Source organism: Chionomys nivalis, chromosome 24, assembly GCF_950005125.1.
Source record: "Chionomys nivalis chromosome 24, mChiNiv1.1, whole genome shotgun sequence".
NCBI lineage: Eukaryota > Metazoa > Chordata > Mammalia > Rodentia > Cricetidae > Chionomys > Chionomys nivalis.
This window is the reverse complement of record NC_080109.1, coordinates 8,353,968-8,489,810: the sequence shown is the minus strand read 5'-3', so window position 1 is coordinate 8,489,810 and position 135,843 is coordinate 8,353,968. Positions and strand designations below refer to the sequence as shown.

General features: G+C 38.5%; 2 protein-coding genes across 3 annotated transcripts; one reads left to right on the top strand and one right to left on the bottom strand.

The window, feature by feature from the left end:
- Positions 1-14,631: 14,631 nt before the first annotated feature.
- On the bottom strand, positions 14,632-50,838 carry Pdcd10 (programmed cell death 10). The gene is made up of 8 exons (XM_057757063.1): positions 50,709-50,838; positions 33,728-33,946; positions 31,305-31,358; positions 26,591-26,708; positions 25,131-25,257; positions 18,193-18,271; positions 17,854-17,936; positions 14,632-15,256 (listed from the first exon to the last, which is right to left on the bottom strand). Exons 2-8 carry the CDS (start codon positions 33,821-33,823, stop codon positions 15,175-15,177), a joined length of 639 nt encoding a protein of 212 aa, XP_057613046.1. The 5' UTR covers positions 33,824-33,946; positions 50,709-50,838; the 3' UTR covers positions 14,632-15,174.
- A 384-nt stretch (positions 50,839-51,222) lies between these two features.
- On the top strand, positions 51,223-131,620 carry Serpini1 (serpin family I member 1). Of its 2 annotated transcripts, none has more exons than XM_057757348.1 (9): positions 51,223-51,367; positions 105,706-105,973; positions 106,971-107,201; positions 108,793-108,987; positions 111,714-111,918; positions 117,185-117,282; positions 127,445-127,531; positions 129,285-129,374; positions 129,607-131,620. In XM_057757348.1, the coding sequence occupies exons 2-9, from the start codon at positions 105,724-105,726 to the stop codon at positions 129,681-129,683; spliced, it is 1,233 nt and encodes a 410-aa protein (XP_057613331.1). In that variant the 5' UTR covers positions 51,223-51,367; positions 105,706-105,723; the 3' UTR covers positions 129,684-131,620. The 2 variants fall into 2 exon arrangements, with proteins under 2 accessions (XP_057613331.1, XP_057613330.1); XM_057757347.1 differs by lacking the exon at positions 51,223-51,367 and adding an exon at positions 51,394-51,659.
- The last annotated feature ends 4,223 nt before the right edge of the window (positions 131,621-135,843 follow it).

The window sequence follows — 135,843 nt, the reverse complement described above, 5'->3', positions numbered from 1 at the left end:
GGTGCTTTTGTGTGTTTCCTGGCAACCAATATCAAGCCAACTGACTTTCCCTCCCTGTGCCTGACCAATGACTGACTTGAAGGTTTTAATGTTTAAAGTCGTCTTTAAGTTACGTTTTAGAAGAATAACTCACGTTACTCTTTTTAAGTTAAGGTACACCCTATAATATTTAAAGACAACTTTGAAAAATATATTTTCTGTGAAGCCTGTCTATACAGTTAGCCAAAAAAGAAAGCCTGACATTAAAGAACTTTATAGTTTCCGCTCACAAAATGTCTTATTTTTATTTAATAAAGGTCTGCCCCTTATAGTCACTATGTCAAAATCTTTATGTACACATTGTAAGGATAACTCAGAAAAGGTTTCAACCCATTAAAACTGTAAAAGGAAGGGAAACAAATATCATCACTTAAAATACAGTGGTAGTTTTACAGCATCGCTGTATCTATCTGTACCACCCCCAGTTCAGCTAATAAACATGGAAAGGAGAAAAGGGGAGAGGAGGAAGTAACTGGTGCTTGTTTGATGATGTTCTGTTTTTGGTGTTGTTTGTAACTTTGTTTGTAGGGGAGTAGTTGTCATGTTCCATTTTCCAGGAAGTACACTTGGAAATTTCCATTCCTTCCTTTACTTGGACTCCAAACAACTTTATGAAGTATGTACTATCATTATTCCCGTCTCGTGAGCGATGCGACAACATGGAGAAGTAAGATGTGGACCACAGCAGAGGGGCTCTCACGCATCAATCCTCATGACTCAGGTGGTCATTTTGCACCTTATTTTCATCTTGTTGAAATGAGAACCTGGCAGAAAGGCTTCCTTGAGTTCTGATCCTGCTCCAAGCATCTAGCGGCTCCACGGTGCATGGTGATGCTGAGAGGCTCTCCCACAGCACAGAGGAGACTTTCTGCAAGCATTCAGTGACAACTTACTAAAAGAAAAGCAACACAATTTCACTCATGCATCCATCTACTCACTCACATACCTATTATATGTTCAAAAATCTATAAGAATTATTTGGACCTGGTGTCTGATTTTGTGCGGCTTACAGTTTAACGGAGCAATTATCTGTCTAATTTGTCTTTCAAGACAAATCTAACCTCTTGCTGCTTACAGTGCTATGTTCAGAAAGACTCTGAATCCATAGATGCAGAGGAAAGATGGTATTGCAGATTATAGATAATGCATCATAGATGCAGAAGGGCAGATGGAAGAGCTTACAAGTTTATCTTTTATTTGTGTGTTTGTGAATGTTCATATTTGTGTGGGTGTACATGTATGTGTGCACATGTAGAAACAGGGATATTTCAGGGTCCTACATCAACTGCCCGCCACCTATTTCTTTCCTTTTGTTTTATTAAGTCAGAATCTCTCCTTGGTTTGGTCTTCTCAAACAGGGTTATCTAGTTGACCAGCATGATCTAGGGATCTTTCTGTTTCCTGGCTCCATCTATCCACTGCTGAAATGGCAAGACTGTGCCATCATGCCCAATTTCTGTGTAGGTTCTGAGGGTCGAACATGAGTCCTCAGGCTTGTAAAGCAAGCACTTGATGAATAGAATCATCCCCTCGGCCACAACACCTGTCTTTCCTGGATTAGGCTCTCTTACAAATTAGGAAAGCATTTTTAAGACTACAATCATGTATGCTGCTAAGTTCTCTCACATAGGGACAAATTTTGCCTTCTTACCATTTTATTGGATAAGTTACAATGGTTTGTTTCAGTTAGATCAGTCCCATGTGTGTTTGAAAAAATATTTTCTAGTGATATTCTATAAAGTTGGGCTTTGTTCAGTAACATATACTAGTAAGGGAGGAAGAGGGAATAGAAAAGGCATCTATAAAGCCACTTCAGGAGAGGCAGGTGTCCCACTGATGATAATGCAAAATTCCCTGATTATTCTAAGACCATTAAGCTGCCTGGCCTACTTAGCTTCCATAAAGATGTATCTGTAAATGTTCTCATTAGTGAGACAGGAATGTGTAATGAGCAACTAATTGTGCTAGGAACTAATCAATTCACACAGTTGTCTTTCTGGAAAATTATGGCAACAGAAATCACTCTTGATAATAAAGTCTTAATAGATCTAATGTTCATTATGGTCATATGGGTAATTTTCAGGTTGCATTTTCATAGTCCTGTAAAATCCATAACTAGGCTCTTGATGGTTGAACCTGACCTCCTTTGCCATCTTCTGTGAATCAATTACAGTTCTATAAGGAAAATTAGGATGAAGTCTATGTGCCCAGCGTTGATGTAAAGCTAAGGCGAAAGACTTATAAATTAATAAAAGCTCACTTCTCCTTTAGGGATAGGCCAATCTCCATCAGCACAGTAGAGCATCCAAGGGTCAAATGGGTCAACACACCCACCTGTCTTTACTTCCTTTGCAATCTGGGGTCTTAATGACTTTTTCTACTCAGGAGATAACCCATCTGTGGCTTTATCCCCACACTCCAGCCCATACCCAAATCCCTTTGCTTTTTCTCTCCTGCAATTACTTGGCCGTGAGGTGAATTTCTATCCCTCTATTTTCCTTGCCCTTTGTTGCCCCCTCTTTTGAACTGGAGTTACATCTGACTTTCTTTACTCTCACTTAGAATTCTCTTTCCATCTCCTCATTGGAACCTGTACCAAGTCAAAGCTGCAGCTTCTCTGAGTCAGAAGAGGAGAGAGGTGTGAGGCCACTATCCTATTGTCTCCTGAATGCCTTCCCAACATGGCCCCACTGACCAAACAATTAAAACCAGCTTCTTCCCAGAGCCCAGGGTGGAGCACAAGGTTAACTTCAGCATCTTTTTAGCCCTGGGTAAAAATTAGCTTCTTCACTCCTTTTCTCATCATCTTCCGGGTACAACCAATTGTTCTGTCTATTCTGCAAACACAGCATTTTCTTTTGTTTTTTGTAATTTAGCCATAATCGTGCTTTTCTGTATCATAGCATATCTGTCTGTGTCTTTCCTTCCTACTAGAGTAGCACCTTGAGAACAAGACTTTACCTCAGGAATGCCTGTGACCTTATAATGCCCTTCAAAAAGCTGATCAACAGTTATACAATAGCACAGTGATGTGTGCTAATTCTTGAACAGCATGAGCAAAAGCAAAACTACCTACGCGTTACTAATCTGCAAGGGGTCCTGCAAACAGATCGCGCTGAGTCATAAAAGAGTCATAATCTTATAAAAAGGCAAACAATATTTGAGAGTCTGTCCTTTTGATGGTTGGTCTTGACTGTGCATAGATTCTGTCTTCTTGACAGAATTTAAAAACATGCCTCCAGAAGGATTCGTAGCACATTCTCAGAAAGTTGAGGGGTAAGCCCAATGATATCTTTGCAAGATACTTAGTGTTTTATCTTTTTCCCGTCCCAGTCCACACAACCTCAAATTGTGTGCCATACTAGTACCGGTGCAGTCAATACTAAGACCATTCCTTAGATGTCGCGTTCAGTTTTCTTGCAAGCCCTATGCTATGTGCAGTATAACTGCCACCAGATTTTAGTGAAGAAACTGAGGCACACATAGATATGAGTCATATAACAAAGAAACACCAGGACGGGATGGAATCCCAAACTAGACTTGTCCATGTCCTTCCTCCTCTAAATCCCCAGAAAGAGCAACCTGTTAAAAGTTACAGCAAATTCCCTTCCAGTTCAGGAGCCAAGATGTCCAAAGAGTCAGGAAACATGACAGCAGATGCTGGACACTGCAGGGGAATGTGCATGGAATTCAGAGTCTGGTCACGCTCAAGCCTTAGCTCTTATTTTCAATCCTATAATCACAGGCAGGTTGAAGAAAATGAGGACAGTAATACTGTTTAACGCACAGAACCATTTTCTCAGCTTAAATGGAAAATTATAGTGAAAATTGAAATGTATACTCTAAACACACTATGCACCTAAGTTAACAACAGCATAGAAAAGGCATCGTTCTGAAACCTTGCGGAGATGCGGTAGGATTTTGTAGAGGACTGGAACATTGCAATTCCATGCCAGAATGAAACTAATTTAGCCACATCAGGGCATGCCATGTCTACACTGTGATTCTGTAACCACTTTTATTGCTTCTAGGAAGGTCTAATGTCTAAAGCTATCCTGGAGAGCTATACCATATCAATATTTCAAGATTAGTCATGAAATTCAATGATGAGAGGTATGGGGGTGAAAGGACTCATCATTTTGTAAAATCATCTTCATCTTTAGCATTAGGCAGAGCTAATGGGCATTGGAGCAGTCTTTATTGAGATATAGTCTGCTTGATACACAGGAATAATTTTTAAAAGCTGATTTATTCTTTGGCATATAATACAGTCCAGGCACACTCATCCCTCTAATCTCTCCTATCTCTCTCCCACAACACCAATCCCCAACCATTTTCCAGCAAAGAACCCATCCCACTTTTATATCTTTTCATTTCGTTTTTACTTCTGTTTTGTAAGCTATTGGATTTCACCAGGGTCTCTCATGCGGCATTTGTGTGAAACCATCCACTGGAGCATGCATCACTAACTCACCAGGAGCTACAGAACTGAAGACAACGATTTTCCTCGTCTGCAGCAGCCCTGGATCGCTGGTAGTTTCCCTAGGTGTGATGTAGCCCCATAAGCCTTTCCCCCATCAACAACTGTTTCCTGGTGCAGTCTTATACAAGGTCTATGCAGGCAACCAGAGCTGCGGGAAGTTATTGAGCACCCTGGCCATGCCATACCCATAAGACAGTTGTTCATAGACCTCTTCCCTGGGATTTGGCTCTTACATTCTTTTTTCCCTGTCTAAAATTTTTAAGAACAAGATGGTTAGTATATTATAACTATAGTGAAATTGAGTATAACCCTGTTGGACTCCTAGAATACACAAACCACCCAAATCAGATATTCTTTCATATTTATAATTACAAATTTCATTCTATATTGGAAGTGTGTTCTAATTCCATATGGACTCACTATATTGAGTAGACTTAAGTGAAAACATGCTGAAATAGAAATGATACATTTTATAGATAGGGACAGATCGAAAAACATAAACACACACTATACACAAGCATGTACATGCACACAAAAGCAGAAAGGTTATTTGCTGAATGAAAAATTTAGTATAAAAATGTTACAGAAAAAGCAGTAAATTGCCATTAAATATATCCTTTAAATTTATTTCATGTCCTCTGTTTTCTGTTTTCTTCTTTTCCTCTCCACTTACTATAAAACAAAGAAGAGAGAAAATCACATCAGCTCATACTCATGTGAAAAATGCAGCCATTTTACCTTTGTTTATGGCAAGAAATTCTGTGTAAAAGAGAAAAGAAGGGGGTAATAACATGCAATTCAAAACTTGTAAAAAAAAATTAAAGTTCTGAAGCAAACTGCACTTTAAAAGATTGAAAGTTACAGTCTCAGGAGGGAAAAACCACCACAATAAACACTTCCTCCAGCACATGGTGCTCCTGAACACAGTGCTTCTAATTAAATGCCCAGAAGATCAGGGCTCTATTTCTTCACAGCTGCAACAGCAACTGTAAAATTAATATTGGAAACCCACCTGAAAACAAACTGTTGGGAGTGCACCCAGAGAAGTCATCTTCGGAAATGCAGATGGTGCTTTGCAATCACTGCTTCAGCCGAATGCTGCCACAGAAAATGCATCTCAATTATTCAATGCATTTTAGCTGTCTACTTTTCAAGATAAACTCTTCACCCTCTCTGAAGAAATATGAGATTCTTTGGGGAAAAACCTTCAAAATACAATCTGGAGTTAGGTAGGGAGATATCCATGTTCAGAGCCAAAGACTGGAGAGCTAATGACATTTTCATCTCCACTGCAGATGGGGGTGGCAGTTAGTGCTGCAGGAAACTCATCCATCTTTTGATAAAATTTAGGAGGAGAGATATGTGCCTTATAAACTTACCAAGTGGGATATTAATTTTAGGAAGACAAGGTAACTCTTTAATTACGTGAGAAATACACAGATCTGACAGTAACCAACTGCAGGACCTTAAGGGAATCACTTAATATTTCTAGCATCAGAATCTTCTTGTTTAAAATGAAAGAATTAAATCGCAGGATCACTAAGGTTCCTACAAGCACTTACATTATAAATCTTGGAGGAGGACGCACAGGAATGTAATAAGCTCTCTCTGATATGAAAAGCTGCTATGTTCCATGCAATGGCATTGCATGCACCCCTGAAGCATAAAGAAAATATAACTTATCAGCACCAGGACTTTTTAAAGAGAGTGGATGAGATCATAACATACAGCAAGCATAAATCTGTCACTCAAACATCTGCTATGTCAGCCGCACTACCTGCTTCTGGTGTTGGAAGAACGGTGGGATTTTAGCACTTGCTTGTATGTAGTAAATGGATTCTCTCAGAGGAACTCAATTTGCATGCATTTGATTATTTGATTATCATCAGCCACTCACTTCCTTAGGCATTGATTGAACATTCATTAGGATAAGCTGACCTTTGTTTGCATGAGAGGTACAGTCTACCCAGTGAGATAAGCTAGGAATTGCTGTACATTTTTACAAGAACGCAGTGAGGTTCTGTCCAAGGAGGAGTACACAGGGGCGCTTAGCCTGCAGTTGAAAGATTAAGAAAGGAAGATACATTGAGTGAGTTTTCCCTATGGCAGCACTCCAATGATGATTAGGTAGCTAGATCAAAACTAGAAGAAAGAAGGTCAAGCTGAGGAAATGATCTTTTCTATGTTACAGAGATGACAGTTTTTATGATGTATTCCTGGGGGGGCAAAAGTGATGACCTTTAAGTGACCCTTTAGAATCGAGACGAACGTCAGGTGGCAAAGTGAAAAAGACTGACTGGAGAGGTAACCTGGCCTGGAATTACAAGAACTCACTGAGGTAACACTCTGCCTCCCCAAGTTTTCAACTTCAGAATGTAACATGATGCTGAACATTGGGAAGACTGTACTGGTCATTCATTGCCCAGCAGTTCAAGCCTTGGTAGATTTATAAATACCTGAGACAGTTTTGAAAAGGCCAATGTTTAACCCCATCCTAGAACAAATATATAAAATCTATCTCTCCAGGTAGAGTTCAGCCATGAGTAATTTTTGAAGTGCCTTACATGCTTCTAGAGACTTCTAGACTGAAGGGAAACTGAACTGATCGTAAGGAGTAAAAAGGAACAGAAGAATGAAACAGACACTATGGCCTTAGCCTAACCACTCATGCCTCAAGAACAAAATACTCTAAATACTCTCTCTTATAGGCAAGCACCGTATCTCTTGTTTTGGTTTCTGTGAGCATTTTATTAGAGGAAAGTATTGAGTTAGGAGGTCACTATTTTACAACCGGTAATCATTGAACCAGGAAAGGATGGTTATCAATGGATGATGACGTTTTTTCAGGAAATAAAATATTTGCATCACCTCAACGTAGCTCCCCAACAGACTGCTTACAATTCCAGCAGAGGCAGTGCATTGCACTAACAGGAGTTACCAAGTTAACAGCACTAATGATGAGGTAAACTGACATTATATGTCTTCTAATATGATGCACGTGGAGTTACCTAACCACATCCTCATTAACCGGGGTAACACTTAACTGAGAAGGGAAAAATGTAAGAGGAGTGCTGCAAAACAGTGTCTTTTGGACATTGATAGGACCACTGAATCCATGAGTCACAATATATAATATATAAGATCTGCACAAGCCATTCCAAGTCCCAGCATATATGGGGAGGGGCTCACAAAGCCCTACCCCAGCTAAGGATCTGAAGGTTTTCAAGTTAGAAAAGAGTCAGTTTTCTTCAGGGAAGTGGCTCCTGCTGGTTTGTCCAGTTGGCGGCTCTAGACCCATCCACGTAATGATCTACTGAACAAATTCAATGGTTTATGAAAAATATAACTGAACTTTGATACAGTGTGGTAGGAGGCAGGCCTTGGAGGTGTTGAAAGGAAAGTGGATGATTGACAGGATCAAAATTCATTGTTAATGTGTATGAGATAATTAATGATAATAAAAAATATATATAATGGAAACTAAACATGAACTGATAAAGAGACAGATGGAACTCCATAACACATTCTTTGTCTTTGAGAAAGTCAGTGATCCAAAAACTTGAAGAAAGCTTAAGACTGAAGACATGTAGCTGGTGATCCCAGTTTGGGATTCTGAGTTGACTGCTTAAAGGACATGGGAAGGACTAGGCTAAGAATGGGAAATACACACACATGCACACACGCACACACAAGTATTGTAATGTTTTAGAATAAAGGTTGTGATACTTAAAATAATTTCAGCAATCCAATAGTAATGGATGGCAAAATATTAATAATTTACACATATGTATAATATCAGACTATTCTTCTGTTTTTACACAATTTATTCTAGGGCTTTACATTTTTTAATTAATAAAGTAGAGAAATTAAATTTTGAGGATATGGCCCATAGCCATTGCAGCATCAATGGACATCTAGCTGAGGGGAGTGAGGGCAACCTCACTGAAGAAACTAGACATTAAAACTCTAATTAACACATCGTACAGATTACACACATGGGAGGATTTTTTGTATAGTTGTCTGTGATTGAAAAGAGAGACTATGAGTAAAAACAAGGAAGAGGGGAAGATCTGTACCACATTTTTAATTGGATTACTTGGGTTTTTTTTTTTTTGTCTAATTTACTGAGTTCTTTATATATTTTGGAGATCAGTCCTCTGTCACATGTGAGGTTAGTGAAGATCTTTTCCCATTCTGTAGGCTCCCATTTTGTCCTTTTGACGGTGTCCTTTTCAGTCCCATGAGGCCCCATTTATTAATTGCTGCTCTCAGTGCCTGTGCTGTCGCTCCTGTGACAATGTGTTCAAAGCTATTCCACACGTGCTCTACTATATTGTTCAGTGTATCTGGTTTTATATTGAGGTCTTTGATCCACTTGGGCTTGAATTTTGTCCAGGGTGATAAATATTGATCTATTTTTATTCTACATGATGACATCCAGTTAGACAAGCACCATTTCTTGAAGATGCTTTTTTTTTCATTGTATATTTCTGCTTTCTTTATCAAAACTCAGGTGTTCATATGTATGGAAGTTGATGTCTGGATCTTCAATTTGGTTCCATTGGTCAACCTGTCTGTTTTTATTCTAATACCATTTGGTTTCTTACTATACCTTAGTATTAGAACTTATAATCAGGGATGCTGATATCTCCAGAAGTTATTTTATTGTACATACAGAATTCTTTCAGCTAATCTGTTTTTTTTTCCTCTTCCATGAAAAGCTGAGTATTGTGCTTTCAATTTCCTTAAAGACTTCTATTGAAATTTTGATGGGAATTGCATTGAATCTGTAGATTACATTCGATAAAACAGTCATTTTTACTATGTTAATCCTACTAATCCATGAGCACGGGAGATCTTTCCATCTTCTGATATCTTCTTCAATTTCCTTTTTCAAAGACTGAAAATTCTTTCTGAACAGGCCTTTAACTTGTTTGGTTGGAGTTACACCAAGACATTTTATATTATTTGTGGCTACTGTGAAGGGTGTTGTTTCCCTAATTTCTTTCTCGGCCCATTTGTCATTTGTGTATGGGAGGGCTACAGAGTTGTTTGTCTTTTGTATTTAGTCCCTTACCTGAAGGTGTTCTTCAGATGCAGAAACTCTTAGAATTTTTGGGGTTGCTTGTTCATATGATCTTATTATTTGCAAATAGTGATTCTTTGACTTTTTCCTTTAAAATTTATACCATTGATCACAATTAGTTGTCTTATTTTTGTAGCTAAAGCTTCAAGTACTGTATTGAATAGATATGGAATGAGTAGAAGGCCTTGTCTTGTCTCTGATTTTATTGGAATTGCTTTGTTTCTCTCCATTTAATTTGATGTTGGCCATTGACTTGCTATATATTTGCCTTTATTATGTTTACATATATTCCCTGTATCTTTGATCTCGCCAAGATTTTTATCATGAAGGAGAGTTGGATTTTGTCAAAGGCTTTTTCACCATCTAATGAAATAATCATGGTTTTTTTTCTTTCATTTTGTTTATATGGTGGATTACATTGACAGATTTTTGTATGCTAAATGATCCCTGCATCTCTGGTATGAAGCCAACTTGATCACGTTGGATGATTTTTTGATGCGTTCTTGGTTTCAGTTTGCCAGTATTTTACTGAGTATTTTTGTATCAGTGTTCATAAGGGGAATTTCTTTGTAATTCTTTTTCATTTCTGAGTCTTTTGTAGTTTGTGGTATCAGGGTAACTGTGGCCTCATAAAATGAATAGAGCAATGTTCCTTCTATTTTGTGGGATAATTCAAGGAGTGTTGATACTAGTTTTTCTTTGAACATCTGATAGAATTATGCACTAAAACCATCTGACTCTGTCCCCCACCCCCCGCCTTCGGTTGGGAGACTGTGAATAGCTGTTTCTATTTCCTTAGGTGTGAACAGGTCTGTTTAAGTTTTTTTTTTTAATCTAATCTTTATTTAACATTGGTAAATAGTATATAGTGAGAAAATTACTGACTCTTTGTATTGTTCTTTGTTTCTATTTAATTGATTTTCAACCTGTTTATTTCCTGCCTTCTATTGCTCTTGGGTATGTTTGCTTCCTTTTGTTCTGGGGCTTTCAGGTCTGTTATTCAGTTGCTAGTATGAGATCGCTCTACTTTCTTTACGAAGGCATTCAACACTTAGCACAGCTTCCATAGTGTTCCATAAGTTTTAATATGTTGTGCATTCATTTTCTTTGAAAATTATGGAAATCTTAAAGGTGGATCCTACTGGCAGGTCTATGGACTGAGCTCCCAAGATTCAGTTGACGAGTGAAAGGAATGAGATATGAACAAAGAGGTCAAGACCACGAAGGGTTCATCCACTGAGTTTACCTGAGCTAATGGGAGCTCACCAACTCCAGCCAGACTGGGAAGGAACAAGCATAGGACCAAACTAGTCCCTCTGAATGTGGTTGACAGTTGCATGGCTGGGGCAGACTGAGGGGCCGCTGGCAGTGACACTGGGATTTATCTGTAGTGCACGTACTGGCTTTTTTGGTAACCTATTCTTTAGATGGGTACCTTGCTCAGCCTAGATATAGTAGGGAGGGCCTTGGACCTTCCACAAAGCAATGTGCCTTACCCTCTCTTAGGATTAGATGGGGGGTGGGGTGGGTGTGTAGAGGGAATGGGAGAAGGGGAGGGAGAGGGAATTTGGATTGGTATTTTTTTTTTAAATCTAATAAATTAAAAAAAAATTGATGGGCATTGTGGGACCCTGGTCTCTTCCTTTCTCTGCAACATCCCAGTTGTGAGGTCAAGAACTCAGTGTTAAGAATGTGCTCTTACCACTTAATTGTTATAGGCCTCAGCATCAGTCTTGTTTAGAAACTATATCCAAATACACCTTTGCTGTATCTGCTGATTACATCAATTATTCTAAGTTACCCTAATGGTAACCCTTCTCTTTTGCTCTAATTCTTTTCTATCTCTTTGCCAAATTGGAACTCTGGTTTCTGACTCTAGCTATCAGAAATGTGAGCAGAGTTTTGTTAAATGAGCAACCTATTGTAGTTTGCTATGCCTTCCCACCCAGACTAATGGTGGCTTTGCCCAATCAATAATGAATTTTACTCAAACTGTATATACTGTTACATCATTATCGTGGTGTTTTACATAGTTCATCACACAACTGGAAATAATCTCTGGACTTAATGATCACATTTATGTCTTCTTTTGCTGTATATTGCCTAATATGGTCTTGACCCCAACATGTAGTCCAGGATGAACATGAACTCAAGATCTTTTTCCCTCAGTCTCCCAAATACTGAAATTACAGTATTACATGCCAAGCCACGGATTTTTTTTATGTTGTTGTTGTTCATTCATAACATTAGATGATCATGTTGTAGCTGATTATCAACACACCTGCTAGTTAACTGTAAGCACAGCAGGGAAGAATGGGACAGAGTTTTTTCTGCACAGTTTTGCCTAGGGCACCAGGAGAAAGTGCAGACAGAGAGTACACAGTGCTCAGTATGTCCTCCGAGAAACAACAGTGAGTTAGAAGAGTCACCTCCAAGACTCAGCTGCTACTACTTTTCTGGAACTTCGAAAATTTATTTTTAAAACAGCAAAGGAGGTTGGCAGTGGGATGGCTAAGGTAGTAATGATTCTTGCCATCAAGTCTGATGGGCTTTTCAATTCAGGACTTGGGAAGAAAGGAGAAAACTGCCTCTTGCTAGTTTTTCCTTTCTTTACATGTGTGCTTCAGGACACAGGTTCATAGGGAACAAATCTTCCTGTTTAGCGAGGTGAATAAGATAATTCTAAGAAGTAAAGTGATTAGAACCATGGTTTCAAGGACACCAAAACACAGAAAGGATGACAAGAAAGAACTGAATTTGGAGTTGTGAATTCATGTCTGAGATCAGTGTAATGACATATGTACATATATATTTTTATGTAGGTAGGCATACATTTCCTAGTTTGTCTGTTGAATGGCCTAGATGCAATGAAAACAACCAAGATCCAGGTTTGAACTTTTAGTAACTTCCATTTGGTTCTATGGAGAAATTGTTGATCCCAGCTCTCGGGATACTTTCTATGCAAGGTTAATTACTGGGGGAAGGGTGTTTCAGTGACACACATCCATATACAAATAGAAAAGAGAATTCACAGAGCAAAGGAGCCAGCTGGCAGGGTTATCTACCATATTTAAAATAATTTGAGTACGAAAGTATAGAATATTAACCACCAGGAAAACAACAACAAAGGCTTGTGAATCTGTGACATTTGAATTGAGGTGGAAACATTGCTGGATGAATGAACAGATGGGAGAGGAACTCTGTAGTGCTGACTGGTCCATGTAGAAAGATGCTAGAGTGGGAAAAACACACCAGACTGGAATAAGAAACATCAATGTATGTTCATCCCTCGAGCAAGATGCTAGCGCGTACTTAAAAACCTCCCAGATATTGCTTCTTAGCTGAGGGATTATACCATACATTGGAGAAATACAGTCCATCATAAGCAGGTGAGGAGAACTAGAATTATCTGTGAGAGGAGTATTCGCTCCAAATCCCATCCCCATGACAGCCACTAGTGCGATATTCTGACCAAGGATGTGTAACTTGAATCTAGTAAGAAAACCTGGAGTGAGGAACAAACTGTAACAAACACTGAGGCTGTAAGACAGTCAAAAGCATCCTGAGCAGAGGCGATGCAAGGCAGGGCAAGCAGACAAAACAACAAAAGCTATATAGCTGTTCCTTTTTGCTACTAATATTCCTGCAAGTTTCCTGAGAGTTTGAAGTTATCACCATATGAAAAGTTAAAAAATATTAAAAAGCAGACATTGGTTTCTCACCCAACACCTATGATTTACTGTGGTATGTTGCTTAAGTCTATGGGTGGGCATTGGATGTAAGCCAGTAAATAAGAAAGGGGTTTGGAGAAGCAGGTTATTACACGATTTCTGGCAATGGGCAAAGATAAGTGAAGAGAACATATAGGACATATAAACCAAATTATCAGCCCCAGCTGACAGCTGTTACCACCTCACTCTCTTCAACTATAAGGAAGATGATTAAATTATACAACTCCTAAGAGATTAAACCAAGTCCATGCATTTTCAACAGCTGACACAGGAAGCAGCAGGACAGTGGGCTTCTTTCCATGTCTTTCTGCAGAAGCCACCTGGACACTGGCTTGCTGCATCGACTCGACCTAGCTGCTTCGAAGAATTTATGGAACTGACAGCCACTCAGAATTGGCCCTCTGTATGGACATATGATTCAGTGCAGCAGATGCCACACGCTACAGATAAAGACTTAAAAAAACAAAGCCGGCAACTTCTAGGAAGGAATGGAAGCAAAAGGGAGAAGACGGTTCTGCACAAACGACATACTTCTCTTTCTGCTTAGTTTCCAACAATAAATGATATTTTTGATAAAAATACTAAAGATTATCACTTATGTTTAATGATTCTGTACTTTTTGAAGAAAGACAAATCAAATTAGGAAGATGCTCATAGGCTGTAAGAGTTCAATCAGTTATCTATGCCTTCAGGTTGGCTTCCTTTCACATACTGACATATTTATGAGGGTCGTTTTATGTTATCAATAACAATTTTTAAAAATTCAGTTTTTAAAAATGGAACAAAAATAACTAAATTGTATTATAGGCAAAATATACTGTCAACAGATTTAGTTTAATAATTTCTTTATAAAAGATGAACAAAACCTGATTTTCCCTTTATTTTTATCAGTTGAATACCCAAATTACTCAAAATGAATATTAGATACATAGTTTCCTTATAACTTCTCTGCTGTGAAACAAATTATACATATTTAAAGGGTGTATATTAACACTGATGAAATCTCAATGCAACTACTGGAATAGTTTTTATTAATTGTGACTACTTTGGGGACAATGTGCAAAGCTTATTAGGTTCTAGCATACCAGAAGTAATTTCTTGGAGTCAAAATCTACAATGTCACACAGTTCAGACAGCATCATTACAGTATAAAGACATTGTAGATTGCACTCTTCTCAGAAGTCTCTAAAGATTAGAAACAGTGAAAAAATATCCAGTTCTTTATATGTAACAACTAACATAACTATTTTAACTAACTATATTTTGCCCAAAGTGATTAAGGACAAAAAATAGGAATTCTTGTTGCTTTATTATTTGATAAACTGCTAGTAAGCTCCCAATAAAAGATCTTTAACATTAGACCAAGTTGTCTTGGTCTTCTGCTCATATATACACACATATATATGCATCCTTCCTTTTCAAGTAAAGAAATGTTTAACAGATGTAAACTATTTATTGAATATTTGCCACCAAATATTGTTAAATACATTATCTTGCAGCATATCGCTTTCAAGTTAAAATGTCAGAAACAAACACCAATATTTACAGTTCTTGTAAGGAATGTTATATAATGACACATTAAGGCGTAAATTCTTTTGGCTTATAATTCTTAAAAGAATGATAATAGCAAAAGTGATGCAAAATCTTCAGTGTGAGATTATGATTAAGCTACATTTTACAAAAATATGGTGTAAGATGGCAATAATCCCATTCAACATCCTGGATTAGATCCCTTCAGGAGGGACTGATAATTTATACAGTCAAACTTTAAAATTTACAGATAAATGCAGTTTAATACTGCCACTGAGAAGTACATCTCTTAACATATACAGCTTTCAGGCCACAGTTTTGAAGGTCTGAAGTATCAAGTTGGTTTGATGAATTAGCCGGTTGGCACTTATGAACACATTTATTGCCCTGTTTAAAAAGAAAAATAACAAGCATTAATTTCATTACCCAAATTCACTTTTAAAATAAAATAATTATAGTTAATGTCTTATACCAATGGTAGCAATAAAATATAGGGGGGAAAAGCAAATTAACACTGTGTATTCTAAACTTTCATTTTCAGTGTTTCAAACTGTAGTGTCTAGGAATTACTGCCCCCTGGTGGTTCTGACAGGCAGTAAGTTATTGAAGAGTTGCTACCCCAACATCCATTTACAGGCTAAGCAAATCACTGGTTAAAGAGGGTTTATTCAGATTGGTCTTCAGCTGTGATTTCAAATGTAAAATAAAATACAAACTTTAAAAATTTTGTTAAAATAGAATTTTATATGCTCAAAGGATTCAGATGAGGTCTCCAGTTAACATAGTCTGCTGCAGAATGATAGGAAACCTCAAGATCTATAACGGCACAATAACATCTGGCATCAATGGGCATGAAAAACAGAAAAGTTAATCACTTCTAATCTCACCCACTCTATCTAAAGCCTTGCCTGCCTTTAAAAAAACTGGGGGGGGAGGGGGAGAAAGGAGGGGAGCAGAGAAAAATGTAGAGCTCAATAAAATCAACTTAAAAAATGAAAAAAAGAAAAAAGAAAACCAACTGATTGAGTATCTGAGATGCGACAAACCCAAAAGTGTACTTTAAAACACACTAAGCACTAGGATCTCTGCCCAGAGAGCACAGGGCAGAACTGAGCCATTAGTCTCACCGTGTGGCTAGTCCCATTTTGTAGCCTTATCAAGCCCTCTGCACCAGGGCTGAAGATTGGATCTTCACCTTAGACATTTCTCAGCAAGGCAGGTTAGGAATGACCCAGCAGAACCAGTGAGAGTTTGTATCCCTAGTTCAAGATCTTTTAAAAGTGCACTCCACTAACAATTTCCATTTGGAGAAAAGAAGTACAAAATTCAAGGCACATTTTTAAACAAAACAAAATTCAATTCAAAGCTGCTGAAGAGCGGGGAAATAGTAAGTTTGACTAATCCATACCTAAATAATTTTAGACTACTGAAATGTAAATTTCCACTTTTCAATATTTATTATACATGATTTATTAATTAAAATTAGAAATTATACCATTATGTAAATTATACCTTTGGTTATTTGAACTTCATTTATTAAACTAAGCCACAAAGGATCATTTCCCCTAGCCAATCTGAATTTGCATATGGAACATGTAACTATCTTTAATTTGTTATATACATCAAAGTATTTAATTTGTTTATTAAAATTGACCCTAAAATTTTTATTTCAATGTATTGTTATTCTAAAATATTACTAAAATAAATTTCATAAGAGTATGATTTTATATAGAATCTTAAAATAGGTCAAGGATATTTTAAGTTGCGGTGCCTATTTAAAATATTTTACTAATTTTATACATTATTAATGAGTTATTCAGTCAGGTGTGGTGGCACACATTTTGAACCCCAGCATGCAGGCAAATATCTCTGAGTTGAAGGCCAGCCTGGAATAAAAAGCCACGGCTGTCTCCTAAAGAACAAAACAAAACAGAAGAAAACAAAGCAAGTCTTTTTCAATACAATTTCTAGCACATTACCTGAAGGACAGTCAACAGCCTACATGAAACCATACTACAAAAGTGGTGACTCACAACCATCTGTTTAAATCCTGAGTGCACGCGTGCGCGCGCGCACACACACACACACACACACACACAATCCTTAAATCTACAGCACTCTATGCATTTTATGGAAAGTTACAACTTTCCTATGGTTCTCTTAAATATGTATTTGCTTTTGTTTTCTTTTCATTCAGAGTATCCTGTTCTTTAGTACACCTCTTATTTAGCAGAAGAATGTGGCAATCCACTTTACCAACCCTTTAAGATAGTGGATCCCTAGCCTGGCAGCACTCCAAAGCCACCTGCACAGATTTACCTAACATTCTAGACCATGTTCCTATGCAGGATAGGGGTAGAAATCTCTCAAAGTGGAACTGTGGTAATGACATTTTTAAAACCTGACCCAACCCAAGATGATTTTAACATGTAGACAGGATCAAGAATTATTGTATTAACCTCTGTGCACTACTTTCTCAAAGGACTGGCAGCTTTGATAGGATCAGAGGAAATCTTAGAAATTATTGGGCCCCAAGTCCAGACCTCCATGAGGTACCACTACATTTTTGAGAACAACTACTTAGGGGTATGGCTTTGTATCTCTAAATGGCAAAAACAAAACACCAAAAGATCAAAGAAAAGGTATTAGGAGACAGGTAAAGACGAGCCTCAAATTCTCAGCCGAGCTTGAATTGTGACCAGAGGAGCAGCACCTCACTTTCCCGTCATCTACCTCTGTTGCCCAGATGACCTCAGTAGTAACATGAAACAAGAGCTTCACTTGCATGGCTTGACCTTTCTCTCCCCAATTTTCCTCTTCCTCTTCCTCAAGTGGGCGCTCAGAATTAAATGTGGGTTGTCAAGTCAGGCTGCAAGAGCCCTTACCCATGGAGTCCTCTTACTGGCACAATTTACATAGTTTTAATGTCCTACAAAAACACATACATTTAATTTTAGTAGAAAAGTATAAATGACAGTACTTACTTGCCGTCTTTAAAATATGTCTTCAGAGTATCACTGAAACTTTTGGAGTACTTTACAAATTCTTTCTTTTGGTGTTCAAGTGCCTGTATTTATGAAAAGAAAAATAAACTAAGTCAAAAGAACAGAACAAAAGACTAAGTTAAAGGCCAATGACTATAATGAATATGAACTTTATATTTGGTAAGTCTTTTAAGAGTGTTCACTAAAATAAACACAGAAGGTTTACATCTGAAGACAAACTCAGTGAGACAATTTCCAACAACCAAACCCTTTAGTATAGAGGTCAGAAAACAACTGCAGACCAGCTAACATTTAGAGTGGCAACAACAAGCAACTTACCCTGCGGTTCTGGTATTGATATTTCTTGAAGACATTATTCACTGTGTCAAGTAGTTCCTTTATTGCACTAGCTATATCCCTGTGGAGAAAGGACAAAGAATCTTTAAAGTCAGCTATACTGAAGGCATATACATGTGTAGCTGTGTAATTATGAATCACATTACACCACCGCCCCTTCCCTCACTAACAAGGCCAAGCTGGCCTGTAACTCAGAGATTGTGCTGCCTCTGCCTCTTGAGTGCTGGGATTGAAGGTGTGCTTTTAAGACAGGATCTCAAATAACCAGGCCTCGCTTTGAAGTTCCCATATAACCATGAACTCCGAATGATCCTCCTGTTCCACCTCCAGAGTAGCAATTCCTAGTTTATGCAGTGCTGGACACTGGATCCTCCTCTTCATGATTGCTAGGCAAGCGCTCTAGCAACTGAGTCATATCAGCCAGACCCTCAAAGAACTCTTCAATTCCATACTTAATTCTCTCAATTCGTGAAGGACTTAATAGTGCATTCTGAAGTAGTAATAACTTAAAACAAAACTAAACATTATGGTAAATATATGTCAGCTCCTATATTTGAGAGTATTACCTATTTGAATAGAATTATTTTGACACAAAAATGTCACCTGGATACTTGTTACCACCACTGCTGCTAGTTTAATAATAGCAGCCTATACCATGGAAGGGTCTCTCTATTTTCTAACAGCTTCGATATTTTGTCCTGCTGTGATGTAGTAAAATGATATCATATGATCTTCCTATGTTTTTGAGAAAAGCTAACTGCAACCAATCAAAAAATGTTAAATCTCTATATACGTAAGGTTCAATAAATTCATACTGGAGCTAACTAAAATAGAATATAATTAAGAAGGTAACAGCAATCATAGAGAAATATAAATGTATCATTATTTTTAGTATATTTTAATACTCTACAAAAAAATAACTATCAGACTTTTGTCATGGCTAATGAGGAAGGTGTGAATATAATGGAAATGGTTGGACAGGGCAGGTCAATGAGCAGCTCACAAACAGTCTGCTTAACTTACCTGGAAAGGCATGCAAGGCAGGAAGAGAAGAAAGGGCTTTGGTAGAGTTTACCCTAGATGTGCTTTAAGAACTGGGAATCTGAAAGGTGAGCATGACGAAAGGCTGAATCACAGTCTCTGGAGAATCCTTCCTCAGCATACCAAACTAAAGAGCTATTACAAATCCAAACATTCAGCACAAAGTTAGGGAAACAGGTGATGGATCAGAGAGCCTGGTTTTAGTTGCATTACAGGAAGTAGGAAGGAAAGTCTGCATCGTCCTTGTCCTTCAACATCAACAACCCCAGTACAAAGAGAGATACCTCTCAGTTGGAGGAGGAAGAGATCCACAGAGATGCAATAGTCCTAGCAAAGCCACAGCAAGACCTAGGGCTGGGAAAGCCCCAGAAGCTTGTGGACTTTTCTGCTAGAAGAGCATCAGGTCACAAGGCTAATGGCCTCAACTGCTCCTATATCAGCTCTGCCCTACTCATTGTCCAGGTTCAAGTCCATCATGAGGCAAAGCACCTAAGAGACACTGAAGGCCCTGTATGAGAAAAGGAACACAAATGACCTAGGAACAGCTCTGTGCATCTGCAAGTCATATTTAGGTTGCCTAAGGAGTACTGCCCTCATTCGGAGACAATACAGATCTCTGAAGCTAAGGCTCAGGTACAACTCAATTAGTATCATTAACCTTGGTATCAAGTGGTTGCCTCCTTCACCCATCTCTGAAACCCAAGTAGCAAAACTAGGAGGCCAGTGCTCACAATAGACTCTAGCGCTGTCCCAGCATGAAACTATTTGGCTTATAACACTGATGACTATACCACCAACAGTTCTCTATACCTGAGACTGTGTAGACTCATGCATAACAAAATGTGGCATCAGTACAGTGGCACAAGGGTCTTCTGCCAAGAATACCTCAACCCAAAGTACAGAGTGGTTACAGACCATACTTGCTAAGAAAGGTACACTGGGCAGTTTCCCAGGGTGCCCTGTCAGCAGAGCTTATTGAGCAGCTCTAAGTTTCATAGAGACAGACCCTACTCTACCAGACTTCTAATCTAGGAGCATCATTGATGCCTAGAACTTTCTTTACTAGTAAGTTTACCAAATAGCAAGAACCTTTGCAAGGATGGGCCCTGGTCCTAACTCCTCAGTATTCTGGACTTCTCTTGCCATGGGTTGGAGTATGACAGAGATCGGTGGCATGGTGGCCATAGCTTCAAGGCAGGACTCTAGGAGTGCTCTACCCAGTGACTCTGAAGCAAAATGCAACCATGCAATGTCAAACGTAGGCCAGGGAGTGTAGACAAGGCTTTCAACTGATCTGGAGCACAATGTGAAACTTGAACAGAAAGAATCGTAGCTCTCTAATTTCTGAACAATAAAACAATATATTTTCTGATAAAATTACTATCAAATTTTATTTAAAAAAAATTCTAAGGTTACCCAAACAACAGATAAGAACATAAAATACTGTAGCAAAATAAACAGATTAAGATATGGACAAGAAACTTAAATAGACATTTCTCAAAACACCAATGTCCAACAGGTAGATGAAAAGACAATACTACTCAGTAACAAAGAAACCCAAATCTATAACAAACAAAACCCAAACACTGCCTTACCCGAGGATGAGTGACAGTAATAAATCACAATGTTAACAAATGTTAGCAAGGTGTACAGAAAAGTCACAAATACTGAATGTGGGATTGTGTATTACCATGTGATTATGAACAACAGCATTAGGGTTTCTCAGAGAGTTAAATATGGGCACATGAGCAATGTCCCTGCTTGGGTACATATCTAAAACAGATCATCAAACAGATGTTTTATACTCTTACATTCACCATGGAGGTGTTCACAAAATAGTAAAAAATAGGAAACAAGCCTGATGTCGATCAACTGCTGGAGGAATGTATAAAGTAAACACGGTGCATACTATTCAATATGCAAACTATTCATATCCTATGGAATACTATTCAACGGTGAAAAACAGTGGAACCCTGTAACACGACAATATGAATAGAATCAGAAGAATCAGAGATTATTATTAGATAAAATATAACAGGCACAGAAGAATTATAAAATACTATATAATTTCTTCACTTGTAAGTAGAGTCAAAAAGGAGATCTGATAAATATTGAGAATAAAAGGCTGGGGACAGTAGAGGAAGGTGTACAGGCAAAGTCTGATCACTGGGTACTAAGTTACTGACAGTAGCAAATTATGGTGCTGCACAGTAAAATGACTTAGAAAATAATTACATACCATTTATTCTAAAACACCTATGATTTTTAAAGTTTACATAAGGCAAACATGCAGTGAACAGTATTTGGCACCTCACTGATAGATATAACCTTTGAATTCCTGTACATCAACTATAATACAATTAAGAAATTGTATTACACTGTAAAACAGTGGCTGGCGTGGGGGTAGGAAAAATACTCCCCAGCCGAGTGTGTTCATGAGGCACATTTTAAACCCACTGCATTAGGGAATAAGCAGCTAAGATCTGCTACCTTATTGGTATAGCACATTTTCATTACCTGTATTGATCAACACTATCTATCCCTAAGCCTGATCTACCAGGAGTTCAAAAGCAAACTACTGTTATTAAAAAACATCCTGAAATAACCTATGTCAACTACATTATTCATATATACACAGAAAAGCATTTTACTTATAGCACCAAGGTTTGTATTGGGGACACTGAATTCTATTAGTAATATTAGTAACCTAAGAGTTAGCAAACTACAAAAGAATGTACCATCACAAAAGAATACTCAGAGAACCAGATAAAGAATTGAGGTAAAATAATTCTCATACAATTTTGCAGAGTACACAGCCTATGGATCTGATATAACTGACAGGCATTATGGCACAAAGAGAAAGAAGTGAGCACCTGCAGTTATTAAGTAGGAAAATTTTGGTTAACACATTAATTGCAATGTAATGGTAGGCAATGGACATCAGATGAAATGTACACAGGACTTAGCAAAAACAACATACAGAATAAACTAACGAATGCATGGCTTTTTGATGCATACATCAGGATTCTCCATTAGCCATCATCAATTGGAATGTGTCAGATTTTTAATATAAATTAGTTCTATAAAGATCTATACAAGTTCAAATGGAGAAAAACAAAAGCATTCACTAACCAAACAAAAATTACAATGTTCTCAGATTGGATCATTTTTTTCCCTATCAACAAGATAGAGAAAAGAAAGAGCCCTTTTCTCCTTCCACAGGCTATAATGTGATGAGTATACTCCAGGTTTTCTTTCAGCTCCCAGAAGTACTACCTTCACTTCTGAGAGTCAGAAACCAAATAAGAAGCTAAGGAACTTGTAACACAGCTGTCTGTGTGCTACAATGGAGAGTCAAAACAAAGTCAGCAAATACATTTAAAAATGCTTACATACTTTCTAGTCATTAGAAATATTTTCACTGTATAAATACAAACCACAGCATCATTTATGTCTATAATATTTGGTGCCGTAAGTCATATGGGTTTAATGTTGCTAAAAATATGGGAAAGAAAGGTAATTACTTTAAATATGAATGTAAGGTATGTTAAAGAACAAAACTGAGCTGTAGTCATTTGTGCTATTCATGTATAATTGACTTCTCATTTCAGAAATAATGTGTGCACATTACTTCCAGAAACTTAACAAGGTAAATAAATCCTCAAATGTATAGAAAATGCAATGCCATTGTCATTATTCTTAATTTAATTGTGCTTAGCACATTCAAAAAGTAGAAGTGAAATACTGCCAACAGTCAAGCCTCTGTTAAAAACTATGGACACACTGTCAAGGGTGTGAGCTACAGCTGAGCTGTTCATAATACAGCTTGCAACTTATTTCCTGGAAGCCACAGTAGGTTTAGGAAAGATGCCTAACTGACTTCCTAGGGCAGTTATACTTTCTCAACCTTCCTCATGCTACAACCCTTTAAAACAGTTCTTCAGATTATGGTGACCCCTGATCATAAAATTATTTTGTTGTTACTTTTTAACTGTAATTTTGGAGCTATTATAAATGCTAACATAAATATCTGGTATATAAGACATCTGATATGTGGCACTCCACAAGAGGCTGCAACCCACAGGTTGAGAACCACTGCCCTAGGAGGAAGGAAACGAAGTAAGGGATGGGGTCTCTGGTTGTACCTTTCTGCCTTGGTTTTCATTATATAGTCCTCTCTCTAATCTACTGACATTCAATGGATAATATGTTTTATTATATTTTATTCAAATAACAGAAACTTGTCTTCACAGAATTAGATCAATGTTATAAATCTAAAATGCCCTATAACCTTAGAAATATAACTTCTTTTGTGTGTATCATTTTCCTCATCTCTTGGAGAAATAATTACTAATAAATTTACTAATAAACTAACGCAGGAAAGGGCTTGAAATAGTGTTTCCAACATAAGGGATTGCTGCTACTAAGTCCTTGCTGATTCTAAAATCCTCTATGTCAATGATCTGAAGCAAAATCTGCTAAAAGTATGACTTTGATTGTCAGTCTACATAGAGGCATAGTATAACTTTATCCACAAATATATAATTATCAAAAGCAACTAAAATCACATTATATAATTAGAAACTTAATAAATAAATCATCTAAGCAACAAAGCTTAAGATCAGCAACAATGGATCCATTCTTATGTCATGCATTTCATTCAAGCACATTAAGTTAAAAATATAGTTCCCTAACAATTGTAAAGACCTTTTTCCATACCCCTGGTACTCTGACTGCTGTAGAAGAAGAAAGTCATCATCATCGTCTGTTTGTCTATCTATTACAAATCACTTTTTATACTGGGACATATCACTTAAAACGTGTGCTCCAAACATCCGACACAGCATTTTGTAACATAAGTTATACAGAATATTAATGAAGGACAAACCTAGCATTTATTCCAAGAGAACTTTACAACTGTGTAACTTTATGCTTTCAAGGTAACATACAGTGTAGCCTAGGCTACAGAGACATGTGCTAATAAAGTATGCTTCCCAGAAATTTCTACCTATGGTTTCCCTAAAACACTGCACTAATTAGATACTAAAGGGCACGGTATGTTGGTTAGCTTAGTGTCAACTTGACACAATCTACTGTCATCTTGGAAGAATGAAACTGAACTGAGAAAAAAAGTCTCCATCAGAGTGGCCTGTGGTTGAGTCTGTAGGTATTTTCTTCGTTGATGACTGGAGTGGGAGAGCCCAGCCTACTGTGGGTAGTGCCACCCTGAACATGAGGTATATGACAAAGCTCGGCATGCCAGTCAGTAGCACTCCTCCATGGCCTCTGTTTCAGGCTCCTGCCTCGGCTTTCCTCAACAGACTGTGACCTCATAAGTAAAATACCCTTGGTCTTTATCATAGCAAACAAAACCCAAATAAGACAAAAGGGCAACAAGACTGAGACCTAGTTCTCTAGAACTGCTTCTGCTGTCTGCCTACCCGTCAGCTTCTTAGAATCTATTAATATACCTATAATTCAAGAGCAGGGATTTGGAGGTTCAGTCTGGTCAATATCAGAAAATGCTAGTGACATCTATATATTCACTTCCTCCAAAGACTTATGTCATTTCTGAAATGAAAATAATGTTGGCTTTTATTGCTACCAATTTAGTGTGTGCATGTTTTCATTTGAAATCCACAGGTTCCCATTATTTATGCACTTTAAATTATTATCAAATTTTGTTCACTATTTTGAAAATTTACTCACTATTGCAATTTAAAATTCTAAAAACACCAGAATATTCTGAAGCCATTATATTTAAAGTAAAAGGATCCAAAATAAGATTTATAATTCCAAAATATTTAATTACATTTCATATCAAAATAAAAAGACTTAACTCTTCCTTTTAAACAAATCAAAAGAAAAACCTCACTCACTTGATTGTCTGTAGAAACCTCACTCTGTCATTGATCTCGTCTGGGATCTTACTGAGAATCTGTTTAAGTGCCCGTGCCTTTTCATTTAGGTCCTGAAATTCTGGCTCTGGCCGTTCAATCATGTACTCTGAGAAAACAAAAGGACAATAAAAAATGTCATGTGACTCTCCAAAAAATTCAAGTCTAAGAGTAGATCAAAAGAAGGATACAGTGGGAGAAAAGCTATTTAGTTAGAAAAGGCAGAGGAAGTTCAACTTGGTCCACTTTAAGAAAACAACAAACACAAAAAACAAAACAAAACAAAAACACTAGGTTTTCTCTGAAGTAAAACAGGATTAAATATTTCTCGTCTCAGATATATGGGATTACCTAATAAAATCTTAGAAACACATTGATCCATCCAAGCTCATCAATACCCTTAAATAATGAAATCCATGAAGATTACAAAAGTCATTTATGTATCAGTAAGAAAGAAAGGTGAGTTTGGTATCTTACAATTCTAACATTGTGAAACACACTACAGTCTATTATAGTAAACTGTGTCTGGTAGTAAATATGTGACGACTGACTATACTAAAACTTCTACAGCACAGATGTAATATGGTTCATTATATTAAACCCCAACAGTGTGAAATCCACTAAAACCCTTATAGAGTTCAATATGTTATGGCTCATTATAGCAAAACCCTATAATGTGGAATATACTGTGGCTTATTATATTAAAACCACTAAGCAAGTTGTTGTAATTTTCAGTACACTCCTGAAATTTCATTGGAACCCAACATAAGGGCTGGGATCACAGAATGGCTTTTTGGAAAAGAGGTTCAATCAGACTTAGGAGAGGAACAAGCCTACTACCAGACTCACTGCCTAGCAGGAAGCTGAGCAACTTACACCTTCAACAACGGCTGGTCAAACTGGCGGCAAGCATTCGGTCTCAGGAAAAGAAATTCATGAAATAAGCTCAAATACTTTTCTTCTGTCCTCCATTAATAAATATAGGACACTACTATCTTTTTCTAAATATTGGAAAATGCTATTAACTTTAAGTGAAGCCTATTTCTAATTGTTTTTATTAAAACTCAAAGTAGCAAAAACAATGTTAAAAACATAATGCTGCCCCTCAACTCTGTGGTGGGAAAGAGACATTACCAGTAGTGACATCAAGTAAGACAGGCGGCGCATCCCTTTCAGACGCAGCACCAGACACCTCAGACCTTTAATGAAATGAAACTCTAATAATGGGTGGGGGACAAAGCACGCAGATCAACAAATATCTCCCTGAACTAAATCTGACAAATAACGGCAAGCTAAAGGCTTGCTCGTCTACTCTGCACAACGTCCACTAGCATTGCGAGAAGCATGAAGATGTGTGAGGAGAAGACTGCCTGGTTGAATGTAAGATCTGAAGGAAGGGCTTCTCAAGAACGAAGAGACTAAACAACTCTCCTTTCCCGTACCTTCTACATCATCAGCTGCCATACGAAGAAGGGACTCAGTGAAGTTTACTTCTACACTTTTTTTCTCTAATATTTTCATAATAATGTCTTGTGTGAGGCCTGGGTTTTCCTTTTCAGCCTGTAAGAGAAAATGTTTTCATGTGATCAGCATTTTAAAGCTAAACTTTAATCGTTCAGAATAATTCACTCATAAGGACAGAAAACTCTGTGGGCACCATGTTCAGCTTTGCTCGGCTTACGCATCAGAGCTCTTCATTCTAGGAAAAGCCACAGAGGTACTCAGGACTCCTTGCCTCTTCACCATGCCCTCTTTCAATCAATTTAACCATTAGAAACACACAAACACAAAACACTCTCTCTCTTCATATCTTAGTCTTGTCATGAATCTAACTACATTGAGGGTTCTCAGCATATGTAAATTTCATTTTAAGGATAAACAATAGTAACTCTTATCAAGTGTATTGTGACGATATACTATATTAGAATTAAATTCTAGAAAAAACAAAACTAGGGTAGCTTTTGTGGTTTTTAATAATATCTATTTATCCTCTTTTCCATACAATAATTTCCATTTCCTATTTTACTTTCATATCAAATTTTGTTGAATGGTTTTTAAAATACCACTCTGTGGAAGTTGATTTTTATTTATTATTATTGGTGTGTGTGTGTGTGTGTGTGTGTGCGCGCGTGTGCGTGTGTGTAATAGGATGTCTGTTGAGTTGTTGAGTCAGGGCAAAGGCACATGTGCATGTGCAGGTCAGAGGACAGCTCTGGGGTCTCAGTTTTCTCCTTCCACCTTTGTGTGCGTTCAGGGGATTGAATGCCACCCATCAGGCTTTCCTGACAACAGCATTTATGCATGGAACTATCTCACCAGCCCTCCATATAAAACCCTGAAAGTTATATAAAGAGCATGACAAATAAATGGGCATTCCTTCTTCATGACTTGAAATTCATAGGGCACTAAAATCTAGCCACACCAAGAGACTGAATGTAAAGGCAAATCTCACATTTCCATTTTCTCAATAATTTTGGCTTATTCTGTTACTAAAAATATTCCTAATCACATTAAAAGTTTGTCTCCTTCAGAAGGGCTGCCGATTAAATCCATATGATGATGGTTTTTCTCTTTTGCTTCAGTTAACATACAGAAACACCATTTCCACTTTTGATCCAGTGGCACTCTCCCTACTTCCTTAGTTGTCAAACACAATTAACTTCTCTGCCTTTGCTGTTTTATTCTAATATCACTGCAGCTAAAGTTTTCTTCTGTTTCCCACTTTCTTAAAACACTCCTGTTCTTAGGAGGTCTCAGGTAGGAAAACCACAGAGATTGGGACCTAAACTGGGAAAAGACACAAAATATACATAAGTATCTCAATGCTGGGATCACTGTACTTGATGTCAAATGCTATGCTTTTCACTTAGATAAACGATTAATGAGGCTTCTAAATTCTGTTTCTCTTTTGTTAATGTAACCTTTAAAAGAAAAATTATCAAATATAGTCAAATGCTCTGCTAGAGTATTAGTTTGCTGAATTGCCAAAAATTATACTTGGTGCTTATTTGGTAATAGTTGTTTAACTTCCTTGTCCAAGTAGCATTAAGTCTACCTACATAATAAGGAATTGTCTTGGGGCCGTGGGAGCATTCGCTATGTGCTTGCAGGCAATATCAGCAGAAAAGCATCTTGCTAATTAAGTTCAAGTGCTGAAGGAATTAAATGCTCTAACTCTACACACAAAGTTTTAAGTACTAGTTTGATTTGGAAAAGCAAAATGTCAGAACTGGAGAATGCAGAAATCTCACAGAAGCCCTAAACTTTCTTAGCTCACAAAGCTCTTAGCACCAAATGCTCTTTACTAAGTAGTTTATGTTGTACAAGTAACTTAGGTAAGTGGTATATTCTAACAACTTGGTAACCCCAAAACTTAAATTCTATGCCTACAACGAAACAGAGAATACGTTACCTCATTGCTAATAAAGGTTCTGTATTAATGGGGATGCTTGCATTTCCTGAGCAGTGCAGTTTCTTAAACACTGGGCTTACACTGGAACTACCATTCTCGTTTCTTCTTGAACAGACTTTCTGGTGGTACTTGCTTTTTATTAGTCCCACAAAGATATGGTATCATTTAAAGGCATGCAGATCCATTTAGCATGTTGAAATAACAAATTATTTCAAGTGAAGTTCATATAAACAGATGCTCAGCATCATGGAGTTCACCTTTCTAAATAAATTACTTCACACAATATCACTGAGTTTGCAGGGTGCCTGAACACAAGTTTAGGGAATTATATGTCTTAGTGTCTTTGGCTAAAGTCCTGGCCAAGCTACCTATTTCAAAAGCTCAAATTGCACAGGGACCTCTGGAACCTCTATTCTTAGATCACAGACGCTATCTGCACTTGATAGATTCCAACCTTGAAACTGATGGATATTCAACCTTTGTAAACACTCGAATATGAGAGAAAAACATCCCACTCCATGAAAGCATAGTTTTGTGGCCAGTGATTACCAACGTAGGAGAAAGCACAACATGTTAGCAACTGTCAAGAGGGGCATGGTAACCGGCAATCAAGCAGAATTTATAACTTAAAAGAAAATAGCTGGTGATATATTTTTTATTTGAGGAAAATTATTAATCCTCTTTTTCTCCAAATAAAAAGGATACAATGTGATTTAAAAAACAGTGAATAAGCCACGAACTGAAAGTACGAATATAAAAATCAGATAGACAGTATTTCTTTGCCATGCTCAAAACAAAAGATTTTTTTAAAATTCATTTTTATTAATTATGTGTCTGCAGGTGGGTGTGTGCAAGAGTGAAGGTGCCTAAGTAGCTAGAGGTACAGACAGAATCTCCTTGGCTGGATTATAGGTTGTAAACCTGATTGGGATGCTGGGAACTGAATTCAGGAAGCAGCAAGTTTTTTACCTTTGAGCCATCTATCTCCCTAGTTTCTCAAAAGAGAAACTCAAAAACACAAAATCACATTTCTACATAGCATTGTTAAAAATTTATTTCATTTGAAATCTAGCTAGCTGTGATATTTAACAATAAATCACTGTTTAACTATGTGACCCATGTTGCTCTCAGATGATTTTCACTATTTTTGAAATTAAGAATCATCATTGTGGACCTGAACTAGAATAGTATATGCCTATAGTTCCCAGTACTTGGAAGGTTGAGACCAAACGGTCTTTTGAGGGAAGAAGTCCAAGGTCAGACCTAGCAAACCTTAAGACTTTATCTCAGTAATAAATAAGCAGAGCAAAAACATCAGAACTGTGGATAACAAATGTACCCACGGACAAACCTAGATACACAGATCTATCACAGCCACACAACTGTATTTCTGTCATGAGAGAATTCCTCAAGGAAACATTGCTTTACTATTTTTGAGCTTCACTAAAGATAACAGCTACTAAAAATTTAAGTACATTCTTATTTTTAACATTAAATGGACTCTGGAATGACAGCTGGGGAGTCTGCATGGGACCAACTAGACCCTTTGAATGTGCACCACAGTTGCATGGTATAATCTTTTTAAGGGCCCCTGGACCAGGATTTATCCCTGGTTCATGAACTGGCTTTCTGGAGCCCATTTCGTATGGTGGGATGCCATGCTCAGCCTTGATGCAGGGGGGGAGGGAGCTTGGTCCCGCCTCTGTTGTAGTAAAAGGAGCAGCGGGCTGTGTCCTGTCGCCTGGCTAGCTTTACCCAAAATAATTACACGGAAACTGTATTCATTTAAACAATGCCTGGCCCATTAGTTCTAGCCTCTTATTGGCTAATTCTCACCTCAACCTGATATAACAGGCTTTGTTGACTCCGAAAGGGAGGCCTTACCCCCTCTGAAGAGTAGATGGGGGTGGGAGGCAAGAGGGAGTAGTGAACTGGGGGGGGGGAGGGGTCACTGTGGCTGGTATGTAAAATGAACAAAGAAAACTTAAAAAATTAAATATTTTGACTTAAAATGAGTTATTTTAGTTAATGATGGGAATTAACAAGTAAAATGAATCTGAGTGCACCCAAATTGTGCGTTGAGAAAACAGTTAATATTTGAAAATAATATGCTTAATATGTACATTTAATCTGTGAAGTACAGCTACACAAGAGAAATACACCATGAACACAGCTTTAAGTTTTCTAGTGCTTTTAGACAGTGAAGCTGCTTTAGTAGTGTATCTAAAACGAATTCTTATTACTAAGGTAGCTAATGCTCATTTTAATACAAAATCAAGAAGCATGTGTATTTTACACGCAAGACACATCAATTTGAAGAAATCATACTTCTAAGACTTCAATATCTTGCCAGCAACAATCAAATCAACAGCTCAGATCTAGGATAATGAAGAATCTCACTTGGAATGCTTTAACTGTACTCTCAAAGTAACTTTAATCTGCCACATATAAGGTAGATTTTTATAGCCCATAATTAAACAATATGAAGTACAACTAATTTTCATTTTTATAAACAAGTTTTTAAGACTAGAAAGAACATAAATATACTTCTAAAAGTGATGATCTGAAGCATCATTTGGTGTGGTTTGCTTTCTAAGTGTTTAAAGCTTTATAGAAAGACCAAAGCATAAGAAATATCTAAGTAATCTAAAATATTTTTCACTCAAAGAAAACTAGCAACAATCTCATAATATTCAGACATACATATAACAGTTTAATAATCCTAAAAAGTTATTGTATCTCACCTTAATGAAAGCGGCTCTCAGGGTCTGAGCTGCAGACAAATTTACTCGTTCTAGCTACAATGAAAAGTTTAAAATTAAGATTAGTATAAATGTTCTTGGGGAAAAAACATTTCTGATGTTTCGTTCTCTAGTAATGAAAATCTATCACACAATAAGCAAAAATGTTTTAATAATATAAGTCATAATTCTTTATAAATTTAAAATTTGTACTCAAACCTCTAAAAGAATTTTCAAAAAATAAGATGCATTCTACCTTAAAGATAGATTTATAGTACAGATTACATGATATACACATAAGATACAGAATTCTAAGTCCTAAAACAAACAATACACACATCAATTTGATCCCTGAAAATAATGAGAATTAAGAATAAATTCACTGCTCTGATTCCCTAGCTATAGTTCTGCGTATGCATACAAGTAATGAACAAGAAGACATGTATTTGTATTCTATTTCATACTTCCTTCCTTTTTAATTACTGTAACTCATCAGCCAAGGAGTAACATAGCCTATTTTTTGCCAATCAGCAAATAGTTCTGACATAATAATTATTATTATTAATACTCAAACTGAAACCTAGACCCTTTGAATTTCAGAGCTGTTTCCATGTGTCCTCTACCATTCCAGCATTAAGTACTTTTCTGAACTAGTCAATCAAGTTTAACGGTAGGTGCTGGAGAGAAGGTTGAGTAGTTAAGGGCACCCACTTGATGGCTCGTACCTATCTGTACCTCTAGCTCCAGGGGGTTTAAGAATTCCTTCTAGCCTTTACAGGAACTGCACACATACATATACATGGAGAAGTCAAAACACTCGTGCGTATAAAAACAATTTTTTAAAAGGTTAAATGTAATGACTAATTTTACATCAAATGTGGGGCCAATAGGTCAATTTATTTTAATAGTAAATAACACGTAAGAAATGTATCAGTACAAGTTATGCAGCACAGGACAAAGACAAAGTAACAACCTGTCAAAAATAATGTACCATAAATGTGCATAAACAGTACACCACTTAGCTTAGTATTTAATCCGGCTTCTACGGAGGCCTGTGAAGTGCACTAACTAGGTAAGGGGGAGGTAAGGAAGCCCAGAACACAAGTGTGGGAAAGAACTGACTAGAAACAGCTTTAACACTGGCGAAAGTCTATCTCTAACAATGAAAACCGTTTCTTTTTCTTTTTTTTTTTTTTTTTTTGGTTTTTCGAGACAGGGTTTCTCTGTAGCTTTGGTGCCCGTCCCGGAACTAGCTCTTGTAGACCAGGCTGGCCTCGAACTCCCAAAGATCTGCCTGCCTCTGCCTCCCGAGTGCTGGGATTAAAGGTGTGCGCCACCACCGCCCGGCTGAAAACAGTTTCGACTTCCCAATAGTTCATGTAATTATAGCGAATGCTGTTTAAAGTAATAGCACAGCTCATCAGATTTCAGACTATTAAACAAACAAACAAAAAGGGCCAGGCAGACCGGATGAATGTTTCCACACTGACAGCTCATGTTCTCCTTTGGGTTTACAGTGCTTTCTTTTGACCAGTCAAAGAGAGGTCTGAGCCAGATCTGTGCCTTCAAGCAGTAGCATTATTAAATATCTCAGTCTGATCCTCACTGGAATGCAAGTAAAAGACCAGAACAGCAAGTGCAGATCTGGTAACATGTATTCAAGACAGGGATTTCTAGACTAAATTTGCACATTTGCATCTTACAAAGAAAACAGTCATAGGAAGGTCAGACATATCTCAGATTGAAGTCTGTAAACTGTGAAGTACTTGAGCAAAGTTCTGTTGGGAGTCATTTGGGGGTATACTGTACACCCATATATCTGCAATGAATTTAATACGTTTCTTACTCATCTGGCTTCCAATGCCCAAGAGTTGTCTGGTATACAAGCCCAGACCTGTTTGCAGAGCAGCTCCATCTCAATTTTCCTCAAATTTATACAGGCTTGTATTGCACTTAGGCACAAGAGGGTTACCCACATCACAAGAAGCACTTCTTTTATAGCTCTCAGTTGTGATCAGGATTTAACAAAACCATGTTCACCACCCCAGCCTCTCCTGACAGTACTGAGAACATTCTAACAGCAGCAGCCATTCTATCAGGCATCAACTAAGTGCTTGTGGAGTCAGTCTGTCTCTACAGAAAAATCTCTAATCTTCACAATAGTCTGTTGCTGTCATAATCTTACAGATACAAACTTTGGTTGATACAAATTTCCAACTTTGTACTCAGACAAGGTCCATGCTATACCTATTTCCCACACTAAGAATACCAAACTATTTGCTTTTGTTCCTACAGTTGTATGTATGGACCAGACCCAACGCCAACACATGGGAGTTCAGTTCATACAAATGCCTGAAATGTGGAAGAACAGATGAGTAAATGAAGCAGATACGAAGGAATTGCAGAAATCTTTAATGTGCACTCACCTCATTAAACACAGGATACATGACTGCATAGAGAGGCATAGAAACCATGGAAGTGGTCTCAGCTTCATTCTTCATCTCTTCCATTGTCATCCTCATTCAAAAACCAACTACCGTAGAAAAAGCAATGCTAAAATGCAGAGGAATCTTCATTCACTGCAGAATTTCTTCCCTTTTCTATGTATGTACGATAAAGAATGGTACACAAAGAAGAACAGCAATCTAAAAGAGAAAGAAGAAAAAATAATTTATATTAAAGGAAAACAACAAAATTCTAGAAACACCCATTTTAAAATTAGAGTTGCTGGCTATCACACCCAGAAACTGATTTGTTAATACATTTTCCATGTGAAAGCCAACCCAGTCAGCAAGATATTCTGCTCTTCTTTATAAACCCAAGATTTAAGAGACCTTTTGGAGCCGGGTGGTGGTGGCGCACGCCTTTAATTCCAGCACTCAGGAGGCAGAGGCAGGCGGATCTCTGTGAGTTCGAGGCCAGCCTGGTCTACAAGAGCTAGTTCCAGAACAGGAACCAAAAGAGCTACGGAGAAACCCTGTCTCGAAAATCAAAAAAAAAAAAAAAAAAGAGAGAGAGAGAGAGAGAGAGACCTCTTGGAATGAAAGTAAAGAGCACCCTTTCTATCCCTACTATGCAAGGAGCCTAGACATTGCTCATTCACTGAACAAATGACTGTTTTGTACCTAGAGATACAAGATACAATGCTTATCATTAAACAGGTCTATACAATATTCTTCTGAAGAACTAATTTTCTTCTGAAGAACTCAATTGTCTGACAAATAAAGGGCTAGAGTAGTGCTTCAAAGGCTCCAATACCCTGTCAAATTTAAGTGGTTGGTGCTCTACTGTACTCTGCAGTGAAAGGGGTTGAACATCTGCTAACAGCTGAGTCCTTGTTTTTGGCAATTTTTAAAAATGCAAAAAACAAACAAACAAACAAACAAAAAAAACCCTTTCTTTTACTGAGCTAAATTTTGCTCCCCAACTTTACAGAACACCACCAAAGCCAGTTCCTAAACTTTACAGAGGAAGAGAAAATCACTAACGTAACATATTAAGGTAGATTTATGAGCATTGCTTTGGCTCTAAAAAACGTGAAGGAAAGAACCGAAGAGCAGAATTATAGGCAGGGAAAACTTACCATATTTAATATGTCAATGCAAGAGAAAAAATAGGCCCAGAGCTAAGCAAGCAAAAGTAGATAAATACCAATGACAGGCCTCCTGTTCCTACGTAACTACCTAATAAGCTTCTAGGTGATCTGCCCTTGTGGCTGTATATACACCTAATCCCAGCACTTTGGAGAGAAAGGAGGGTTTCTGAGTTAGAGGTTCATTTGAGTTTCAAAGCTAGTTTCTCTCAATAAAACAAAATAATCACACAAAACAAACTTAAAACTAAGGGGGGGGTGATAAGCAATAATAGTGAAAATAAATACTACAGAATTAAAAAAAAAATAGGATAAATAGTAAGAATCCATGGTCCCAATGATAAAAAAAGAGAAACAACAAAATAGGACCAGAGATAGGCCTTGAAGAGGAATCGAATTTGATAATAGGAGGATCACTTTTTAAATATTTTACCTACTGGCACAGTAGGTAATACACATTAGCTGATAAAAAAATCTATTGCATATCCCCCTTTAAATGTGAACAAACACTTATAAACAGTATTTGGGAATTTGGGCATTGGTATGGGTCTTGGTCTATTGATAGAAATTTAATGTCAACCTTATTATATATTTTTCTGCTCTTGATTAAGGTATTGTGTTTGTGCAGTTCATTTAAAAGTGTAATATATAATTAAGAAATACAGGTTAATAGACAATCATCTATAATAGTCAAGTTAGTTAGGTTTTCTAGATATATAGAGATATATTTCAGTTAGGTATTCTTCAAACTTTTCAGAGACCTTCAAAATATGGCATTTAACATGTTTTAAGAACTTAGGACTTTTCATGGCAATGAGACACATCTGCTCCTCACAGTACCAATCTATTTCAAGTGGATGATGGGCACTGAAGAGGCTCTTATGGAGTTTGTTGGACATTTGGGCAAAGAGACTGCTCTTGCCTGGACTGCTTGATATTATGCTGAGTGAGCTGGACATGCAGAACCCACAGAGAGATAACTGCCTAAAGAAGGTGAGACAGTCCTTTGGGGTTCCTGCTTCATGAAAGAGTCTGCTAGACATTCTGCAGGACTCACAAGAAATTGATTGACAAATTGCCAATATAGGCGGAATTGTCTTGAAATTTCCTGCTTCACGGAAACATCTGTCAGATACTATAGGACGAAGAAGGGTGCCTGCAACATTACAGAAAAACGTTGGACAACTGTCTAGGTAGTAAGATGTCTCTGTCAATTATAGAGTTTTGGAAGTTGCTAACAACACATTTCCTGTTTACTTAGGTAATATTCTATCCTTCTGGAGTCTTTGACAGAGTTGAAGAATAGATAGCTATAGTTTTCCTTGGTTATGATAAAAGATAAAGTAGATATAAATATTGTAACTATAATTCTTGCTTGATATCGGTTTTGTTATATGCAATTTTACTGTGTTAAAATTAAAATCTTCCTGGCCGGGCGGTGGTGGCGCACACCTTTAATCCCAGCACTTGGGAGGCAGAGGCAGGCGGATCTCTGTGAGTTCGAGACCAGCCTGGTCTACAAGAGCTAGTTCCAGGACAGGCCCCAAAACCACAGAGAAACCCTGTCTCAAAAAACCAAAAAAAAAAAAAAAAAAAAAAATTAAAATCTTCCTATAGCAGGAGGGAACCCTGACAGTAAGCCACACCCATGTGGCTATACACAGATTAATAGAAATGGGTTAAATTAAGATGTAAGAGCTAGCCAATAAGGAACAAGAGCTAATAGGTCAAGCAGTGATTTAATTAAAAAAAAAACAAAAACAATAACAACAAAAAAGAAAACCCCAGGACTTTGGGAGCTCAGTCCAGTGCTCCAATGCTGGTCTCTGCCTCTGTTTCTATCAGTTGCTAGATGAAGGTTCTATGGTAATATTTAAAATATTCATCTGTCTGACTACAGGCAGGGCAAGTCAAGATCAGGCACCCTCTCCTCTATTGCTTTGGGTCTTAGCTGGGGTCATCCTTGCGGATCCCTGGGAATTTCTCTAGAGCAAGGTTTCTTGCTAACCCTATAATGGTTCCCTCAATCAAGACATCTCTTTCTTTGTTCTCATCTCTGACCATCTTCCTTTCTTCCTTCTCGACTATCCCATTCCCTCAAGTTCTCCTCATCCCTCCCCACTCTTCTCTTCCCCCTCCACTCTCCCTACTCCTCCCACCTCATACTCTCAATTTATCAGGTGATCTTGTCTGTTTCCACTTTTCAAGTGGATCTATATATGTTTTTCTTAGGGTTCCAAAAGACCAGATGAAGAATGAGAGGAATGAGAATATGAGCAAAGTGGTCAAGATCAAGATGGGGACACCCACTGAAACAGTCTACGTGCGCTAATGGAGCTCACCAACTCCAGCCAGACTGGGAAGGAACAAGCATAGGACCAAACTAGTTCTTCTGAACGTGGTTGACAGTTGCATGGCTGGGGCAGACTGAGGGGCCACTGGCAGTGGCACCAGGATTTATCTCTACTGTATGTATTAGCTTTTGGGGAACCTATTCTCTTTGGGTGATACTTTGCTCAGCCTAGATATAGTAGGGAGGGCCTTGAACCTTCCCCAAAGCAATGTGGCTTATCCTCTCTGAGGATTGGATGGGGTGGGGTGGGAGGGTATATGGGGGTGGGAGGAGGGGAGGGAATGAGAACTTGTATTGGTATGTATAATGAAAAAAGGTAGTTTTATTTTTATAAAAAAAATTAAAAAAAAATCTTTAGGGGCTGGAGAGATGGCTCAGCAGTTAAGAGCATTGCCTGCTCTTCCAAAGGTCCTGAGTTCAATTCCCAGCAACCACATGGTGGCTCACAACCATCTGTAATGAGGTCTGGTGCCCTCTTCTAGCCTGCAGGCATACACATAGAAAGAATATTGTATACATAATAAATAAATAAATATTTAAAAAAAATCTTTACTCTTATGCGGGTATGTCATTGGAGGAAAACAGAAAATGACCAAGGGTAAGTAGCAAAGGCAACACTGGCCTGTATGCTTATTGAAAGGGGAAAGCAGGTGACAAGATCAGACAATGAGCGTTTCATGAAGAAGGTGGCCAGACATTTTTAAAGTCACGGAGTGTAGACAATGACTTTGAAATTAAAAGCACTCTGCAAAGAACAGCAGGGTCACTATCTTGAAAGCTTAGAGTGAGGTGATCAAAAGAAAGGCTGTTTTCAAGTATTTCAGTGAGAATGAGATGACAAAGGGCAGAGCAGGATCAATTGGATCATTCTGACCTTACTCTTAAGAATACATGTGACTATCACCTAAGACAGAGTGCTGACAGGTTCAGTGACCAGGGTGATGGCTAGAAGCCTTGCGCGCACCCGCTGACATCTTTATGTACATTAAGCCTTGCGCGCACCCGCTGACATCTCTATGTACATTAAGCCTTGCGCGCACCCGCTGACATCTCTATGTACATTAAGCCTTGCGCGCACCCGCTGACATCTCTATGTACATTAAGCCTTGCGCGCACCCGCTGACATCTCTATGTACATTAAGCCTTGCGCGCACCCGCTGACATCTCTATGTACATTGAGCCTTGCGCGCACCCGCTGACATCTCTATGTACATTGAGCCTTACGCGTACCCGCTGACATCTCTATGTACATTGAGCCTTGCGCGCACCCGCTTGACATCTCTATGTACACTGAGCCTTGCGCGCACCCGCTGACATCTCTATGTACACTGAGCCTTGCGCGCACCCGCTGACATCTCTATGTACACTGAGCCTTGCGCGCACCCGCTGACATCTCTATGTACACTGAGCCTTGCGCGCACCCGCTGACATCTCTATGTACACTGAGCCTTGCGCGCACCCGCTGACATCTCTATGTACATTGAGCCTTGCGCGCACCCGCTGACATCTCTATGTACATTGAGCCTAGTCAAACCGTCGGCATGTCCTAGTGCTGGGACTCTTCTTGATCTTGTGTTTAGCAGTTTCTCCTCCAAAACTACCAACCTTTCAATATTGTTACTACGGAAATGCTCCTCCAAACCCTTCACAACACAACTGATTTTAGAATATACATTACAAACTGGACCCACTTATGGTTCCAAGCATGAGATACACATCAACGGTTTCAATAAGGCTTTTAAAATACAGAATTATTCTGCCATGTGCTTCTTTATTCCTTCCACACGTGTCTTCATTTGAAATGGTTTCATGGACAACCTATAAATATGGCAAGTCAACAAAAAGTTTGCTATAAAACAGTAAGTGCCCACTGAGCTGAGGTCCGAGGACCTTGTTTTGACAAGCTTCCTTCCCTGGACAGTTGTGAGCTTCATTCATGCCATTGGAGATGAGCAACACACTACAAGGTACTCGGTTCTGGGTGAGAAATGGTCCTTCATGAACAGATAACTGAAGGTCCCAGATTCTAAATTCCAAATCTGGAAGTGATCTCATCCACCTTCAACCTGCACTAAAAAATAAAAAGTCCCCAAATGCTAAGTAATGTGTCAGTTAGCTTTATTGTAATTGTAACAATTTGCCTGTATAAACAATCAAAGAGGAATGATTTATTTGGCTCAGTTTTGGAGGCTTCAGTTCACCCTGAAGGCGCCACAGGGCAGTAATGTGGCTGGAAGACAGGAAGCAGTGAGAGGTGGTCTCCTTTCCCCACTCTAGTTGACCTGGACCCCTAGTTTATGGGACCATGCACTCCACATAAGCAGATTTGGAGAGATTTTCCCCTTAAAGCACTCTGGAAATGATCACAAACACAGCCAATGTGCTTCACTAAGGTTTTAGGTGTTCCTTAATCCATTCAAGCTGACAACACAGACTAGCACATGGCATACTGATTTAGATGATCACAAGTACTTCCTAATAACACAAATCATAAAACCTTAGTTTTGTTAGTCAAGTACTTGCCATTGCCACCACGTGCCTGAGTTCAATCCCCATCACCCATATAAAAAGGCAGCAAAAGTATATGTACTTGAAATTCCAGAGTAGGGAAAATGCAGACAGTCAGATCCTGGTGTTCACTGGCCAGCCTATCCTATCCTAGCCCAATGCCTATCCCTATCCTAGCCCAATAGTAAGCAAGTCCTGCCCTAGTGAGAGACAGTCTCAAAAAGCAAGGAGGATGCTCCTTAAGCTGACCTCATGCCTCTACACCCAAATGCAGCACACACACACACACACACACACACACGCGCGCGCGCGCGCACACACGAGGGGGGGGCGGGGTGTGTGTGCTGATACAGGTGACTCTCAGAAATGGCTTTACATTTCTCTTTTTATTATGCTGCTTCAGAGGAACCGTTTAGTTGAGAGTGAGCTTTGTAGTTAGAATTAGTGAACAGAATAAATAAATAAAAACAACACCAAGGGCTGTAAATATTAAGAACTCTGGCAAATGATACTCAGTTTTGTTTTTTTTGTTTTTTTTTTTGTTTTTTTGATTTTTGAGACAGGGTTTCTCTGTATCTTTTGGTTCCTGTCCTGGAACTAGCTCTTGTAGACCAGGCTGGCCTCAAACTCACAGAGATCCCCTGCCTCTGCCTCTCGAGTGATGGGATTAAAGGCATGCACCACCACCGCCCGGCTGATACTCAATTTTTAATTTAGAAATAATGCTCTGATGCAGGATTCCATTACAAATGGAACCTTCTTGTGCATGTTCCTCTTATTTCCCTGAGTATTCAAAGTCGTACCATTAATTTCTAACATAAAAAAAAAAAGCTTGAAATATATTCCCGAGTTTAAAAGAATTACCACTTGTTTAGAATGAATAGGCATAAAATATATTGCTGGTCACTTCCACTTCCAAACTTAGTCTTCAGGGTTCCTACCCTGCCTGACCAACTCCAGTCTGCTCATATAAAGAGCTACAGTATCTCAGAGTTTCTTGAAACAGACTCACTTTACTCCATCTGGGACGTGAGAGATAATTCTAAAACTGCTACCAGTTACAACAGACAAAGGGAATGAACAAGCACAAGTTCTTGGAACTGGACTGATTAAGGTTTTCGGTAAAAAGGGTTTTCTAAATAACCTACACTTTCACTATTTAGCAACAAAACAAAAAGTGCACCTTCCTCTAGCATGGTGCAGAATCCATGAGCTATGTTCCAATTCCTGTGTATTTCTTTTCCCCATAAGGACTTATGAGATAGAACAGAGCAATGTTTGAATGAACAATCTAAGGATATAAGTAGATAATCTCTAAGTTCAGTCTTGCTAGTAACTTTTCAAGTACCAAGCTTAGAAAAGTAAGAACAGACACAAAAACCTGCGCTTTGGAATTTGACATCTGTCCTGCTGGGCTTCCCAAGTGACTAAGGCTGACCACTGCTTTCAGCCCCCCAATTTCCCCCTTCTGGAATGGATATGGGTAGCTTCTGCCTGTTCCACCAGAGTATTTACATGTATATATGGCTCTCCTTTTTATTTTTACAGGGTCTGGCAGCTGAGTTAAACTGAGTCACTCAGGTGACTCTGGACTTGAACTGTAGAGAAATTTGATTTGAACAGTTGATTTTGGGACTCTAAGAGACTGACTAAATATATTTTATATCACAACGTTGACAAAAAGCTTGACAGGACAGAAGCTGAATGCTGTCATTTGGAACTTCGATGTCTCTCAGACCCTCATGTGATGAAGGCTTGACTTTCCGAGGAGGTGATATTAGGAGTTGGTAGAAACTTTAAGAAGTGGAACTGGTTCGTAGAACTTAGGTCAAAGGTGTCATGACCCTTAATGTTTTAAAATAGACTTCTTTCTTGTTCTTTGTTCCATCTTGTGTCATCGTAATCCTACCTTGATGGGATATGTCTCCAAAGCATTGTGACCATGAACTGCAGCTTATCTCAGACATTTTATTAGAGAAAGAAAGTGTTTAACAGATTTCAAAATTAATATTGTCTACAAGACAACAGGGCCAGAAATGCTGCCGATAGATCTGAGAACATCAAGAACATAGTTGTCTCAAGTGTAAATGCTAATAGCAACTAACTTCCAGGTTTGATGTGAAGATAGCGTATTATTACAGATAGAAAAATATATGAGGCATAGCAATTAACATTAGCAATTATGTTCAAGTGGAGAAATGCACATGCAATTTAGAATGAAGTTAGGTATCCTCCATCGCCAACTCTCCAGGGTATCAAGAACCCTGACTACAAAAAAAGCTGGTAAACATAATGATTTTAAACCTCTTTAAGACAGCAGAGTACCTGTTTTCAAATAAAAATCTCCCCTCTCTCTGTATATGTGTATGAAACAAAACGTTAAACTATTCTTTCATTTAATAAAGCATTAAAAGCATTTAAAACTTGCTAGCCCTTCCCTCTCACAGAAGCCATGACACATCTATCTCTCCTCAAAATGCAAGTCACTACTCTACAGAACTAGCATAGATAACACTAAGGCAATTGTTATAAACAAAGCATAAGCGAGTGGCCCTAATAGTAAGGGTAAGAGAGCACAGGCTAGCTAGAATAAACTTTTCTATAGCTCAGTACCAGATCCCAATCTCTAGCCAGTAACTTCCTTTGCTATAGATGGTGATACATTTAAGAACTGCTAAAGTTCTAAAACTTTAAAGATAACCATTATAGGTATCAAGACCAGTCTTCATCTTTCACAATTCAGAACCAGAATGATTGAAAGTGTTAGCCAAACACATGCATATGCTTCCAAGGCCTGCTGTATGTGGTGTTTACAAGCAGTACTAGGTTACCCTGCCTCACTCTGTGTGTTATCTACTTATGGCTCAATCTGCACAGAACAGAGCCGTGAACGCCTGGATTTTTACTTTGGTAACTCTGATTCACCATAAAGTCAATTATTATACTATGTCTATACATAGCATAATATGTTTAGAACACTATGTACTAATATACAAATATATAGTACACTTACATATTTTGGGGAATTACTGAACATTATAAAAATCTATTGAAGTGGAAGAAGTACTTTTCTACAAGATATAGCAGGAGATAAATGTTTAAATTTGGAAGAAAGTTTAAATTTTTGCTCATACTGTTTGTTCTGCTTATTTCTTTTATACTGCTTAATTCTTTACTTTCTGTTTATACTGTCTAATTCTTTAGTCACTTTCTAAACTCATTGAGAAATTAATGCACACATTGACTGGAGTTTTCACCTTACATGGTTGCTTAGAGTACTAAGTATATTTAAAAAACCTAATGAAGTGGCTGACATCCAATAAACGTCTAACTCACATGGTTAGAGATATTTCATCAATGCTCTATGAGTTGATGGCTTCAGGCTGAAAGGAGGTTGAGACAAACCAGATGAGAGTATAAACTCTTGACTTGCAGGACGTGGTGAATTAGTGTCTCCTTCAATTCCGCCACCTTCAGTTGCCTCTCTGTTTGCCTCATCTTCATCCTTCCTATACCCAGCACAGTGACAATCTAAAGCTGATTATCACAATGTCAAATCCCCTATACACACAATGTCACACCCGTTACACACACGCATTCCCAAAACTTGTCTCTCTCATTTCTCAAAGGAGAGTTAAAAGTTACTTTGACCATAAAAATTCATGTCACCCACAGGAAATTACTCTCAGTTTGGGGTACAAAAAGAATTTGGTCATCAAATGAACTTTAAGACTATTTAAAGCCATGGTGTAAAACTACTTTATTTTCAGGGCTGGAGAGATGGCTCAGTGGTTAAGAGCACTGGCTGCTCTTCTGAAGGACCGTGGGTTCAATTCCCAGCACCCACATGGTAGTTCACAACCATCTGTAACAACAATCCCAGGGGATCCAACTTCTTTTGGCCTTCTGTGGGTACTGCACACACGTGGCACAGGCACACACAAAGGCAAAACACCCATGCACATAAACAGAAATAAAAAAATTCACACAAAAAAACAATAAGCCACTTTTACTTTCTCAAATGGACACAAGTTGGTTTAATAAAGGAAGCTGTGTCCTAGAAGCAGACTGGGCAGCACAGGAAAACCAAAATGTGTTCAGGGACCAGTGACAACATATTACAAGTAAAACTCGAGAGTGATCGAAAGTAGAGAATCAGAATCTGAGATCAGCCGGCTGACGGGGCATGGAAATAAGGAAAATAGCAAATGGTCTCTTAGGTATCTGAAGATCACTGGTTTAGGGAATAATACAAATTTCTTATTGTTATCTTTTTTATATCCTACCCCACTGACTAAACAGAACTCAAATATGGACAAAATTAAATTATCAGCCCTCTTGATCATGTGCCATTTTTGGCCATGAAGTTCACAGTGTAGGAGCAAATACATAACGTTCCTAGCTGAACATTCACTTAGTATTTAATTGACAAACATGACGGTTTTCCTTTTTATCAGCATTTGTGATCTTGCCTTTTAATTTTGCCAACATTTAAGATTTAAAAGTTCTTAGAAATTCATGTGAACAGCTCACAGAATATGTTTCTGTTCTCTAATCATGACCACCCTGGACCATGCCTACTAACTCCTTTGTCTTAGAAGCCCACTCTTTCATTTAATAACCCCCAAATAGGTAAGAGTTTCTACAATACTCAGAAAAGTCATTTTTCCTTATTTGATGTTCTTACACCAAAACAAGGCACTCTAAATGCTGATAGAATCTGCAGCACCAAATGACAATTTGCCTGAGGCTCTCTTGTTTAACACTAGGTGCCAATGAGGGCAAGGGTCTCTCCTGATGATACCATTAAACTTTACTTCTTACTCCTCACTGATCTCAATACAAGCATCTTAGCTGCAAAAAGAGGGCAATAGAATGGCTATCTATAGGGTATTTAGAGGCTCTGCTGTAACCTTCATTTCATAAAACTGTTTCTAAGAACACCTACCTACACTGAGGTAGAATCTCAAAATCTCAATACTATAAAAATGTCCATTTTAACACGGATAAAGGCATCCCTCAAAGCATGTGTATTTCTGAATAAAAAGGTCACAGTATTATTCAAAATCTTTTGGAATTAAATTAAGAAAGCCTTGCAATAAAGTGCCACAGAGAGCCACTGCTGCCTAGAGGCCAGGTCTGACTCATTTAACATTTCCAAGTACCTTTTGTTGTACCTTACATAAGTATGAGAAGGCAGTAAGGGTGTAACATCTGAGGATTTTGTCATTCCTTCAATCCAATCTCAGCTCAATTCCAGGTCATCCTGAATTAAGGTAGGATGGCTGAATAAGACAGAAAGAGCCATTTCAGCGCATGGAGACCCATGGTAAATTAGAGAAACCAGGTTCTGTCCCTCCATATCAGCTATGGCTCTAAACAATCAAACAGATGTATATGAAATGCTATCTAAATATTAAAATGTCCAAGTAACAAAGATATAACCTTCACATCTCCTTTCCTCTCTATCTACTGAAGTTTAGACTCCCTAAAAGAATGTATTATTTTGATCTCCTAGTACAGTCACGGAACCCTGTATGGTCTCAGTCAGCAGTGCCAGCTGAAGATACAGTGAAGTCAGGACTGCAGTGAAGAGCCAGTGAGAAACAGTGACAGAAAGGAGCACTCCTGCATCTCTAAGACGTGCCTACTCTACAAGGCCAGTGGGAGTAATTATTCACACACACACAAGTCCCAGACTGAGATAAGAAATGAGCCGTGCCACTGACAAACAGCCAGAGTCTCAGTCTGAGCAGGTCTCAGCACTGATTTTGAGTGATGAATTATGAAATATAACACCAGAAAAAAAATATATTTTCCGACAGCCCCTGAGAAGGAAACCAAATACTTAATCTACCAAACTAAAAGAAAATAATCTATTTCATTAATAGAAAAAAATCCTGGATGTAATGCAGAAGTGGTCTGTTAGTTCCTCTGTATCAACTTCCCAGGAGATTTTTAAGTGTAAACCTGCTTATTAAATAACAGTAACTGTGCCTAAATGACCTTGACATCTAGGGACAATCTCTCTGTAACTGCAACTCTAATACTACAAGGAGGCCTTTAACCATGAACACCACTTTACTGAAATGATCAAATGTCTGCTATCTTCTGGGAGCCACTAACGTAATTCCAAGCAAATATGAGTTCTGTAATCTTGGGCAAGTGACTTATTTTCTCTACATCTTATCTTCGTTGTTCACAAACTCTGGGTAATAGAGCTCTTACCACCTCTGGTGGTTGTAAGAATTGTAGGTGGGCATGGGCTTGGCACAAACACTGGTCATGTATTAGAGTCTCGCTTATTCCAAAGTAGACAATTTCACACATAAAACATACTCAACAAATACAAAGGTGAATGAACCAAGGATTGCCTATGGTAAACTTGTTCCCAAGGGACTATTCTGACTGAGGGAAGAAAGTTAACTTCCAGTGCTTACCCAATAATCCAGTGTAACCCAATGATAATAAAAATTCTCTGTGCTCCCCTTCATTCCTAAAGTAACAACAGATTCTAAGTAACTACAGAAGGAGATTAAAAAGGTTCAAATCACTTTTGCATAATTTAAAAAAAGGCTTCCTATACTCCCAATGTAAAAATGGCCTTGAAAAGTAAGACTAATAGTGTGATGCCAGCCAAGCTGTGCTTTGCAGCTTAAATGAAATCTTACGTTTATGTAAAGCTGAACTATAAAATTAAATTTCAGCAAATAAGATACTTAATTGCCTTAACAGAGGGCTTTCATTTTTATGTTATTGTTGAATGTGTATAAATATTCTATTATCTTAAACTTGAAACATTTCAAATGTAATAAAGTATAAAAATCATACCATCTTTAAATGTTTCAGAAGAAAAAATTCTTAGTAGAAATACCTACTGCAACAATCTTAAAACTCTCTAACAACGTATAAATAATATATATGTAGCTTAATCTCCTAAAAACTGCATATGAGATAAATATTAAGTATTCATTGAAGACTTAAACAACATTTGGACTAACTGCTTAAAAGTACCAAGCTAGACTTAAGCAAAGACACATTAAATAATAAACCTTAGAACATCACAAAAATTTAAAGTAACTCTTTTGACAATACTCTGAGATGGTAGACTGATAAACATATGAATGAGTAAAAAGCTACATACATAATTCAGAGCTGCTGAATGTATTTTATTGTAATAGTATGGCACTGTGAGAAATTATTGTTTTCCAGACAAAAATTTAGCCTACTATATTTTTTAAAATGCTTTTAATCTTGTATCATACTCAAAGCAGGTAAAATATTATCTTAAAACCCTCAAATATAACTTTTATGAAGGGCAAAAAAAAGTTCCCCAAACCCCCTTCCCTCAAGAAGGTTGCACTAAACCCTGGTATAACCATGAACTAAGAAAACCGAAGAAGCATGGTGACAGGTCTAGCGAAGCCTTGGCTCCTTCGACGACCCCAGCCATTTGACTGTATTCTCAGTTGAATGTGTAAGCTGACTTCCAGTGTTGGTGTCCTTAGTCATAGGCAAGAGAAATAACTGAGTAAAAATCGAATATATCTAAGGGAAGAATAGCATCCATTAAAAGTTTTGTCCATGTTTATATTTTGTTATAATGAATCTTGTTTTTAAAAAGCAAGGCAGTGGCACGTTTTCTAAAATGCTGAGCTACACAGAAATTTTGCTGTAAAAGAAATTAAGTCCTTTAAATTTCTACAAGGAAACTACTTCTCTAGACTTTAGAGATCTCCAAGAAAAAGGACCTTTCTATAATTTACATTAAGCTTCTGGCATTAACTCCTTTATACCTCTTCTAAATTCATTTAAAAATTCCTCTTTCAACTGGCTATGAGGAAGGATGCAAATGCTTCATCCATTTCTTTTTGTCCCTAGCATGGCACTGGAGGCACTATGCTTGTATTCATTCATTCACTCATTCTGCAAATACTTACTGATTACTCACTGCTAAATAGTTTAAGAGGAAGTAGACTAAGCCATAACAAATGAGAATGCCTTGCCCAGACAACTTTTAGTAGGATGATAAAATATTAGGAAATTAGTAAAGAAATAGTAAGTTCCTATTCTGACAATAGAATTCAGAATAAGGGAAAGATAGAGCAGGAATCTACTCCAGTTTGGGGAAGGAGAGTTTAGAGTAAGCCAGGTTTTCAAGAAATCAACCACACTGGGAGACGGGAGAAGAAACAGGACAGGTAAAGATCTGAATGTGTAAAATGGTCCCCAAATCAGGAAGTATCTTAGATTAGAAAATCAATAACTAAGGATAAGGTTGGAGCCATTCAGGAAGTAGGGAACAAACTGGTGGGATTAAAAAGTGTAAGAATAAGAGGGTCATGACATCTAAACACTGGTGACGGCCAGTCTTTTTCTTACATAAAATAATCAAAGTTTTGAACATAATATTAAAGGTCCATAGTCAAAAGACCTGGACTATAACCTGATCTGTTACAGGTCATATGACCTTGGGCAAGTTCCTAACCCAACCCAAGCCTTTTCCACTCTCTGTAACCACTGAATCACTCTAACAACTGAGACTACAAAGATAAGCAATATATAGCTCCTGCTCTTATGGACTATCCTTTAAGAAAGAAACAGCTATAGAAGACCGCCAAGACCTTGCAAAGGATGGGTCTGAAAGTTGATGCGAAGCTACTTTTATCGAGAAGAAATGAGGGCACTGAGAGCTGAACAGTACAGGTAGAAAGCTAGTAAGCTCTAGCTAGGGGATGGAAGGATTTTCAAATACATCAATAACATCATTCATCTCAGCACAACTGTGGCACTGAACACTGCAATTACAATGGACTTCAGAACAGATACATTTAGAATAGTCAAAAACTAATTTTTCCTTTTTGTTAAAAAAAAAAAAAAAATCCCCTCCGGGGGCTAGGGAAATGGTTCCACGATTTAGAGCACTGGCTGTTCTTCCAGAGGACCCGGGCTCAATTCCCAGCACCCACATGGCAGCTCACAACTCTCTGTAGCTCCAGTTCCAGGAGATCTGACACCTTCACACCAAAGTACATAAAATAAAGTTAAAAAAATTTTACAAAAAAACCCTCTCCATAGCTACGTGCCAGTTGAAATGCATGCCATCTTTCCCAGCAAACAGCAAATGTCCACAGTCATCTAGAAAATATATTTGCATTCTTCTTTTCCCAGTACTGATTTATACATGGCTCACTCAAACCAAAGCGCCCTTTTAATGTGCTGCAAAAGCAATTAACCCCATATAAGTTTCCTTTGTTTGGTTGCTTCTTCCTTACTTTGTAATACTCTGGTCATGATACTGTGTTTTCCCATTGGTTTTGCTACCCTACCTCTCCATTTACTTTAAAAGTTACAGTACAACAAGACCGTATTAACTTGAGCCATAGAAGAACAAGATCCTTCTGATGCCAGAAAAGCTCTGCATTTAAAAAAAATCAAACAAATTGTTAATAACCATGGCGAGCAAAGCACATATGAAATATGGCATATTTATTTACAGTATATAATGTGTATTCAATAATTTATATAGTATATAAATTATATAGTATGCCTACTAACTGTATATGTCCATGGACATAATCTTAGAAAGAAATCTTGACCTCAATAAAAACTACAATTCTATTTAAAACTGTCTAATAATATCTATCACCTATAATTAGTCACTTGTTTGAAACAAGTACATTGCTTTTTACTCAATATAGAGGCATCATTTTTTCATCCTTTGAAATTAAGAATGAATTAAGTCACAGATGATGCCTAGGAGAAAGCATACAAGTGCCTGTTTTTACTACTTACACATGGAGTGAAGAAAATGAGGGAACATTAAAAATCTCAGACCAAATAAAAGTCATTGCTGGTAATGACCATGTTATTACTTCTCCAGGATTCTGCACTGAACCTTTCACTTAATAAAAACTTGAAAATGTGTAAAACAAGTTTCGTGAAAGTTTCACACGTCCTTTAATCTTAGTCGAAGAAAATAGAAAAGGACTATTCTCTGAAAGGCAATGCTAAACTTCTTGCTAAATATTATCTACCCTTTAAAAATGGCGCGTGGAAATTAAGTGTTATCATTTAGTATGACTCAGAAAAAGGGGAAAATATTTAACGATCCTTCCGTTCTAGACAAACATTAGAGGGGTTGCTTTGGGAAGGCTTTCACTCCACCGCCAACAAACCAACTCTTCACCTCCAGAGCGTTTCTGAGAAACACACACACTACTCTGCAGCGTCTTTCATCCTCTTAGAGCACTACCAACCACCTCCCCACTTTCTTTCTCAGCAGACAGCTCTGGTCAGAACCTGGACTTTCTGCGGACCAGATTCTGAAGATCTGTGTGACCTTGGGCACGTCATTTATTTCTTTAGTTTCCCCACGAGCATCCCAAAGTGAAAGCGTTTGTGGGCACAGTTCCGAAGTAAAGCCGTCTGAGAGCGAAGAGGGACAAACCTTGCGAGTTCAGAATTAGCTCCTTAGAGAGGCCACATCAGGAAACTGGAACTGAGTCGCAACTGTCAACACGGGCTCTCCTCTTCCCCCCAAAGGGCATAACCCCAGTCCCCGCGGCAGCCGACGGCCGGGCTCCGACGCTCGCTCCAGGCCCTGCACAGCTCCAGCCTCACCTGCCGGGGACCCCACCCCAGCACATCCGCCCCCTCGCCCGCCCGCCGGGGACCCGGGAGGCCGACCTCACCCTTCCCCTCCGCCCGCACCCACAGCGGACTTCCTGGAGGTGCCGGGCTGGGCCGGGCAAGCGGCATTTACAAACCAGCTTCACGCAGCTCGCGTAGAGACCTCGCTGACGCCCAGAGGGCCCCGCTCCCCGCCCGTCCGCCCGCCCTCCCGCCGGCCAGAGCCCAGTCCCGGCCCCTCCGCCTCGGCCTCCGCCTGATCCCGGGCCGCCCTGGCCGCCCGCGGAGCCGTGCGGACCCGAACCGAGAAACCTCGCCTTACCGGCAACTGAGGCACGGACTTCACTTCCCACCTTTGGAGCCCTCTTCAACTCCCGGATCAATTCACTCCGGCGACGCCGGAAGGACCCGAGAGGAACCAGGCGTTGTCCGGAATCCTGCCCAGCAGGAGCCGCGCAAGGCCCGATGGGCATTCGTAGTTCCGCCTGCCATTTCCGTCGGCACTTCCTGCCATCCTAGGACCACATATCCCAGAAGGGAGCGCGAGAACGCCTAGGGCGATGGGTGGGGACTCGGCTAGCAAATCAGAGCAGAGTTCCCTGCCTTTACGGGAGGAAGGGAGACCGAGGGAGGGAGAGCGCCCAGAAACGGAGGAAGGGCGGGGCCGGCTCTCACCTGAACCAATCCGAATGCAAAGCCGGTCCCCGGACGCCACGCCCGCCGATAGGCGGGGCTCACGGATGGGTGGAAAGGAAAAGGGCGGGGGACCGAGGGCGGGGAGCCACCGGCTGCCGGGCTGGGTGCCTGGGTGGGCGGCCGAGGAAACCTCTGGGGACTGGAGGGGTGGAGGAGGAGGGAGGGTGAGGTGTGGGCTCGGCTGGGGCCGGAGCAGCACGATCGCCCACCCAGGACAGCCCACCCCGGTGTTCACCGGGCCAGCCGATGAGTGGGCTGAGCCGGACCTGCGGGAGCGAGCGCCAGGTGCGACTCCGGGTTGGGGGGGGGGAGGAAGCGGCCGGAGAAGCCGCCGCAGAGAGACCCTCGCTTCGCGCCGCCTGCAGCCCGGGCTGCGCAAACGGCAGAGGGAGGAGCCGGAGCCCGAGGTTCGGCCAACTAGACGAGGGAAAGGCGGAGCTTGAGTCTCAGGAGGAGCCTGGGCTCAGCCTGCTCGGTAGTTTCCCCGGAGAGAGGCAGGAGCAGCATCCCGAGCTATCGCAACCCCGCCGAGCATCCTCTCCAGCATCCCGAGCCCGGGATTGCACGGGTGCGGGAGGTAAGCGTGGGTGCCCCTGGCCAGCGCCGGGCACACCGCCCCGGGGTGAAAGGCATCTGACAATAGGAACGCCAGGGCAGAGCTGGAAAAGTGCTATGTTGGTTTAAGATAGCGGTGCAAACCCTTTCAGGGAAACGATGTACAATTTTTGGACTTTAGTAGGGAGAAAAAAAAAAGCCAAAGATAACTCCTTCTGAGCTATTAAGGGCGCGGTTAGTGGTTTTGTTTTGAGTTGCACCATTAAAACTGCTCTGGGAGATGGCAAGATTGAAGAAAGCGCTGTTAATTGAGAACCAGGTAGACGGCATCTAGGTAGGTGCGTAGCTGGTAAAAAAGCAAAAATGCTATTGATATAGAATGACTTCGGAACTATTTCACTAGGAAAACAACTTTATTCTCTTTAGTCCCTGCCGCTTGTGTTGGCTTATCAGATTGTCCTGCTACGGACCTGTTATCCAGGGCGATTGTATTTCAGATTCCTGGGATTGCAAAAGATCTGGATTACAGAAGCCAATAACGAGATAGAATGGGTTCGGGTTGAGCCTATCATTAGTGTAACTTTTACCGCAATAATGAGAAAATAAATTTAAATAGGCTGTTAGTTCGCTTTCCTTGCTGCTGGCGCTGGAATATTGAAACAAAGACCTGGATTCAGCCTACAACAGGAACATATGGTGTACTTCATCGCTGCTGCTTATTCTCTCGTTTGTGTCCGGCAACGTTTGTTGGTCTTTTTAAAACAGGAGCCCAAGGGAAGCTGTGTGGAGGAGGTTTCCTCTGTTGAAGAGAGCAGGTGTAAAATGATAACTTTTAGTATGTTATAATGGGTTCCAATTTCAGAGATATATCGTATCATATAATAATAGTTCATTCTCATCGTGTGTATACTTTTTAGAATACAAGTGTAATAAATATGGGTCGAATTATGCAGTAATCCTTGGTGAAGGTAATAGTCGTCCCTACCTCTGTGTAACCAGGACAGATTACAGACTTTTTCATTTTGGAAAAAGTAGTAAGAGTCTATCATCTTAGTTCATTTTTTTGTCATTACACAGTGCCCCAGATTAAAAATCTATTAATCACAGTACCATATTGCAGCATATTCTTCTCTGAGATGCTTTTTTTTTGTGACAGTTGACTGCTCCATAGGGTGTCAGAATACTTTAGATTTTTTTTTTAAGAATGGTCAATAAGGTCCAGTAAAGACCTTCTTTTATTCTTCTGTTGTTGTGCTGTTCTGATTTTCTTTAGGATTTGGAATTCCGTTTTGTGATGCACACAAAAAATGCCTTTTTTAAAAATGAAGTGGCTCAAAGGTATTCTCTCCATGGTTTAGGCTTCAGTCCCGCAGAGTGCTGGTACTAATGAGAAATCTACATTACTAAATTAATTTAATCCTTCCCTCCCACATTCTCACATGCCAAAGAACTGTGGGCACAGAAAAAAAAATCTTAAATAAAAATAAACACCAACAAAAATATCTAGGCTGAGACTGAGCAGATCAGGTAAGTATGAGAAGAAGCAAAGAGCTTGTAGGACAGCAAAAGCAGAAGAAGCCACTGAACTCCACAGCCACAGTCTGCTGGATGCTGGCTTTGGTACCCTCCTGGAGACCTGTCAGTTGGAGTAGTGAGCTAGCTGATGTGGTCTCCAAAGCATGACTGGGGACGAGAAAATACAGTCTGGCAGTTTAGTAACTCTTGGATAGGATCCTGCTTGCCCTTGTTATTTGTGATGTAGATGCATAGTCCTGAGTCAGAGTCTTAGCTGTGAAGGCGCCACTGCCGGTTCCTTTGGAAACCGAATACCTGTTGTCTCTAGGTCATTTCCTGCACACAGTAATAATAGTCATGATAATAATATATATAATATTAATATGTTACATGACTGGCAGTGAAGTTCTTTCAGAGCCTTTACTGGGAGGACCCTTTGAAAGAATTTTTGATGGAAATCAGTAACCAAGAAAATAGATAGAAGATAATTGACACAAAGCGTCTGAAATGGAGATGCATGTGGAAGCTTCCCCAGCTGTGAACATCGCTGGTCTGAGATGTCATAAGGCTACAGTGTCATTAAAAGAATGAAACTGCGATTTTAAAGGACCCGATCTTTCCTTCGGATCCTTTTAAGAATTCAGTGGAAGAGACCGGGTTCCTGAGTCACTTTGGGAGTAAGAAGCCCATGTTTCTCTATGACAGCAAATCATTAGCAAAATCATACTTGGACAGTATCTTTCACCTTGAACTCTTTATCCAATTTCGTTGATGTTCACATTCTATTTCAGTTAATCAGAAATGTCTTCTGGGTTAGTGTTGGGAGAGGCCCCTCAATTTGTATCAATTCACTTTATATAAATTTATCTAACAGCTGGGATTGAAAAGCAGATTATTTTTCCTGCTCATCTCACTTTTTATGGTCTGCATATACATAGCTATGAGTGAGTGTATGGTCTGATGAAAAATACAGACGGCAGAGTGCAGACTGTCTCTCTGTATCGGAATTACTCGGAAGTGACTCCTTTAGCCAGAAGACTTGGTTAATTTCAAAGAGGGTTAGCTCTCGGACCGCTCTTTAAATTTAAAACTCCGAAGGGTAAATTGATTGGAATACACTTCTAGCAGGAGGTTTGGTGGCTGTCATTGATGCAACAGGAAAAGGACTTTCAGGTTCAAAGTCAAATGGTGTTGATGTGGATGGGAGACAGGGAGATAGATTTTAAAAATGCTTCAGAAGCATACCCATGGCATGAGAGAAAAGATGCTTGATGTTTTGGGTTAAATTCATGTAAGAGAGTACAGTCTTCCTTTCTCAGCCACAAATTTCTGCAGACCTACATCCATAATGCAGACATTACGTTTTTACGCTGTGAGTCAGTCACTAAGTCATTAAGACATTAAATTTTGAACAGTTCAGGTTTGTAAAGGAAGAACAAATCCATCATGGTATTGTTTGGACAAAATTTCTTAAAGAAATGAAAACTAAAGTGAAGTTTATTCCCTTTAACTAAGCTACATACACAGACAATCAATAAAATAAGAACAAATAATTTTGATTTTTACAAAATTTCCTAAGGTTAAATACTGGTTTGGGGATCCAGAGCAATTGTCTATTCAGATAAGGATTTGATTTGCTCTTTAAATCTTACAGCTAATATTTTCCATATTTCATCCTTAAAATCTGGGTCATTGTGCTTTTTCTGCTGTTATAGGATGTATAAATAATCGTTTTCTTGCATGTAGAACATTATATTTTTATTGTCACTCTCAGTCCTGGGAGTTGAAGCTAGGTCCTCCTCCCTCAGGTGTGTTAGGTAAGCACTCTACTACTGAAATATTAACTCATTAAGTCTGGGATTTGAAATTTTCTCAGGCTTTGCTTTGGTTTGGATTGATAGGATGTTATTAAATTGCTTAGGCTACTCTTGAAATTTTGATCCTGCTGTCTCCACTTCTCCAGGAGGCGTGGGTCTCAGAAGCTAGAGGATGAGGCTGTCCAGGCCAGACGCATCCTTCCTAGCTCCTGTTGCTGTTGAGCAAATTCTATCAAGGTCAGCAGAAGGAAGCCGCACTGTGACCACCAGCTTAGTTAGACATGGTGTCCAGTACTGTAACATAGACAGTGAGGTATTTGTGCTTTCATAGATAAGACAGTCGGTCCCACCGAATGGTTACTGTGTAAGTTAGTTATTCTGAAAATGGCTTTGTTCTCATGTGTTGACTCGAGCCAGATTTGATTCACTTTATGGGCTGCAAAATTTCATCTACAGTTTTGGGTGGCAGCATTTCTAAATTTGTTCCAGAGGTAGGGAATATGGTTGAGAGGCATGGCTCTGCCAGAAGATGTTCCCAGGGTGAATATTTCCCAGCCAGGGAAGCCCGTGGCTCCTCCATTGGCCATCAAGCCTCCGAGGAAGACTTTTGCTAATGCCTTCCTTTTAAAACTGAATTTCATTGTGTAAAGCCTAAATTTGTTCTTCAGTTTCTCTAGTTATTTTTTTTCTACCCTACCCTCAGAAGGAGGAAAGAGGTCCTCCTGTATCATTTAAGCATTTGTAGAGTTGGGTGTTAGATACTTTTGACTTGACATTTTAGAAAAATATAATATGATTTGTGTCAGAATTAAAAATGTAGTAAGTTTTTATCTTTTGTTACTAGACACTTGGTAAATGCTAGTTAATTGTAAACAATTCTTTGATAAGGAAATTAATAACAGCAGCTATTTAGCTGTGTTTGCACTTAGCCAACATTTGCTAATATGCTAATGGGAATAAATTAACTTGGAAATGGGGATTAATCCTCCGTATTCCTTTGACTCTCTCCTGCTTATTACTGTGCTCCGGACTGCTCGCTGGGTTTATAACTGTCTTGCTCATCGGATATTGAGGATATTTCAGACTAATACTGAGAGTCATTGGCTTTTACGTGTATGTTAAAAAAGCCTTATACATAGGCCATATTTAATAGTGGTAGTATGTTCAGCTATTTGCTAAGCTTATTAGATCATTTTACAAACAAATTCAACTAGAAGACTTCACTTTGCTTAACATTTCATGTAACACTGAACACAGCCCTCTGCCCCAACAGTTGTCTGTACTAAGAATAATCATTGCTGTCTACTGTTGAATTTTGGAGTGAATACAGCAAATCCTCTCCTTAACCTCAGCCTAACATAGTATATATGCTGTAGTTAGGAATTCATCGCTAGATGCCAGTTAAAGCCCTTCCACTTCTTTCCTCCCTAATTCTTTCGTTTTAAAGAATATCTTTAGCTTATACTACCCCCAAATGCATGTGTTTGTGTCCATGTGCATGTATTTTTTCTTACCTATAGAAATATTGAAAAATTAGATGCAAATAATGAGGCTTCATCTGTACCAGAATTTAGTCCTTAAAATAGAACATTTGTTCTGTTTTGGCAAAACGGTTACATGAAGAAGGCCAGAGTAAGAATGACACATGTGTTTGTTACCTTGGAGTTGTCACCAAGAAGGGAGAAGTTCTGAGGCCTTGCTCAGTTCTGACCTGCATTACTTGGCTGTGGAAGCTTGTCTGGCCTGTCAGCTCAACTACTGTTTGAGACCCTTTGTGATTTAGCCTCGGAGTCTTGTGCTGCGAGCTCCTTGCTGGCTTGTAATTAATGTGGTAAGGCCTTAATAAGCTCATTTTTAAAAGTGTATTTATTGTTTTTCTCAGATGTATCTCAACCAGCATTGTCAGTAACTAGCTACTGGTCCAGGCTAAGATGTTAGTGAGCGTCTCTCAAATGTCGCCCATCTCTTTCCTAGCACCTTGTTTGGATTATTGTTTTTCTGTTGTTTTGAAATGAGAAGACCTCACTGGGAAAATTCTCATATTTTCCTCCACTTGACCCTACCCAGAAATATAAGAAATGATTGATATATTGACTGTATTTAATTTCTTTTATCCTTTATTTTAAGATAGCATTTCATGTACCCCAGACTGGCCTGATACTCAATATATGTCCAGAGATTACCTTCAATCATGATCCTCCCGTCTTGACCTCCCAAGTGCTGGGTTTATAAGTTTAGACCATTACACAGCTGCCCTTTGTTTGATAATCTAAGTTTTGTTGGGTTATAGGTGTTTCAACACTGTTTGAGTTGAAGAAGTAATTTATTTTTTCCATCTCTTAGTAGGATGCTATTATGAAGTATAATATGCAGTATCATGTTATTACAAAGTATGACACTTGCCACTCACTTGAATTAAATTAGTTATTGGAGCATGTAATTATTGTACCCCTCACAGAACACTTTGAAATCCTTGACATAAACAGTGTCTATGAGGTAGGTTCAGCCTTCTAGTTAAGAAGCCTCTGTCTAGTTACCGACATAGATTCTTTAATTGCTTACCTGTATTAAATCATTTAGTCTATCTTGAAAGCAGCTTAACTCATGAATGATAAGTCCTCTGCCATGTACTACCGCATCTAAGTTGAGTGAAATATTCCCACAGCCGCATAACAATGTTGTATATTTTGTTTCAGGTAACTCAGGAAACTTAAAAAGTTACGAGGTCTTACCCAAAAGGGGCATACATGAACTCTGTCAGAAAAGGTCATTGGTTTATTTCCTGTATTTAAAGTTCCTGTGTTCCTATGAAGAACTAGAGCCGTTGAAGTGGTTCAGCGGGTAAAGGTGCTGGCTACCAAGCCTCATGACCTGGTTTGGATCTCTGGGCCTCACATGGTAGAGGAGAACTGACTGCTGAGAACTGCCCCCACCTACATACATGCATATATACACATACATACATGTTTCCATATATATAATGCATATATGGTGTATAAAACGATAAAGAATTAATAAGAGATCCTGAGGTAGAATTTTTTGAGGCCAGTCTCACTAGCTCCTGCTGCTCCCTAGCTTGCTGCTACCAGGGCTGACCTTGAGATCCTCTCTTCCTCCGTCTCCCCCCAGTGTGAGGATTATAGGCCTGTTCCATCCGGGCCTGGCAACTGTTCGTGGTCCACAAAAGAGAAAAGTAGATTAGATGATTTAGAAATGGAGAAATAGTAGCAAATTCACCAGTTGGTATATGTCATTTTATCTGGCTGCTATTTTTCGTCTGTGCTACACTGATGGCTGATGTCATCTTGAGCTCTGTTTTGAATGTCATTCACTTGAGTAGATAGTAGTTTTAAGGGGGAGGGCAGGTTGGGTAAATTATTTAAAAGTCAAGTGCATGGGCTCAGAGGTTAAGAGCACTGACTGCTCTTCCGGAGGTCCTGAGTTCGATTCCCAGCAACCACATGGTGGCTCACAACCATCTGTAATGAGATCTGGCGCCCTCTTCTGGCCTGCGGGCATACGTGGAGGCTGAACACTGTGTACATAATAAACAAATCTTAAAAAAAAAGAATATTTATAAAAGTCAAGTGCATTTACACTAACAACAAAAAAACATGTTAGGGCTGGGCGGGTGGCTTGGCAGGTAAAGGACTCACTAAGTTATTTTAAGGACAGATTTTATATCTACAGTGTCCGCATGAAGCCGAGAGCTTTGTAGGTCTGTAATCTGGCTGTTCCTTCTACAAGATGGGAGGCAAAGGCAGAAGAACATGCACCCTAGGCCGCCTGCAGTACAGTGAGAAGAAACCCTGACATAAACAATCCGAGGTCATCTATCTGTGCAGGTCCTTCCACACACTCTGTGGCACCCAGCGCCTGCCTCCCCCTCCTTCCCACCATCCACCACCACCACACATACCCATTTAAAAGAAGGCAGATCAGTTCATAGAAATGTAAAATTAAATATTTTGACAGGTATGGTGGTGCACGCCATTAATCCCAACATATAAGAGGCAGGCGGATCTCTGTGAGTTGGAGGCCAGCCTGGTCTACATAGTGAGTTCAAAACAACAAACAAAAAAAACAAGCAAAACTCAAAGAACTGTATTCCCAATATGTTGGCCAAGTATTTAAGAATTTAAAAACAAATACCTCAATTACAAATGCTTTCATTTTAGGCAAAATGGTATAAAACAATAGGATTTATTTTACATCCCTACTTTACTTATTTATGTGTTTATTTATTTATCTTAAGAGCAGCAATTCAGGTGAGTAGATGTTGGTTTTTCTACAGAGGCTCAACATTGTCAGTTTTTTTACCCAGCAATTGCTCACATTTTGGTGTAAGGCAAACCCTTTGCCCATCTGTTCAGATATCAGGTTCTGGTCCAAGGATGGAAGAATGGGTGATGAAGTTTTGAACCAAAAGATAAAAGCTTTCCTAAAGGCCTACAGCAGATATCTGCACTCACTGACCACAGCCTGTTGTTGCTACAACCTCAAAGGAAGACGGGGTATCAGGGACTTTTGGTGTGTGAAGCAAAGGGATGGGGGATGAAACATGACCTAGGGGTAACTTTGAGTAATGGTAGCCAGACAACTCATTCATATCATGTTAGCTTTAAATTTTACTCACATTCTTAGAAACCCAGTGCTTTCCCCAACGCCCACCTGGTACATTAGCAAAGTCTACCTTTCCCACACCAACTTTTCATCTGGGTAATTAGCAAATTTCAAGTTACCGGGCAAAGGGAATCCTCAAAGGTGATGGGCATCTCTCTCCAGAATGCTACCTAGCCAGCAATCTAATTCCTTTTCTGCAGTTTCTCATTGTGACATACTCTATAAAATTTGATGATGATATTGTAGTCTGCCTTAAAATATTCAAGAATCTATGTTTATGTGACTGCATTCAATAATATGGGTCTGTAGGGCATGGTGATACACACCTATAATCCTAGTGTTCAATAGGCTCATGAGTTTGAGGCCTGCCTGAGCTCCATGGCAAGACAGTAATTTATCGAATAAATAATTAAATAAATAAATAATTTATCCTTGATATTAGGATTGCTTTTAAGAAGAGTTGGAGGTTTGCTATGCTGCCTGACAAAACAAAGTAGGCAATTGCTCCTTAGAGGCAAGCCCTATAAAATGTATCACCACAGAAAGTGATGTTATCCACTTCTAAAACACAGGATGTTGCCAATGTCTGAGCAGTGATCACTACCTGTAGGGTGACTCATCTGTCCAGTGACACATCTCGGACTTAAGAGTTGTGATGAACTATTCTCTCAGATAGGAAGATCCGAGGAGAATTCCAGAGGGAGGAAATGAAAACAAGTGTTACTGAACATTTCACCTTAACTTAAAGATTTAATTTCACTGATGATGACAAACGTTCTCGGCCATATTGGTGTTGTATTAATTTTAATCTTTGTGTTAATTCTTTACCCCCATTTTTACTTACCTATCTGGTTCCCTTATGAGAGTGGCTTTGGGGGAGGGGGCAAGATTCCCAGTTAATGACTACATAAGTTTCTAACTCTTAGTCATATAGTAACATGGGATTGGGTACTATAGGAAGATGAACAAAAAGATAAGTTACTGCTTGTCCTAATATGTCAACATAGTTAACAGAAAAAGGCAGCGTGCGACACAATCACATGATTCCTTTTAAACCATTTTACTCTTACATCTAAGAAAGCATTTTTATTCTTTAAAAATTGATTCTCATGGTTTCCTAAAATTTCTAATAAATAAAGTAATTTAAAAAAAGGAATCATAATGGTACCAGTAATAAAAAAATAAAGATTAATATGAGGTGCTGTGACTATAGAGCAACAGATTATAAAACCATAATGTAGTAGGCCAATCGTTAAAGAAAAACTGAAAACTCTAGTAATAAGAGCGGCGGGGCAGCATCTCGCCACCCGGCTAGCTTTATACCCGAAATAATTACACAGAAAACTGTATTCTTTTTTTTTTTTAAATATTTATTTATTATTTATTATGTATACAATAGTTTATCTGTGTGTATGCCGAAGGCCAGAAGAGGGCACCAGACCTCATTACAGATGGTTGTGAGCCACCATGTGGTTGCTGGGAATTGAACTCAGGACCTTTGGAAGAGCAGGCAATGCTCTTAACCACTGAGCCATCTCTCCAGCCCCTGAAAACTGTATTCTTTTAAACACTGCTTGGCCCATTAGCTCCAGCCTCTTATTGGCTAGCTCTTACATATTGATCTAACCCTTTTCTAATATTCTGTGTAGCACCATGAGCTGGCTTACCAGGAAAGATCTTAACCTGCGTCTGTCTGGAGTGGGAGAATCATGGCGACCCCTGACTCGGCTTCTTTCTCCCAGCATTCTGTTCTGTTTACTCCACCCACCTAAGGGTTGGCCTATCAAATGGGCTAAGGCAGTTTTCTTTATTAGTTAGCCAATGAAAGCAACAGATAAGATACAAGACCCACCTCCATCAAAACTCAGAACTAGGAAATCTGAATACAGACTCAAAAACCAAAGATCTACAAGCAAGTAATATTGTAAAATAATCTACTGTAACAAAGTGGAATTTAATCCAGATTATTGTAACATAAAATTAAACCACAACCACACCGTAAAGATATATATAATCTGGATGCCTGTGGGGGCTGTGTCAGGCAACAACAGAAATTCATCATGTTTTCATAGTGACATTTAGAAAACTAAGATGATAATTTTCTCAACTTTTTTTCTTTTACTTTATTATAAAAAACTAACTTTGAAATAAGTTTGAAAAGTCACACCAAAATTATCCAGAACCAAATACTAGATAACTTGGCTAACCTGTAAGCAGATAAGCAGATACAATTGGAATTCAAAAGGGAAGCTGTGAAGTTTTGCATTAAATTTATGTGCTTACCTACCACCAAAAGAAAAAAAAAATCCATGCTGGAATTAAAACTAGAAAAGCATACATACTCGCACATCCTTGTACATTGCCTGCACTCCTTCCTCAATTCCTTTTATTTGCCTCTCTTCATGTTACACTGTACACATAATGTATATTTACACATGTTATTACATATACTATTGTTCAGATTCCACATATGAGACACACTTATCAGGTTTTCACAGAATTCTACAAATTTCAGTGCTAAAGTTATAATTCTGCAGGACTAAATGTAGTTTCTTAGTATCTGGATTAAGGTAAGAATATAGAACCTCTCAATTATGTTCACTCCTGTAATGAAGAAACTGGAAAAGGCAAATAAAGAACTTCTTGGTTAGAAACTGAGAGTTGAAATGAATTATATATAGAGAAAATCCTAATGAACACACACAGAGAGTGTGAGACCTTGGAACACACAGCTCTGAATGGAATGTGTCCATCCAATCCTCACAGAGCTCAGGGAATTCCCAAGAAGAGGAGGCAGAAAAAGTGTAGGAGCCAGAGAGGATGGAGGACATCAGAAGAACAGGTCCATCTGAATCAACTAAACAACATACATATAAAGTCACCGAGATTGAAGCAGCAAGCACAGGGCCTCCACAGTGCTGCACCAGGTCCTCTGTATGTGTAATAAATTTCAGTTTAGTATTTTTATGGGACTCCTAAGTGTGTGTATGAGCGAGTTTCTGGTTCTTGAGCCTACCCTTGGGCTCTTCTATTGGTTTGCCTTGTTTTATTTTTGTTTTATTTTATATTTTATTTTCTAATGTTTTGTTGTTATCTTTAGAAGCCTATTTTTTTTTTCTAATGTGAGACAAAAGAGATCATGATGGGAGGGGATGTGGGGAGGAACTTGGGGAAGTAGAGGGAGGGAAACTTAAGTAGGGTGTATTGTATGAGAAAGAATCCATTAAAGGATGAGTAATAATCATTGGCAAAATTCGACAAAATTAAAAACTCTGTTCTGGCCTCTGAATTCTAGGCTTCACACACCCACTTTGATAAACACTTTGATCCTTCCTCAGAATGTTAACTACAAAATTAGCGTGTGACCCCAGTAATAACACTGTACTTGTGCACCCAAGAGGATTTGGGAAACAAGTCCACATAAAAGTTGACTCATAGGCAAATTCAATGTATTTCTATCCAGTGGAGTATTATTTGACCATAAGAATGAGTGAAGTGTTGGCAGATGCTAACCTCAGTAACCACTCAACACATGCCCACCAAACCGTGAGATACAGTAGACCAATTTTATAGGGAATCTCTAAAAAAAAAAAAAAAAGGCAAATCCATAAAAACATATAATTAATGATGGGTCAGAGGGCATGGAAATTGACTGTTATTAGCGTGTTCCTTTAAATTGTAAAGGAATGCCCAAAACAGATGAGATAATGATGTTTTATTAATTTCATGAACCTGTCTTTTAAAACTGGTTTTATATTATAAAACATTCTAATGTGAAGAATGAATGTGAAAGACAGTTGATGCTACCCTCTGGCTTCTGTATGCACACATGCACATTCATGAAAGCATGTGCAGCACATGTGTGTACACACAAAATGGATATAGTTATTAAGCCTACCAAAGAAAAATGTACAATAACTTTCAGGTACGGGATCATTTTAATTTTAACAATCCCTGGCCAGGAAATCTTTATCTCAACGATCAGGCAGGAAAAGACTTTCCTGTTATATTTAAAATAAATTTATTTATTTTAAAAATTAAGATTAGTAAATTGTATTGCAGTGACAGCAATTGTAAGAAAATAGAAAAAGGCCAAAATAATGAAATTATGCAAAGTTGAATTATGAGAAACCTCAACAGGCAGATAAAACTAGTAATAAAGAAATCATTCATGTGGCATCATTGGACTTCAGAACACGAGGCAAAATTAATGAAGAAAGATTGATATCTTTAAAAGTAGGGTTATTTATTGTAATTTTGGAATGCTAGGACAAGGCTAAACTTGAAGCAGATACACAGTAAAAGAAGTGGAAAAACTCATTCTCTTAGTTACTTTTCTTGATGGTACAACAAACGGCCTGACAAAAGCAACTGTAGAAAGTGAGAATGTCTTTTGGCTTATGGCTTGAGGACATAGCCCATCATGGCGGAGAAGGTATGACTGCCAACGTTTGAGACAAATGCTCACACCACATCTGTAGTCAGAAAGCAGAGAGCAATGAACACTGTTGCCCCTGTTCACTTTCTCCTACCTTGTTCTGGCCTCCAGCCCATGGATCCGATCTGACTACATTTAGTTTGAGTCTTCCTACTTTAATGAAGCCAGCTTCAAAACTTTCTTACAAACATGGCAACAGAGCTTGCCAAATTGATGATCCTAAACCATCATAATAAGTTTGCCATGCCCTGCGCTGCAGCACTCCGTGACAGGAGGACTTAATGGTACAGTCTGCAGGGAATCACAAAGGAGTTGTTTATGATTCCTAGTCCCTTAGCTCAGCATACCTAAGAACAAAAGTAAATTTTTCTCTGTTGTGAAAGGGACAATGCATAACAGCAGCACAGAAAATAAGAAATAATACTTTGTTGCCCACATCGACAGGAATTCAAGATTAAAGTGGTGAAATAAGATACAAAAGTTTCCTGCTGTTTTGCTTTAAAGGCGCTTAGATCTTAGAAATAATTGGGTTTTGTTGTTGTTGTTGTTGTTTTCTTTAGCGGCTTTTGGATGTTTTGTTTTTTGAGACAGGGTTTCTCTGTGTAAGAGCCGTGGCTATCCTGGAACTTACTCTGTAGACCAGTCTGGCTTCCAACTCACAGAGATCCTCCTGCCTCTGTCTCCCGAGTGCTCACTTACGCTGTGCCACCACTTACACCTGCAAACAAATTATTATTATGTCAAATTGTTATAGTGTCAAAAACCAGGAGCTAACACTGAGATGTTGAAAGGAAAAAAATTAATAACAACCAGGCCGTATTTTCGGTTTCCCACAGTAGGAGAAGGAAAACTTCTCAGATTAAAGGTAGTTTCTATACCATGGGAGCAAGCAACTAAAAATGGAGTTTGGGAGTTATTTTTATGATCATGGGAAGGGTACATGTTATGGATTTATGATCAGATAGTTAACATACCACAAAACATGGTCATTCAATTCTCAGAGCAATGGAAACAGGTTACAGTGTGTAATCTACAAGATTATTGAGGGAGAACCACTCAAAAGGTTGACCTCTAGCTAAGGACATAAGCAAAGTCTAACTTTTTTTTAACGAAAAAGAAAAATGGAGTCAGCTGTTCCCTAAAACAAATAAAAACAAACTGTTACTACCTTGCTTTTAATGGAGAATAGAAATTAAATTTGATATCAAATAAATAATTGTTATGAAATGGGGTATCTTATGGTAGAAAGAAAAACAATAATGTGATAATGTGCCTGGTCAGTTATACCAGATCATTAGAAAATAGGAGAAAATGTAAAAAATATTAAATTCTTTTTAAAAATAATTTATTTAGTGTCTGGGCGTAGGCGTGTTTGTGTGTGTGTGTGTGTGTGTGTGTGTGTGTGTGTGTGTGAAAGAGAGAGAGAGAGAGAGAGAGAGAGAGAGAGAGAGAGAGAGAGAGAGAGAGATGCTTGCCTGTGTCTGCAGAGACCAGGAGAGGGTATCAGAGCCTCTGCAGCTAGAGTTCGTAGCTTTTGTGAGCTAGCCCACGTGGTTACTATGAGTAGAAGTGGGGTCCTCTAGAAGAGCAGCAAGCATTCTTAGCCTCTGGGTCATCTCTATAGCCCCCAGATTAAATGCTTTTCTACCTATTGATTAAGTCAATAAATGTTTTTCACATTCGTAGAAGATAAAATTCAAAACAAAGAGTAAGAATATGATCAAAGCAGAATAAAAAGCGTTAAAACATTGTAAGCATACTAAACAAATTATTACAACTATGCATGGTTGAGGCCCTTCCTAATTTTAAATACAGGTTTTGCTTTGTAATATGGGCTATAGTTGAACATAAGCTCCCCCTGTCTCACCTTCTGGAATGTTGTGATTACAGACATACACAAGTGCCTAGCCTTAGTTTGTTGTTGGAAGTTCAAAAACTCAGCATTTCTTTTATCTTCTAATGAGACTGGGTCTCACATCCCAGACTGGTGTCGGACTGAACATGACCTTGAACTTCTTATCTTACTGCCTTTGCCTCCTGCTGCTGGAATTCCAAGTATATGCCACCAGATCCACTTAATAGAAACTAGGTATCCATCAGGACTTTGTGCCTGCTAGGATAGCACCCTACTAAATGAGCTACATTCCTAGAATCCTGCTATGCAGGTTTAAAGAGACAACATGAAATAAAGCAATACCAGAGTATGGAAAGGGAATGCAAAGAAGTCATATATAAAGGATAATTTAAAAATTTCATATAAGACAAGGCAGAATTCAAGACAAAAAGGTCGAATTTCATGAAAAGAGAATCATTCATAGCGGTGAAGGTGTATTACAGTGTGAAGACACCATAACATCGAGCCTGTCTGTACAGCCACTAAAGAATTAAAGCCTGAAACAACTTGAAAAATACGCATGACCATGGATGTCGGTGTCAGATCTGTATTTGGACAGGTGGAAGTAAATGAGCCCACAAAGTAAGAGACTGTATCTTTAAGAATGAAGAAGAGAACACGAGCTAGTGATGAAGCAGAGGGGGAAGCATTGTGGGAAAAAGTGATATCGATCCAATTTGGAATGGGGATTCAGCAACATTTGTCTTTACATCGCTACAGGTCGGGAAACCCACCGGTGAAGTGTGTGTGGCTCCTGTTTGCCACCATCTCCACCATGCTCTGATCTTACACTCAGCAGGTGCCTTGCCTGTGAGCTTCATTGCCGATGGGCTAGGAAAAGCTGAGGAAGCATGATGTGGAAGTTATGAATGAACAACAGGCGTAGAACAATTTGTAATTCAAAGTGGAAAAGCTGATAAATGTGCTGTTTCGTGATTTTTGCCCATAAAAAATGTTTATAAATTTAGGTTTAACGGGGGGACAGTTAGGAAACTGAACCTTTGAAGCATTGAAACCACTCTGTCTTGAAAGGACAGTTCATCTGTCTGACGAAATAATGCTGCCTTGAGCATTTTTCAACACGGTTTTAAAATTACCACTTGTTTTTTGATTAAAGACGTCAATTTTGATTGAAATACCGAGCTTCATTTTCTCTCATTGTGTTTGTGTGTATTTAGTACTCTAATTCATCCTGTTTGGAAATTTCCATCGTTTGGTTTTGTATGCCTCTTCATGTCCACAAAGCTTATTAAGACACCTGTGCTTCTCACGCTCAGACTCATACATCCAGCTCACTAGCTAGTATGAATAATTATGACTGGAAATCATTTCTCATAGGCAATGTGCCATGGTAATTGCTCTCTTTGCATAGATACTCTGTGCTGTGCTGTGGCTGTAGCCCCGTGGTAGAGAACACGCCCAACATCTACAAAGCCCAAGGTTAGATCCCCAGCAGCAACAACAAATGCACTGAATATTTTAAGTGTTTTACCTCCTTTCCTTTTCATCAGCATGACTTGGTAATCAAATCCTGTAACAAGATCTTATCAGTCAGATCGATATGGAATTCCCACACAACAGTAGCCTGGCGACCCAGGATTAGCTCCTGAATCTAGCCAGCACACATGATGAAGAGTTCACCGTATTCATTAGCTCATGCCTTAAGCCCATTTCAGAAACTATTAAATTTAAGCAATATGTCTACTTTTCTGTTCCTTGCTACTTAATTTGTATGTTCAGACAAGTTAACAATGATTCAGTAATAGAAAGAAAAAGAAAAAGAAATGAGAACTCTGGGAATTAGGAAAACCAAACAGAGCAAGGTGTTCAGATAGAAGTTCCCAGACAGGCATGGGACAATGGTGGCGCTCTGAGTTATCTGGACAAATGAGGGACAGTCCTCCTGAATTCAAAGATGATCTTCATGTATGAGGAAGAGCATAAATTCTTGTCTTTCCATTGAGGGTGGGTGGGTGATGACACTGTCTCTTCAGGTTTCATACAATTTATTTTGACAGAAAAAATATTTGATGCTTAAGAAGTAAAATTACAGCTATTGGCAAAACAGCCACCCGGAGTGACTTATTTTCAGAGAAAGGAAACCAAAACTGAAGTTTAGCTTCCTCTCTGCAGCTGCATTTACTGTTTTTCCAGCTATGAAAACAGTTCATGCAGAAATGCTTGAGATGGGCACATGAACACATTAGACGTTATATAAGCTTTCTCCTTTCACACTTGAGCTCAGGAGGCTGAAGTTATTTCAGCCATGCAGTTTGACACAGAAATAAAATGAATATAAGGAAAATTAATGAAGCAGATGAGGCAACATGGAACAATGGGGTTATACGCATGTTTTCTTGGTACGTGTTTGTATGCTGTGTGGAAGCAGTTCTTAGTATGGGAGCAGACGGTGAAAGGTTTTAGGGAGGTAGTAGGTACTGTATGGGGGAAATTCAGAAAACAACACTGTTTTTCAAGACAGTACCTTTTCTATGACTTAAGTACCATACAAATTTCTATACACCCAACTGTTATCCTCTTGGTTTTTATAACGTCCTTTGAGTCAATTATTGGTGCAATTCCAATTGCTATAATGAGGAAAGTAACAGAAAAAGTTGCCTAGGTTACCTCTGGGATCAGCCTATACTATCAAGTATTTCAAGAGTAACTGAAGTCCTTTGTGTATTTCTGTAAACTGTGTAGTTACAGCAGTGTTTGTGTCCCACAGCTTACATTGTGCAACTATAAATTCTCTTGCATTCTTAAAATTAGAAAAGTACGAGAGCTTATTACAAATCTATGCCGTTTAAAATACTAATACAATCAATAGAGAAAAATTATAACTTCAGGGGAAAGGGTTCAGTTACTGAAGTCCCTTTTTGTATTTTGCAAGCATGAGGACATGAATTCAATTCCTAACCCCATGTGAAAGCCAGGCATGGCAGCATGGGCCTGTAATCTCAGTACTGAGGAAGAAGAAATGGAAAGCAAGGCCTGAGACTTGTTGACCAGCCAATCTAATTGAATCAGTGAGCACCAGATGCACTGAGATGTGCTGTTTCAAAAAATAATGCAGATGGTTATTGAGGGAAACATCTGATGTTGATCTTTGGTCTCCCCATGCACTAGCACCATGCACATGAACCTGTACATGCATGTACTTATGTACACATGAACATATGCACACACAATTCTAGTGTGTGTTTCAGACACAACTAGGCAATGTTAAAACACAGCAAGGTTATTTTAAATCTGATTTTCAACTTGCAGCTTAGTAAGTGAAACCTGCCTCACCTCATTAAGTATGCTTAGCAGAGTTTCTGTTTCAGAGAAAGCACTGTCTCTAGGTAAAATATCCCCTCTCCAGTGCCACAGACCATGCTAATGTGCTATGTTGACTCTAAGACACTTTCAGCTTCTGAATTTTTCAGGCTTTTAAGCCCACTAGTACATTTAATATATCTCGCACTAGTCAGTGGTTTGTGGTTATGAAAAACACCTGATAGAAACAGTTTTTATGGAGGAAAGGTTTATTTGAACTCAGTTTTAAGGGTTCAGTGGTCCAAAGTCAGCAGGCTTCATAGCTCTGGGACTGAGTCAAGGCTGAATTAATGACTGGGGGAGATGTGACAGTGGGTGCTGATCTCGTGGAGGTGCTATAATGGCTCCTGGTAACTGTCAGTTTGACAGACTATAGGATTAACAAGGAAATGGACCACTGGGCATGCCTTGATTGAATTAATAGATGTAGGAAGCCCTGCCCACTATGGGTGGCACAATTCCCTCAACAGGATCCTGGACTGTATAACTGAAGAAAAGTGACTGAGTCGCAGCGTGCCTTCATTGTCCTGTCTCCCTGGTTATGGATATGGTGTGACCACTTGTCTCAAGCTCATGCCGCCTTTATTTCCTCACCACGATAAACTGTACACTTGAACTGTAATCCAGAAAAACCCTATCTCCCTTAAGTTCATCCTTCTCAAAATATTATAGGAACAGGAAAAAACTAAAGTGGAGGGGACTAAGGACACTAGGAGTTAGGGAAGGGAGCTGATATACCCCCATCATGACCTATCCTCCAACTATAGCCCACCTGCTTGCAACCACATCCCAATTTTATAGCCCCAGTAAAGGCCAAATACTAAACACATGAATTTGGAGGACGTTTCATATTCAAAGTGTAGCAGTGCTGTTGAATTACTTACAAATATGTTGAGTGTTCATGTTTGGGTAGACTGAGGTAGACTTGTTATTAAGCAAACCGACTCAAAGTGTATCAGAAAAAAATTCTCAAAGCTTATTCTCCCCAACTAAGATTAAAGGACGGAACACGCCATCTTTTCTATTAATTTGCTCAGATATTTTCTCCCTGTGAAGAAAAGAAGTAGGAAATTGGAGATTTCTATTAAGTCAGATGAAAAATTGGAGATTTGTAAATTTGCAAGTATAAGCAATTGTTGAATTCATTTGTCAGGGAAGAATCAAGTTCATCAGATGTCAGAGCACGGTGCTAAACTGCTCAGTTCTCCATACCCTCCCTTTGCTTTTCAACAATGATTCTCAAAAGTCTTGGGCTTTCGTGCAGGATGGGGCTGGGGGTGTCCAGTGAGATGCGTACATTAGAAGAACCTTGGTAGTGTTTCTAAGTCTACCTCATCTCCATTACCTGCTACAGACTGGTTATTCTGAAGAATATATCATATTCCCTGGGTGTGGGCAAAGATTGGGAAGCATATATCTAATTCTTGCTTAGAACCACTATCACTACACTCAAAGGGAACAGTGTGAACCAGAATCTCCGTGTTTAGCTGAAGGATGGAAATGCGAAAAACTGAAAGCATCTTGTAAGTGACGCCACTGTCTCCTGCTGAGAAACGTTGGAGTTGGATTGACTGTTTGAGCTATATTGGGACCTAATCCTCAGGACATCAAATATTTAATAAATCCTGACTTTTTAAAGAGGAAGAATAAATTCATTTCTCCTTTAAAGTCATATAAAAATTTTATTTCAAGTTCCCTTTTCAAAGTTTACACTTCTAATAATTATGGTTAGAAGAGATGGAGACTAATACCACATTTACCTTCGTTTTCATCCTGCTTGAGAATTGGGGATCACCACTACACTTTTCACATCAGTTAATTAGGCGTGCAGCCCAGGAGGGGAAAAATGAATAAATGTTTTGAGTTACAGCAGGTTAACGCAGATCCCCAAATGGATGCAATGAGAAATTATCCACCAACTGAACCGAACATTACAGCCAGACCATAGACCATAGAGATGCGACTTCAGTCATCAGAGTAGAGGAAAGTGCCCCTCAAAGACACCTCTGCTGGTCCATAATTGTAAAATGCTCACAGACAGTTTGATTGTTTATGCAGTTAAAATACTTAAGCATCGATGGATGTTCTGCTTTCTTCTCGGGATAGATATTCTCCTACAGTAGAAATTCCCAGCATAAAGCTATGTTCCCTGAAGTGTACAGAGGCTGTTCAAACTTGAATATTTTTAATATCAATATAAAATGTCATTATCGTTCTTGACCAAGCTTTAAAGAAATCCCTTATGCTGAGCCTGTGTTTAGACATCTGCTGAATGCTAGGAGTATCACTAGTCAGGTAAATTCATACAGGAAGAACCTACTTCTGGTAGAGCTCTGTTAGAAAAAACAAAGGGTGTCCACTAAACACGCACCCATTATGTGCTAGTTGCAGAGTAATTCACTCGTTGGCTGCCACTCTATGGGGTTCTCAGATTTCACTAAATAAATCCCTTTTATTGTCTAAAGCTCACAATGGAAAGTATGTGCCCAAAATACAGGATCATGGGATTGAATATTTGTCCAAGTCGTCCCCAACTTATAATACTGCTTGGTTCTTTTGCCTAGAAACACATTTCCTCTCCATATCACCTAGCACTTCTAGTTTGCTTTCTGTTGCTCTGATAAACACCACGACCAAAAGCAATTTTTGGAGGATAGAGTTTATTTCATCTTACAATTCCCTATTACAGTCATCATTAAGGGAAACCAAGAAAGGAACCCAAGCAGGAACTGAAGCAAAGGTCATGGAGGAATATTGCATACTATCTTACTCCCTGATTATGAAGAAATATTGCATACTAAATTACTCCCTGACTATGAAGGAATACTGCATAATATGTTACTCTCTGACCATGAAGGGATATTGCATATTGGCTTCCTCCCTGACCATGAAAAATATTGAATATTGCATACTGGCTTTTTTCCTGGCTTAAATTCAGCTTCTTTCTTATACAACCTAAGCCCTCCTGCCTAAGGATGGTGACATCCACAGTGAGCAGTGCCCTCTTAAATCAATTAGCAAGCAAGAAAATCCCCTGAGATGTATATACAGGCCAATATGATGGAGGCAATTCCTCAGCTTCAGTTCCCTCTTCCCAGATGTGTCAAGCTGACCACCAAAAAGAATTTTCATGCTAGTCACCTTTCTTCTCTCTTTACTTATTTTCTTCCTTTCCTGCTCCCACAAGCATGATTGGCAACACTTGACAGTTGCCTCAGACAGTAAATGAGGCATCTCACAGTCTGATCTGTAATTTCTAAAAATTTCATTCAACAAATTCAATTTATTCTTGACTATGTCTAGTCTGTCAAAAAATCTCAGCAAGTCATGGACCATAGCTCTCACTGTTAGCATGAACCCTTCACTGCACGTGTGTACTGTGTAAGATACGTAGAAATGGTACATTGTAATATAGAATATGTTTCAGGATGACAGCTTAAAAAAAACACTTGGAAAAAAGGAGACCCCCTTGAGAAACTTTTGGAACTGGGATCACTCTAATCACATCTCCTCTCCGATTAATTTTAAATTTATTTTTATGGATAGGTAACCATCATACCTGAAATAGGAAGGCAACCAAAGATTTTGGGAACATTGATTTCTTTTTTATCACAGAGCAAGGTTTGATTTTTGTTATTTAAACAAATGATACTTATTTTGCTTTCTAGCTCTGTTTCTTCAACATTTTCACATAAAGCTGTATTTTTTTTCATTTGTTTAGATAAACTCACAAAGATTTTAGGTCTGAGAGCATGAATTCCTCAAGGTCTGCCTGGAACACATCATATTTGGATTTGGGGGCTGTCCTCATTTTCTTATTCAGGGCCGACCAATTCATTAACTGATCCCACTTTGAAGTAGAGATAAAATGTGAGTTTGGTTGTCTTTTAGTGTTATTTGGTCATATTCTTTTAAAATTTTTCATATATTTTCACATTTTTGTAACGCTGAGAGTCTGGGACTCCTAAGTATTTTACATTTAATAAACCAAAATACTGCATCATTGGTGACTAAAGTAGATACTTCTGATATTATAAGTAGGTTTTGTTAACTAAACCCCAAAATAAGAATATCTGGGTAGGTAAAGTGTTTTGTTTTAGAAGCTGTGGATTAGTATATACCCTTGAGCTGACATGACCATCATGTCTGTGCAAGATATTTCCAGTGTAGCACTGCAAATTATTTAGATTATGTATTTGATTTGTATCAACCAAAAGGCCACTAAAAAATCAAATAAAAATACAATATGCAACTTACTTTACTCCTCAGATTTTAAAAAAAATAATGCATTCTAAATCTTGGCTGACTATTCTGTCACAGCTGTAAGCTGCAGTGAGAGGAAGGGTTGGTGAGTATATGCAAATGAGGCTCTCCATCCTTGAGGAATCAGCTCTGTGGGACCCAATATTTAAGAAGCTACAAAGGACTTACTAAAGAAAGGGAAGTGTCTCTCCTACCAACTAGACAATTTTGAGAGGGAGGCAATGTTAGCAGTAGCCTCATCATTATCAAATTAATAAATCACCATATGAAATATCTTCAGTACTGAAAAAAGAATATTAAAAATCAAAGACTAACCTCTTATTTTACCCATGAAGCCACGAGCTTCTTTTAAGACTAACTTTTGGAAAGGGTCTCTTAGTCCCACTAAACTGTTGAGGTCAGTGGAAAACACTTAATTGTTGCTCTGTCCATGGTTTTCACACGGTATTTGTGATATATTAAACATTCAGAACACGAGAGAATTTGATGAGTTAGCAGATGATATAACAGTTAATATAAATAAATACAATAGAGGAATTAGTTTGAGCTTTTCTATCTACTGTGAGTTTTGTTTCATTGAGGGTTACATTATGCAATTCATGCTACAGGTTGATTGTACCCATTTGTTTTTTTGTTTTAAGTTTGTTTATTTTTCAAGCAGCCTGAATTGGTGAGCTAGTATTCATTCTCCTCCCCTTCCTCTCCCCATCATCCCTCTCTCTTCACTCTCTCTTTGTCTCATTAAAGTCATCATCACACATTTTACTGTACTCTGTACACTAATGTAAATATAAAACAATACAAGTGTTCCTAAATGCCTTCTCACCAAATGCCAAATGACTAAATCCTTATTCAGAGTATAAACATTGGTAATGCTCACTATCCTGAACTTCTGTGGACCTAAAGGTCTTTTGTCTTCAATTTGGAGCTTGTAGGTGCCTAGATTTAGTGTGGTGTATCCCCAGTGTCCTGTGAAAACACAATTCCTCTTTTAGAATATGTTTAATTTTTCAACCCTTCTGTCTCTTTCTCTTCTTTTCAAGACAGTGTGTCTCTGTGTAGACTTAGCTGTCCTGGAACTTGCTCTGTAGAATGGGCTGTCCTTGAACTCGTAGAGATGTACCTGCCTCTGCATCCCAAGTGCTGGGATTAAAGGTGTGATCCCCTACTGTCCAGGGTCATTTTTTTTTCACTCTTCCACTCTGGCTCTCATGTGCTCAGCCTGGCTGTCTTCATTAGAGTTTCTGTTGCTGTGAAGAGATACCATGAGCACATAACACTTATAAAGAAAAACATTTAATTGGGGCAGCTTACCATTTCTAAGGTTTAGTCCATTATCATTATGGCAGGACATTACAGCATGCAGGCAGGCATGGTGCTAGAGAAGGAGCTGAGAGGCCTGCATCTAGATCCACAGGCAACAGAAAGTTAACTGTGTCACTGGGCATGGCTTGAGCATTGGAGTCCTCAAAGCCCACGCCCACAGTGACACACTTCCTCCAAAAAGGCCATACCTACTCCAGCAAAGCCATACCTCCTAATAGGGCCACTCCTTTGCGGGGGTGGGGGGGAGGGGACTATCTTCCTTCCAACCACCACACTTGGCCTTCTGGTCCTGCTCCACCTGATCCATGTCTTCATTTCCCAGTGCTGTGCCATGCTACATCTTTAAACAAGCATTTCTTTGGATGATTGATGTCCTGCAAGACATTGAGGCAAAAACCAAGTTTTGGATAACTTGAAAAGGATTTTTATAGAACTGTGTTAGTACCCATATAATGAAATAAAATGCATCTAAACTAATGCAATCGTGAACATATAAAGATAACCTATTTCTAATAGGTCAACATAGAAGGAGTAACAAAACCAGAAACATCACAGTTTGGAAATTATTATGCTACCATTTTTTGGAATGAACTATCAATGGATATCAGAATTATTGGTCAAAATTGAGATAAGAAAGGACATTTATATAATCTTAAACTATCAATCAATAAGATAACCTTTCCATAGGCTGGAGAATACTAGCAGCATGAGCTAAATATAGTGTTAGATCCTGGACAGACTCCAGAGCCAGGAAACAAAGACATTCGTATGAAACTTGTGAAATTGGAATAAAGTGGATAAATTAATTGAGTGGGTAGATTAATTGTATTATTATGCCAATGGAAGGTTCCTGATTTTTGAGAATTTTGCATGAGTTAGAAGATGTTAATGCTTGGAGAAGCAAGAACGGCCTCACGGGAACTCTATACTTCTTTCTACTTCTTTTTAGGCTAAAACCGTTCCTAGACAGGAAATAATTTAAATAAATAAAAAGGCACGGCAGATTTTTACATTTTGATGGTGCTTTATAAAAGAAGTTTAAGACTTAGAGTGGGGGTGAGGAGGCAGCAATAGCAGGGTGCTTGCTGCTGAGCATCCATGTGATGCTTTGGACTCAATTCCCACACCCAGGAAAACAATGGCGAAGAAGGGGAAGGTTTTAAAGGACATTAGGAGCCTCGTTTATTGCTCAGACTTGACACTGGATAAAGAAGCCACCTATTTCAGTGGTTTGTAGAAAGGTTGGAGTTAGGATTAGTGTTAGGTCAGCTGCTAGATCCCATTTTATCACTTCAGAAACATCAAGGCTTACCTATTTCATTTTCATGAAAACCAAGTAGTTAGAGTTTCTGATAACAGTAAAAGGTTTTCAAGGTAACACAAGTTATTGACAGTAGAGTTACAATTCGAGTCCCAATCTTCTCATTCTTAATACAACACTCTCATTATTCATACCCTCAAATTATTCGTATTCCAAAATTGCCATTACTCCTCCCCTTCAGTCAACATTTGTTTAGAATCTACTAGTCAAAGCATTGCACCAGGCATGATAGTTTCTAAAGGATAGTAATTGTTGAGGGTCACCTTCAATAAGGTAAGTTTTCAAAGAAAAAAGCGAAGGTTGGCCAGGTAGAAGGGTCTCAGAATACTATTTGAAGCAAGGATGGTACTCTGCCTCCAGTGATATCAAAAGTGCAACTGTGTCAGACATGACCTTGAAGCATCAAATCCTCATTGCCTCCTTGGGTTAGTCTGTACACATGTAGTGTCTTTACCTCAACAAAGGGACACTTAGAGATGACAGGTGGGAAATAAGCATTATTTCCTCCAAACTAACTTTAATCTTGGGATTGTTTTAGAACTGGCAATATTCTGCTTCACTGAAAGTATTCAATTAGCCTTGCTGTACTCACATCTCTGTGGTCCAGCTGGGTGAACTCATCACTTCCTCTGTGTGGTGCCATAAATCGGCTCTGTCCAAGATTGGAATGGCTCTGGTAAGACAGGGGCAGCTGCCAGCTGGATCACGTCAGGACAAAAGGTGCCAACCTGGGTGTGGAATGCTGAGCATCATTGACCTGTTCTGGCACCAGGACAGGAAAGGTGTAACTTTTGGAGAACAGATGTAACTTCCAAGCATCTCATAGAATGTTTCTAGGTCAAGCATGCTGTCTTGGTTTTAAATTATGAGTTTTTGACAGGGTTTTCCACAGCTAAGGAGCGGGAGAGACGGCACTGCATTCACAACTCTTCATCTCTGATATCCTTTAGGTGGAACATCTCCCTGGACTGATGTGACCAAGACCAGATAATATAAATGCTCTGAATTGTTTTTCCTTTGGACTTTTCACATGTGCATTGAGGTTCACCTTGAATAGCAATGAGTTCAACATTTTGGGCCCTTGAGGCAGTGGCATTTTTGATGCTTCCTCGTAACAATGCAGCAAATTTCAGTTTGGGAAGGTATTAGGGTGATAACTTCACGTTCAAGGAGGGTAATTATAGATGATTATGCTTTACGTGATGGGTGGTTTTGCATCAGCTCTGGAATCTTATCCCCCTGGAGGCAAATAGCATGCACATCTGTAGTTGCACAAGATTTAACACTTAAACAACTGTTTCTGGTGTACAGTTAGGGCATATGAGCTCTTTGTACGGGAACCCTCTACAACCTAGCCAGGGTTGCAGAAAACTAAATCTCATATGAATTGCCCTGGTGTCACATTTTTACAATGGCTATGATTTCAGACCTTTGAATAATAGACTTGATGTATTTGGAATCACTGGCTTCATTTTAAGTTTATCCGTTGCTGCATTAGAGGCTGCGTTAAAAATGCTTTGAGGCTTGAAGCATCCAGTGGCAGGAATTTCAGTTGCTTCAACCTTTCTTTGTCTTCTATTTAATGCCTTTATATTTAATGTTAATAAAAACTGAATCTGCAATTATCAGTTTCCAGTTGCAGCTTCAAATTTATTAAGCTAAAAACTTTCAGTCATATCAATCTTGCGGATTTGATGCTTGTGGAACCATGAGGGCTTGTGGGAAATAGCTTTATTTCTTGACCTCTGCGTTCTTTAGTATGGTATCTCTCAGTCATAATGATTCATTCTGCGTTAACCCTCTAATTCCTGCACTTTCTACCCGTGTGCTAATTTCCTAAGACATTAGAGTGATTCCTGTTGCACAAATGATCACCTTCACTGCTTATAAACTGCAATAGCACACTCAATAATGTCTTCTTCAAACTTCCATTGCGTTGATTACATCTAGCAGTCCCATATGGTGAAACTTAGTTACGACCTTTCCAATTAAATTACAGTTGGAAACCTACTTCTAGAGTGCAGCTCAGCCGTCTACTAAATTTCTCACTGGCATTCAGAACACGGAATGAATTTAAGGGAATAAATTTGCAGCACAAGTGGGAACACAGAAGAAGGTTTTCAATCTGTAGTAAGTTATTTCGCAAAATCCATTACTTGTACAATATGTTTTCCAATCTTAATTCTAACCAAAGACGAGAAACACTGCCTTGGCGAGGGTCTGTGCTTTACATATTCCATATGGTTAAGCAGAAATACCTAGTTTCATACTTAGGCGTGAAGAGAATGTTGCTGGGGAAAAATGTTCTTAAGGCAGGTTTTACAGCACTTCCTCCAAGATCCATTGGGAAACCGTGGTCTCCTGCTACCACGCGCACCCACCCAAATGTCTCTGCTCCCATGAACTTCACCTTTGCTCTAGTTTCTCCCAGTGCAACACCTTTGTTTTTGTGTAGAGCCAACACATCTGCTTATTCTCTGTCCCAACTCCTAATTTCTGTTCTTGATAACACTGTTGCAATGCCTACAATCAATGTCCTCCCTCTCTTGATCTTTCACTGGTAGAAATAAGAACACTATGTTTTCCTTCGTACATGGGCAAACAACGAAATTCTCCTCTTAATTGTCCTTTTTTTTTCATTTAGCTAGATCCACCTGTTCCTGCTCAAAAGAACTTTTGCTGAACCTATGAATCTCCCTTGCCCATGCATCTGAACACCCATCCCACTTTGGCATTCACCCCTTCTCTGCCCACTTTCCTCATTCTACCTTGTCAGTCTCTCTGCTTCTGAATCAAATGGCCTACAGCTTCCTTGGCAATTGCAGTTGTAAATTCAGGCCGGTAGTCCCAGGATTCTAGAGTTTGCTTCATCATCTTCCTCCTCGGAACATTCTTTTAAAACTCAGAGATTCGGTAAAAATCCTCCTAATCTTTGTGTGTAAAATTGCCACTCTGTTTCCACTCCACTGAATCCACTTCTTTGGGGTCCTACTCACATTTCAACTATAGTTTATAAAAGTTTTATTATAGAGGTTTTTGTAGGCTTGGGAGTTTAACAAGCAACAGGAATAGAAGTCTTTTTACAGACAGGTTGAATGTCCACAAAAAGAGAGGGGCGTGGGATATCGAGGGTAAGTGGCCCACGCTTAAGAACCAGACCTGACTGGCTCTCTTCTGATTCTTAGAAGTGATGTAGTCCCAGACAGTCCATTCCAAGTCTGAATCTCCTATGGCTCACACGTAAGTAATTTTCTACACCCATCACTTACTCAGCAAATATGGAGAGAGCTCTGAGTCAGACAGGCTGCTTCCTCTCCTCATGGAGGTTGCACCCTTCAGAGCAGTAGCAATCAAGAGTCATCTGGGAACAAGTGTGACAAGCACAGGTGTGGAGGTGAAAAGGGGTAGATGAGCTGGCTTATGAAGTGCCTTGCTCTAGCTGCCAAAGGTCTCCTTCCCATTCGTCTCCACAAACTGTTTCAGCCAGGCAGACTCTACTATCTATCCTACCTCCTTGTCTTATTATTTATCCATCCCTAAAAATATCCTGTAAAAGTATAGGGAATGAGTCCAATGTGTAGAATTCCTGATTCAAGACATTGACGATGTAGTCCCTAAAATGCTTTTTAACACCTGCTAAGGAAATCCCAACACCAAAATTGCCAGACCACTGAGAAAGTGCTCATCTAGAGAAATAGCTTTGCAGTCTCCCTTTTAAATAATAGGTTATAAAAACATTGTACAGCATGTCATTCTGAGTAAGTTATGCTCTCGCGGAAGCCATTTAATCTAACACTTTTGCCTCACATTAGTGATATTAATGACCCGTAGAGATCATATACTCACGATCTAATCATAGTAGGATTTAAATCTTAAAATAACTCTCTCCACCCCCAGAGGATCTGTTTTGCTGCGTGTAGCTTTATTAGGGGAAAAATAACTACACATGAAGAGTTTTAAAATGCCATCCATTTTACAGGATAAAGAAGTGAAGAATGACAAAAACCCAGCCACAACCATAGAGAAAACTGGCCTTGAAGGGTCCTACATCTGCATTCACAGAGGACAGTGATCAACAGATGGTGCCAATGGTTGTTATCATTAAGCCAAGCAGATTCAAACAGGAATGTAATTTCACTCTCTTAAAGTAATTACAGCAAGTCAAAGAATTTTAAAGTATGGCCTCTTACCAAGTTCAGGGTTTGGTCATCAACCCACATTTCTTAGCGGTCACAAAGAGAGTATGATATTTCCCAATTCAGACATGTGGAAGACCAGAGAATCTGCGTTTTAATAATAGCACACAGTGTAGTAAATATTGCTTTAATACTTTAAAAAAATCACAAAAGTATAGAGCTAGCATCCCAAAAGATTCTTAGTTTTAATATGTTTAAGTTTTCTAAACAGCTGTGACATCCTACTGAATAACCAGTATTTTATTTGAGATCCCTCTCAGACTTTATCTAGCATAAATAATATACATCCACCCAGAATCTACTGGCTAGAGTAAGTTAAGGTTCTTGACATCAGTTCAAGAGTGCCATCTTTAATACCCAGTACTGGGCATGGCAGTAATACCTTGAGCATCATGAGGAATATACTTATGGAAATGGCCTAGAAGCTAAGACTTTCTATTCAGACCATGGGAACTCTTACAAAGGAATAAATTTAACTGGGTGGCTTACAGTGTCAAAGGTTTAGTCCATTATTGTTATGGTGGGACATTGCACCCTGCAGGCAGACATGGAGCTGAAGAAGGAACTGAGAGTTCTACATTGTAAACAGAGACTGTTCTTTCATTTTCTGGCTGCCCAGACACGTATAATCACACAGAAACTATATTAATTACATCACTGTTTGGCAGATGGCTCAGGCATATTTCTAGCTAGTTCTTATATCTTAAATTAACCCATTTCTATTAGTCTATGTATTGCACATGGCCATGATGCTACCTCATTTTCTACATGTATTATTTCTTCAGCGGCTGGCTGGCGTCTGTCTGACTCCACCTTCACTCTCTATATGTGTCTGTTCAGTTTTCCTACTGGCTTTACTCTGCTAAGTCGTTGACCGAAACAGCTTTATTCATCAACCAATAAAGGCAACACATACAGAAGGGCATCCCACATCACCACATCTTGAGAGAAACAGAAACCCTGAACATAGCTTAAGCATATATGAGAACTCAAAGTCCACCGCACAACAACACACTTTTTTCAACAAGGCCATACCCACTCCAACAAGCCCACACCTCTAAATTCCTTTGAGCTTATGGGGAGCAATTACATTCAAACTATCACAATATCAACACATAACCCAGTTATAATGAATTTTTAGGACATTCCCATGCTGTTAAAATTCAGTATGTATAGAATTTATTTTGATTGTGATGAAAATCGTGCATTACCTTAAATTTTTTACATACATACTCACCCTATTACATTTCTTGAGGTTATGTTTGTTCATCTGTTTTTAAAACAAGTTCTTACATACTCTAGGGCAGTATCAAACTAGCCATATATCTGAGGATAGCCTTGAACCCTTGATCTTCTTTCCTCTACTTCACAACTGTTGGGATTATAGGCATATGCAATCGTGCCCAATTCTATGTGATGCTGGGATCACAAACTTAGGGCATCTTTCATGCCATACACTCTGCTAACCTGACCACACCCCAACCAGATATCTTGTTATCTAAATATCAACTAATCATTAACTAAATAATCCACTAATTTTTTTGAGACAGGCTTTCTCTGTATCTTTGGAGCCTGTCTTGAAAGTAGCTCTCATAGACCAGACTGGCCTTGAACTCACAGAGATCCTTCTGCCTCTGCCTCCCAAGTGCTGGGATTAAAGGCGTATGCCACCATCACCTATCATAACTATTAATTTTAAATACTAACTTCTGTCATGTATTAAGTTGTATCTTAAGCCATTTTGTTTTATTTTTTTTCTTATGCTTGCATTTTAATTGGCTTTTTATGAATTTCAGAATTAACTTTTGTAATTTGTTGTTATTTTACTGAAACTGTGTTAACAATCAAACTATAAGGCTAATAGACATATTTATAGTGTTGAATATTCTGATATCAAAGTACAATATCAGTTTGTATGTTTTCTAATCTTCTTCAGCTCTTTCATAATCACCACTAATGAATTTTAGGATTTGTTTAAAAATTACAGACAAGGCCTGGACATTAAGCTTCATTGATACCTCTGGGATCTCATTAAAATCATTTTTCTCTCTTCCTCAACCGGTTATTCCTGCATGTTGTTTCCTGGACCCGGGCCACTTGTCCTGCGAGTTTTTCCTTTCTGATTATAGCCTAATGATGTTTAATAATCTGAATTTTCTTTATTTTGGCAAGAACACCATGCAGGGCATTAATAAATCTACTCCTTTTTCTGTCTATCCCTCAGCAGTATTTCTCCATTTTTTTTTGTGTGTGTAAATCTTCTTTATTTCTGCTGAGTGTTTCCTAGGGTTTATAATGACATCACCTCTGTGGAGGCAATTTGGCAGTATTTATGAAAATTACAAGTACTTGTGTCTTTTGACCTAGTAATTCAACTTCTAGGAATGTATCCTGCAGAGATAATTGCATACCTGTGAATTGGTGTATTTCCTGAAATTACTCATTGCAGTATTATTTGTAACAGTAAAAGATTGCATGATCTTTTGGTTCCTATTGGTAGGAGACTAATTAAATAAATGACACACATTTATATCAGTGAAACATGTGGATGCCAATAAAAAAGGGAAGACATTCTTGGTTAAATCATAGAAAATAGCCTCCAGTGTATATTGCTAAATTAAAATATATTTAACATTTATTAATAACTATTATCTTATTTACCATCAACATGGTAATGCACCTACTGTATTACCATATATAAGGGAATTTTATTCGGTTGTACTGAGGGAAATTGGCTAATAGCAGCAAAGGAACATGGGAAAGAAAATCATTACATTATGTTTAGTTCGTGATGTGGTTCACTTGTAGAGTGCTTACTTAGCATGCAAGATGCCCTATGTCTAAGCCCCACAAACCATATAATACTGAGGCAGCTGACACAAATCTACAGGCCCAGAAGTTGAAAAGGAGGATAGGAAACCAGGGGCTCAAGGTTATCCTTGACTGCATACATAATTTGAGACAAGCCTGGATTACATTAGACCTTGTCTTAATATGGCTTCACATAAAGTTTCAATTTTTTTCTCTGTGTATATTTTTACCCAGTTCATTTGTTCTGTTAACACTATAATTGTTGTGACAAATTAGTGGAGGTTAACATCTGGTTTAATATATTTTATGTTTAATAACTATCATATGTTATTTGACAAAGGTACGATCAATATGTTAAAAATAGTGTCTGTCAAAACAAGAGAGGTCCTTTTTCGGAAAGTAAGATGACATACCACACAAAGCTATGTGTGTTGTTGTGGGAAAGATTTAGCAGACTCAATCTTGTATTGATAATTTATGTGTTAAATGAACAGAAATGTGTGCTGACCTTAAATCTCATACAATAAAGACACAATGAAACAGCAAAGGATATGAAAACTTCCAACAAATATTTAGGTCTCCTAAACTTACTAAGTTTCAAATTCTTAATCTATATTATAGTTTGCCTCCATCTTTGTATATATAGACTTTTTATTTGAATTAGTAATGTAGAAAAAGGTTTAAAAAGACAGTAGAAGATGGAAAGGTCGTCCTTGATCATGGATGGGAAGAATCAATATTAAGAAAATGACCATCTTACCAAAAACAGTGTATACAATCTTAATATTTATCTGGAAGCACAAAAGACCAAAAAAAAAAATATCTGGAGCAATCTTGAGAAAAAGTAATACTTCTGGAGAAACCTCCATGCTTGATTTCAATTTATACTCTGTATTTTTAATTATTCCTTGATACCTGTCCATTATATTATTATTATTATTATTACAGCAGAATTTATTGAATCAGCTGGCTCCTGGAAAGTAGGAAAGAAGGTTAACGGATTTATTAATCAGCATATTTTCTCTGCAATTTGAAAATTTCACATTTCTAGAATTTTCCTCTTAGTAGTTTAGTTCCCAGTCACCCAAATCTACTCTAAAAGCAATGTTGAAGGTGACAGCATGCAATAGAATGCACCCTCTGTCAGGGTTGCCTGCCATATGTTTATCTCCAGTTGAGCTATAACTACCATCATTTTCCTACTGGTATTATAAAACTTCACGTAAATATAGATCTGTTAGGGTACAAAATGTATGATGTATATGGCATCATGATGTCCATCAAACAATCATTCTCTTGGGGTCCCTTCTCTCTCCCTCTCTCTCTCTCTCTCTCTCTCTCTCTCTCTCTCTCTCTCTCTCTCTCTCTCTCTCTCCTCCCTCCCTCCCTCCCTCTCTCCTTCCCTCCCTCCCTTCTTTTTTCTCTCTCTCTTTCTCTGTCTCTCTCTGTCTCTCTGTGTGTCTCTCTCTCTGTGTGTGTGTGTGTGTGTCTGTTGAGAGTAAACCAGGAGAATAATTGATTTTTGGTCTAATTTACTTATAAATTTCAACTGTATGATATGTTCTGACATATATGAAATTCCTGCAATACAAGTAGATTTTGGTCTTGATAACAGTTCAGGTGCACAGAAATTTTTAGGAAGTGCTTAGGCTCTGAAGAAGGCTAGAATACTTGCTGCACACGTGTGAAGATCCCTGAGTTCAAGGCACCACACCTGTGTCCAGTCCCAGCATAGTGCTGCACATATAATCCTAGCGCTAGGGAAGCAGAGACAGGGTGCCTTTGGAGTTTATTGGCTAGCCAGTCCAACCTAATGTGTAATCTCCAGGTTCTAACAGAGAACCAGTTTCAAAAAATAAAGTGGAGAGTTATAAAGAAATGTTGCCCTCGGGTCCCCATACACACGTATGCACACGCTTATGTGTGCTCATGGACACACTCAAATTCAAACGTGAGTATCACACACACACACACGCACACACACTCGCACACTCACTCGTACGCACACATGCCTGCATTTCACTGTGGCACTTATTAAGATCTCCCAGTGGCTAAATGAGAGAGAAAGTGATGTGCCCTAAGTATGCAAGAGAAAGCCGATGCTGTATTCACAGCATAAACTGCTCCCTTCCCCCATTCTTCTCACGATGATGGGAAAAGCTGTTATGTGTGTAGCTTAATAAGGGACCGTTTCCTGTCAGTGCGGACTGTTAAACTTGGATTCAATTCAGAAGGAAATAATTAAATCCATTTCTCTCCTGGTATCTTAAAATAAGAGAATACTGTGTTAAGAACCTTGTAGAGAAATACAATAAATCCCAGCTTTTTTTTTACCCCTTCCTAACAAACTTTCACATTGGCTGACCTCCCTGACACATCTTTCCATACACTTCCTGTTACTTGCTGCACTGAATATGGGCAAGGAATGAAACCATAATTCTTCTATGGAACCTTTTTCTATCGGCTCATGTTTTACTTGGTTGCCTCTCTTGATTCCTCTCCTGTATCCGTCACAGATCTTCCTGTCACCCATACCTCCTGTGCAGCTGGCAGCAATCAGATTTCCTAGAGAAACTGATACTGAAGAATTTAGTCTAGATTCCTCTGTTAGAATCATCTTTTTAAAACTTAACAACTCTATGGTCTATATGGTAGCAAACTAACATATCAGCTAGCTCATCTTCATGTTGGCACACAATAAATGCTCAGCGTGTAGCAGGTAGAAGCATAGGACGTTCTTGATATTTGACATTTTGGACAATAAAAATTACAGCCTCATAAATTTGAAGCTAATTTAAAAAGTCCTCCTTATTTACTTATTGTCAGAATCTCATTAGCCAAAACTGCCTTGCTGTATCCAATCTTAAAAATGCTATGCTTGTTAGCCAGACAAGAAAATAGCTTTGTGTGGCCTCAGTAGAGGCGAGAGGGAAGGACATCTAGGGAGTTCGCCTCAGGGAAGTGTGTGTTCTCAAACTCTCATGTGTGATCTCTAACCAATGACCTGGGGTAGAACTAAAGGAGCAGATAGAACAAAACAGCTGAGGCTAATAGCACAGGGAGTGAGGGACAGAAAAAGCCAAGAGAAAAAAGGAAACCCTCTCTAAAAACAACATGGTCCAATTTCATCTGGATTCTTTGCTGTGTAGCAGTTGTCCTATCCACATCTCTCCTCTACTGGATACCAGTATGTTGCAGTAATGCATTTGCAGCTTTGCAAGAAGCTACGTCCCAAGACAGATCTAAAGCTGACCCTGCATAGTTACGACATTTCTGCAAAACTTTCTTTTCTTTTAATTGATTCTTTTTTCATACAATCATTTTCATTCAGGCTAACCACAGCCTCCTCTCCCTCCACTTCTCCCACCTGTCCCTCTCTCCCCTCTCCCCCAGATCTATTGCTCCTCCTTGCCTTTTAGAAAACAGTTGCCCCCTCCCAAGGATATCAACCAAACAAAGGCATAAGATGATGCAATAAGACTAGACACAAATCCTCATCAGGACTGGATTAGGCAATGCAGTATGAGGAAAGAAGTTCCAAGAGCAGGCAAAAGAGTCAGAGATACCCCTCTCCTACCATTAGGCATTTCATAAAATCCCCAAGCTAAATAACCACAACACAGAGAGAGGATTGAGCACAGATGATGTGAGATTCCTCATGTATGCTGTGGTGAATATCATTGGTGAATAAAAAACCTGGCTTGGCCTGATAGTGTGAAAGAAAACTAGTGGGGAAAACTAAACTGAATGCTGGGAGAAAGGAGGCAGAGTCAGGGAACAGTCACATAGGCTCACATGAGCCAGACCCCAGAACTTTACCTGGTAAGCCACAGCCTCATGGTGATACAGAAATTAATGGAGATGGGTTAAATTAATATGAATGAGTTAGCCAATAAGAAACTAGAACTAATGGGCCAAGCAGGGATTCAATTGATAGAGTGTCTTTTTGGTTATTTTGGGAGTCTGGGCAGCCGGGAAATGAGCAAGCAGCCTCTACAACACACAGACCCAAGCAGGCTCCTGTGATTGCTTTTCACTCTCTCTAAAGCCCTATGAGCTCTGCCTTTTAGTTTCTATGGACTGTGCTCTTGTGGTGTCCTCAACCCCTCTGGCTCCTAACATCCTTCCTTCTTCTCTTTTTTTTTTTTTTTTTTTTTTTGGTTGTGGTAGCACACACCTTTAATCCCAGTACTTGAAAGGCAGAAGCAGGTGGATCTCTATGTATTTAAGTCCAGTCTGGTCTACATAGCAAATTCCAGGTTAGTGAGAGATACATAGTGAAATTCTGTCTTAAAAACATAATAACAAAATAAATGAATAAAAGAAGGAATAACGCAATCTCAGAGCCAGGAAGATGACTTAGTGAGTAAAGGTGTCTGCTGCCGAGAGTGCTGGCCTGAGTCTAGTCCCTAGGACCCACACTGTAGAAGTAGAAAACGCACACACAAAATAAAAATGAAAAATTCTTTTAAATAGTCTCCCTTAAGATCATCACCTGAATCACTGAAATCGGTTACTTGACCATCATTAAAGCAAGTTCCAAGTGCTGAGATTAAAGGCGTGCACCACCACTGCTGGCAGCACAAATATTCTAAGGGCAAGAAAAATTGTTTTTTTTATTTTTATTTTTTATTTGACTGGGTTTCTCTGTATAGCCATGACTGTCTTGGAACTTTCTCTGTAGACCAGGTTTGCTTTGAACTTAGAAATCTACCTATCTTTGCTTCTCGAGTGCTGGGATTAAAGGCCTGTGCCACAACTGCCTGGCCAAAAAAAAATTGTTGTTTTTTTTTTTGCTTTTTGTTTTGTTTGTTTCTTTGTTTGTTTTCGAGACAGGGTTTCTCTGTAGCTTTGGAACCTGTCCTGGAACTAGCTCTTGTAGACCAGGCTGGCCTTGAACTCATAGAGATCTGCCTGCCTCTGCCTACTGAGTGCTGGGATTAAAGGTGTGTGCCACCAGTGCCCGGCTGTTTGGTGTTGTTGTTGCTGTTGTTGTTGTTTGGTTGGTTGGCTTTTTCGAGACAGGGTTTCTCTGTAACTTTGCAGCCTGTCCTGGAACTCACTATATAGACCAGGCTGGCCTTGAGCTCACAGAGATCTGCCAGTCTCCACCTCCCAAGTGCCCCACCACCACCCAGCCCTTCTTCTCTTTTGCACGGTTCCCTTAGCTCCACCCAATGTTTGGCTACGGGTCTCTGCGTCTGTTCTTATCAGCTGCCAGAGGAAGCCTCTCTGATGACAGTTGGGCTAGGCATGGATCAATGAGTATAGCAGAATATAATTAGGAATCATCCATTGTTACTTTTTTATGGAGACAAGGTTTCTCTGTATAACAGCCCTGGCTGTCAGGAACTCGCTCTGTAGACCAAGCTGACCTCGAACTCAGGAGCCTCTGATTCCTGAGTGCTGGGATTCCATTTTCATTTTATGTAGTCAGTGAGTTCTGAGAAGTTTTCCCTTCATTTCCCAGCCCATTAGAACATACTCCTATGCCACTATAACATGTAGATGGATGAAAATGAGGCAGGCTACAATTCTTTCCTGAACAAAATAATTAAAAGTAACCTCATCCTCGGTATTTTAAAATGTTTTTCAGAAATAGAGGGAGAGATCCAGCTTTTCAAAATTTTATGACATAAGCAACATTTTCATAAAGGAAAATCATAAAATATAATTTTTAGAAGCTTGATTTGAAAAGGTTAATATTATGTTGGACAATGTAGACTTATTACGTGGAGGAAAATGCCACATGACCGGTTACTTCTCTGATGCTGTTTTCTCCCATGTGCCTAGCACTGTGAATGGGTCTTGACACAAATCAAGCAAGTAATTATTGAGTGAATTGTTTCAATGAATAAAATCTGAGCTATTGTATTCACAGATGAGTGTTTCTTTAGCTCATGAAATACCTGTAACAGTGTAAATGAACGTTAGATGGAAGTTATAGTAAAATATTTAGCTTTAATTGGGAAAAGACTCACAGAAACCAAAGTTTCAGCGGAGAAAAGGAAAGCAGAAGGGAAGGCGGGGAGCACGCCCGCAATCTTTATAAGTAAAAAATATCCTCGGGGGACCCCGCCCTACAAGCAAGGTGATTGGCTGGGTCTCCCCTACAAATACCTTTCATTCTCAGTACACTGTTCATGTACTCCTTTCAAATGTACAAAATGACGAGCCTTAGGACGTATTTCTAGCAATGAATATTCATAGTTTTAAAACAATCGAAAGCCAATGTATGAAGAAGAAACTGTAGAAGTTTCTTTAGCATTGAAGGGGACTCAGTGACTCTTAATGGCTGGTCTAGCTCTCTGGTGAACATGGATAACCAGTGACTTTGATTGAAGATGAGTTTTGATGCATCTCTCAGAAGCGATTTACTGAATCTTGTCTTTGAGTTTCATGTCTCTTATTTTGCTCTACATACACACACACACATATATATATCTGAGAGAAATCACTCATTGACAAATATGATTTCACCCAAGATGTGCCAAAAAGAATAATTCATTACTATTATGTAGAAGGCCTAATCCTTCCAGGAGGGCTGAGGGCTTGCCAGATTCCCTGGTCTTGTTTGGCCACTGATTTCTTTCCCCTAGTACTCATTAACTTTAACTAAAACACTGGAATTTCAAATGGAGTGTTTCTATCATTTGTAATTTCTGGAGAAATGGAGTTTGCTTTTTTTTTTAAAAAAATATTTATTTATTTTTTTTCTTGCTGATTTTTTTATTAATTAATTAATTTAATTATTAAAGATTTCTGCCTCTTCCCCGCCACCACCTCCCATTCCCTCCCCCTCCCCCAATCAAGTCTTTCTTCCTCCTCAGCCCAAAGAGCAAGCAGGTTTCTCTGCCCTGTGGGAGGTCCAAGGACCACCCACCTCCATCCAGGTCTATTAAGGTGAGCATCCAAACTACCTGGGCTCCCACAAAGCCATTACATGCAATAGGATCAAGAACCTATTGCCATTGTTCTTCAGTTCTCAGTAGTCCTCATTGTCCATTATGTTCAGCGAGACCGGTTTTGTCCCATGCTTTTTCAGTCCCCGGCCAGCTGGCCTTGGTGAGTTCCTGATAGATCATCCCCATTGCCTCAGTGTGTGGGTGCGGACATTGAGACTATAATTCGTGACTCTAGAGAAGCTAAATAAGAAGGTGAACCCAAAGAAAAACATATAAGCATCCCCCTGAATATTAACCTTCATCAGGCGATGAAAGAAGACAGAGACAGAGACCAACATTGGAGCACTGGACTGAAGTCTCACGATCCAAAGGAGGAGCAGAAGGAGAGTGAGCACGAGCAAGGAACTCAGGACGGCGAGGGGTGCACCCACACACTGAGGCAATGGGGATGATCTATCGGAAAAAAATATTTATTTATTTATTTATTTATTATGCATACAATATTCTGTCTGTGTGTATGTCTGCAGGCCAGAAGAGGGCACCAGACCTCATTACAGATGGTTGTGAGCCACCATGTGGTTGCCGGGAATTGAACTCAGGACCTTTGGAAGAGCAGGCAATGCTCTTAATCACTGAGTCATCTCTCCAGCCCTGGAGTTTGCTTTTAAGTCAAAGAATTTTAGGTACAGAAGCACATGCTGTAGGGTTTTAGATACTATTTTTTTCTCTACTTCTTTTATTGTTTCTGTTATGTACTATTTGATTGAGAACAAATATTATGAAGAGCTGATCTTCTCATACTGCTAGCTTCATGGGAAAGCCAATAAAGACATGAGCTATTTAAGTTGCTTATTTTTAAACAAAATTAAAGTATAATTTTGGCTACACTAACTACATTGCACATTGCCTACTAATATAAGACCTAGTTACTATTTAACTGGACAAGCACGTATAGATAATAAATCTGTCCTTGGAGAAGATACTACTAAAAGTAGTGAATAAAAAAGTCTCACTGCTAGAATAGAAGTCTGTGCCTGTGGACTGTTCAATCACAAATTGGGTAGCTATGGCTACCCCTTCTCCCAAGACTCAGAGAACATCAAGGGAAAGTGGGCAAAAATATTGTGAGACCTGAAGTCTGGAAAGAGGGGCAAAAAAAAAAAATAGATTCTTCTGGACACTACAAGAGCATTGAATGTACGAATTCACAGCAGCTGTGCCTGCCTACACAAGTTCAAACCAGTCAGTATTTCAGCATAGTTGGGAGGAGATCATGAGCCCACAACCCCTAGCTGAGGAGCTATTGAAATGTGGAGCTTCGTGTGTGTGTGTGTGTGTGTGTGTGTGTGTGTGTGTGTGTGTATGGGTGGGTGGAGGGGATCAGTTTCTTTTTAAAGTGTGGCCCCTGGTAGGTCAACCATGGTTCAGTGGGGAGCCCCACCCGCTTATATCCGTGGCACAAATTAATCTCATCTATTTAAATGATGTGAAGTTAGGACGGGGCCAGGGAGTGTAGGTGGAACTCGGAAGAGTTGTGGGAGAGCAGGGATGATTGTGGTTAAACCACATTATATGCATCTATGAAATTTTCAAAAACTTAATAAAATTAATTAACAAAAACCTCACTGCTTGACCAAACTTCAATCAGATTTCTCTGAACCATTTTCTCAAGTAGCCATGGGACTCTCTCCTGGGTCTGATTAAAATTCCAGCTTTACTAGGAATCCTGCTGGGTCAGCTTTGCAATTACCCATTACACTTCGTATCCGACCAAACTTCTCATTCATTGTCTTCAATATTTCATTATCCTGGTTTGTCTTTCATAAGAATCTTGTTAAGTCAGTTTAGGCAAATGCCTCTTTTTCATGGAATTTCTCTTAGTAATTTTAGGATCATCTATCTCCATTTTGTATATGCACAGACACACATACGCATAGGCGCACACATACAGAGAGGAGAGGGTAGGGGAGGGGAGGAGAGAGAAAAAGAGAGAAAAATGAGTTTAGTATATATCCATCTATTCTTTTCTTTATAATTATGCCAATCTCCCTCCACTATTTCAGAACACCCATTGCTGTCTAGTCTCTTGAATAAAGTCTTCCTTATCATTTTAAACAAGCATCACATGTATTTTGATAGTATTATTCTAGATTTTAAAAACAAACACAAAGTATTTTAGCTTTTAATTTTTGAGACTTCTTTTAAAGAGAGAAAGGGATCCACTAGATATTTATTCATAGCTGCTTGAGATAAAAACGTTTTACCTCAAAGTTATTGTGGTTATTGAATAGTCTTGGAGGTTTAGAGACCCTATCTCCACAGGACAAGAAGGCTCCTGGGAACTAAATCATGTTGGACGCCACAGGTACTGCCAAAGAAAGGGAGTTTTCCACATCACAGTGCTCCTTCATTCCAGTTAGCTTTGTGTTGATACTGAGCAACTCAGAAAAGATCTTGTGCATATGCCAGAGGATGTTAGAAAGTCTGGTGAATGCTGGTGTTATACATACTACCTCTCTAGCTTTCAGTGTTGACAGTACTAGACTCGTTAGTCCCCAAGTGATGGGGCCCCAGGGCCAACATTCTTCCTAGATGCAAGCAAAATATCCAAGAAGCTAAGCTAATACTAGTTCTTTTGTGATCCACATTTCCCAGGGGCAGAGTGCTACCAACTCATTGTGAAGTATCATAGGGATAGTACTCATTCAATGAGTGACAGGACATTTGGTACAGTTTCAAAAAAATCTTTATTCCACTTCTGCCTCACTCAGATCATTGGATTGTACTGTGAAGAAAATATTTTTGATGGAAAAATTTCTAACTTTAGGATTTTTAATCAGAAGAAAATCATTTTTAAAGGTTATAATTTTAATAAATGCAACTATAAACTGAAAATAAATTCGAAGCCTTACTTATTTCATCTCTAGCAAGTAAGGGGCAGCCATTTCAGTGAAAAATTAATGAAGCAGAATAATATATGTCTATAAAGAATATTAATTCTTAGTATTAATAATAATATTACACCAATAATACTGTAACACATGTATTGATTAATATATTAATTATGTGTTAGTATATAACTAATATGCTAATTAATAATATATTGCCTGAATTCCTCAGCAGCAAGAGAAAGTCAATTGGAGTGTCATTACTTAGTAGATGCAAAGCTGGTCTTGTCCACAGGGTAGTCATCATCTGCCTTCCATCATGAGTACGTGATCTGCATTTTTACGGACAAGACAATTTACATCACTGTCAGTCTTGTAAAAGTTAAAAGACTATAGCTTAGTTCAGAATAAAGGCTCCCAAACTCATAGAATAATGTGAACTGAAAATATAAATATACGTTTAGACCACGTATAGTCAGCATCTTGGCCCATTTCTTTCATAGTTTAAATGGAATCTCTACCGCTTACTGTGTCCTCAGTTCTGCCCTTTCAATTTACCTAGCTTTCCCCCAAGTTCAACTGTTTTGAGATAAGTCTGAAAAAGCTTTCCTTTTAGGTTGATTTTACCCCGCGGGGGAGAAGGGAAAGCAAGCATTTATCATGCTTGCATTTATAATGCAAGTTAAGAACACAGGAAAGCAGGGCTGAGTGCCTGGGTTTAGATAAAAGTAAAAGAGGAAAGAACCAAAGTGTTGCATGGTAGGAAACTTCAAACTTTCTCTCTGCAGATTCAACAATTCAGTTTGCTGAAATAAACAGTAGGGAATGTAAAGGAAAAAAAAAAACCCACAGCTACGTTTGATGTGCACAGCTAGGCAGCCACAAAAAAATATGAGACCTCAGAGAAGGGCAATATGGTGGAAATTTACCCTCTTGACAACAGGCAGGAGGGTGGGAAGCACAGGCAATATGGAGTAGTAATAAATGACCAGAAATCAGCTTCCTCTGTAGAATATGAAGGAACCTGAAAGATAAACAATGCATTGTGACAAAATCCATCTGAATATGATCCCGTTCTTATCTTCTGTCTGACAGGAGCTGAAAGTTGCAAAGAGGATTGGAAGGCAGCCTTTTCTTTGGCAGTTTGAGTTTAAAGCAGATAAGATGGTATCAGACAGAAACTGCTTTGAGTAATTGTTAATCTATAAAGACTTTTAAGATAATTAGCATACAAGGAGCCATGGATGGGACTATTGTTTTTTGAGTTCCAACAATATCATATGTGATTACCGAATTAAACCCCTTTGCATTTCCTTACTACCCTTGTTACTGGTTTTAAGACATATTGATTGAATAACTGCTTTTGAGATAAAAAAAAACAATTTATAAAGGACATTATGTGCACATCTTTAGAAGAAAAAAGTGGAGATTTATTGATGCAATGACTGAAAGTTGATTGTAAATTTTTCTTTTTTGTTTATTATTATTATTATTACTTAAAAGTACCAATCCAAATTCCCATTCCCTCTCCTCTTCCCAGTCCCCTGACTCTCCCTCCATATCCCCTCCCTCCACCCCTCCAAACCTAAGAGAGTGCCATGCACCCTGCCCTGTGGAAAGTCCAAGGCCCTCCCTACTACATCTAGGTTGAGCAAGGTTTACATCCTAAGAGAATAGGATCCCATGAAGCTAGTAGCTGCAGTAGAGACACCTCCCAGTGTCACTATCAGGGCCCCTTAGTCTACCCCAGCTGTCAACCCCCTTCAGAAGGGCTTTGTTGTTCCCATGCTCATTCACTCCCAGTCCATTTGGAGTTGGTGAGCTCCCATTAGCTCAGGCAAACTGTCTCAGTGGATGACCCCCTCATGGTCTTGAATTCCTTGCTCATACTCTCACTCCTTCCACTCTTCAACTGGATCTTGGGAGCTCAGTCCAGTGCTCCAATGTGGGTCATTGCTTCTGTCCCCATTTGTTGTTGCATGAAGGTTCTATGGTGCTATTTAAGATAATAGCCGGAACCTGCACAACCTAGATGCCCCTCAACTGAAGAATGGATAAAGAAAGTGTGGCACATCTACACATTAGAGTTACTACTTAGCAGTAAAAGATAATGACATCTTGAATTTTGCATGCAAATGGACAGAATTAGAAAACATTATCCAGAGTGAGGTAACCCAGACCCAAAAAAACCAAATATGTTATGTACTCACTCATAAGTGGATACTAGTCATAAACAAAGGGCAATGAGCCATAGTTCAGGATCCTAGAGAAACTAAGTAATATGATGAACCCAAAGAAAAACGTATATAGACCCACCTGGAAATTAGAATCAGACAAAAATTTGGGAGCAGGGGGGCAGGGGGTAGAAGAAAGGGGAGAAGGGGGGTTGAGGAGAACTTGAGGGAATGAGATAGTTGAGATGGAGGAAGGACAAATATGAGAGCAAGGAAAGAGATATCTTGATTGAGGGAGCCATTATGGAGTTAGCAAGAAACCTGGCTCTAGAAAAATGCCCAAGAACCCAGAGGGATGACCCCAGCTAAGACCCTAAGCAATAGAGGAGAGGGTGTCTGAACTGACCTTACCCTATAGTCTGATTGTAAATTTTTCTAACATTTCTCAGGACTATTTTTGGTTATCACTTCTCCGGCACAGGATGTAATGTTATATAATTCATTAATTTTTTAAAAAATTTAATAAGTTTGTGTGTGTGTGTGCATTTGTGCACACATGCACATACATGCGCATACACTTGCACATATGCCATGTGCAGTTAGAGAGATCAGAGAAAAACCTTCAGGAGTTGATTCTCTCCATCTACCACATGGATTCAAGTTATCAAACTCACATTTCCAGGCTTGTTGCAAATGCCTTTACCAGAGTGAGCAGTCTCTCCAGCTCCATAGTGCTCTTTTTGATTGATACCCTTTTTAGTAATTTTGTGATTACAAATGTGGTCATTATAACATTTTAAAAATGCAAAGTTATTATTAGAGTAGTCCTGCCTTAGTCCCCATAGTCCTGCCTTTCACATGCATTTTAGTTTAGTTTGATATATAGGGTGATAAGATAATTGATATGGGGAAGCCTCGATAGTTTAGCACCCCAACAATAACCCTCACCCTAAAACAGAAGGGTAATTTCACTTTCCTCATTTTAAAACACTGTGATTCATTCTGATAACTTTTCTGCCTTTCACTACAGTGCTTGACATCTAATGGACTGGGGTTTTGTGGTTGTTGTTATTGGTCATTTGTTTTTCTCTTTTCGTTTGTTTGCTTTGGCTATCCCCAAAGGGAAAGCTATATCTTCATGAATATATCTTTCTAGGTCCCTTTTGACACATTTGGTTGATGAAATTTAGTTGTCGTTTGTTTTTTCTTTCCATTAACATTTGCAGCATGTACAGCAAATGTATGGTTCCGGCAACCGTTCTTGTTTCTTCGCCATAAACAGGGTCCAGGTGTGGATAGTTCCAGATCAGACTTGAAGGAAAAGCTTTCAGTTGTGAGATGCAGAACTAAGGAAGCCAGGGAGGGAATGAAAGAGTCACTGACAAATGGCCAAAGTCCACACTTGTTCAGCCTGTAGCCTGAAACAACAACCATGTCACAGCTTGCCTCTCTGCCTGAATCAGAGCAGCTGGTTTCTTTGAATTAAAACATTTATTCAAATTTCAGAAAAATTGATATGGGGGAAGAGGGGGAAAATTCTGCATGTTATAAATAGGAATTTTGCTGAATTACAGGCCTGCTCAGATGCAGGTTATTATTGTTGTGATTATTGCTATCATCATCATAATAATTATTATTAATTATTTCTAACAAGTAGTGACCTTTTTCTGTCTTGGACCAATTAATTATTCCATAAATTTTCCAACATCATCACTGATGATCTAATACATACCTTCTCTTAGTAAAACAGAAAACAAAGACCTGGAGATTTCTGCTCATCTCCTGTTTTATCAAGAGAGTAAATACTTGCCAAAATTGGAATAGTGTTTTTCAACAGTTTACCAAATGGTCATCATAATGTTTTCAAAACATAAGGCAAATTAAAAAAAAGATGTGATCTTTCATGAATACAAACACTTTCAGTTTAAGTAACTGAAATTTTTCTTCTTCCCTCTTTTTGTTAGTTGTTCATCCTTAGTTATTTCCACCCTCCTTTTCTATTTCTTCCCGGAGAAGGAACATTTAGCCATTTTTCACAACTCACAATAATGAAATGTTTTTTAATGTAAAATAATTGTGTTATCAAAACATAAATAAGATGTAATTTTGCATTGTCTCACTAATTAGGTTAGGTACCAGAAAAGATTTAGTTTCTGTTTTTGAATCATTTTGTCATTCACTTATTTACTGTGTGTGTAAGTGAGAGTGTGTGGAGAAAAGGTGCACATGCTACAACATGTATGTGAGGTCAGATGACAGCTTTAGGGAGTCTGTTCTATTTTTCCACCGTGTGAGTCTTGGGGTCGTCAGGCTTAGCAGAAAACTCCTTTGCCTGATGTACCATTTCATAAACCTGATGCTTTATTTTCTTTCTTAAGTGCATTCTTATTCATGTGTGTATGTGCATGCCTCTTTTTACATGGACCATGTGCATACGGGTGATATCCAAGGCCATACAGATTGTCAGATCCCCTGGATCTGGAGTTGCAGGCAGTTGTGAGGTCCCTGTTGGGGTGCTGGGAGTGGAGCGCAGGTCTTCTGCAAGAACAGCAAGGGCTCTTAACACTTTAGCCATCTCTCTCGAGAAGACTTTTTAAAACTATCTATTTATTAGTACTGACATTTAATTATATGATTCTCATAAAGCAGTTCCAAGAATAGTACTCTCTCATGTGCTTTATGTTGTATCTGTAATCTGTGTGCACATATTCACTTGCACCCAACTGCATAACCACTGGTGAGAAGGGAGAGAAGTCCAAAACTTCACAGTAGTTTATCGAAGCTGAATTCTTCTTCCCTTTCTACAACTGCAGCATGTATCTGCTGCTATTCTGGTATTGTAGCCCTTCGTAGTTTTGCATTAAAGCCATTCAAATCAGTGTTGTAAATAATAAATCTCCAAAGTAAGGTTCCATGTGCGGACAAGTGGCTTGAGAATGTTGCTTATTAATACTACTGGCCCTGGCATTTTGTAGACTAATGTTATTCCCAGTAGCATTTGGGTGGCCCCTGTGTGATTGCCCAAGGAGGTGTGCTTATTCTTACTGCTTCCCGTGGCCAGCTATCACATTGTACCAGTGTTAGTGACAAGTACCACTTTGTCAGGTTTGGAAAGGTGGCTTCACATTCAGTGAGGATGTGCTTTATTAAAAATGATAACAAATGAAAATGAGCTACTATCCTGGGCTCAGACGAAACTAACCCGTAATGTTAAGATGCTGCAGCGTCTTGGCTGTTCCTCCAGATACAGCGCTGTGTGATTTCAAGTCTTATACCATCCTAATTCTATAAGCATTGATTTGTCACTTCTCTTGTGTAATGAATTCACCGCTTATTCTCATTAGCCTGGCATACACAAAGCAGAATACCCTTTGTTAGTATTCTCAAACCCCTCAAGAGAGATGCTACATATATGGAATTACCTTTAATCAATGGAAACAGAGAAGGACCTTGTTGAAATTCTAACTGAAAAACTGAGAGAGTGTTCGTGAAGGGTGTGGGCACAAGGCAGAGGCTGAGTCGTGGTTAGAACAGGAGCGTGGTGGACTGTGGTAAGGTTGTTCCAGAAAGAGCTGCACATGCTAGCACAAAGAGAGGGGCTTCTGGGTCTTGTGTTTCCACCGGGAGTCTGGCAAGAATGGCCAGGTGAATGAAGGACGGTAGTGTGTAGAAATTTATACTGCGTCACAGTGCAAAGGATTATAGACAAAGCTAAAGGTTTGGGGGTTTGATCTCCAGGCATGAGAGGGTTTTTGCAGTTTTGTCAAGGCCATTCTCTGGAGGGTACCAGCGTGTTAGGTTGAAGAGGATAGTTAGCAGTTAGAGAACAATGGAATCATTGGTTGAGTTCTGAGCACGGATAAAAAGGCAACAACTGCATTTGCAGCCTTTGAGTAAACAACAAGAAGAACATTGGATACAGCATGGAAATGTTGACAGCCCACTGACTGTGAGGGAAAAGAGTTCAACTAGAAACAAATGTTGATTTTGGAAGGAAAAATCCTTGATAAGGCGAGGAGCCCTGTTTGAGTCAGATGGCCTTCGAAACGCTCAAGCAAGATAAAGACTTTTCAAACCCACAGGAGTATTTAGCAATGCCCATTGGAAAGTAAGCTTGAACATCTTGGAGAATATGCTGTTAATTAATGAGAATATTAGTGTTATGCTTAATAGTAAGACTCTGGCATTTTGTAGACTAGTATGAGCCGTGTATCCAAAAAAAGAGAGCAAGGCACAATAAAACATATATGGAACACACATACTTAGAACATACATTAGGCAAATGAGATCTTGCCCCAGCCAAAAGTTAAATACCCAAGAGCCGTGTAGGTGACACCTGAAACACATAGCCAGGTCAGCAAAGGGAATTTGGCCTGTAAACTGGAGGCTCTCTTTCTTCAGCTGGGTGTCTAAGCTTTTAAAATGCAGGTCTTTCTATAGTTTAGAAAAATGTCTCATGATCTGACCTACTGCCACGGTTCCCAGCCACAGGCCCCTAATTTCCTAGTGTAATTTGCTGTCCTTAGCTGGCTGCTCACAGCCTTGCCAGAAATCTCTTCCACAAACATACTGGGTAATTATTACCGCAATCCTCTGGTTATTGGAAGATAGATGAATGGTTTTGACATTCTGAAGACAGGTGACTTGCAAAATGCAGGATGCCAGACACAGATTCTTTATCTGAGCTATCTGCTGCAGACTAGGGCATCTTCGTCCGAGGTCCCTGATTACCGTGTACAAGGAATATCTGCTCTCATCAGTGTGACACCTTTTTCTGATGGGTCGGTTGATGGGGTGGTGACTTTTAGAGGATTGATTTTTCTCTAAAAGGTAAGATCATATTATAGTGTGCATTCTCACACCATATGAATGGTTTCCTAAGGATGAGAGCCTGTAGTGAAATATTTTTATGTCTTTACAAACCTCTCTGCTCTTGGTTGAATGAATGTACAAAAATGTTGCGTTCATTGGGCCAGGGGGAATGATAAGTCCTCATTTTAACCTACAGCCTCTGGTTTAACAGATGGGAACATGGAAAAAATTTTTTCTTTATAGTAATGTCCCGTTATTGTAACTTGTATGTTAAAATGAGTACTTCACAGAAATTTACTCACTTATTTTTTTTAATAATTTTGTAGCAAAGGGTTTGCATTTTCATTCACAGATGTGGTCACTAAGACTGAGAAAATGCATCTGACTTGCTGGGACTATTGAGTATACACCAAATCCTATTCCCCAAGGCTTGTATCTTTCTGTTTTTCCAAAGCCTGGAGGAGCATTGCATCAATAGACCAGACCAGGTTGGATGACTTGAGCCCCAGTTCTGGGTCCAGAGCTCCTATGATAATAGGAAAGTTGAAAGAATCTCAGATTACATTGCTTCCATTTATAAAGTGGGAGTACTGCTTAAAGGGCAGCAGCAAAATTAGTAAAATAGCAAGCTGCTATTATCTCATGAGACACTCAGTTATAAATTAAAATTCCTATGAAAACATTTTAATAGACTTAGTATCATTTTCTGGACTGTACTGATAATACAGTTTCATTTCATATGAATAAAATACGTTTCTGTTATCTTGAAATTTGATATTTGTGTTAATCCCAGTGTCTTTTAAAGACTTGTATTATTGATTGGCAGGTACAACTATCTTTTTATACTATGTAGACTTTCGAGTGATTACATTCATTTAATTTTGGAATTAGTTCACGTCCCATAATGTGCTTATGGAGGTCAGAGAACAACTTTCACAAGTCAGTTCTTTCTCTCCACTCTGTGGGTCCAAGCGATAGAACTTAGGACTTCAGATTTGCTGGCATGTGCCTTTACCCACTGAGCCATCTCATCAAACCTTTTGTTAAGATTTACTTTTCATTTTTTGTTTTACGCAGAAGTGTGTGTGTGTGTGTGCACGCGTGCGTGCATGTGCGTGCATGTACGCGCATGTGACATATGTTCCAGTGCTTGCAGAGGCCAGAATGGTGTGTTAGATGTCCTGGGATTGGAGTTAAAAGTAATCATGAGATGATTGTCATAAACTTGGGTTCGAGGAAGGAGCAGCAAGAGCTCTTAACCACTGAGCCATCCCCCAGCCACATAGTATGCAATCTTCAAGGAAAATCATGAGGCCCAGGTTCAGGCCTTCCCCGTCAAGAAGTTGAGATGGCCTATCAACTGTTGAATGTACTGATGAAGAAGATGGGCTTGGGGGATGTAAACAGATTAAGGTACTTGCTCTGAAGCCTGATGACCTCGGTTCTATGCCCAGTATTCATAGTGGAAGAGAGACCCAAACTCCTCAAGCTGTTCTCTTCAGCATGTACACTACCCCTACTCACATAGATGCGTAAACAAACAAACAAATGTGAAAAAATAAAAACAAGGTGGGTTTTTAATCTGACTTGGATTTATGATCCGCTAAGGACTATTAAACCTAATGAATTAAATCATAGATAAGTCTTTTCTTTTAGGAGAGAGCCTGCCAATTTCCCTTCTGAACTCAGAAAGAGGAAGCTCTGGGTGTGTTCTGGGGGAATCCATGAAAGCAGGAATGACCAGCATCTAGACATTCCCAGTGCTGGGGTCTTGTCAGCTGGCTCTACCTCAGTGAAGTCTAAGTCACGGGGAATCTCCTGATGCAGTTGCTTGCCCCCAGTAGCCCTAGCATTTAAAACATAGGCTGTGAGGTACCTTATTGAGTCTGCCTTCCTAAATGTGCCAGTATTCCCCAAACCTTAAAACAAAAGCAAGGAGATGAGTGTTGTGCAGAGAACCTTGAGACTCTTCAGACAAAAAGGAAACACATATATAACTCTAAAATGTGAACGGCTTATAGAAAGTGACCCAAGAGTTCTCTGAAACCAGAATCACAACACAGAACAGTTGGAGTCTTCTGGATGAAAGCCTGTTGGACGTGTACTCCAGTCAGATTCCTGTGTACACTGTTAGTTGATTAAGTGAGTCTATCAACTCTAATTAAAATACAATTTTCCTAATGTGTTTGCTCAACATTACTCTATGTGGTGTTTTAATGGTAGATTTAAAAAATCATCAAGAACAAATAAATTACTAAATTGTTTGAATCAACAGTGTGATTCCAGATGCCCATAGTGACTTAATGGGAAGTTATGAGAGAGAGAGAAAAAGAGAAAGAGAGATCAAGAGCACCAGGTCTTTCCTCAGACTACAGGTCATACACTATGGGCAAACAAGAACTTTAGAAAACGTGTGTGTGTATGTGTGTGTGTGTGTGTGTGTGTGTGTAATAATATATTAAAAGAAGACTCATTAGATTGGCTTAAACACTTCAGTCTGGATAATTCAACATGGTTATCGGTACCCTGGAGAAACTGAGAACTCAGTAGCTGCTCAGTCCAGGAGTGAATGTTCTATCAATCATAGTCAAGCACAGAAGGCCTAGAGAATTTCTGAAGAGCCACTGTTCACACTGAAAAACCCAAAGAAACAGGAGTCCAATGTTAGTGAAGGTAGCAGTGGTAACAATATTAAATACAGTTGTACTCACAAGCAGTGAGTAACAGACCAAAAGCTTTTTCAGGTGGATTATAAAACTCAAAAGCAAGTTCTCACACTTATGGGAAAAGCACTGACTGAGCTGTTTTCCCAGTCCTCATATTTACAGCCCTGGGAAGTCTTGTGTCAATTTGACACAAGCTAGACTTATCTGAAAGGTGGTGGCCTCAATTAAGAAAAGCCTCTGCAAGATCCAGTTGTAAGATATTTTCTTAATGAGTTAGTTATTGATGGGGTAGAGCTCAGTCTTTTGTTGTTGGTAATATTCCTTGGCTGGTGGGCTGTAGTAGCAGGCTGCTTGTTTGTTCTGGTCGCCCAGAACCGAAATAATCACACAGGAATTGTATTAATTAAATCACTGTTTGGCCCCTTAGCTCTAGCTTCTTACTGACTAACTCTTACATATTAATTTAACCCATCTCCATTAATTTGTGTATTGCCACATGGCTGTGACTTACCAGGTAAAGTTCCCAGCATCTGTCTCTGGTAGGCTACATGGCTTTTCTCCAACTCCACCTCATTTCTTCCAGCATTCAGTTTAGTTTTTCCTCTCTATCTAAGTTCTGCCTTGCTACAGGTCCAAAGCAGTTCACTTATTTATCAACGGTAATCAAAGCATACAGAGGGAAATCCCACATTAGTGGTCCTATATTCATTCTATAAGAAAGCAGACTGAGCAAGCCATGATGAGTAAACCAGTTAGCAGCACTCCTCCATGGCTTCTGCATGAGCTCTTGCCTCTAAGTTCCTGTCCTGCTTGAGTTCCTATCCTGATTTATTTCAATAAAGAACAGTAACATGGAAGCATAAATCAAATAAATCTCTCTTTAAGTTGCTGTAGTCATGGTATTTCATCATAGTAATAGTAACCCTAAATCAGAAACTGCTATCCAATAGCTGGTTATTACTGTGACAGACCTGGATTATGCAAGAATTTTGGAATTTTAAAAAAGAAAAGCCATTGAGTGTTCAAAGATTGGTGAGGTGTTCTGTGGAAATTTGGAAACGAGAGAGAGAGAGAGAGAGAGAGAGAGAGAGAGAGAGAGAGAGAGAGAGAGAGAGAAGAGACTGGGTCTAGCATTTTTGAAAACTCAAAGCTCAACCCCAGTGACACACTTCCTCCAACAAAACCACATCAACTCCCACAATGCCATACATCCTAATCCTTTTAATTCTTTCAAACAGTTCCACTTTCTATGAGCCTATGGGGGTCATTCTTATTCAAACCACCACATACAAATCCCTGCCCCCACATCCAGGCTTGTAGCTATATCATAATGCAAAAAAATTATTTAGTTCGGCTTCAAAGGTCCCCATAGTCTGTCACAGTCTCAACACCAATTAAAAGTCCAAAGTTCAAAGTGGAAATAACTAAAGATGAATAACTAACAGAAAGAGGGAAGAGGAGAGGGAAGGGAGGAAATTTCAGTTCCTTGTGTTCAGGAAATATCACATCTTTTTTGAGACTCAAGAAAATGTCTTAAGTCTAACTCCTGAAGGAAAGGAAATTTAGCTTGGTGGGTTCTTGCCCTGAGGTACTACCATTCATGTCAGAGATCATTTTAGGCTGTCTTCAAATATTCACCACCACTGCCATGAATCAAAAACTCTTTCATTTATCCTCAGGCAGATTTTTAGGACAGGGACAAAAAGTAGCCATATTCCTTGTCAAAATACCACAGGAATGGCTTATAGGTCACTTACTAAAATTCTTCCCCTCTGAAACTTCCTGATCTGGGCCCCCATAGTTCAAATTACCATCCACACTGTCTTCTTGACCCATTAAGTCCTGCTTAAAGCGTCTGATTTCTTCTAGGCTCCCACAAAGCAACTTGACAAGCTTTGAACACTCAATGGCATTTCTTGACCAAAGTTCCAAAATATTTCCACAGTCCTCCCCAAAACATGCCCGTGTCTGCACATCAGGACCTGACTATCCTAACACCAATTTCTGCTTTAGTTAGGATTACTGATACTATGATGAAACACCATGACTAAAGCAACTGGAAGAGGAAGCAGTTTGTTTGGCTACACTTTCACATCACTGCTCATCATAGAAACATATCAGGACAAGAACTCAAACAGGGCGGCAACATGGAAGCAGGAGCTGAGACGCATCATGGCTTCCTCAACCTGCTTTGTTCTAGAACCTAGGACCACCAAACCAGGGAAAGCACTATCCATCATGAGATGGACCATGACTAATTAAGAAAATTTCCTAGAGGTAGATGTTATGGAGGCATATTTTTGAATTTTAATTTGGAATTGTGCTTCCCTTCTTTCAGATGACTCTAACATGTGTCCCGTTGGCATAAAACTAGCCAGGACACCATATATACCTTAATGTCATGAATGTTATGACCATGTGCATTCTGCTCCTTGTAGAATCATCACAATTTAGCTATCTTTTCTTTTCAACTGAATATTGATTGATTGTTTTTAAAAGTAGAAGTCTGAGGATTGTGGCTTGTGATAGTTAATCTTGATTGTCAGCTGGACATACCTGACAAGAAGGAACTTCAGCTGAAGAATTGCTTCTATCAGACTCACCTGTAGGCATGTCTGTCTGCTGTGTTCTTTATTTCTTATTGATGCAGGAGGTCCTAGTCCACTGTGGTCAATACCTTCATTAGGCAGCTGAGCCTGAGTTGTATAAGAAAGATGCCTGAAAGACAAATAGACCCTATGCTACTCAAATTGATTTTAGTGAGTGCTTTATCACAAAAACAGAAAGCAAACTATGATTGATGGTGTTTAACCCAGTTTTAGAGTATGTACTTAGCATGTATGCCTTCCATTCAAAGTACACACACACACACACACACACGTACACACACACACGGGTGGGACAGGAGAGAAAACTTATTTTATTATTAAATCTTTACTGTGTCTTTTTTAACAGATAAATTAATATTGAACTGTTTTTAAATCTTCAACTTATAAAAAAGTTTATCTTATAATTCTACTAAGTACTAATTCTTTGTTTTTCTTCCATTAACTTGTGTATTAGAAATAATAGTTAATATATATATTACTGTTTTACAGACTTGAAACCATTCCAGGATGGCTTATTTTGGGCTGTTCTCTCTTCTGGCCATGCAATGTGTGGTGATAGGGGCGGCTTTTCCAGATGAGCCCATGGCGAAGTGGTCGGTGAATATGTACAATCATCTTCGAGCCACCAGCGAAGATGAAAACATCCTCTTTTCCCCTCTGAGCATTGCCCTTGCAATGGGAGTGATGGAACTTGGGGCTCAAGGCTCTACACTGAAAGAAATCCGTCATGCAATGGGATATGATGGCCTGAAAAATGGTAAGTTCCTGTGTTTTATCTCTCATAAGCATTTGGGTTTAACCTTTAATTCAATCACATTGCCTTCTGCCAGAGGAGGCAATATTTACAAGAGGTAAAGAATAATCTTATTGCAATAAAATGATTAGAAGAGTTACAATTTATAAAAACGGGCTCATTCCTGTCTCTAGTCATAGCTGAGCAAATCCAAGGAAAGTGCATCTTCTCAAAGGTATTATTTAAATAAGCTTGCATAGTTTTTGCATAGTAAAGAAAGTGATTCTGTAATTTCCAGTGTAAATTATCATAAAAATAAATGAAAAGGTAGCTGTGATAGATTATAAAAAGAAAGGGATCAAGGTTTTAGAAGAATATTAAATTTTGCTTTACAATCAATGATATTTTTATTGCTTTAATAATATCCAGGTTTTTGAAATATATTATTATAAAATTATGTCAACTAGGGAAAAAATTGGAAATGGATGTGATTTCTGTTTTAACACTTCTATCTAGCATGCACATGAACAAATTCATCAGAAAGTTTAAAAAGAAAGCAATGGATTTTCTACCAATGTTATTTAATCATCAGGTGAGAAGAAATTTTAAAGGAATATCTTCTAGATGACTAATTTTTGCTTGATAATCCCCAAAAAAGATTATTTGAATGCAACTAACCCAGGTATTTTAAAAGAAAATCACTTACATTGGTTTCTTTTATAGACTTTATCCACATCACAATGCAAGGCTGCAGTTCAACCTCCCTAGTGTGTAAGATCCCAGGCTTGATCTCGGACTCTGCAAAACTAACAAACTAAAAACAAAACAAAACAAACAAACACAAATAAAGAACAACTCTTGGTGACCTGGACAAAGCTAATCTGAGCACCTAGAACTAGCACTTGAAGCTCCTGCCATCTCTCTATGAGGACCGAGCCTGCTGGTTTTCACTGGCTCGGTTCTCCTAATGTCTTTCACCATGTCTGTTTCATTGATAAACTTGTCATTTGTCATCTTGCAGGTGAAGAATTTTCTTTCCTAAAAGATTTCTCTGACATGGTATCTGCTGAAGAGAGCCAATATGTGATGAAAATTGCCAATTCCCTCTTTGTGCAAAATGGGTTTCATATCAATGATGAGTTCTTGCAAATGATGAAAAAGTACTTTAATGCGGAAGTCAATCATGTGGATTTCAGTCAAAATGTCGCTGTGGCCAACTACATCAATAAGTGGGTGGAGAATTACACAAACAGTATGTCCTTTCTTTTCACTGTTTAACTCAGTATTTAACATCTTTTACTTTGGGATGTAGGCGTACCCTCACTTTTATTAAATAAGTTAAATCCGTGGCCATGAGTAGAATATTGGCCCTGATCGTCTGCCATAATGCTCCCCCATAGATGGAACCCCCTTATGTAGCTTCTGTGTGGGATTCTGTTTGAACTATTTGATAGTGGTAGTTAGTGATAGTGATAGTTTCACTGTAAGATTAAAACAGAAAGAAAGGCCGGGCGGTGGTGGCGCACGCCTTTAATCCTAGCACTCAGGAGGCAGAGTTAGGCGGATCTCTATGAGTTCAAGGCCAGACTGGTCTACAGAGTGAGTTCCAGGACAGGCACCAAAGCTACACAGAGAAATCCTGTCTTGAAAAAAACAAAAACAAAACAAAAGTTAAATAAAATAGAATAAGAAATAAAAATCAAAGTTTGAAAATTTTTTCATAGTTTTACAAGCACAATAGTTAATAGGTAATTTTAAGAAGGAAATAATATTCATTCTAGGAAGAGTGGTTCACTGTAGCTCAAATTAGTAGAGGAATTACAAACTGGCTTCACATACTTTGTATTTTATTTCTAATTTATGTTTATTGTTGTAAAACTTATTTTTATTTTATGTGTATATATGTAAGCCTCAGTGTATATATGTGAACCAGTTGCAGTTCCATGGAAGCCAGAAAAGGGTTTCAGATCTCCTGGAACTGGAGTTACAGGTCAGTGTTGAGCCCGTGGGTACTGAGAACCAATCCTATGTCCTCTGTAAGAGCAGCAAGTGTTCTTAACTGCTGAGATATCTCTTCAGCCCCAATCCTTCATATTTTAGATGTATTCAACACCTCTAGGTGGTAAAAACTGCATCATTTATTTTTCAATTAGCCAGGAAGATGACTGAAATAATAATCTAAACACTGAGACTAATTAAAAGCAGTTTAATAGAAGAAAATGGGAAGAAAATTAATGTAGGAAAATATGTGGATAACATGTACAATAAACAATATACATGATGTACAAAAACAAAAACAAATGAATTAAAATAAATTAATATTTTAAGTAGATTAGTTTTTACATGGAATATTAATGTCATAAATTCTCAAATGTTTGTATTGTAAAATCTTATGTTAGAACAAAAAACACTACGAGACACCCTAAATCCTACAATTCACACAACCTTGAGATAGTGCTTAAGAATTGATATGGTTAACAAAATGAGAGAGTATTAAATAAATTTGGTCTTATTTAGATTATGAGATTATTTGTGATATAACAGAGGCATTTTATCATTATTAAGGATTCAAAAAGAATAACTACCTTAAATATATTCCATTATTAAAATACGCTAGCTTTCAAATTACTTTTGGCACTCTTAAAATAGCAGCCACCCAATTTGTTAATGTTGTAACTATGTGTGTATGGTGGCATTCTTCCTTTAACAGTAATATGCTCTAGTTCTGTTATACACACATCTTACATCTTTAGGGAGCACTCTGTCAGAGGGTGTCGAAGTTCTTTGCTAAGCCTTTCCACTTTTTAATTTAAAGTGAATTCTCATCTACTTCACCTAAACAGGTCTGTTGAAAGATTTGGTGTCTCCCAGGGATTTTGACGCTGTCACTCATCTGGCCCTCATCAACGCTGTGTACTTCAAAGGGAACTGGAAATCCCAGTTTAGACCTGAAAATACCAGAACTTTTTCCTTCACTAAAGACGATGAAAGTGAAGTGCAGATTCCAATGATGTATCAACAAGGGGAATTTTATTATGGTAAGGCATTTTTTTTATGTTTTTTAATTCTTGTAGTATATCAACAAATCTTTTTTATTTATTTTATTTTACTTTTTTTTTTTTTTCGAATTTTTCGAGACAGGGTTTCTCCATAGCTTTTGGTTCCTGTCCTGGAACTAGCTCTTGTAGACCAGGCTGGCCTCGAACTCCCAGAGATCCGCCTGCCTCTGCCTCCCAAGTGCTGGGATTAAAGGCGTGCGCCACCACCGCCCGGCTTTATTTTACTTTTTTTAATTAAAAATTTCCACCTCCTCCCCTCCTGCCATTTCCCTCGCCCTCTCCCCACTCCCCCTCCATCTCCCTCTCCAGTCCAAAGAGCAGTCAGGGTCCCTGACCTGTGGGAAGTCCAAGGTCCCCCCCCACACACACACCCACTATCCAGGTCTAGGAAGGTGAGCATCCAAACAGACTAGGCTCCCACAAAGCCAGTACATGCAGTAGAATCAAAACCCAGTGCCATTGTCCTTGGCTTCTCAGTCAGCCCAAATTGTCAGCCACGTCCAGAGAGTCCGGTTTGATCACATGCTCTATCAGTCCCAGTCCAGCTGGCCTTGGTGAGCTCCCATTAGATTAGCCCTGCCGTCTCAGTGGGTGGGCGCACCCCTCGAGGTCCTGACTTCCTTGATCATCAACAAATCTTTTAAAAGTATGAAATATTTATTGCTCCAATTTCTTGTGAATATAATTTGGGCTGTAGTTCAATTTGCTTGCCTGCATTTCCCAAGGCTTGTCATTAGATCATGAGTGAATAGTATAGGTATTAACAGTTTTCCAATATGCATGTAATTAATTACACCTGCCAAGTGGCTTTATTCATCTAAAATTATCTGATATTGGGTTGGCAAGATGGCTTCCTGGGTTAAGCATTTGCTATGCAAGCATGAGGACCTGAATTTGAATGCCCAGCACAAATAACCATTCATATTTTGGTATAAACAATCAATAGAAGTCTAATTTAAAGATAAAGTGAATTTGAGTATTTGGAAGACTATGTTTATTTTGAAAGCAGGATTGTCTGTTCCTGTCTTTTTTCTCTTGCAAGTCACTGAAAATACTGTTCAGTCATCACCTCTCCTCTTATTGCCAGTGATAGCATATCGACCTATCACTGTGTCCTCAAACACAGTTTACATACCCTGTCGTCTTTCTTAAATAGCCTTATTTTATAGTTGTCTTTTTCTCCCCTTTCATCTCTTTGTTTATTTGTTTGTAAGGCTGTATACCATAGTTCATGTGTAGAAGTCAACGGACAACTGGACTATGTTAGTTCTCTTCTAACTTACGTGCTCTGAGGACCACAATAAGGTCATTGCCTTTCCCCTCCTAAACATCTTACCAGCCCTTGTAAAATTTTTCTTTAAAATTTAAATATCAGGGGCCAGAGGAATAGTTCATCAGTTAAAATCACTTGATGTTATTGTGGAAGAATTGGGTTCAATCCCCAGCACCGACATTTTTTTGACTTCACTTCCCCGGGATTTGACACCGTCTTCTGGCTTCTCTGGGCACCTGAATACATGCAGTGCACTTACATATACACAAGTCCACATACATAAAAGCAAAAAGTTTTTAAATAAAATTTAAAACATTTTTAGTCTCAGATTTGTGTTTGTATGGCTGAGAAAACTGTACTTTATGATTAAATTCAGTGTCTTTGACATTTTTTTCATTGAGTTTCTTTGGACTCTTCAGAAGTTTAAGGTATTGTTTCCTCTCGAATTATAGTAATTAGTTAAATCATTAGTTGAAATGTAATTTTATAAAGAATATATGTTAGAACTAAAAGTTTTATCTAGAGCCATGTCTAATATACCTAGGAAAATATTAATAACAAAAATATTCTTCTTAGTTTTGATGGTAGAAAAGTAATTATATTTAAAGTAATGACAAGAGGATGTATTCTAAAGACTCTCTCTCTCTGTGTGTATGCACACATGAATTATGCAAAATTTATGGACCACAAAATAAATTATCTTACTTACCTAATTACTGGCCTTGAGAGCTTTATTATCATAAATACATGTGATATATAGTATATAATGCAAAGATTTTATTTTAGCTGGCAGCATTGACCTTGTATCTTGTAATTGTGATGGAAACAGAGTACTCAGAATTAAAAGTTGTCTTCTTAAAAATCAAGAGAATACTGGTAAATGTCCAAGTTGTTATACTCAACTTGAAGCCAGGGATTTCATTTTAGAATCATAGTTTTCACTATGCTAAATTGAATTATCTTATTTAAAAATATAAAAAGACTAGGGAACATAAAAAATGTGAGATAATTCTTGGAATTCAAAAATAAATACCTCTTTGGAAGTGGTGATTCATTTACTTTCAAGGACTCTCTTCAAATAAATCATTTTGCTTTGGATGCCTGAATTTCTTATTTACTAGACATTATCACTTAAAAAAGATTTATTTTTATATGTTGTGTGTCTTTCTTGCGTGTATGTATGTATGTGTACCACATGTGTGTTGATCCAGGAGGCAGCCAGAAGAGACCATTTAGATCTCCTGGACACAACGTCACATATAGTTGTGAGCCACTATGTGGGTGTTAGGAACTGAGCCCAGACCCTCTGCAAGAGTCTTACCTACTGAACGTTTCTTCAGATGCCAACATCCTTTTCAAGTGAAGACATAAAAAGCTGAAATCATTTCTGAAAGCTTTGATATGAACTCTAAAGCTTTTATTTTGTTTCTAGGGGAATTTAGTGATGGATCCAATGAGGCCGGTGGCATCTACCAAGTCCTAGAAATACCCTACGAGGGAGAGGAGATCAGCATGATGCTGGTACTGTCCAGACAGGAAGTTCCCCTGGCCACACTGGAGCCTCTGCTCAAAGCACAGCTGATTGAAGAATGGGCAAACTCAGTTAAGAAACAAAAGGTGGAAGTATACCTGCCCAGGTGAGAGTTCCTGTGTGGCCCTTTGCACAGAACAGTGCTGTGATCCAGAAAATCTCTTTCCAATGCTTTCGAAATTTCAGTCTCCTCCTCCTACTCCACCTCCTCCACCTCCTCCTCCTCCTGTTCCTCCTCCTCCTCCTGTTCCTCCTCCTCCTTCCTCCTCCTGCTCTTCCAGTTTTTCCTTCTCTTTCATCCTTTCCACCTTTGTTCGTTTCTTCTCCTCATCATCCACCTTCACCTGCCTCTTTCTTCTCTTTTGTCTCCTCTTTTTTCCTCCTTTTCCTCGATCTTCTCTTTCTTCTTTCTCTCTTTTTGTCCTCCTTAACATTCAGTAGTACAGACATGATCCTCCCAGAGATGTACATCTACTCTCTGGTTTGTTAAACACTAAATACCACATGTTATTGACGTTGATTATAGCTGGAGAGAAACCTCTTCCACTATTGGAAGCACTTGTGAACAAGCCACTGTAGTAGGTACTGACATATGCTCATATACACAAAAAAGATCTGCTTGAAATTCTTCCTGTGTCCGAAAGTGTAAGATGTATGCATGACTTTAGGTCCATGACTACTCTTCTCTTGGTCTCCACCCCAGGGCTCTCAGCACATCCGCATTTAACAGCATGTGGTTTCCACTTCCCGATATCTATGACACATATATGATTGCTTTTCCATGTCTGAGCCTCCATTTATATTCCTGCACTGACCTTTAGTGCCCTTCTCCAAGTAGTGTTTACTTCGTCTTAAGGGTGAATTATGACATTAGACCTTGCAGGAAGTCATCTGTGAACCATGGCTTCACAAGCAAAATGAATACTTTAGGCTAAAGAACAAAACACACCAATAACATATGACATGTATGTGTACATGGCAGTACAGTTGTAGGACTCACTTTACATTAAGAAAATTATTCAAATACTAGTTTCTATAAACATTATCTTTTTATAAAAGTATGATAATGATAAATAAATAAATCTGGATTATACAACCTTATTAATTCATATCGATTCCAATTTTGGGAGCTGATGTTTAAAAGTTTTATTTTATGCAAATGCCTAATTTGTCCGAAAACATAGTTGATGGTTTGCATTTGTAAATGAAAGAGATCTATTTGTATTGATATTGTAGCTAGAGCATTATAAAGTCTACATATATATGTATATATATATATATAAAACTATACCTTATATAGTCTTCTTAAGAAAACTAAAGTAATCATAACCCAAATATTTAAGGTATCTAAGATATTTACCATGAATTACTTTCCATGATGATACATTTACAAAGAAATACTCTAATAGTCTCTTCTCAAGAAGTCATCAGTGAATATCTAACAAATGTTAGCAATTTGTTAAACTATAAAAATTGTTGTCATATACTTATTTGTGAACAAGTATATTTTAAACTGTAATATTTTATTTATAATATTAATAATTGAATATGAAATAATTGTCTAAGGCTCAAATTTGTAAACAATTTAACCCATATTAAAGCTCATTCCATGATTCTTTATCAGGAATTTAATAGTTTTTCTCATAAGAAATTTCTTTTTATCATATAGCAAATTCAATGCAGCGTTAAGGCTTCGGTAATTAAATTCCATAAGCTATATAGTTTATATATATTCCATATAGTGTCTCCAAAAGCTTCCATTCTATGAAAATATGAAGTTACTTACATGTATTTTAACAGAATTCTAAATGAGTGCTTAAGAAACATTATTTATTCTAATTTATTCAAATTCACTAGAAAACGTGTCCTCCAGGTCACGTCCACTGAGAAATAGAATGTAGTAGCAGAAGAAAATTGAATTTTCATTTTATCAGAATTATTCTTCAATTATGAGACAGTTTGGTTTTTGTGCTCTTCTTAATGCAAGCTTCTATACTAGGACCACCTAACTACCGTATCTCCATTTCTTTAGGAGTTTTATGACGTCTCTCTGTGCACAGATAATGTTCAGATACAGTGGATAAATAGCTCAAAGAAATAAATTTTTTTCTATTGTAACAAAGTAACTGTTTTGAAACAGGTGTTTGTTATAGTAATCAGATACAGAGACCCACATTCTGTAGAAGTTTGGAGCCTCTAACCATTTGATGAAGGTAGTGGCTTCTGTGCCCCAATCTGAGCAAAGGTTAAAAAAAAATGTGTCTTATAGCTGGATTCTAGGTTTACTCAAGATAGCTCGTTTTCATGACCCATGTAGTTTTCACAGGGAGATGTTTGTCTAAAAATTCAAACTTACATTTCCATAACTAGACTCTACCAAACAGGTACCTTTAGTTTCAGACATATTAGAGTTTATATAGACAGTATAAAACACCAACCATCCTGAAGGGTTGTAGAGTTGAAGGCTGAGGGTGTGGTTTGATAGAGTGCTTGCTTAGCATTCCTGAAGCTCTGGAGTCTATTCCTAGCACTGCCTGAACTTCTTGTGGTGACACACACTTTTAATTCCAGCATTCCAGAGCTGGAGCCAGGGGGATCAGAAGTTCAAGGTCATCTTCAGCTACACACTAAATTTGAAGCCAGAGATCTCTATGGATTTGGAAAACTGTGCAGTCAGAAATACTCAGTTACTATCATTATTTTCCTCCTTTAATCTGTCTGATTTAAGCAAGTGGCTTACCTTATTTTGCAATTCAGTTATTATTATTATTATTATTATTATTATTATTATTATTATTATTATTGGTGGTGGTGGTGGTGGTGCTTGTAGTAGTACTAGTATCCCAGAGAAAACAACATTTCCCTCTTGGATTGTCTGACATCATGACAAGAAAGATGACAGGATATGTAAAATGTGTTTCAGGGGGATAGTGATAGCTCAATATGCTAAATGTCTGTAATAAGAGGAGAGGTGATGATTGACTTGCAAAGGGAGAAAGACAGAAACAGACAACCAGAGATTGTTGACAGCTTTTCTTAAGTTTGAACAAAAATCTTAGTAAAAACTAGATTTTCCTATTCAAGTTACTACAAACATTAAATAAATTAGACACTGAACAATTTTGTCTTCACAATAAATATCCGTATTTTGGCATATGCAATCAATAGAAGTCTAATTTAAAATAAAATTATAGTAAATTTCAGGATTTGGAAAAGTATGCTTGATTTACAGAGAGCTATGTCTTAGTCTTTTTTTGGAAACTTTAACCTGCCAAATTAAGTTTTCTCAATCATTCCTCTTTATAAATGAGTATTGTTTTAATACTTCTGGTTCAGAAGTAAATTCAGATGTCAGAAATTCTAATGTAATATCTAGTGGATAGTTCAACTTATCTCATTAATGATAAGGGCTAGTCTCTAAAAATTACATGCAGAATTTGTACTAAGCAAAAGGCAGCATCAGAAAAAGGAAAACATTTCTTTCTGACACATTTTGTCTTGTTTTTAAAGTATTAAACATATTTTCTTTATTAAATTAAAAAGATGAAGGCATATGCAGATAGAAGTTTCTGTCCTGCCCAGTACTTTACTCAGTGAGGCATTCTCATCTTGCTTCCTCTGTTTCTGACTGGTGACTGTGTCTGCCTTTCCTCTTTCCAGAATTCTCATAGTCTGTTTGCCTTGCTTATACTTCCTGCCTGGCTACTGGCCAATCAGCATTTTATTCAACCAATATGAGTGACAAGTCTTTACAGGGTACAAGAACATTATTCCACAGCAGGCATGTTTGTTCAATATCTCTTCCTAGAATGACTAATAATATGACTCATTGGTTTCAGAAGAGATTATATATTAACCAATATGCTTTATCACAGAAACCATTTATATGAAATTAAGATTCCATTTGTGGACATGATAATTAATGTTTAATTTTCTTAGAAAGTTGATACATTTTGTACATAATAATTCAAAAATTTTAAAAGTAAAGTCATGATTGTTTTCCAACACACCCTGTAATTATAAATGCTCATAGTATTGAAGGTATAATTATCTCATTTTCATTGATAAGTAATTTTTTGTGATGATCTCATGAAAGCATGTTTGTTTATGTGCCAGAGTTTAATATAACCACAGTGATGATTTATTTTTAATATAAGAGGTTTTATGAAGTTACAATGTGTATTGTATTAATTGTAAAGTCAAATTTGCCACTTGGTTATCACTGTCCATTTTGGATGGGAGATTGAGAGGAAGTATCAGTTGACCAGATACTAAATAAATAAATAAATAAATAAAACAAAAAAATAAGAAGAGAGAAAAAAAGAAAGGAAGGAAGGAAGACCCTGAGTAAATTTGAAAGTAAATTTACAGTTAATCATTTTCAGCTTGAAAAATCATGAATAGTATTTAATCTACCACAATATTTTGAAAATTATTCATTTATGGATTTTTAAAAATGTTTCTATATGTTATTATTTGTGTGTGTGTGTGTGTACAAATGTGTGAAGATCAGAGGACAACTTGCTGGGTTCACTTTTTCCTTCTACTGTGTTGGTTCTAGGGATCAGATTAAAGTTATCAGGCTTGGTGAAAAGTGCCTTTATCCACTGAGCCATCTCACTGGTCACCATTAACATGATTCACATAATATTTAATAACACCTAACCTCAAAGTTCCATTTAACTCTCATGCATTGTGTTTGTGTGCCCATAGAAAATGCTTTGCTGCTAATGGATTTAAATCCTGTTGTGTTGGTTCATTCACCTTGATCCATCCTCTTTTTTATTGGAAAAAAAACTTTTTTATGCAGAATCTTCTGATTATGCTTTCCCCTCCATGAATTCTTCTTAGATTCTCCTCATTCTTCTATCCACACAACTCCATACAGATTCTCTCTAAAAATCAAACCTAAAAGGAAGAATATCTCTCCTCTCTCATAATATTTACACAATTACACTTACCCCCCATAAACACAGAAAGCACAGAAATCAAAATATAGAAGCTAAAAACCAATAAGACAAAACAAACCTACTTCCAAACAAAGCAGTAAATATAAGACAAAAAGTCTACAGAAATGCCATCAAGTTAAAATTCCTTTTTTGTTGACAATGACATACACAAGTTCAAGCCAAATGGGGTCCCAGAGTTGATATAATAGACATAGGTTCCCACACCTAACCAAGAAGCTATCTGTAATTGGAAAGGAAAAATTAGTCTTCTCCAGTTGTGACACAGTCACACACTTCTTTCCATCAGCAGTCAGTTTTGGCATAATTTACTCACTATAAAAAGCACTTTTGTCATCAACGTACTGAGCATTATATCCTTGTTCCAGGAAAGAAGTTGATACATTCTTCCTGTGTGTTCTCCAGGTTCACAGTGGAACAGGGAATTGATTTAAAAGATATCTTTAAAGCTCTTGGAGTCACTGAAATTTTCATCAAAGATGCAAATTTGACTGCCATGTCAGGTAAGAAATAATTATCAATTAAAATATTAATCATAAAAAGCTCTTCAAAATAGTGATTCTATGTCCATCATGTCTCATTGATTTCTTATATGTAGTCATCACTTACCAAATAAATGAAACAAAAGATAAGTTCACGTACACAAACTAAACTATAGATGTAGCCATAGCGTTTCATCTTGCCAGATGTGGGCCTTCTTAGTACATTCTTTCCTGAACACATTTTTGTACGCCTTCACATTTTCTATAATGCTTGATACAATTCCTTGCGAAATAGACAACCAATGAATATATTAAGTGAATATTTAAATATGTCTCACCAGAATTAGTCATATAGAAAAGATGAATGAATTCCTTCTGCTGTAAGAAACAAGTCAAAGGTTATCTTAAACAGAATAAAATTACCTAGTGAGATATTGTAAAACCTTTCCTAAGTCTTCAGTAAAAATAATGCCCTTTAAAAGTAACTTTAAAGCATACAGAAAATTAAAAATAACAAGTTGAATTATTGGAAGAGGAAGCCTAAAATGTGAGTAACATTAAAGCATTTATGATCTTTAAATAATTTTGGATATAGTTTTAAGAGATTACCATAAGGTATTTATCATTTAAGCTTAAGTCTAATGAATAATCTTTTATAATCATGATTTTCTATTGTTTTGGTCAATAAAAAAATAGAATCTGTTTTGGATGAGAAGACAAATATATATTAAAATAAAAGAAACTAAACTTGTAAGACCTCTTTATAGACAATATACTTGAACTAGAGCACATGGTGGTGGGACCTTCCACATCAGTTCCTATGTTAAAGAAAGGATTTAGTTTTCCTCTCCTGAATCAGTCACCTGGGTAAAATCACAACTTCTATGCCTTTGCTGAATTTTGGAAATATATTCCCCACTTATGAAATTGCTCACATGTGTACACGTGTGTGTGCATATTCTTGTGTACATTTACCTTTGGGGAGGAAGAAATAGGAGGAAGGAAGGAGTACATGGAAGTGGGGGGGGAGAGAGAGAGAGAGAGAGAGAGAGAGAGAGAGAGAGAGAAGGAGAGAGAGAGTCAAAGGGTTCAAGAAATCCTAGCACTTATCCTCCCAGAATGAGGATAATGAGGGCAGTTTTTAAACATTACTCAGATTCTAGCAATGAGCTGAAAATGATATATTTCTGATATATTTGATACTGTAACTTCTGCTCCTCATTCAGGGAGTTTAATGCCCTAAGCAACAACAGATATTATCTAAGAGCCTACTGTATAGATGACCCTGTCTATGCAAGAGATATGTGTTTTCTTCTATAAATGTCTTCAGGGCTCATGTCCAAGTTCTTAGAGCTGTAAGCACCTCATTGGCATAGTCAGGAAAACCCAACTAGTGGAGATTTGGAAAATCATCTGATATTTCTGTACCTGAGTCAGAAATATATTCATAGCTGAAGCATAGCATAAAATTCTAATGCTGTCTTCCTTATAAATTTAGAACATTGATCTTACTCTACTGGCTGAGTTCCCACTGGATAATTACATTCTACTTTCTTTACCATGATTCCTCACTGTCTGCTAAGCATCGAGGCAGATATTTTACTCAAATATAACACCTGCTGCCACTCGTTCCTGTGGGGTTAGCTCTGCTAGGGCAAGTCAATCCCTGTGGTCAGGTGACTTACAATTTTAGACATAGTCAGGTTCATAAAACTGCAAATCATAATGTTTGCTATGAATCAGATTGCTTAGGATTTGGAATAAGACTAAAATCTTCCAGAGAGTTTTTAGTTTTCTGTAGGCAAATGGTCTAGTTATTTGATCAAACCTATTAGAAAGAGTTGATGCAAAGGAAATGTTTGCCAGAGACTAAAAGAGGTTTAGGAAGGCAGGGAATAGGGCTCTTTGGGTCAATTTTGCATCTATAGTTCTTGGGAAGGCAGTTACCAGGCTGGCACTCGCCATCTTAAGACCACCTTGTTTAGGCTTCGGATTGCTTGAATGAATCTGAAGCAAACTGCTTATAATTTGCAGTGAGAATCCTTCAACTGTTAAATTCGTTGCTTGATTAAACAGTGGTAGCTCTAGCATGCCAGCAGCCCCAACTAATCCGCCTATTTCTCCCCCCTCTTTACCACTCCCCCTGGCTCTTCCCTCTCTCCTTCATTAATTTATGAACCATTCATTTGTTTGCTTCTTCTTCTGATATCAGTGTGGTGTCTCAGCCTTGTTTATTTGAGCACCATATGCTCTGTCTTCCATGGTTCAAATCCTTTTTTAGCTGACTAATTGTTCACCTCTTCCAATAACGCAAAACCTTGATAATTAGAGATTCTGTAATTATTAGTGACCCTCACACGGACTCACTAAAAGTATTCCCATACACTTAGTTATTCCTTCTACTTTGGCAAGGTTTATGTGGGTGTTAATGATATATAATGTGAATGACATTTCGTACCGTGTCTATTATTTTCATAAAACAGCTGCTAGTGGAGCAAATGTATGAGAAAAGTATGTTATAAATTTAAGAAATCTTAAATTTTATTTATTTATTTTTTTGTCTAAGGGCAGTTAGCCTGAAAGTATATTTCTGTACCACATGTGTGCTGTGCCCACCAAAGCCAGAAGAAGGTGGCAGACCTTCTGAAACTAGAGCTGTAGAAAGTTGTTCGTTGTGACTGCTAGGATTCAATTCTGCATACTTTGCTAGAGCCGCTATTGCTTCTAAACAATCAGCCATATCTCCAGCCCCAAAGCATAGAGGGCTTATGGGAAGAAAGACATAGCAGCCTAATTTAATATAATAAAGACTGAAAGAACCACTAACTAATAGTGGTTCGCAAGAAGGTCACGTGTCCTTTCCATCCCCACCACAGGGAAGAGTCAGCAATAGCTCAAGACCTTCTTGTATATCGCAGTGGGAAATGATTCTAGTCTCCAGTGAGAGGCCAGTTACCCTGTGAACATCTACAATGCACAGCACAGGCTCCCACAGTGACTAACTAGCTGATCTTAAATGTCAGCAGTGACTAGAGCATGGGAAACCATGGATTAGAGAAAACATTATGGAAACAAGGAAGAAAGTCAGCCTAAAGTCAAATGAGACCCCTTGCAAAGGACAGAAGAGAATATGTAGAGATGTTTTTGGATATTTATGGAAAAAAGCACGTGAGTGCTGGGAACCATTTCAGCTGGCCTAGCTACCAGTGAGCCACTGGGATCTCTCTGTCTCTTCCTCTCAGAGTTTGGACGACAGGTGTACTGCGCCACACCTGGGTTTTCCACACGGGTCCTGGGGAATTGAAGGTCAGGTCATCATGTTTGTATGCCATGTGCTTTATCCAGAGAGTCATCTAACGAGCCCAGAATTTTGATTTCTTACAGAGCTCGGTACTATTTGGAATACTACCTTGTACATGTGCTTCTTTTTCACCAATCATTTTACTTTAAAGTTTTAGAAAACTAGTTTAAAAAACTATAAGAGAATGAATTTGTAAATTTGAAAGCATTCAAAGAACTGCCCTTCATTGATGTAACAATGTGGTAGATTTTAAAATCATGTTTGGAGAAGAAAACAAGCTACCTGTACCACTTCCTTTTGCTCCAGGGGAAACCAGGTGCCTTGAAATCCTTCTCTAAGACTTTTTGCAGAAGCCCTTTCATTTTTATCCCTTTGAATCCACTCTTGTGGGGCTGTTTCTCACTGCTGCCCTAGGCTACTAATACTCGGCTAAATGTTTTCCCATCTCTCTCCAATCTAATCTGCTGTATCTTCCACTGCCGTGATTAATCACTTTAATACTCACTGATACATTGCCGCGCTGGCTCCCAGCGCCCTTTGCTTTGCAGGTCATTATCCCCTGGTCCCCAGGGAACTGAGAGCTCCTCCCTCTCAAGTTCAGTCCTACTTAGCCTGTGTTCTGGTCACTCTGATCACTTGCTCTGTCTATCTCCTCAACTCCCCACATCTGGGAAATCTCCTCCACCTGAACTGAGCCTCGCCTCCAGATAGCCCACATTTCATCAAGCCGCCATGACTGCATCACTAGAAGCAATGGCTCACTAAGTCTCTGGCATTTTTTTGTTCCTCTTTGTTGTACAGCACACATCTTATTTCATATTTATGTTACTTATGCATCTACTATCCCAGGCAGAATATAAATGGACCAAAGATTGATTCTGATGCATCTTTCCTCGGTGCCCACCACTCTTCCTTTCTTAGTACTCCTTGAATGCAGACGTAAATGAGGTAGGGTGTTCAATATTTATTATGGTGACTTCTCCATCTCAATGATAGCCATCGCTCCTGATGCTAAATCCCATTAACATAAAACACGGTAAAGACTTATACAAAAAACATGGAATACGAGATACTGAGAGTCATTTCCTTCTCTGGCTTCATTGAAAATGCTCTGGTAGCCGCAGCAAGGATTCTCTTATACAGGAAGGCTATTTTTATAATGGAAATGAATGGCATTTGGATTAATAGGTAATCTTCTTGGAAGGTATAAGGGACAAGTAAAAGAGACGACTAAATCCTTCAGCATAAAGTACAAGCTTTAATAAAGAAGCCAATAAAATAAAGGACTTAAAAAGACATAGTGAAAGGCGTATTCAGGTCAGATGCAAGCACTGCAGATTGATGCTGTCCCAGCTCCTGTATCCTGCCCCCTGTTGCTCTGTCTGCTTACACTGTAAGCCGGAGGGCTTGTTCCTTTTTCACTGCTACAATTCTGCCTTTGTTCCTACTTTCTCGCCTGACTGCTGCCAAAGAGAACTTGATCTGCCTGCTGCTAGATATTTGCTCATCCAAATTATCTCTTCACTGGTCCGTTCTAAGCTCAGAGCAAGCATATGCCATTGTTTCTAGACAAAGCCCAGGCTCTCTAACCTCAAGGCTAAAGCTCTTAGCTCAAGACACGTTGCTACTCCCCAACCTCCTCACTGTCTACACTCCCCTGAGCCCTTTAAGTCATTCCTTCTATTTCTCCCACGATGTAATTGCATTCCTGCGTCAAATGACCTTGCCTCCTTCTCTTTCACTCCTCTACTTATTCTTCCAGAACCATCCCAGGTGTCACCTTTGTCTGGCATCCTGCTCTCCTCCTAGGCAACCAGAACATGTCAGTGTTTCAAACCCGTGTCTGTTACCATGCCTCACCTTTAACTTGGACTGTCTGTTCATACACTGAGCTACAAGCTGTTTCAAAGCAGCAACTTTGTGAGAGTCATCCTTTTCAGAACTCAGCATGGTGCTGGTGTGGGATGGAAGATGGTGAGAAGTGCGGGGAGCATGGCAATGACTGCTGCCTGGGTTTCTGCGAGGCTGCTTCTCTCTGTCCTCAGCCCTTTCTCCTTCCCATACTCAAGTCACTGAGACTTTTTTGGGTCCTTCCCTAAACATGTTCAGTTTGACTTTGTCTCTGCACTTGGTTTCACCTGCTCCTTCAGGTCTTGCCCAGGCTGAATCCTTCATATTTACTTGGTGTCAGCCCCCATTTACCTTCCCATCTTCCCTTACATAACACTCTTCCAAGTAGATGTTCTCAAGAAGGTGTCCAATCACTAACCAACGTACTCTCTTTATCTTCTTTTCCCATGTACATAAACCAAATCTGAAAATCCTAGCTGTTTACGGATTTGCTTTACCATTGCTCTTTTCTGTATGCCCATGTGCCTTTATATGGAAGGGATGGTTGAGCATCCATAGTATGCCTAGTGTTTACTGTAGATACTAAGTGCATGAATGCACAAATCAATAAGTGAATAATTTCTGCTTCTGGAACAAAATATACCTGGAAACAAACACTGTTCTAATCTGAAAGAAGTCAGGCTCTGGAAAATTCTTCCTAAGTTTTACGGGTGGGGTTGAAGCTAAAAATAGGACCACACAGAGGCCCATTGGTGTGTAGGGCTTTGCTATGATACTCTCTTCATTTTAAGCCTGCCCTTGGTGATGCAGAAGTCTATTTAAATTGGCTGCATTCAGAAGCAGTGTCCCAAAGGAAACGGAGGCCAACACTGGCCTGATGACCACCCTGCCAGCTCCATGTGTTTGTCGGATGCTCAGAGCCTTTTTGCACTGCACAGTAAGTCAAATGGAACACTCGCTCAATAAATATTTGCTCAGCTATTGAATGAATGCTTTAGTACTTTGCCTTGCTTGCTTCACAAGAGTTTGGTTTTCTGCCTGGCTCCTTTCTGGATAGCCTAGGGTTTATTGACTTGTTTCCATCTTAGCCATTTTCAAAGTCTGGGTCCTGGCTGCCTGGAGGAAAGTAGAGCCAACCACTGAAGAGCCTGCAGTGGCCAGAAGAGAAGGACAAACAAAACACAAAAACAAGCAAGAAAACAAACAAAAAAAATACATTTGAAAAGAAAGAAAGGAAAGAAGGAAGGGAGGGAAGGAGAAAGGGAAGGAGGGAGAGAGGGAGGAAGGAAGGAAGAAAGACAGGCAAGCAACATTTGTAGACAAAGGAGTCACATGTCTTGACATGTAAGCACCAAGTTCAATCCCTAGAAGGCACATTAAAAAGCCAGGTTGGCAGTGTTGAGGCAGTCGGGGTACAGGCAGATCCCTGGGACTCTCTGGCCAGCCAGACTGGGCTAATTAGTGAGCTCCTGGCCACTGAAAGACCTTGCCTCATAAAACAAGGCTTATGGTTGGTGGGGGAGGATAACAAAGGGTGACCCCTAGCATCCATGTTCACACATGTTCAGACATATAAACATATGCAGTCACATGAACACAGAACAGAGGGCTTCTGATTAACATACAATAGCACAGGATAAAGTTCAAGTCCAAGTGTAAAGAGTCATGAGCATGAACTTGCTTGTGTCCCCACAAGACTTGATCTATTTTTAAATGTTTGTTGCCACTGACACATGCTTGCTTAAGCCACTCTCAGTTCTATTTTATTTTAATGCATTTGTTTCAAGTTTATCCCAAGGGAAAAACATAGCACAATTCTTCCTACATGTACATCTATAATTATATATCTTTCTTTTGTGCAGATCAAGTGTCTGTGTTCTTTTTACATCTGCAGACCCTGAATTAACCATTGGGTGGCAATTAGTCACATTGTCGATATATAAACAGCAGAGTCAATTTTTCCTTTGTTGTCTTTAAAATATAGCCAGTAACACTGGCCCAGCAAAATACTATTACCATTATTTTAAAACTTGATCCAATTTTTAAATCTTTTAATGCATGTGACTTTTATATTCTTTCCCTCTTATTGCTCTTTTCTTGGAATAATTGCTTAATATTATCCTGTATTTTATTATAAAAATAAACCTTATAGGCATAATTGTGAGTAGAACCATGGTCATGGTGCCCATGCATTGTTACACTAAGTTGGCCCACCCACAATCGCACATTAGGAAAGAGCTAAGATCTTTCATTAAACAATCACCAAATCTTGTGAAGCATGGTGTGTTGGGTTAATACTGGAAAATAACACATGAGTAGAGTATTCCCTCATTACAGGGGTTCATATTTCAGACCCAGCTCTATGCCAGCAGCTAGGAGTACGCAGATAAACGAATGAATGGCACAGCCATTGCCTTAAGGAACGTGAGCGTCCAGGAGGAGAAAGATTTAACGCAGGTGTAATACATTTAGAAAGGCTTCATAGAATCAACTTTTGGGTCCATGGGAAAAAGAGTGGTCAGATCTAATTTAAAGATACAGGAAGAGAAAAGCCAGAGAAGTCTCCATAGGTGGAAGCTGAGCCTTAGGAGTACAAAGGCCGAGGGAGGATCAAGGGAAGAAGGAGCGTTTTTGACTCAAATCACAAGAATAACTGCATGCAGGATAGAGAATGTGGAATGAATGGGGGAGAGGTTGCCCCGTGGAGGTGCTAGAACTTACACACATATGAAATACCCTGAAGGTGGGGCAACAGGCTTTGGGATAGAGGGGAGAAGGAATATTCAGCAGAGTCCTGGTATAAGTTGGTTTGCATCCACATGGGTTCATCCTAAGGAAGTGTAGGCAGTACAACCTCTCCATCACCTTGCTCTGACATACGGTAATAGCCACTGCCACTTAGTAAACATTTCTTTGTGTGTGTCAATGGGTTTAATTTGAAATTTTCTTTTCAGCTGTCATAAATAATAGAAAAATTGCATTTTAATAGTGTACCATGCAATATTTCAAGTGCACATATATGTTGTATATTACTTTAAAATGTAAACTACACTCACTTATTTATTTGGACGGAGGGCCATGCACATGTCACAGCACATATGAGAAAGTCAGAGAACAATCTATGAGTCAATTCTCTCCGTCCACTATGTGCATCCAGGGGATTGACTTTAGGTTGTTTGGCTTGGGAAACAAGCATCTTTACCAACAGAGTCACCGTGCCAACCCTAACATATTTTAAAACTAATTTTATTTGTTATTTGTGCTCATATGTGTGTGGTTGCCTGTGCCATGATGGAGCAAATTTGTGGGGCTGCTTTTCTTCTTTCATCTTTCTGTGAGTTCCAGAAGGTAAACACAAGGCTTACAGTGGAAATCACTCTAGCCTCTGGGCCGTACGGGCGGCCCTTGACTAATTTAAATCAGGCTACATACATATATCTCTTTAAATATTTATTCACTTACAGTAAAAATTTAGAAATGTTTTAGTATAGTCTTTTGAAATACACAGCATGTCTTTTTCTACTTCCCCAAAAAGACAAGATCTCTTGAGTAAATTGGGAGCATGGGGACCTTGGGGGAGGTCTGGAGGGGAAAGCGAGAGGCAGGGAGGGGAGCAGAGAAAATGTGGAGCTCAATAAAAATCAATAAAAAGAAATACACAGCATGTTAGCACTGTAGTTAACAACAGCCATAAGTTCTTACTCCTACTTAACTATAAGGTGCTGTCCATGATTTGCCTTTCCCCATCCCTCCCACCCTTCGACAGAGGCCACATAAAAAGGGGACATGTTTTTACCTATTTCCAGGTGTTTAATGCATACATAAGGATGGATCTAAGAATGATGATAGATAGATAGATTTATTTTTAGGAATTGGCTTACATACTGTGAAGGCTCTGGAAATGAAAAATCTACAAAGCAGACACTCAAGAAAGAGTCATAGCTGAGTCCAAAGAAATCTGCTGACTGAATTCTTCCTTGCCAAAAGGAATGTCTTTCTTCTAATACAGCTTTTTCAACTGATTGGACGAGGCCCACCCACCCTGGGAAAGCAATCTGCTTATTCATAACCCACTGGTTTAAGTTAATCTCATCCAAGAACATGCTCACAGAAACATCCAGAATGTTTGTTTAAGGGTTTAAGTAGCAAAGCTTGACCAAATCGACACAGGAAGCTAAATACTTCATCTCTGCTTTTCTCTGTAGCCATTTCAGTTCAAATTCCTCTTGAGTGGAGACCAGTCATGTTTGATCAGAATCCTCTACAGTGACTTCATTTTAAGACCCTGGTTCTCAATACAGTCACCTACCGAAGTCCTGGGGGTTAGGACCTGAGCAAATGAATATTTAGGGATCATAAATCTGCCCCAAATTGCATTAATTTCGAAGTAAACTGAAAGGCAATTCAGTGCAGAAAATGTTCTTCCTTTTACTAGAAATGTATTTTTAATATAATCTTAGAGTGATGTATTTGCAAGCACTCAGATCAGCCACTAAACCAGACTAGAATGCCATTTTATATAGTTTGTTTTCTTACATTTCTCCAGGCAAGAAGTCAATTTTATTTTACCATGCCAATGCCATCTATATTATTAAACAATATTGATTAGGTTTAAGGAAAGAGTTTTTTTTTTTTTAATTTCTGGATCTTCATTTTTCATTATATACTTTTTATTTCAAATTAGAGTACAATGGGTAATGTTTTTTTAACTTGAATGATGAAATCATTTGAGGTCACTATCGAAAACAAATTTTTTGCTCCCCTACCTCTGAGCAATATAAGAACTAAGCAATGGGAAGAAAGAAATACACAGTGGGAAATTACTGAAGAAGAGATAGGGGTGAATTAACAAGTGATTACAAAATGCATTTGAAACCATACAGTCACTGGTTCTCTCATGCCTTAAGTAAAATCTGGCAATATATTTTCTTTAATCAGTCTCTTGGTTTCTCAGTGCTCTCAAACTCACTTTCCCAAGGGGTCAAATGTGTCGCTGTGTCTGGGGCTAATGATCTCATTTCTTCCTTTCAGACAGGAAAGAGCTGTTTCTCTCCAAAGTTGTTCACAAGTCCTTCATCGAGGTTAACGAAGAAGGGTCAGAAGCAGCTGCAGCCTCCGGTACACACTGTCATTTTCTGAACTCTTCTTCCGAATTTCTGTTTTTTAAACAGTCCTGAGTGGGAATGGAGATCCCTTTTTGAAACCGTACCCAAGACCTCACTCTATTCCAAGTGAGAAGTCAAGCAAAAGCTGAAGCAGTCAGAACATTTTCAACAGAATGTGAAGTGTGTCATAGGTCCATGCCTAGCTTCCCAGCGAGGCATCACATGCTGGCAGCTCTAAGGAGATGACCCCCTGCCGTGCTGTTTCCATAAATATTTTCAGGAGTTGCCTACTGTATATTCAAACATTTTTACTTCCTGATTACTACTGGAAGTTAGATATTAATTTTTGCCCATGGAAAGTTGGCTTTGACAAGCAAGAGTTGGTAGACATAAAAATGTTTTTAAGTACTTTTAAATAATAATAGTCATTAAGACTAATTTTAAATAAGCAATTTTTTTTTTGATTTTTCAAGACAGGGTTTCTCTGTAGCTTTGGTGCCTGTCCTGGAACTAGCTCTTTTAGACCAGGCTGGCCTCGAACTCCCAGAGATCTGCCTGCCTCTGCCTCCCAAGTGCTGGGATTAAAGGCGTGCACCACCACCGCCCAGCAAATAAGCAATTTTTTAAAGGAGCATATATTCCATTTCCAGATTGTAACAGCTAATGGTCCTTCATCATCTTTGTGTATGATGAACATCATGTGTGCACCCATGTAAGCATGTGTGGTTGTATGGGGTGTTTGGAAAGCAGGGGTATCCACCAGGTGTCTCTCTCAGTAATTCTCTATCTTATTTTCTTGAGAATTTTTGTCCCTGAATCTGGAGCTTCCCAATTTGGTTAGACTGACCAACAAGCCTCAGAGAGCCATCTGCTCCCTCAGCACTGTAATTAAAGTGTAGCCCAGTCTGCTACACCTGAGTTTTCACACAGATAGAAAGGATCTGAGCTCAGGTCTTCATGGTTGTGGGGCAAAAACGTTGCTGACTGAACCTTCTCCCCAGTCCCACACTGGATCATTTTGAGGGTTGTGATTACCCTAGATAACCAAGAATGACTTTACCATTGCATTTCCTGCATCCTCTTGCTACCTTAGGTTTGCTTCCATTGCATGTTGAGCAGATAAAATCAAATTTAATAAACTTTCTGCTACCTGGTAATATATTACCTTACTGATATGTATTGCTTCGGACCTCATCAGTGATAACAGGACTTTCAGGAGAGAAAGGAAATAGTCTTAGGTTATCAAAGCTGATTAAAATCTCCAGATAGCTAAGCAGGCTGTAGCGAATAAGAACTCTGGGAACTGAACACTCTGCTCAGTGCTGGGTTTTCGCTTCATTCCACCCTGGTCATTCTGGAGCCCAACAGAACTGCGAAGTATCAGAAAGAACTTGAAAGTATGAAAAACTCCTTTCACTTTGACAATTCTTTCTTCCTTTTAGCCCTTCTCTTAACTGATTTAAAACACAAATATTTGCCTTAGACTAAGGAAAACATTATTATAACAGGCCGAGTGACTCAGCCTAATATTTTTTGATGATTTAGAATGAAGAAATAACTTGTGTATGTGTTGTGGTTGTTTGTTTTCTTTAAAATATCAACTATAAATACTAACACCTTTAAAACACTTCTGTTTTCAACCCCGTTTTCTGTAGATTATTACCTTTTCATTAAATGAATAGACATAGATTGTTTTGAAAAGTTCTCGTGAGTCCTGAGTCTCCGCACATCCCTAGACATGTAATGACGTTCTCTCTGTACCATAGGAATGATTGCGATTAGCAGGATGGCTGTGCTGTACCCGCAGGTTATTGTCGACCATCCGTTTTTATTTCTCATCAGGAACAGGAAAGCTGGTGAGTGCGTTCTGTGAATATGTTATTTCATAAGACACAAAGAGGCTTTCTGTTTTAAATGATATATATATATATAAGATTGATTCCAATGTTCTTATGATTTTAAAAATCAAAATAATGTATATATATATATATATTTTTTTACTTTTCAAGCATCGCTAGTTGTAAGCCGGCAGGAAGCATGTATCCTGATGTTTTGTTCACTCTCATCTTCCATTCATTTCCAATGCAGGTACCATCTTATTCATGGGACGAGTCATGCACCCTGAAACCATGAACACAAGTGGACATGATTTTGAGGAACTTTAAATGATGATGTTGGAATCAAAAGAAAGCTGTAGTAAAGCACATTAGTTTGCAGTTGGTATATATTTAGGATCTTTGTTTTATGGTGTTATTTAAGGTAATACTTAAAATAGCTCTGGATAGAAGTAATACATGTGCCCTGTAAGTCAGCCTTGTCAAGAAACCTTATCAGCATTAGAGATTATGGTCCTGTTGCGTCACTGTGTCTGTTGTGATGTTGTTTGAAATAAAAGTTTCTACTGAACTTGTGAACAATCTTTTCATTTTGGAGGTAGTTGTAGTCTTCACACCACTATGGCTGAGATTTGGAAACTCTGCTGTTTCTTTAGGAGTTGTAGTAAGACAACTCTACAATGCAAAATGTAGAAACTGCTGTCTCTGTGTTCCTTCATGATCATGGAGAATCAACACCAAAGTGAACAAATTTAGCGAATTTATGTATTTAATAAGCAATAATGTGAAGTGGAGGCAAGTAAGCCACAAGCATTGGAACTGTCATTTACTGTAAGGCTCCATGACAAAACTTTTGGGAAAAAAGTTGGATGTAAAGCCTAGAGGTGTTACTGATTTGTGTGTATACTGTAGTTTATGCTTTTAAAGTCATTATAGTATACCTGCTATATTTGTTTTTTAAAGTTTTCTGTGACTCTATAGACGACATGACTCTCGTCACAAGCTCAGTCAAACATCTTATTACCTACTCTTGATGGCATCAAGAGTGCCTCCCCCCACACACACATGAAGGGAATGCCTTGTACCATTTAAGTGATTTTTTTTTATGTTTACACAAAGATGAAATCACCCAGTGACACATTTCCTAGAATATATCTAAGTTATCAAGTGGTACCTTGATGTACCAGCTACCTAGATGTTTTTACTTTATAGAAAAATCATTGATCATATGGAATCAATGCTTCTCATACTTGTGTGATGCTGTAACCTGGTTACTTATTACAAATACAGGTTCTTATCCAGGATGTCTAAGGCAGAGTGGGAAACCATACCTTCCTGTTTTTAAAATTTTTTCTTTAAAAGTCTTTATTTCATTTGCATGGTAACTACATTTCCCCCCTCTGTCCCCCTTCTCTCACTCTCCCCACTTACCCGCCAACGCAACCATCCATCCACTCCTCAGAAAGGGTAAGACTTCCCATGGGGAGTCTACACATAATCCCTCCTCCTTTTCTTTGACTGGGCTCAGCCTAGTGCTTAGTTGTGGATCTCTGCATCTTCTTCCATCCGTTGCTGGATGAAGGTGCTAAGATGACCATTAAGGTGGGGCCATACCTTTCTAACAAGCTTCCAATTGATGCCACAGGTGTTTGACCATGGGCTTTGCTGTTTGTCACTTGGGTAGCAAAATTCTACTTAATATAAGCATTCACATACTTGCTATTCATACAAAGAAGTGGAAAAACTCTCATTTTCACTGACTGAACTTTGAGGGAATCAGGGTGGGGACAGGAATGTAATCTGCATTAATAATACAATGCCCTTGTCAAGAACTGGTATAACTTTAAAGGTTTTTTTTTTCTAGTACACACTATAGATAAATGTAAAATTCTTCTGTATATTACAACACTTGAAGTAGTTTTTAAAAATATGAAGACATTTATAGGCCATACCCATGGAAGAATTTATGAATATCCAGGACAGAGTACTTAACACTGAATCTTTTACAGTTTATATTTTCAGAAGACTAGCTGTTTATTCATAAATCTTCATGTTATTGTAGAATAGAGCTCTTGTTTTCATTTGTAATTTATTTAGCTAGGATGGCTGATGCTGATTCAGTGTTCACATTCTGCACTAAGACAGTATTTATCACTGTATTCTTCTTGTGAATGTTGCACACATGGCTATACCTGTATGTTCATCAATTAACTGAATGTATTGCCTGTAAGGAAGAATAAAAATCATTATGCAATCATGTGATTCGACGAAGTCTCAAATGATATTTTTATTAACAGATATATGATTAAGTTCTACTACTTGGCATAGTTATCTTAAAATATTTCAATATAAGTTAGGTGTTATTTAATTAAAAATGGATGTTCCCACGCTGAGGGAAAGCTTATAGATAATACTTTATAATACCAAGCTTTTCTTTTTATTAATTTAGCCTGTGTGTGTGTGTGTGTGTTTACCAGAGCACAGGCATTCATATGCCACAATTTGTATGTGAAGGCCAGAGGAAAATGTGGAGAGTCCGTTGCTTCTTTGCACCTTGGGATCCCAGAATCACGCTTGACCTCTCAGGATTGTACAAGAAGGGCTTGTATTCACTGGGCCATCTCAGTGGCCCTCAGTGTTGACAGTTGTCCTCACTTTGCTTGTAATTTCAATAGTTTTCTTTCTCTTGTAAAAGTAACAGTACACAGTTCCTAGTTGTTTCATTGTGAATATTTTGATACTAAGTAAAATTTCTATTTTACCTATTTGTGTGTATGCAACAGACTGATCTACATAATTATAGACAATATTATCCTACAATCCTACATACTTTAATATCACTATTATGACCAAACAATTATTAATGTATTAGATGAATTAGATCTATCTTTATTAGAATACCAAGAATATCCATTTTATAAGAACACTGAAAATAAAAGTAAAATACAGTAGAGAGCATACTTCATTCTCATTAAATATGCATGTTCTACATAATACAATTCACTGCTTTTTGATATATAATCAGTTTCTTGAATTTTTAATGGTAGTAATTTTTTCTTATCTGAAAACTTGTCTTATTTTCTCTAAAACAAGAGCATTGTGGTAACATTTCACTAAGTAGGTGAAGGCAAGTTAAACCGGTTGAAACTTATCTTTGTGAAGTAAAGTCTTTGCTGCAATCTTGAGCAAAAATAAAATATAATTTCAAAACTAAAAGAAATAATAGGAAAAATGCAGTTGGTGAAAACTCTGCAGCTTTGCCTTACTCTCAGAACCTCATGACTTCATGGTCCATTATAAAAGGAATCTTCTAAAGACAGACACAAAGCAAGATTCTTTAGCTGTATGATTAATTTGAAGAATGTCCTAAGGCAGAGACTCAATGAGACATTCTACCAAGGTCCCAGGGCTGTTGGTATCTTCCAGGAAGCCTGAATGGCCTGTTAGTATTGTTGTGCACGTTAAAATGGCTTATAAGATATACATAGAAGTAATATTATGCAGACTGAGTGTGTTGTGCTTAGGAATATATATGTATATACAGGTACACATATTCATCCAATGGGAATTAATGAGAAAAGAGGCCAAGAATTTGAAAGAGAGAAAGGAAAGTATATATAGAAGGGTTTGGAGGGAGGAGAGGAAAGAAAGAAATTGAGTAATTATAATCTCAATAAATTATTGGAGTGAATTCAAGACAAATCATTAGTTAACTGAAACACACAATTTAAAAGAACTTACAGGGCTGGGTGACGGTGCGTCCAAGGAGACGCAGCTCAGTTATTTGTCTCCATACAACGATAGAATCATCAAGGGTGTGTGATTTCAGGATAGAGGGGATGAAGGAGCAAAGGTAAAGTATGCAAAATTTAGAGCAAACAGTCACAAGGTTTTACTACTTGATTTCTGGCCCACTTACAAGTTACTTATTATTCAAAGGTAGTTATTTTTTCTTTTTTAAAATTTAACCAGTAAATTAGTCCATGACATTATTGTTAGGTCTTGTGTCTTCATGTGTGTGTAGATATGGGTATCTCAGTATATATCTCAGTGTATGTGACTTTGTATGTGTGTCCCAGTATGTGTGTCTTTGTGTATCTCCATGTATGTGTCTCAGTGTGTGTTTCTTATTGTGAGGGTGTATCTTTGTATGTGTGTGTGTATCTATATATCTCTCTGTGTATATGAATGTGTGTATCTCTATCTCTGTGAAGGTATGTGTGTGTGTGTGTGTGTCTGTGTGTATCTGTATCTCTTTGTGTGTATGGGTATGTGTGTCTATATCTATGTCTGTGAGTAAATCTGTATCTCTGTATATGCCTGTATGTGTCTCTATTTGTATTTTAGTGTGTATGTATCTCAGCATGTGTGTCCATCAGCATCATATGTGCTTCAGAGTATGCATGTCCTCCTCTTACTGTGTGTTTGTGTACATGGTTGCTTGTTTTATGTGTGGCTTCATTTTTTTTTCTGTTCCTATTTGTGTTTGTTTTAACATTTGCTCTCTGCACTGGAGTTTTGCCTCCCCATTGTGTCTGTAAATGAGAGCGCTTCCATATTATTCACTGGGGAGCCATGTGATTCTCCACCAGGATGCTGATGGTATTTACTCCAAAGATTGAGGAAACCCACTTAGAAAAGATAATTTTTTATGACATGAAACTCATCCACATCCAGACTGTGCTCTGAAAAGTGCTTTCTTATCCAAATTTTTAGTATTTTAAATATAACAAGAAATTTGCCATTTTTAAAACATGTAAATGGAGGTTTAGAACAATTATTTACATATATCTTAGCAGATACATAACTGAAAGGGACTAAGTGATGGTCTAATTGCCTTGCAATATTTGGCAAACATAGGTGTCTGGTTTATATGTGAATGAAATGTTTTGAATTGCTATCGTTTAAAATAATTACTTACTTTGAAAGTTGGCTATTTTGTGTATGTTTTTTGGATTTTAAAATGTGTAAATTCATGTTATTTTTATAATCAAAATACATATTTCCCTTCTATTCACACTACCCCTTCATGGTCATGACGCAGGCATGCCTAGGAGATACCTTAACTTTGGATCCCCATTTGAATTTGAGCTGTATATACACCCCACACCCCCCCAAAGTATTGTACTCTACAACCCAGTCCCTTCCCCTGCATCTGCATCCCCCTGACTCCAACAAGGACTCTAGCAACTTCAGAACCTCCTGAACTCCAATCCGGACTAGGTCATGCATATTTCCTTTTTTGGACAAGTTTCCACACATATGGTAACAATCAATTTTATACTGTTTCTCTTCAATGAGTTCCCAACTATATACCCTTATTCAATTTGAGGAATAGAAAAGAAAATCTGAGCAGAACTGGTCTTGGGTATCTTGTATAGTAAAGTATCACTTGATCCCATATTTACTATCTTATGCATGATTAGGTATATGTATGATTAAAATTGTATGCGTACAGAAAGGGAGAGTCACAATAGAGAAAATGATTATATAACATTATCTGTCAATCATTATAGAGAGTTACCCAAACTTTACCCCTTAATAGTTAGCCTCTCCTTCTCTTGAAGTACGTAAAAAATACCTCAGGGTAGCCTGGGCCCCTGGAGACTCCCACTATACATATGTGTGTGTGTGTGTGTGTGTGTATGTGTGTGTCTGTGTCTCTGTGTGTGTATGTATATATGTGTGTGTGCCATGTGCCATATGGCAATATTGAGCCAAAAGGAATTAAGCCAAATGCTATATAATTTCTACAAAAAGTAGATGATAATGAATGCTTGGATCTGTTCTGTTGTTTGTTTGTTTGCTTGCTTATTTATTTTTAATAATATTTATTTTTACACTATGTGCATTGTTGTTTTGTCTGAATGTATGTATGTGTGAGAACATCAGATCCCCTGGAAACGGAGTTACAGACAGTAATAAGGTGCCAGCGGGTGTTGGGAATTGAACCCTAATCTTCTGGAAGAGCAGCCAGTGCTCTTAATTACTGAAACATCTCACCAGACTTAACCTGTTGTTTATTTATATAGATTTATTTTTCTACTTTAACTGTTGTAGAGACATTTTCTATAGTTACCAATACATGATAAAATTTTCTTGAGGAAGAATTTAGAAAACTGTTAGGTCCCCAGCATTTTGTTTTGGATGGTTTGGACACTATAAAGTGTAGAGATTTCAGAACAAAGTTTTCAAATTTTCTAATTTGTGAATAGTTATTAGTCTATTTATTCACCTACGTACACAGTGTGTGTGTGTTTGTGTGTGTTTGTGTGTGTGTGTGTGTGTTGAGGAAACATCTCAATCTATGACATGGGCTATCCTAAATCTCATTATCTTCCTGCCTCAGCATCACAAGCACTTGTTGCTGGTATGTATTATTATACCTGGACATCATAGACATTTTTAACACTCCTAAATATAATATGTTTGCAAGAAATAAAAGGTTTAGTTTGCCTGTGTCCATTTTTAACTTTATAACATCTTGAAA

Coding starts and splice junctions, on each gene's coding strand:
- Pdcd10 (XM_057757063.1), bottom strand. CDS start 33,823: ATGAGGATGACAATGGAAGAGATGAAGAATGAAGCTGAGACCACTTCC. Junction 18,272..25,130: donor AGGTTTCTACAGACAATCAA/GTGAGTGAGGTT, acceptor CTTTCTCCACAG/GGATATAGCTAGTGCAATAA. Junction 17,937..18,192: donor ATCAATACCAGAACCGCAGG/GTAAGTTGCTTG, acceptor TCATAAATACAG/GCACTTGAACACCAAAAGAA.
- Serpini1 (XM_057757348.1), top strand. CDS start 105,724: ATGGCTTATTTTGGGCTGTTCTCTCTTCTGGCCATGCAATGTGTGGTG. Junction 108,988..111,713: donor ACAAGGGGAATTTTATTATG/GTAAGGCATTTT, acceptor TTTTGTTTCTAG/GGGAATTTAGTGATGGATCC. Junction 111,919..117,184: donor GTGGAAGTATACCTGCCCAG/GTGAGAGTTCCT, acceptor TGTGTTCTCCAG/GTTCACAGTGGAACAGGGAA.